The sequence below is a fragment of the Mytilus edulis genome, chromosome 3 (genome assembly GCF_963676685.1).
Source record: "Mytilus edulis chromosome 3, xbMytEdul2.2, whole genome shotgun sequence".
Lineage (NCBI taxonomy): Eukaryota > Metazoa > Mollusca > Bivalvia > Mytilida > Mytilidae > Mytilus > Mytilus edulis.
Genome location: NC_092346.1, coordinates 44,691,484 through 44,796,741, shown reverse-complemented (window position 1 = coordinate 44,796,741; position 105,258 = coordinate 44,691,484). Strand labels below are relative to the sequence as shown.

Below are 105,258 nucleotides of genomic sequence, written 5' to 3'. Positions count from 1 at the left end.
TATAAAGATACTTATTTTTAATCACCAGATGTGCTTTATCTATTAATCTAATTATTTGAGATGTCATGTTAAACAGGACCATAGGATATTAATTAAGTGGTTCAAATAAGTCGGAAAGCTACGGACGCCCATAGGACCTCCCACAAATATAATTTGAATTCGAAATCACGAATTTAAATCGTTATTACGAATTTTATAATTCGTTACTGGTATAACATTAAGGTATAGCGTCCAAGCCCAAATATGGCGTCGGTGTCTCGATGTCCGAATCATACGGTCCAACCTCAAATTCGCGTCCCGATTTCATGGTCGACCATGGCGTCCGCGTTAAGGCCCAAATATGGCGTCGGCATTCACATCCAGACCAAAATGGCACAGAAATTAACAACTATAGGTCACCGTACGGCCTTCAACAATGAGCACAGCCCATACCGCATAGTCACCTATAACAAGTCCCGAAATGACAATGTGTAACAATTTAAACGAAAAAACTAACGACCTAATTTATATACAAAAAATGAACGAAAAACAAATATGTAACATATAAACAAACGACAACCACTGAATTACAGTCTCCTAACTTGGGACAGGCACATACATAGAGAATGTGGCGGGGTTAAACATGTTAGCGGGATCCCAAACCTCCAATAACCTGGGACTTTGGTGTAACAGTACAACATAAGAACGAACTATAAAAATCAGTTGAAAAAGGCTTACTCATCAGATGGAAAAAAAATACAAATATATAAGATCCATACAATACATACAGACCATATATCGAAACCAATATATACTAAGCATTCAGCCAATCAAACAAAATGCATCTTAGAACCAAAGATTATTTTCACACTGTATATGGGTTAGAGATCTTAAAACAGAGTTTTTTTGGACACTGTATATGGGTCAGAGATACAGTTTGTATACAGACTGTATATAAAAATTAGACCCATAGATAAAGCATACAGAAAATGCATACAGACTGTATATAAGAGCCACAGGCAGTGCACACACTTTATCTTGCAGTAACAGGCAAATAAAATTGAGAATGAAAATGGGGAATGTGTCAAAGAGACAACAACCCGACCAAATAAAAAACAACAGCAGAGGGTCACCAACAGGTCTTAAATTTAGCGAGAAATTCCCGCACCCGGAGGCGTCCCTCAGCTGGCCCCTAAACAAATATATAAACATACAGACTTTTATTTCAACTTGGAACAACTTACAATGCATACATACTGTGTCTCTGATCCATAGACAGTGTTAACCGACTAAATCTAAGATATACCGACAATAGAAGTATCTTAGACTCATAGTCAAAGCATATAAACAATGTATAAAGACTAAGAACGACGTACAATACATAAACTTAATTTAATTTACAACAAAGAAAATGCATACAGACTGTATCTGGGAAGCACAGACAATGCATTGACTGTGTGTAATCAAAGAACCTTTGTGAGCACGCTCACATACTTCACAGCCCGACATTGTCACTAAGCAAACAAAACTTCAACAGATTATTTAGTTCAAACACGCATGAAATTCTGTTGTGTAATTTCAGAAGATATGCATGCAGAAGTATATTTATGCCGAAATTCTAAGTTCAGAAGGCATAGTTCCTAATTCCTAACAAGAGGTAACACGTTGAAATTTCTCGCCTTATTTATGTTGATAGACCTAAATATAAAGTTTTACTACAATTATCACATAAACTTATTAATAACATGACCAAACAAAATGAGATCAAGGTCATATGACCAAAATGAGGAATACATTTACACCTTACAATCATTCAATACAAATCAGGTCAAGGTCAGATGACACTTGGCACAAAAACTAAACACTGAACAATGAACCTCGAAAATGAGGTCAAGGTCAAATGAGACTTGCGAGACTGACATCATAAGATATTTCCAGACACCAAATAAAGTTGACCTATTGCATATAGTATTAGAAAAAACGAACAAAACTCAAAAGCTTAACTTTGACCATTGAACCAAGGAAATGAGGTCAAGATCAGATGACACCTGCCAGTTGGACATGTACACCTTACAATCCTTCCATACACCAAATATACAAGACATATTTCATATAGTATCTGAGATATAGACTTGACCACCAAAAACTTAACCCTTTTCACTGATCCATGAAATGATGGCGAGGTCAAGTGAAAACTGTCTGATGGGCATGCTGACCAAGGTACGCAAATACTAAACATAGTTACCCATAATATGAGAGAAATTACAAAAACTCTTAACTTTTTTTCAAGTAGTCACTGAACCATGAAAATGAGTTCAAGGACAATGGACATGTGACAGACGGAAACTTCCAAACTTAAGGCATCTGTATTTAAAGTATGAAGCATCCAGGTCGTTCGCCGTCTAAAATATAAAGCTTTTAAGAAGTGAACTAACGCTGTCGCCGCCGCCGCCGCCGGATCACCATTCCTATGTCGAGCTTTCTGCGACAAAAGTCGCAAGCTCGACAAAAACAAGAATGTGTCCATCGTACACCGTTCCCCACTTGCCCTATCATTTTCTTTGTTCAGTGGACCGTGAAATAGGGGGAAAAAACCTTCTTTGGCCTTAAGCTTAGAAAAAAACATATTATTGGAAACATATGTACTAAGTTTCAAGTTTATTGGACCTGACCTTCAACAAAAACTACCTTGACCAAAACATTTAACCTGAAGCGAGAAAACGGACGAAGGAGCAGACGCATAGACCGGAAAACTAATGCCCATTTACTATCGTAGGTGGGGCATAAAAACATTAATCATGATTTTCTGCCAATATGCACATTTACATAGCATGTCCTAACTATTTAAAAAATTCATGAAACTCTGTTGTGGTCTTTAGACAGATTTTATGACAAACTGTTGTAGGAGTATATAGAAAATCAATGAATTGATAATTTCATAATTTCCTCATTATCTACAAAAATATAAAACTCTGTTATGTGGTTTCAGAGGAGTTGCAATAACGAGAACAGGACTGACAGACCGATGGATCAAAAACATTGTACCATAAAGAACTTTGTTAGGTTTGGTATAATAAAGGGTCTGCTAAATAATGTAAGGCTGAGATAAATTAGTCATTTGGTCACACCAGTTTTTTGGCGAGGTTCGTTTTGTTCAGTCTGTGATGTTATTTGTTGTGTTTTGCATTCTGTTGTTGGTTTTTTAATCTTTCTCTTTTTTTTTGCCGTGGTTTTGTCAGTTTATTATTGACTTATGTGTTTGAATAAGCCTTTAGTATCTTTCGCCTCTCTCTTCGGTCAATTTGATTATGTGGGACATACAGATTTAGACCCAAACTTGTCTCTGATTGTTTCGTGATTATTGCAGATGTAAATCATACTATAAAATTGAGTATGGAAATGGGGAATGTGTCAAGGAGACAACAACCCGACCATAGAGCAGACAACAGCCGAAGGCCACCGATAGATCTTCAATGTAGCGAGAAACTCCCGCACACGGAGGTGTCCGTCAGCTGGCCCCTAAACAAATATGTAACTAGTTCAGTGATAATGGACGTCATACTAAGCTCCGAATTATACACAAGAAACTAAAATTATAAATCATACAAGACTAACAAAGGTCAGAGGCTCCTAACTTGGGACAGGCGCAAAATTGCGGCGGGATTAAACATGTTTTTTGAGATCTCAACCCTCCCCTATACCTGTAGCCAATGTAGAAAAAACAAACGCGAAACAATACGCACAGTAAAACTCAGTTTAAGAGAAGTCCGAGTCCGATGTCAGAATATGAAACAAAAGAAAATAAACAAAATGACAATAATACATAAATAACAACAGACTACTAGCAGTTATTGACATGCCAGAACCAGACCTTAATTAAACTGATTGAAAGATTATGTCTTCATCATATGAATATCAGGCACAATCCCTCCTGTAGTGTAGGGGTTTAGTATTATACCGTCATGAAATATACAACCCTCTTATTTACAATATCATTTGATCAACACCTATTTACAAGGGTCTATTTGATATGATTTTTCTCATTGTTGAAGGCTGTATGGTTGCATATAACTGCTTACATCCACTTTATTTGAACTTCAGTGGATACATGTAGGCGTCTCATTGGCAATCATACCACATCTCCGTAAGGCGTATTTTTGCAGTATTGTATCAGTACTGTTACCTAATAACAGGACAAAACAAGACAGCAATTTGACAAAACTAAAGACATACATACTTGATTTTACTTCTCTAAAGATATAAACAAAATTTTCATAGTTCGTATCTGAACATGTACACAGCCATGGGAATTTTAAGGGACTATATTTCAGTGTGCATATATTTAGTAGCTAATCTGGCTACTTCCTGTTTATCAGACCGGTACCTTAGAAAAGAATTGTGACAATATATCCAATCTTTTCAAAAACCAAACACTAACTAAGTCACTAGGAGCAGCAGTTAGTTGTCATAGATACTCTAGATAGAAAGATAATCTGCCACTTTTATAAAAGGGACTACACATAGTTTTTGAAAGGGTATAATCGGTTTGTGCCGAAATTACTTTCTTTAGTCCAGAAACTCATTTGTGCTGAATGGTAATCTCCACCCACATTTAGGACTGACAGTTATTTGTAGTTTTTATCAACAGCTTGCACTTTTTCTAAATTATATTTGCTTCTTTTAAGACTGACCAAAACTGTTTTTACCATTGTGGTTTGATTAAGGTAGTGTATATCAAACAGCTGTTGGAAATATTTTGGACAACCCTCTTATTTACAATATCATTTGATCAACACATAGTAGTCTTTGGTGGTATCTCGCATAACATTAATAAGGTCTTTTTTAAAAGGCAACTTGAAATTATTGGTCCCATATTTATGTGCTATAGCAAATGTATGGGCTGCTGATCTGCAATATTGCAATATATGATAGCAATATATTCTTATGTTTTCAATGACCCCTTATTTCTCACTCCACTTTATAAGATAGAAATAAATGTTATTGCATATTTTATTGGTTTTTTAAAAGGTATCATAATTTAGACATAAAGACAAAACTAAGCACAGTGAAAAAAGTCTACTCTGTCCTGTAAAGTTTGAGATGTTTTTGTTGTTCAATCTTTATCACTTGTATGGAAACACTAAATCTTGATAACCTACAACAGAAATATTATCACTTTTATTTCAATTCAATTGTTGCAGTTATCATGCATGTAATAGAGAAAATGATAAATTAGACCAGATCTCCACATTAATAATATCAAAACTAGAGGCTTCAATGAGCCTGTGTCAATCACATGATACTTTTATTTAAAATTGATGCATGATACAGAAATTGTCCATACCAACCGTCAGTGTTTACCATACAATACAGTACTTCTATACACTGTTTGTATACAGTATTTGTCGGATTTTGTCCATACCTATCGTCGATGTTTGACATAAAATACAATACTCCTATATACCGTATAACAACAGTATTTGTCTATACCTACCGTCGGTGGTTAATATACAATACAGTCCTCCTATATACCATCTATCAACAGTATTTGTCTATACCTACCGTCGGTGGTTAACATACAATATAGTGCTCCTATATATATACCGTCTATCAACAGTATTTGTCTATACCTACTGTCGGTAGTTAACATACAATATAGTCCTCCTATATACCGTCTATCAACAGTATTTGTCTATACCTACCGTCGGTGGTTAACATACAATATAGTGCTCCTATATACTGTCTATCAACAGTATCTGTCTATACCTACTGTCGGTAGTTAACATACAATATAGTGCTCCTATATACCGTCTATCAACAGTATTTGTCTATACTTACCGTCGGTAGTTAACATACAATATAGTGCTCCTATATACTGTCTATCAATAGTATTTGTCTATACCTACCGTCGGTAGTTAACATACAATATAGTGCTCTTATATACCATCTATCAACAGTATTTGTCTATACCTACCGTCGGTGGTTAACATACAATATAGTGCTCCTATATACCGTCTATCACCAGTATTTGTCTATACCTACTGTCGGTAGTTAACATACAATATAGTGCTCCTATATACCGTTTATCAACAGTATTTGTCTATACCTACCGTCGGTAGTTAACATACAATATAGTGCTCCTATATACCGTGTATCAACAGTATGTGTCTATACCTACTGTCGGTAGTTAACATACAATATAGTGCTCCTATATACTGTCTATCAATAGTATTTGTCTATACCTACCGTCGGTAGTTAACATACAATATAGTGCTCCTATATACCATCTATCAACAGTATTTGTCTATACCTACCGTCGGTGGTTAACATACAATATAGTGCTCCTATATACCGTCTATCAACAGTATTTGTCTATACCTACTGTCGGTAGTTAACATACAATATAGTGCTCCTATATACCGTTTATCAACAGTATTTGTCTATACCTACTGTCAGTAGTTAACATACAATATAGTGCTCCTATATACCGTCTATCAACAGTATTTGTCTATACCTACCGTCGGTGGTTAACATACAATATAGTGCTCCTATATACCGTCTATCAACAGTATTTGTTTATACCTACCGTCGGTGGTTAACATACAATATAGTGCTCCTATATACCGTCTATCACCAGTATTTGTCTATACCTACCGTCGGTGGTTAACATAAGATATAGTGGTCCTATATACCGTCTATCAACAGTATTTGGCTATACCTACTGTCGGTAGTTAACATAGAATATAGTGCTCCTATATACTGTCTATCACCAGTATTTGTCTATACCTACCGTCGGTAGTTAACATACAATATAATGCTCCTATATACCGTCTATCAACAGTATTTGTCTATACCTACCGTCGGTGGTTAACATACAATATAGTGCTCCCATATACCGTCTATCAACAGTATTTGTCTATACCTACCGTCGGTAGTTAACATACAATATAGTGCTCCTATATACCGTCTATCAACAGTATTTGTCTATACCTACCGTCGGTAGTTAACATACAATATAGTGCTCTTATATACCATCTATCAACAGTATTTGTCTATACCTACCGTCGGTGGTTAACATACAATATAGTGCTCCTATATACCGTCTATCAACAGTATTTGTCTATACCTACTGTCGGTAGTTAACATACAATATAGTGCTCCTATATACCGTTTATCAATAGTATTTGTCTATACCTACCGTCGGTAGTTAACATACAATATAGTGCTCCTATATACCATCTATCAACAGTATTTGTCTATACCTACGGTCGGTGGTTAACATACAATATAGTGCTCCTATATACCGTCTATCAACAGTATTTGTCTATACCTACTGTCGGTAGTTAACATACAATATAGTGCTCCTATATACCGTTTATCAACAGTATTTGTCTATACCTACTGTCGGTAGTTAACATACAATATAGTGCTCCTATATACCGTCTATCAACAGTATTTGTCTATACCTACCGTCGGTGGTTAACATACAATATAGTGCTCCTATATACCGTCTATCAACAGTATTTGTTTATACCTACCGTCGGTGGTTAACATACAATATAGTGCTCCTATATACCGTCTATCACCAGTATTTGTCTATACCTACCGTCGGTGGTTAACATAAGATAGAGTGGTCCTATATACCGTCTATCAACAGTAATGGGCTATACCTACTGTCGGTAGTTAACATAGAATATAGTGTTCCTATATACTGTCTATCACCAGTATTTGTCTATACCTACCGTCGGTAGTTAACATACAATATAGTGCTCCTATATACCGTCTATCAACAGTATTTGTCTATACCTACCGTCGGTGGTTAACATACAATATAGTGCTCCCATATACCGTCTATCAACAGTATTTGTCTATACCTACTGTCGGTAGTTAACATACAATATAGTGCTCCTATATACCGTCTATCAACAGTATTTGTCTATACCTACCGTCGGTAGTTAACATACAATATAGTGCTCCTATATACCGTCTATCAACAGTATCTGTCTATACCTACTGTCGGTAGTTAACATACAATATAGTGCTCCCATATACCGTCTATCAACAGCATTTGTCTATACCTACCGTCGGTAGTTAACATACAATATAGTGCTCCTATATACCGTGTATCAACAGTATGTGTCTATACCTACCGTCGGTAGTTAACATACAATATAGTGCTCCTATATACTGTCTATCAATAGTATTTGTCTATATCTACCGTCGGTAGTTAACATACAATATAGTGCTCCTATATACCATCTATCAACAGTATTTGTCTATACCTACCGTCGGTGGTTAACATACAATATTGTGCTCCTATATACCGTCTATCAACAGTATTTGTCTATACCTACTGTCGGTAGTTAACATACAATATAGTGCTCCTATATACCGTTTATCAACAGTATTTGTCTATACCTACCGTCGGTAGTTAACATACAATATAGTGCTCCTATATACCGTGTATCAACAGTATGTGTCTATACCTACTGTCGGTAGTTAACATACAATATAGTGCTCCTATATACTGTCTATCAATAGTATTTGTCTATACCTACCGTCGGTAGTTAACATACAATATAGTGCTCCTATATACCATCTATCAACAGTATTTGTCTATACCTACCGTCGGTGGTTAACATACAATATAGTGCTCCTATATACCGTCTATCAACAGTATTTGTCTATACCTACTGTCGGTAGTTAACATACAATATAGTGCTCCTATATACCGTCTATCAACAGTATTTGTCTATACCTACTGTCGGTAGTTAACATACAATATAGTGCTCCTATATACCGTTTATCAACAGTATTTGTCTATACCTACTGTCGGTAGTTAACATACAATATAGTGCTCCTATATACCGTCTATCAACAGTATTTGTCTATACCTACTGTCGGTAGTTAACATACAATATAGTGCTCCTATATACCGTTTATCAACAGTATTTGTCTATACCTACTGTCGGTAGTTAACATACAATATAGTGCTCCTATATACCGTCTATCAACAGTATTTGTCTATACCTACCGTCGGTGGTTAACATACAATATAGTGCTCCTATATACCGTCTATCAACAGTATTTGTTTATACCTACCGTCGGTGGTTAACATACAATATAGTGCTCCTATATACCGTCTATCACCAGTATTTGTCTATACCTACCGTCGGTGGTTAACATAAGATATAGTGGTCCTATATACCGTCTATCAACAGTATTTGGCTATACCTACTGTCGGTAGTTAACATAGAATATAGTGCTCCTATATACTGTCTATCACCAGTATTTGTCTATACCTACCGTCGGTAGTTAACATACAATATAGTGCTCCTATATACCGTCTATCAACAGTATTTGTCTATACCTACCGTCGGTGGTTAACATACAATATAGTGCTCCCATATACCGTCTATCAACAGTATTTGTCTATACCTACTGTCGGTAGTTAACATACAATATAGTGCTCCTATATACCGTCTATCAACAGTATTTGTCTATACCTACCGTCGGTAGTTAACATACAATATAGTGCTCCTATATACCGTCTATCAACAGTATCTGTCTATACCTACTGTCGGTAGTTAACATACAATATAGTGCTCCCATATACCGTCTATCAACAGCATTTGTCTATACCTACCGTCGGTAGTTAACATACAATATAGTGCTCCTATATACCGTGTATCAACAGTATGTGTCTATACCTACTGTCGGTAGTTAACATACAATATAGTGCTCCTATATACTGTCTATCAATAGTATTTGTCTATATCTACCGTCGGTAGTTAACATACAATATAGTGCTCCTATATACCATCTATCAACAGTATTTGTCTATACCTACCGTCGGTGGTTAACATACAATATTGTGCTCCTATATACCGTCTATCAACAGTATTTGTCTATACCTACTGTCGGTAGTTAACATACAATATAGTGCTCCTATATACCGTTTATCAACAGTATTTGTCTATACCTACCGTCGGTAGTTAACATACAATATAGTGCTCCTATATACCGTGTATCAACAGTATGTGTCTATACCTACTGTCGGTAGTTAACATACAATATAGTGCTCCTATATACCATCTATCAACAGTATTTGTCTATACCTACCGTCGGTGGTTAACATACAATATAGTGCTCCTATATACCGTCTATCAACAGTATTTGTCTATACCTACTGTCGGTAGTTAACATACAATATAGTGCTCCTATATACCGTTTATCAACAGTATTTGTCTATACCTACTGTCGGTAGTTAACATACAATATAGTGCTCCTATATACCGTCTATCAACAGTATTTGTCTATACCTACCGTCGGTGGTTAACATACAATATAGTGCTCCTATATACCGTCTATCAACAGTATTTGTTTATACCTACCGTCGGTGGTTAACATACAATATAGTGCTCCTATATACCGTCTATCACCAGTATTTGTCTATACCTACCGTCGGTGGTTAACATAAGATATAGTGGTCCTATATACCGTCTATCAACAGTATTTGGCTATACCTACTGTCGGTAGTTAACATAGAATATAGTGCTCCTATATACTGTCTATCACCAGTATTTGTCTATAACTACCGTCGGTAGTTAACATACAATAAAGTGCTCCTATATACCGTCTATCAACAGTATTTGTCTATACCTACCGTCGGTGGTGAACATACAATATAGTGCTCCCATATACCGTCTATCAACAGTATTTGTCTATACCTACTGTCGGTAGTTAACATACAATATAGTGCTCCTATATACCGTCTATCAACAGTATTTGTCTATACCTACCGTCGGTAGTTAACATACAATATAGTGCTCCTATATACCGTCTATCAACAGTATCTGTCTATACCTACTGTCGGTAGTTAACATACAATATAGTGCTCCCATATACCGTCTATCAACAGCATTTGTCTATACCTACCGTCGGTAGTTAACATACAATATAGTGCTCCTATATACCGTGTATCAACAGTATGTGTCTATACCTACTGTCGGTAGTTAACATACAATATAGTGCTAATATACTGTCTATCAATAGTATTTGTCTATATCTACCGTCGGTAGTTAACATACAATATAGTGCTCCTATATACCATCTATCAACAGTATTTGTCTATACCTACCGTCGGTGGTTAACATACAATATAGTGCTCCTATATACCGTCTATCAACAGTATTTGTCTATACCTACTGTCGGTAGTTAACATACAATATAGTGCTCCTATATACCGTTTATCAACAGTATTTGTCTATACCTACCGTCGGTAGTTAACATACAATATAGTGCTCCTATATACCGTGTATCAACAGTATGTGTCTATACCTACTGTCGGTAGTTAACATACAATATAGTGCTCCTATATACTGTCTATCAATAGTATTTGTCTATACCTACCGTCGGTAGTTAACATACAATATAGTGCTCCTATATACCATCTATCAACAGTATTTGTCTATACCTACCGTCGGTGGTTAACATACAATATAGTGCTCCTATATACCGTCTATCAACAGTATTTGTCTATACCTACAGTATTTGTCTATACCTACCGTCGGTGGTTAACATACAATATAGTGCTCCTATATACCGTCTATCAACAGTATTTGTCTATACCTACTGTCGGTAGTTAACATACAATATAGTGCTCCTATATACCGTTTATCAACAGTATTTGTCTATACCTACTGTCGGTAGTTAACATACAATATAGTGCTCCTATATACCGTCTATCAACAGTATTTGTCTATACCTACCGTCGGTGGTTAACATACAATATAGTGCTCCTATATACCGTCTATCAACAGTATTTGTTTATACCTACCGTCGGTTGTTAACATAAGATATAGTGGTCCTAGATACCGTCTATCAACAGTATTTGGCTATACCTACTGTCAGTGGTTAACATAGAATATAGTGCTCCTATATACTGTCTATCACCAGTATTTGTCTATACCTACCGTCGGTGGTTAACATGGAATATAGTGCTCCTATATACCAAGAGGGATAACGGATCTGCATCTAGAATTTATGATGCTGCCCTTTTTTTGGATTTTTAAAATTCTTGTTATCCCTCAATTTATACATTCATCCCAAATAATACAACAGTAGTCAATTAGGGCAGAACACCCATTGTATTATGTTTTCTTGCAGTTATATAAAAAAAAATGTATTTAAGAAAGATGGTATATTCTGGATGATATATTAGCACAACCTTGGTCAATTTGATTTCTCCAGTTACTTAGTGGGCTGTCAATTTTGAAACTAATATTTTTTCACATGAAGAATTTTGTAATACTTTAATTTATTATCAAGTTTGGTTGAAAAGTCTGAATAGTTTCTGCTTTGTTCCAGTAATCAAACATTTTGTTTCATTTGCATCTATGAACATGTTATTCATTTTACACCACTCTTCAACCCTGTATAAATCTTCTTGAACATCATCATTTATATTTTCTAGATGTTTCCCCCTGATTTATGAATAGTGGTGTCATAAGCATATACAACGATATAGGTCTGTTTCACAATTTTTAATGCATAAGGGAAGATCATTTATAAATAGCACAAACAATAGAGGACAAGGTATAGAACATTGGGGAACACCAAATTTTACATGTTGTTGTTCAGAATTAACATTACAAATGTATACCTTTTGTTATTCAGGTACGACTTAAAAAAACTAACAGTAGTCTCACTAAATCCATACATGTCGAGCTTTAAACAAAGAAAGTCATATTCTACCAAATCAAAAGCTTTTTTTTAAATCTTAATAAAATTGCTTGGTTTAAATTACCATCTTTCATTTCTTGCAACCATGTGTCAATGATATTAAATAAATGTCAAGCTCAATCCAGTATATATTCCAAGTTATGGACAAATGATAATGCTATTAAAAATACCAAATCATAACCAGTGCTTTTCTCTTTTTCTATTTACAGTATATGACTAGGTAATAATGATTACTTTTTTCAACTATTTTCATACTTTTTTGTTTCCTCTGCTTTTGTATCAAGGGCATAATTGTTTATGGCAAACTAAGCATCTGCATAATCAAACTATTCCTAACTATACTCTACCTCAAATTCTGGAAACTGCAGAATTTTTGTCATAGCAGTCTTATGGTAGCTGAACTATTTCTATTTTTTGTAAATCTGGATTAATAAGTCTTTTGTCACATTCTGGGGCTATAGAAAAAAAACATTACAGAATTATCAAAATTATGTGTGTATAATGTTTGTGTACAATCATTCAACTAAAAAAGGACAAAAATTATTTTTTTGTGTATAAATAAATAATTGTGATTTTAATGTCTTAATATTATAAAAAAAACTTCAAAAGATTGAATTTAAATTATAATCTAAACATGAAAGAGCACATATAAATCAACCTTTTACTCAGATTTATATCTAAAACCAGTTATAACTAGCTATAATATCTTTGACTTCACAAATATCATCATCTAATTTTACAAATCAGTATTTATTTGGTGGCACTTCCTGCACACTAAGTATGTTATGCCTTAGGTTTAATTTTGATGCAATCACATTTCAGAAGGTACATGTCTTGAACTGTTTTAATGAATAAATTACAGTTTTAAACTCAGTTTAGGCTGACCTGAGGTCAATAGTCTTAAACAATGTCATCAAACTATCAGTTTTACTGTAATATATTGATATTGTGACATTTATGGGAAAGAGCATATGAGTTAGTCATATTGGTCAATACAATGGAAAGTTTATAGCTGAGACTACTATAACACTATGTGTTATACTAGTAGTCTCAGTTTATAACTATGTTAATGTTAATTATATACATGACATAATAATTAAATCATTTAAAAAACTATTCCAAAGATTTCTCTAAAATCATGTTTACATTTTTTTAGAGAAGAGTCTGTCTGAAATATATTCAGGGGTAGTCCAAATAATTATGACTTCTTAAAAAAATATATTATGGGGAAAAAGGGGGGGGGGGGGGGGTATATTATGTTTTTTTCATACAGGAGGAAGACGTCAAAGCAAAAAAAAAACCCAACAAAACAAAATAAAATAATAGCCTGTCAAGACGTCCTTATATCATAATAGAGGGTCTGGATGAGGGGGTCTGTTATTCTGTAAACATTTGATTTTCACCCCTTTTTTCTCTAATCTTTAAAAAATTAACCCCTTTTTTCTCTAATCTTCCAAAAATTAACCCTTTTTTTCTCTAATCTTCAATTTTTTGGCCCATTATTCTCTAATCTTCATTTTTTAAGGGCATTATTCTTTAATCATTTAACCCCATCCATCATAATAATTTGGTCTAATTTTGGGATAATACATTTAACTTCCTTTGATGTCGGGGAGGGGATAAGTTTTGACGATTAATTATTCTTGAAACTAACAATAATTATTTCTTATTGTTACTTTGTTAAGCGAGCGCGATGTGTGGTTCTCGAGTTATTTAAAAAAAAAAGGGGGGGGTTGTTACTATATATCAAATTTACCCAGTTTGGAGACAAGAAATATTTAAAATCTAACCATAAACTCCAATGTTCCTGCTTTTTTTAGCAGAACAAACACGATGGCATTCTCATCTCTGTTATAATCAATAGTTAACTCATTTCTTCTTCCAGGTTATTTCTTAATCAATTATGATTATCAGCTGTCTATCTATTTACCATGTTTATGTTAAACTGGTCCGTAATTCCATCGTAGTGTATCGATAAGTGAACACAACAGGGATCCAGTTTATTAAACGTCTGTAAACCGAGGTATATAATACAAGGTTCCTGAGTCAGTAACCGTAACTATCACCGTGCTTTGTGCGCATGCGCAATAAACACCAACAAGAAGGATAAAACAAGGTACACAGTTCCGTAATTTCGTATATTTTTCTTATCTTCATACTAAAGAGCTCCAAAAGTAGGCGTGCTTAAGTGCACTGGGCGGGTCTAAAAACCGACTCTCGGTGGTTAACGTCTCTCGATGGTTAACTTTAAGTGCCTACCTTGGCCCAACTGTTCAGGGTTCAACCTCTGCGGTCGTATCAGGCTGCGCTCAGCAAAGTATTTTTATTGTACCATTAATTAGTGTCGGATAAAATTTCTAAAGTACTATAGTTTGAATTTTGCATTCATTTATAAAAAATTAAAGTTGATTTTGTATTTTTAAGCAATAACATATATTCAGCAAGTAACGTAAGTTGCACATTTTATAACCGTTGGTGCAATTTCAGATCCAATGCTTAATGCAAAATTATAACATTTTTTTTTGGACATCATTGATCATCATTACTTTGAAATATAGAAGAGTAAAATTGAGAATGGAAATGGAGAATGTGCCAAAGAGACAACAACCCGATCATAGAGCAGACAACAGCAGAAGGTCACCAACAGGTCTTGAAGGTTTACTTGATGATGGCCTGAATTTTTTTATATTGACTCGGTATACATTATTTAGCCTTGCACAAAGGCCGACACAAATTTTATTTATATAAGCGAGCGGGGGTATCACGTGCATTTTTACGTCATACCACGGCTCCCATCCGTCCGTCTAATGGAAAACTGTGTTCCTTTTTCATATATAAGATACAATTATAATTCTCAAAGCGGTATATATCAAATATGTGTTTGCATTAATGCAAACAAGATTAAATAATTGATTTCAAAAAGTTTTCTATTTAAAATTATATTTAGTAATGTAATAATGTTAAATAGTTAATTAATAATTAATCATTACATCATAAGTTCAAAATATGCTTAAGATACAATTTAGGGGAAGTAATTGCATATCCTTAATTTCGAAAATTTGTTCGGCAAGTCAGAAATATACATGTATGCAGTTCACCAGAGTTAAGGTTTATCTATACATTTCTACAATGTGAAATATTCTCTGCATGCAGAAAAAAATGTGTTATTTCAATAGTTTTAAATCCTGGCAGCACCTTATCTGATCTGCAGATACCACAACCAAATGATTGCAATGGACAAACTGGTTTTATGTTTCAAACTAGTTTGCGAAAAGTAAAAAACAATATTATTGCACTCCGAGCAAAATTTAAAACGGAAAGTCCCTTACCGTAACATCAAACAATTGGATGACTCTAATTGGGGGTCATGGATAACAACTGTCATATTCCTGACTTGGTACAGGCATTTTCTTATGTAGAAAATGGTGGATTAAATTTAACCTGGTTTTATATCTAGCTTAACCTCTCACTTGTATGCCAGTCGCATCAAATTCCATTATATTGACAACGATGTGTGAACAAAAAAAAACAGACATAAGGTCACAGACCACAATTAAATTCCTCAATTAGTTCTTTATAACGTGTTGTTTCATGATTAAAAATAATGCACCTAATTCTTTTTGTCCAATATTTTCTGCGTGTTTCTATGGTTGGCCAGACAAGTGTCTGTAGGATTTTGGTAACAGTTCCTGGTTCCCGAGTATGGTTTGCTGTTTCAAATCGGGCAGCTCTTCCTTGTACCATCTCGATTTGGTTTATGTGGCACCTTTTATATGGGCCCCACATCTCAGATGCATACTCAAGGTGGGGTCGAACTAATGTTTTGTATGCGCTCTCTTTTATATCGGAAAACCTGTGTCTGTGGTATTGTCTGGTTGTTACGGTTGGTCTCTTGATATAATCTGGAATGATGACCGATGTTTCTCCATGTAGGATGTTATACGGGAGTATAAGCCTGGCTCCTTTTCTGCGTGTACATCTTGTGGACACTTATTTACGTTCCTTCTTACAGCAGGAAACATAGGGGTCCAAAGAACGTCACCTGGGATACACCGGAACGTACTGCTTTCGTCTCACTAATTTCGCCTTCTACACAAACTCGTTGATTTCGTTTGTAAGCCATGCGCTTATCAAGCTCAGAGCATCTCCTCGGATACCGTAGTAGCTCATTTTCTGTAATAGCCGCTAATGTGGTCTGTGTCAAATGCCTTTGAAAAATATAAGACGAGCTAGCATATCTACTTGCTCTATCATATCCAAAGATCGTGCGACTGAATCTATGATGTTTACTGAACAGTTGAGTTTCACAGGAGCAATGTTGTCTGGAACCGTGTTCGTAGTCCCCTAAAATGCTTTTTTTCCAAGTGGTACATTACATGGCGGTAAATGATGTGTTTCATTGTTTTACAGCATATAGAGCTTAGAGAGACGGGCCTGTAGTTGAATGCTCGTGTGCGATCACCTTTCTTGTAGATAGCTGTGATGTTAGCTAGATTCCAGTTAGTGGTACTGTCCCAGATACCAAAGCCGGTCTGGTAAGATATGTTTGTCAGGAATGGTGATATTTTGTCCGCTGCCTCTTTTAGGATCCGAGATGGTATCATGTCTGGCCCTACAGTTTGTTTTATGTGTCCAGCTTTCTAAGTAGTTTGTTTATGCCATTTGCTGTTACTCTTAGTTTGTCTTTGTCTTCGATTGCTTTTTCCAAGAGATAGCATTGCATTCATATTTTCGTCTGTGAATACACTATCATACTGTTCATTAAGTATAGCAGCTGTCACCTTCCTGTCTTTTACTTCTGTTCTTCAAGGTTGATATATGTTGACTGTGTCTTTTTACCTGGACTAGATGTTGTATTACCAGAATTTCTTTCCCATGATAGGCTTTTTCTGTTCTTCATTACCATTGTCATCGTTTAATATGCCACTGATGTATCTATCGTGGGCCTCTCACATGGTCTGCTTGACAATACCTCTAGCTGTTGAACAGCTATGTACCCCCCCCCCCCCCCCCCCCAAGTGTTCTGATGTATCGTATCTTTAAGCTGTATTGTATCTGCCTTCACGTTTTCTGGTTAGTCGCTTGATGGTTTGGTTCATCAAGGGCACATCTTGTTTTCCACTGATGGTTTTTAAGGGACATGTTTGTTTACACTCAATTTTTGCACCAATGATAACAAGCCCAAACACATCAAACGAATATTTTTGACTAGCTGAACACATTTTCGAAATTGATAAAATCTAGTTATTTCCCCCTAAATTGTATCTCAAGCATATTCTTAAAATGTGATATTATGTTTTATTAGATGAACTGCTGCAAGATTTGGTTATCCGACATTGATTTTTACATATATCCATATGGGTCAATTAATTTTTCCCAAACTAAGTTAATAGGGGGTAGGGGGGTCAGTGAAAAAACTATTTGAATTAAGTTTTTTATCCTTCATTGAACTTTTGATGTCGTCCCTAAGGCTCATGGTATATCAATTACATAGTTGGTCAAACATAATAAGTATTGAAAATAATGACTATATTAATATGTAATATTATAAACAATGATTATGAATTAGACATATTGACAATTTTATAGAGTTTGTTCTGCTTTACGCAGGTTCAAACTGTCTGAGATGAAAGAGGAAGTCAATTTTAGGATTGTGTATGAATTATTATTTAATAAAAAGATTATATTATTTTCATGTTTTTTGAAATTTTGTAGGATCAACGATTATATTTGAAACTTTATGGTGAAATTTTCACATCGTAAAATTAATTAATGTAGCTAATAATTTTTTTTTTTAAATCAACTTTAAGTAAAAAAAACATTAAAATATCGAAAATGTTTTATCTGTCCCCTACAATGGCTACATAGCTTGTGAATGTTCCCCACCAAGGTTCTTTATTTTGGCAATCGATCGTCTTTCATAACGTAATATGTCCGGAAAAAAATCACTTGTGTTTCGAGAGTGGACCGAAAACTAGAATAATATAGACTGGTTGAATAGTTGCTTTCTCATCTCCTCTACTCGCCTTTCCATTACTGATGTAAACAAAATCCAGTAAAATCAGAAGATTGAACTCGTACTATGTCGTCTTTAAGGAAGGTTAATGTTTGTTTATTTACACTGTTAACGTTCAACGTCCCAACCATATGTCCCCATTCAGTGAGTGATTCAGGAACTTTCTATTTTTAAAATGCATTGATCGTCTAAAAAAAGGGGGGGGGGGGGGGGGGGGGTGGGGGTGGTCCAATCCACCACCACCCGAACCCAACCCCTCTGGATCCGCCACTGAATGTGAATTAAACAAAAATGTATGTGGTGTTTGCTTACACCCTCGTTCTTCAGTCTCTCAGTGGATTTTTTTCTCATTTGGCAATCATGTCGCATCTCTTATTTTTCTTAAAGGTCTGTCAAAAACTCAAACATTAGTCATTATCCAAAATTATTATAACGAAATCAAAACAATAAAGATAACATTCAACAAGGTTTTCAAAATATTGACAGTTACTAGTGTAAAGTATCCAGCTGAAATTCCATCCGGCAGGAACATGTTACAGAAGTTGTTGAACATTATTTTTTTATCCAGAGGAAAATATTTCACTGTGATATATTTTCCATTGCCATGAAATTCTATCTAGGAAGTTAAAATATTGAATAGTTAATAAAAAAAAAACTTAATCTTTTCAAATACTTTGGATTAATAATAGTGTATTTCAATGTAAGCTAAATTGTAAATAAAAAACAAAATATATGTATTAAAATCGGAAATAATTTCACGTTGATAGTGGGTCTTCCCATTGATAGAAATGAATCCGGGTCTGTTCGCGCCCAATTGCGTTCGCACCCATCCACACCCATCCACATTCGCCCCCATTCACTTTCGCACCCCACATGTTCGCACCCAAATTTTGCGAAAAGTCCGTTCGCACCCCACACGTTCGCACCCAGTTTTACCGATTTTTTGTAGGTGTATTGGTATAAATATATATGCCATTGTTTCTAAATAATTCGAGATACTGACAAGTCTTTTTGTGTCATGACAAGTTTATAAAAAAAAAGTTTTTGTTTTTAAGTCTGATTCTGATATTCTGGCAACAATAACAACAATTTCCTTTTTGTGTTGAATAATTCTTAATCATGTTTTGGGTAGTGTATTGAAATAATTTGTTTTTCACTGTTTCTAGTCAATTAAATGCGAATCTGACAACATGTTGAACAAATGGTATGCATGGTTTTTTGGTGTCAAAGGATCAAAGGAGCCAAGCTGTTAAAAACAATTTTCTTTCATGTTTTTTATTTAAAATCTTCAAAGTTTTACTCCATGTACTCATACCAAGCTAAATACATGCAGTATTTACATCAAAGCAATTTAAAACAACAATCATGATTTATAAACAGTAAACAATAACACCAAATTAGGCTGTGTATAAATACCAATTAGCAATAATCATACATAATCAACACTTAATAATTAATCATCAAATTAATAAAAAAAAAAAAATTCTATTCGATAAATTCTCAAATTTTATTCAAATAGAATACAATTATTTGTTATATTCATATAAATAATTTCTAATAATTTAACTAAAATTTTATTAAAAATTGGGCGCGAACATGTAGGGTGCGAACAGACATGGGGGGCGAAAATGTGAGGTGCGAACGTGTAGGGTGCGAAACTATATTGGGCGCGAACAGACCTGATACCGATAGAAACAAGTGCCTGTGGATAGTATTTACCTGTGAAATATTTTATGTCTTATTTAGTAATGTTTTAATTCATCTGTTTATATAAATTAACAGATATTTTTTCAAATACTTTGGATTAATAATAGTGTATTTCAATGTAAGCTAAATTGTAAATAAAAAACAAAATATATGTACATGTATTAAAATCAGAAATAATTTCACGTTGATAGTGGGTCTTCCCATTGATAGAAACAAGTGCCTGTGGATAGTATTTACCTGTGAAATATTTTATGTCTTATTTAGTAATGTTTTAATTCATCTGTTTATATAAATTAGTTTAAAAAATTAAGAATAAAGGAAAAATTTTAATATGAAATAGATTAATTTACGAAATATAATATCTAAAATATAAATGGCTCATAATTACCTCCCTTTGATTGATAGATTATGCAAATATGAACTATCTTGGTGAAAACATTTATAAATATTTGGTCAGGTATACATATTGATTGTGAGTTCCTCACATAGTAGACAATGGGACTCTATTTCACAAGGTTCTGTGAAATATGGAACAGAAAATATATATACATGTACATTGTACTGGTAAATACTATCCGCAGAAGACAGATAGAATTTCACTCCTATGGAAAAAAAATCTACCTGTGAAATGCCATGTCTGGAAAGAAATTATGGTGACAAATTATCCAATTATCCCCAGGATAACATATCACAGAGGAAGAAATAAACTGTAAATGTATATGGAAATGTGGTTGGGTAAAACTAACTTTTGTACTTCTAGATCTCAACCCTCCCCCTTTTGAATCTCAGTATAGATTAACAGACGTAGTGTCTTTTTACCACAAAACAGCACAGAATACCACAGAACACTCAAATTATACCACAGAACTACACAAATTACAATAAAACTACTGAAATACACAACAGAACATTAAAATTACTTTATAAAATGAAAATCTTATTATTCAAAATTATATTAATTCTTTGAATCAGGTTACACCAATGACATGACGATCAACTGAATGAGATAAAAATTATCATAATTGTTTTGTTATTTGGCATATTTTTTTTTATGTTTGGAGACCTTTTAAACACTCAACTAACATTGGCATAATTAAACTCTAAAATAAACATTTAAAAAAATAGTTTTGAGAAAAAAAAAATTACTGCACAGTTTCCACAGTCACCAATCAATATACACGCTTTGAATAAAATGTGGTGTTCTGTGATAATCTGTGGTGTTCTATGGTAAAAAGACACTCCCATTAACAGAACGTGCAAAAAAGAAAACACAATAAACATGATAAAGACAAGTATTAAAAAAACACTTTTCTCTTGTTTATTTAAGGGTATATATACATTGTACTACACATTCTAATTTTGGTACAGAAAAATTTGCTATCTTATGCCATTTTGCTTTGCATTTAACCTAACTTAACCATCCCAATTGGCCTCCTAGTGTTGTCTATATAAAAATGACTGTCCCACATGAGTATATATACATATTAAAAAGTTTTGAAAATCTAGTTTGTCTTTTAACCTACCGGCTATGTCATTACAAAATAACATTTGATAGACATGTTTTGTTTATGCCTAAAATTAAACGAATAGTACCCTCATAAAATGGCTGTTTAAAAAGTTGTATGTACCAATCATTTGATGCTTTTTATGGACCTTATTTTGGCAGCTTAATCTTTGTGAAAACATGTGTTCTCTTCAACAATGTGAATTGCTTTTTAAACCTGAAAGACAGAAAAATGATTTTGAATACACACGAAGATGAAGCTCTAAAGTTTAATGAAAAATTAAGCTTCACACATAATTAACCGGATTTTTGTGACAAAAATGTCGGTTATTGATTTGGGGATGTACGGCGGGCAGTCGGGCGGGCAGCAATCAAATGTTGTCCGTGCATTAACTCATGAACCCTTCAGCCAAAGCTTTTAAAATTTTAATATGTTGTAACTGACACCTAAATGAAGGTCAAGTTCAATAATGGCGATTTTGACTTTTACCGTTCAGGAGTTATGGTTCTTGAAAGATTGAAAAATGGAGTTTTCAGTCGTGTCTGTGCATTTACGCATGAACTGTTCTACCAAAGCTTCCCAAATTTTAATATGTTGTTACTGATGACAAAATGGAGGTCAAGTTCAATAATGACGATTTTGACTTTTACCGTTCAGTAGTTATGGTTCTTGAAAGATTGAAAAATGGAGTTTCCAGTTGTGTCCGTGCATTTACGCATGAACTGTTCTACCAAAGCTTCCCAAATTTTAATATTTTGTAACTGATGACAAAATAGAGGTCAAGTTAAATAATGACGATTTTGACTTTTACCGTTCAGGAGTTATGGTTCTTGAAAGATTGAAAAATGGTGTTTCCAGTCGTGTCCATGCATTTTCTCATGAACTATTCAACCAAAGCTTTTGAAATTTTTATATGTTGTTACTGATGACAAAATAGAGGTCAAGTTTAATAATGACGATTTTGACTTTTACCGTTCAGGCATTATGGTTCTTGAAAGATTGTAAAATGGCGTTTTCATTCACGTTGTTGCATTTACTCATGAACCATTCAATCTTATGAAGCTTTTCAAATTTTAATATGTTGATACTGATGACAAAATGGAGGTCAAATTTGATATTGACGATTTTCACTTCACCATTCATCAGTAATGGTTCTTGTGATATTGCCAGGACACAAATAAATATTAATAAATCCGGTTTGCTGTCGTTGTGACAGCCTCTTGTTTTCAAAATGTTTTTGAAATTTATGAGTTTCATATGAAATTGTATTGGTTTTTTTTGACATAATACTCCTATCCTCTCCTTTTAATATGGGTTTATGTTAAGAATAAACATCATTATCTAAAGGTACAGGCAAAAATTGACACAAAGTAGTCAAATATTTAAAAAAAAATCTCATATTTGATTTATAACAATGTAAGCTATATGTTAAAAAATCGAGAATCTAAAATTGGTACATTAAGTCGAAAGAGCATTTGTAAAGGAACAAAATAAGCTAAAAATATTGATAGGTTATGGAGCTTCTTTTTCGAGATATTTGATTTTTTAAAAATGGCTAGAAAAGGCTGACTCAGACTGTATTTGGGTCTCAAATCAAAAGAAAAGAAATCTAGATTCTGCTTAAATTTAAGTAAATTAAGTTTTATGAGCTGTTGATTCAAATATGAAAAGAAAAATGGGCATTTTGGGGCAAATATTTTCCCTTGTATTGAAAGAAAAAATCCAAGGAGCCTGAACATCTGAAAAAATTCTTTAAGTTAACCTCACCTAAGTATGTATTTAATTTTGTTGTATTTAATTTTGTTTTTTTCAGAGTTCTGTGGAAGATGAATACTGGGATACGTCTAGGGCATCTGCAAAGAAAAATAAAGCATTCAACCTGTTTGATGATACGGTAAGATTCACATAACTAAACTTAGTGATGCTTTTGCTTTTTTATGCCCCCACCTTAGCAGGGGCATTATGTTTGTCAGTCTGTGTCTCTGGTCATCTGTCTGTCCCGCTTCAGTTTTTGGTCACGGTAGTTTTTAAAAAGTTGAAGTCCAATTAACTTGAAACTTAATACACATGTTCTTATCATATGATCTTTCTTATTTTAATTCCAAATTAGAGTTTGACCCCAAATTTCACTGTCCATTGAACATAGAAAATGATAAAGCAAGTGGGCATCAGCACACTATGGACACATTATTGTTTATTATATGCATTTATTTTTGTAAATTTCAAGTTTATAATTATGAATTCAAATTTTGTAAGGAGCAATGTAATTTTTGACTTCCAAAGTGATCTATAGATAGGTTTCGTTATGACAAAGTTTAAGTTTGAATTACTTCCCTTGGCTGTCACTTTAAAGGGGTCATTGGTTGATTTACATATTGGACTAACCAAATTGAAACATGTGGTATAAAGAAGTAGGATAAGCAATTCTTACTAAATTGTTGCAGAGGGTTCAAGAAAATTTGAAAAAAAATAGAATTGTTCAGAACACAACCTTACTACTGTCTAGCAGTCAGTATAACAAGTTGAAATACTATATTCAATCTCTTTTTCCACTTACATTTTATATTTTGTTTGTCAACAGGTGTCTGTAGAGACAGCAGATGATTTACGGCGGTCCAAGAGGTTGCTGCGATCATTTGAAGAGGATGATGATGAGTCAACTGATACCATTAACTGGGACGGAACCCCCTCTGCTGAAACAGGTGATACATATATCATGATGTATTGTTTTATGTATACATGTTATGCTGCCCATCAAGGGCCCTTGATTGGAATAATAAATATTCTTATACCATTTTCAGATGTTTAATTTTTCTTCAAGTGTGTAAAAAAAAAAATTGTTAAATCAACCAGCTCTACAAAATTTTGGAATGAATAATTGTTATAATCAGTTCTGATTAATTATTTGATGGTTATACAATTTGAGAAGATATTGCTGATAGATTTGTGTTATCCAAATTTTCATGTTGCTAGCTAGCTCCCTAATTAAGATGCTCTAGAACAGGACTCAGTACACCTTTTTCATAAAAAAATGATAGGATAAAAGAAATAAACACATGAGATTTAAGTGAAGGATATATTACAATACCTGCAACAAGTATGAACATAAAGCCTTATTATAGTAGAGTGATTGTTATTTATTTTCTATATTCGTTGATATTTAGTTTGTTTGATTTGATTGTTTGCATGTGTGCATGGGAGTCTAACAATGAAAATTGTAGAATTACTATTAGATAATAAAGAACATTACTGTCCTATCAATAAAGCACATTATGACAAGAAATATATTAACAAATGTAAAAAAAAAAAAATTCTGGCAATTTATCAGCTTATTTTAGTTACAAAAAGATAAAGTTACTTTGATGCTTAACCAACTAGCTTTTGAAAAGTATTGATAAGCAATGGCAAACAAGCAAACTGTTAAGATTGCCTTTACAGTATTTATAATTATTTTTATTTATTTACATATTTGATACTTCTGAGAGGCAGAAAAAATGTTTCTTCTGTTAATTTTTAGAAATCCAACTTGATCTGAACTTACTTTATAATTTTGATTTATTTGACAAATTGTCTTTCATGAAGCATGTGTATCAAAGCCTGCATAGATATTTTCTATTTATACACTATAGTATTATGAAAATAAAGCATGTTTCAATGTTATGTTGTATTTGTTTCATACCAATATATGCTTGCATTTATCAAAAGCGTCAAGAACACCACAACCAACCACTGTTTCTCCTTCCCCAATGCATCAGCCAATCAAATCATCCCTTTCACACGACAAAACCAGAGAGAGGCTACATCCAATTCAGCAGATGACACACACAAGATCCCAAAGTTTTACCATTGGTGAGTTTTCCTCCAGACACATGTGAAACTTTCTGTTATTCACCATATTTTACTAGTTTAAATTTTGCAGTGGCACTATGCAAGTTTTGTTAACATCACCTACATAATTTTCTTCAGAATTTGCAAGTACAATGTAGGAAATCTAGTAAAAAGACAACTGCAAACTTACAATATTATTTTGGCATAAGAATCTATAAAATTAAACCAATTTTTAGGTAAAGATTGAATGAATTGAAATCGAAACCTTATGGGACTGACTTGATATCTAAATGTTCCAAGGCTGATACACAAAATATAGTGCATTGGTCATAACATTCTATACCTACTATCCATGAACATTTCCAGGAATTTATCGACGTAATATATGCTCAGATATTCAAACACAAAATGATGTTTCACTTGTCAAGAAATTAACATAACTTTTTGCAAGGTGCAGGAATCTAATATCTGTTCTAAAAATATAAATTATGTCATTGTTAACCTCATCTTTAAAAATTGGAGTTATCTTCCTTTGTCTAGAATAGCTGTTAAATCAACAACAACCAATGCAATATTTAATTTTACTTCCCACTGATAAATTGGAGCAATATTTACCGTTCAGTGCTTACAAGCACTTTGATTTTCATGTTCATAATGCTCTTTCAAAAACATGTCATTGTTTGTGTTTGCATACTAACCTCCATGTTAATTTTCCAGACGCACAAGATCAAAGCACTAAAATTGAAAGTATGAACATCCTTGCATGCTCCCTTTTCATATTATTATTATGTTCATTTATGTATATTCATATTATTCCTCATGTTATCATTGCAAGCTTTATGTTTGTTTGTATTGTTTAATTTTGTTGGAGGCTTGACAATGATTCCAATGAAAATGGCAGTCTAATATTTGTATAGCTAAACATTTATTGCTTAAATTGACCTTTAAAACTTCATGAGCTTACTTGACAAGTAATGGTAAGATTTTATCAAGCTTTTCTCAGTTATTGTCAGCTGTCGAGACACAATATATAGACCCAGAACTGGAAGGAGAAAATGAATAATAAGCATATTATGTTATCACAGTCTTTGAAATATTTTGGTTTCATGTATTATTGCAATACATGTACCAATATTCATAGATTTGGGGAAATTGTACTTTCTTGGATCCTCGAGTTCTTTGCTTGAAAAATTCTTCATGCAAGCAAATAGGAAATTTGTGTTGAAAACTTATATTTATCATAGTTCATTTTTTTACCCTGAAGTCCTTGAAAATCATTATTTAACTACGCATGAAACCATATTATGGGAATACATTTGAATATCTGATTTTTGGTAGTCAACTGAATAAATAATTGCATAAACCATTCATGTTCTTACCATTTTTCATGTAAGAGTTCAATACCATCTCGACAGTTAAAGAAGCTTTTTTCAAATAGTTGTTGGATATTGAGATCAAAACCATTTTGAGTCATTAAAAAAACAAAACTTGTTGAAGTAGTGTTTACCTTGAAGACTGAATTTTTTGTGACTGATTTGCACAGCTCGCTATGTTTGATTATTTATTTTTTTTAAATGAAGCAATGGCTAAAGAAATTTGAAAACTTGTCCAAAACCATTTTAATACATGAATGGTTTTAGCTATAAGAGAATTCCTTCCTGGTTGCCTACAGCATAAAACATCTATATTCATATTCATATTCATATTCAATCATGTCAAAGTTTTTTAATTGTAATTCATTATCATGCTTCATTGATATATTGCATTTATAAAAACATGTATAATATAATGCAGCTTGAATGTATATTAAAATATGTAATCAGAATATATGTTATGATAATTTTAAAGTGAAAGACTTTTTGTTGTTAAGCAAGACAACTTTAGATAAAAATATTCTTTTGAAATTGAACTTGAATTGAAACTTTTGTTATTGATATTTGGACTTGTTTTATTTAAATTAACATGCAAGAAGCAGAAAATAACTCTTATAACTGCTTTAAATTAAAAATTTTAACATACATGGTATGTTGTTTATACATATTATAAGAAAGTATCATTGAATCTTTTTTGATTTTTTCTAGGTGCAGGAAATGTGTCATTTCAGCCAGATTCAGGGTCAATGTTGTACAGCAAATCACATGAGAAACTATCTACCAGCACTTCTAATACATCCTTAAATAATCAATCCATTCATGATGGTAAGTTACTATGGTTACCAGATACCATCCAATACTTTTTTAGATATCAATATAACAGATTTCTGGTGTACATCAAAGAGACAGTAACACTGGAATAAAAATTTAAAGAGTTTTTAAAAGAGGTTGAGTAATATGAAATGGCTCGTAACCCTTGTACTCTGACATATAGGCTAAACGGATTACTCATAATGCAAAGAGAAGATGGCAACCAACCATATTTGTGTCAGAAATGTGTTGTGATGATAAAATATTGTTGTTATAGGATACTATAGATATTCTTAATTAGGAAATTGACCCTTACAGAGTCATTGTCTACAGGAAAGCAGTAAAAATATTTAGTAGAAACATTAAAACATTTGTTTGTTATTGAAATTTTTTTCAATTCTTTTTATAACATAGTTGTTACATCCTACAAACCAAAAACTCCACAAACAAATGATCCAAAGAAATTGGTGGAACAGATTCAGTTTTTACAAAGAGAATTAGAAGTAAGTATTTGGTCGGGTTGTTATCTCTTTGACACATTTACCCTTTCTATTCTCAATTTTATTGAGTATGTCCCAAATAGATGTTAAATATACAGGCTTGGACTTGTAATAAGAGTTATTTCCAACATAGGAAATTTTTCTGGTCTTTTGTGTCTGTTTGTCTGACACTGTTACTTTTTCATTCTCATTCATGTTAATGTTTTTAGTTAAGGTAGTTTACGATGAAGTTATGGTCAGATTAACTTGAAACTTTTATTACACATGTTCATTATAATGTGAACTTTTAGAATTATATTTCAAATTACAAATTTGATCCAGATTTGATGTTTTACCTAACATGGTTGAGCAAATGTTTATAGTGTCAAAAGACATTACATCATACAACCTTGACACGGAATTTAAAGAAACTTTAACTAAAATCAAGTATTAGGCCACACCAATTTGATTAATAGTTCTTTGGATTTTCCCGCTCCTGTTTTGGAGAAATTGACTTTTCAATAAAAAAAAATTACCGTCGTAAATTTTACGGCCGCATGCAGCGCCAAAATTAGTTTATTCTTGACATTTTTTTTTCTCGTAGACGTTTTTCTTGTGCATATATTGCTCCAATCTATTCAAACGCATGTGTAATAAATCAATTTGTTAATAAAAGGTCAAAAATTAGGATGCCAACATGCAGTCAGGGGTCCTACGTGTACAAGTAATTTTTATTTACTTGAAGAAGTAAATTTTTTTATACTTATATAAGAAAATTTGTAGGATACTTATACAAGTGAATTTTATTTACTTGTATAGGAAAAAAAAAATTGGCTAAGTTATGTCCCTTAGACATTCAGATTTTTCTACTTATATAAGTGAAAAAGTCATCCTATCTTCTTTTCTTAAATTCTTATAAGGATTTCTTTGCTCTAATAGAATTTTAAATTGTCTGTCCTTAGCAGATGTCTTTACTAAATTAATAACTACTTGTCCTATGCAATTATCTGACACTTCATTTCAGTCAGGGATACTACTTGTACAAGTAATTTTTATTTACTTGAAGAGGTAAAAAAAAATATACTTATATAAGTGAAGTATACTGTTTGAATAATCTCCCCTTAATTTTCTCAAAAATTTACTTGTATAAGTAAAAAAAATTACAATCCCAAAAAAATTCTCATGTTTTGAAATGTAAAAACATGCCTTTAATGATTTTTCCCAAGTTGGCTCATAATTTTTTATTAGAGTTCAATGTCTCATCTCATTAATTCAACAAAGAAACTGATTGCGCAAAGATCTTAAGTATTTGCGCAAGGCCTTCAAAAATTGCTCCTTGGGGGCTTGTAAATGACCAGTGTTCTGAAGATAACAGACAAATGGGATTTTCATTGTCCATGAAATTACACTTAAATGATTAGTAAAGACATCTGCTAAGGACAGACAATTTAAAATTCTATTAGAGCAAAGAAATCCTAAGAATTTAAGAAAAGAAGATAGAATGACTTTTTCACTTATATAAGTAAAAAAAATCTGAATGTCTAAGGGACATAACTTAGCCAATTTTTTTTTTTTTGTTTTTTTTTGGGGTTATTTTAAGTTATTTGAAATTGATTTCTTTTTACCTATGAAGACCTGTTCTAGAAGACAAAATAAAAAATCTTTTGTTAGACGACCATGATCACAACAGTACTCGTAGTCCGAGATTTCTCTGACGTCCAACCGCTGTTTTGTCAGACAAGCTGGAACAGTAATCTCGGACTACAGTACTCGTTAGAACCATTGTCATTACCGATCATTGTTTCAAAAAACATAGTCCCGAGATTAATCTGACGGCTGTCAAGTTAGCCAGACAAGATATGGTGTTGTTGTCCAACGACCCCAGCTTGTCAGGCAAAACATGTACAGCCGTTGAACATCAGAGTAATCTCGGACTACAACAGACATAGATAAAGCTATCTGTCTTGGATGAAATTGATATTAAATTCACATGATTTAATTAAAAAAAAAAAAAATATTATTATATCTTATTTTGATGAAAACCCATATCCCCTTGTTAGTCTATTGACATGCACTCAGAACTCTTTTGTAATGGACAATTTAAGGGTTCCAATATTCGAGACCAAAGTGGTGGTGGCTTGCAAATAATAAAAGGACATGTATTATTGGTGCAACCACTTCCAGTTTGAGATACATTTCAGATTTCAGGGGCAAAAGGAAAATGTATTTTACCAAATCAGAATATTGCATGTGAATGTGGACTTAATGAATTTTAAGGGAATATTTTGTTACACTGAGATCTCCATGCATCAATATAACTATTTTACTCAAGATGTTGTTGCAATATTCACCACACTCATTATGTTGATCATATTATGGATAAACATTTCCAACTAGATGCCAAGCAGCCAATAAACAATCACTACTATATATGAAAACAACTGTATCAAAGATATTTAATATTTTCCAAGGGCATTTTTTTTAACATACATATATCTTAATTAATTTTATTCAATACAATATACATGTATTAACCTAACTAACACAATCTCTCTCGCTAAACTTTATCAGCTTTGCCTCCTTATTAATTACACATGTGTGCATTTGTGAATTCAAATAAAAATTCACACAGTTAAAGCTTATTTGACAAAATAATCAAAATTATACTATAAAACCAAAGTGAACCAGAAAGTAAGGTATGGTATAGACTGTACTACAGGCACAAATACATCAAATTATTTGCATTAGAGCATGTTTCTCCTCTTTTTTCTATGAAGTTACCCAGTTTTAACATGTACATAACTTTCTAAATTGCACAATTTAAAAAAAAAGTAGACCGCTTGCTCCACTTGCAGAGCACCTGCCTCTACAAAACTCATTTTCACGAATTTTTTACAATCAAAAAAATTTCGCTCGCTCGCCCCATTTTTTTTGGAGCTTATGTTCAAAGAACTATAAATCTAATTGGTGTGGCCTTACTGATTGATCAATATTAAATTTCATAATTACTGTATATTTATTCAGCAAATAGTTTTAAGAATTTTAAAAAGAAAATATAGTGCCCTCTGATTTATAAAAAGATGGCTGCAAATGTAATCGACATTGTGGAATCAACATGGTTTTTTTTGGGTGTATATTTGTTCTACCGAATATTCTGTACCTCTGCCTAGCATTTGGAATTTTAGAGTAAAAAGCTGAGGATTATACATGTCCAAATTTTGTAATTATATTAATTAGTCTTACAGATTTTTTGTTTGATTTTCAGAGAGCTAAGGCTAGTGGAGGCAGTAAGATTCCTGTTGATGAGACAGTACAGAGAATTATAAATGGAAAGGTATGATGCAAAAAACTTTAGGACCTCTAGAGGTGATCATATGATCATCAACAATACACAAGTGTCCATGCGAAATGTATCATTCTTAATTCCCAGAATCTCAATGACATTTGATTTAATTTAACAGGTTCTCTTGAAAATCTGCCATCAAAAACAGTTTCCAAAATGAAAAAAAAATGTTTGGTTGAAACAAAATAAACCAATGATGTGATACCCTACTTTGGACAGGAAAATGAATATATGTTTAACATTTGTATGCCTCTGCTGATTGTGATGGGGGCATTTTAAGGTTTACCTATGTATGTATGACCTGGTTTCTGTTATCTAAGTATGCAAATTTCGATGGCGTCACTTTCACTGTCCTAAATTAATGTACTCTAATAAATGGGGGAAAAATGATGAATTTGCCATTTCTGCACTACAAGCATGCTTTTCTGTTGCCCATTGACACATTCTTTTTGATTTAACCTGACTTTTTTACAACATTTTTCTTCTGGCAGTTCATGTATATGTAATATTTTGAGTAAGATCACTAATCTACTTAATATATAATACTATTTACAACTTAGTGATCAGAATGTTATTATGAATACACATATACACAATGTTTTGTTTTATATATTACAGCAATACAGTTTAGAGATGTACAAGTCAAAGGACGACAAATTTGCACTTTTAGATAGAGCTATAAAACTTCATGATGGGAATGCTATTACAGCAGTGAGTATAAACATGCATCAGATCAAAATATTTAGAAATCACAATAAATAATTAAATAAATAAACGATTTTTACCAGAAAAAACTCATACAATGTTAATTGTTATGGAATAGAATTAAGGTCATTCCTTTCCTGATCTTATGCTGAATATTTCAGAGGTTTCTGCTAGTTTCAAAGTTGTTAATTTGAACAAAAATATGTCATTTATTAAAATTAAGAAAAGTGTATTCCTTGGAATACTTCTAATGCCAACATATGTCTCAATTTAACAGTCCGCAAAAACATAAAACTAACTACTACAACTGTAGAATTGAAAGTGTTCAAAATCAGGTCAAACATTATTCATTTCATGACCTATAACATATAAGTGGATAGTTGTTATTTGTTGGAATAATTTTAGCTTTCAATTGAATTGTATGCCACTTGGATTGGTTTGGTGGTTAAAGTGGTATGAAATGGTATCTAGCATCATGATAATATAAAAACAAAGATGTGGTATGATTGCCAATGAGACAACTCTCCACAATATCACAAAAGACACAGAAATTAACAGCTATATATGTATCTGTACAGCCTGATTCAACAATGATGAAAGCCCATACAGCACTGTCAGCTATAAAAGGCCCAGAAATCACAAATGAAAAACAATTCAAACAAGAAAACTAACGGCCTAATAGATAGACCCAAAAAAATGAACGAAAACAAAATATGAAACACAGCATTAAAATAAGCTTTTATTATCTGTCCTCCAAAATATAGAAAAATAAAATATTTTAACCTATAATAATTTTTTCATTTCAGATCATCCTTTTCATAAAGAAAACAATCAAACCCTCCATATTTAATCTAGAGTTACAGAGAAGGCCTGTAGCAGCTAATCATTTGATCAGTTATATGAAAGCTCATTTTGACCTGAAAGAATTAGAGGATCTACTAGGGTAAGTATAATTGTATATTCATTAAACAACTATTATAAACACAAGGGCAGAATCTGAGATTGTTTCAGTCTAATAGACAGCAAGGTATTTTGTATTTTTGGGGATAAATTGATATTGAGATTTTGACAAATTCTCCATACAAAGCAATAGAAAATTTGTACTTAGTCTAACATTTTAAATTTAATGGTTGACCTTTACACACAAAAGCAACAATAATTGGTATCCCACAAATTATAATTTAAGAGTCAATTCAGGAAGATATATAAATATTTTTTTTTCAGAATGTTAGGGAGAAATGAAGAAGCAGCAGTATGTATGATATATTATATTTTTAACTCTTGTTTATCAAGTGTTTATAGTTAACAATCAATCAAGAAGGTCAAAAAATGTTTGTTGGAGGATTGGGATTTAAATTCTTGAATTTCCAGTCATAAATTAAATGTTTAGGATGAAAAAAATAATTTACCTATGATTAGATAATTTAATTTTTGGAGAATTTTTCAATGAATTCCCATATGACACCCAACTGTATATTGGTCAATGAGTACTGTTTTGCAACAATTTTTTAAGAAAATAAGATCTTGTGTCACTATTATTTGCCAAATTAACTAGAAAACTATATCATGAACACCTTTTCTTTAGGACTAAGCAATAGCCATCAGTAATTTGTTTTAAAGAGTTAAGATATTATAAATGGAAGTGTTATTAAAAAAAAATATTCCTTTAGTGTTAAAAAATAAGTTGACCTTAAAAGATAGAGATTTGTTTCAATGGCATATACAGTATAGGTGTAACATTCTGAAAATCTGAACACTATAATTCATGATAGTTTTAATATTTAAAAGAGATAATCTTTCAGTGATTGTAGAACTGCTAAAAACATAAAGCAACTTGTTGACTTAATTTCAATCCATCACAATATTAATATATAAGTTCTAGTTTATAAATGAGGAAAAATATTGATATGTTGTTTTTTTATTTTATTGAAATATGTGAACAATAGTAATTTCTTTTCAATTAATAGATGTTGAAGTATAAGCAAGCAGTTTCTATAAGTGATGCAGGTGCTAAACTGAAGTCCTTGGATATGTGTCTTAAGTGGGTATATTGTTCGTCTTCATACAACTGCTATAGCACAAGGGACTATTTTACTTCTTTTCTATATTCTAATAGCTAGAATTTAAGTTTTGTTCTGTCATTGATTATAAAATCTGTATTTAAAAAAGAATTACAAATGTGGCTACTTTCTATGATCTTTGGTCTTTCAAACTCTAGGTTTTATCTCAGCTACATTTATTTCAGGGCTATAACCATTGATATAATGAGGCTTATAGCCAAGAAACTAACCCTCATTTTTATAACCTTTAATAACCTATAAATTTTGAAAATTCAACATAAAAAAGGATTATAGCAATTTTTTCTCCAAAAAATTAATTTTACAATTTATTTAGATTTAAGGTGGTACCCAACACTTTCACTAAAATTAATTTGGCTCGTTTAATTTTCATAAAATTTTGTCAAAGTATTTACTTTGACCCTTTAACAAAAATATAAAAATTTCAAAAATTTTGAACCAACCGTTATGTTAGCAAAATTACACTTGTTATACAGCACTTTGACAAACAACAATTTTGATCATTGAGAAGCTTAATATTCCTTTTACAACACAACGTAATTTAAACGTTTAGCTGACTTTACAGAGTTATCTCCCTGTAGTGTTAGGCACCACCTTAATAGGAAAATCATTACTGTGCAAAAAAAGAAAATGTTTTCCATTAAAAAGATGACTTATTGGAAGGAGACATGATAAAGATCAATCAGTCCCCATTGTACAAAATTAAATTTAGTAAGATGTGGTTGATTTGCATTAGTAAACAGTTTTAAAAAAAAGTCATTGAATTGAAATTATTTGTTGTGAAATAATCTCCTTGTTCTAAATCTGATTCTTTGACTCATAACTAGGTTATTTCATAAAGAATAAGATGATATTTTTTAGGCTAATGTATTTTCAAAATGATAACACTTAATTATACCCCACGCAACGAAGTTGCGGAGGGTATAATGTTTTTGACCCGTCCGTCCGTCAGTCCTGTTTCTTGTCATCGCAACTTCTCTCAAACCACACAACAGAATTTCACGAAACCTTTTCAGATAATAAGGACATACTATGTAGTTGTGCATATCGACGGGAAATTGCGATTCAATTTTTTTTCTAGGAGTTACGCCCCTTTGAACTTATTTACTTTAATGTACTACTGCAACAGTTTGTCATCGCAACTCCTCTCAAACCACACAACAGAATTTCACGAAACCTTTTCAGATAATAAGGACATACTATGTAGTTGTGCATATCGACGGGAAATTGCGATTCAATTTTTTTTCTAGGAGTTACGCCCCTTTGAACTTATTTACTTTAATGTACTACTGCAACAGTTTGTCATCGCAACTCCTCTCAAACCACACAACAGAATTTCATGAAACCTTTTCAGATAATAAGGACATACCATGTAGTTGTGCATATTGACGGGAAATTGCGATTCAATTTTTTTTCTAGGAGTTACGCCCCTTTGAACTTATTTACCTTAATGTACTACTGCAACAGTTTGTCATCGCAACTCCTCTCAAACCACACAACAGAATTTCACGAAATCTTTTCAGATAATAAGGACATACTACGTAGATGTGCATATCAACAGGAAATTACGATTCAATTTTTTTTAGGAGTTATGCCCCTTTGAACTTATTTGCTTCAATGTACTTCTGCAACAGTTTGTCATCTCAACTCCTCTGAAAACACACAACAGAATTTCATGAAATTTTGTAGATAATAAGGACATACTATGTAGATGTGTATATTGACAGGAAATTATTATTCAGTATTTTTTCTTATACAATTTCTTTTTCTTATACTTATTTAATTTCTCCAATGACAATGTGGGGACGTGGGGTATGTGAGCGTGCTCACTAAGGTTCTTTAATTCTCGATGCATTGAAATTATTTGAGATAATGGTCTTACAAATCACCATTTGCAGCTGTCTACTCACTTTAACAGTCTCTTACTAAGGTAAAGTAAATATAACAATCATGATCATAATATATTGGAAATAGAAATTTAAATTCAATTGGTCACTCTAGTGTAATTTTGTAGCTATTAAGTTTATGCAAATAGAAAAATATAACTTAAATTATATTTTCTTAGAATTATTAGGTAAGATCCTTTAATCATTCATTGTACCCATATTTCCCTAATATCATGCACAGTAACACAATTTCCAAAAGAATTTTATGACGCTTTTGAAGAAAGTTGCATGTTCTTCCAAATTTGGTCATTTATTCCAGATTTTTATTTGTTGGCCTAGATTTATAACTGAAAACATTCAATTGTGGAAACACAATTTTTTTCCCCCAGACTTAACACATGGACATTTTTTGAAAATGTCTATATTGTCTTTAGTACCCTTTGGATTTAATTAATGATAATTAATTGTCACTGATGCTAGAAGATTTGTTGTGCAAGAAATTTGAATATGTGGGTGAAAGTTTAGGTCCCAAACTTAGTTGAAGGTTGCTAACCCTTTTAAAAATTCATTAACCATCTACATTTTGTACTTGAATAACCTTTGTTATGAATTTTTACTTCAATCAGAAGGTAATCTCATGCTAGCAGTAGTATGCTTGCCTTGATGCTGGCGATTATGAGTTTGACTTCCAGCCAGGTCAGACCAAAGACTTTAAAATTGGTATTAGCTGCTTTTCTATTAAGCGCACTTTTTTAAAAAGTATAAGTCAGAATGATGTATGATCCAGTGTTCTCCCCAGGCCGATTTAGCACAGCGATTTTCAGCGCTATTGCAATTCCCCGCTGTCCTATTGCACTGACCGCAGCGCTATCCAACGCAACCGTGTCGCTATATTTTTTTCCCGTATTTTTCATTTTTTTTCAAATTTCCCGCTTATTTTTCACTGCGGATAGCGTGATCGACTGGTTTACGATTTTTGAATGAATTATTTCCGTTGTATTAAAGTAACTTCGCGGGACCAGTCTAATAAATTTTACAAAATGGTGTTTTTGGAAGATCAAAATAAACAAAGATTTCAACATTGACATCGATTTTTATTCAATTTAAAGAAAATATAGAGGCATATATGAATGAAATGTGATGAAATGAATTGACCGCATTTCCCGACGTCACTCACAAACGTTTTACGAACTTTGAACAAACGATGATTTTAAAAACGATCAAACACAGGGGTTTGTTACAAATTATTTGCCGGGTTTACTATCCATACGAACCCCGAAAATGATCAAGTCTTTTAAATATTAATTATCCCCTATTCGAACTTATAATTTAGTCAGAAATTCTTCCATTTGATAACAATTTGAGAGGATATGATTAGCAAAACAAACCCCAAGCTGATACGACTGGAGAAATTTTACTTTCTCGATGTCCAGCTTGGATGAGGCCATTTAAATATTATAAAACGTTTAGGTCATAAAAATGAGAAATCTTCATGCTAAAAAATGTCAATTCCTGTCAAACGTCGTAAGGTAAACAGTACACTGCTACAGTTTGTTACAAAACCAAACAGAAGCTGACAATGACTTTAATATTGTTGGTCCTACATGTTCTGCAACATTACCTGATGGTGCTAAGAAATCTTGGCACAGGCAGTCTGGTGAAGATCCATCATGGAAAAGGACTCTTTCTTCAGTTTTATACATAGATAGTATGAGGATTTAATATATGAATTTACAATGGAGAAAAAAAGACTCTTCAGACTTCTATATCCAGACAATAAAATTAACAAACAAAGCATCATTAAGGGATACACTGCAACTTCCATGAGCATGACAAGGACATCATAACAAGAGGAAACATCAACAGCATGATATAATAAAAACACATCACAAATCAATTACAAACAAACCGCGCGCCACGATAAAGTTACTGAGAATTGTCGAAAATTACGCGCTTACCACAGCGCTATCCAAAAATCCTGGGGAGAACACTGATGTCAGTATCTTTGTAAGATGGCATGACTTCCTGGGGACTATTACCTTGTGAGGTAGCACACTAAAAATACAGTACAGCTTGTTAGTCTTGTACAAAATGGGGTTCATATTCATCATAATCATATTACAATAAGGTGTGGCATAAAACAGATTTGAACCCCAATATCAAGGTTGCAAACTTCTCCTTCTTAAAAAGGAAACAGCTAGAGTGTCTTCAAAATTGAGTGAATAGAGTGAATACAGTTTTTCTTCTTAGTCATTTGCAACTACATATCACAAGTTATTATAATTAAGATAATTGTTCATAAAAATGTTTTAATTTTTACAAAACTAACAATATTACTATACTGCTGCCATTTCCGTTTCCTTATCACTTTACTTTCACAGTTATATTTTCCTATATTATGCAACTCCTTCAATATCTCAGCAGATACATTTATAGCTATTTTGAGCTCTGAGTGTTTCCTCTTGAAGGTGAATGAGAAATGCACAGATCAGATGGAACAACAGGCACGTAGCTCCATATACGCTCACACGCAGTTGCGTGCACATCGGTGCGGCAAAAAAAATTATTGCAAAATTAAAAATTTATAAATTAAATTTTTAAGGAAACACATATGTTGTCACTTTTTTAATTGATGAAATGTCATTAAATAACGGCATTTGGTTTCAAAATAGAAGTTTTATTGGAGATCATGCATGACATAATCGGACAGTAACTTGTATCTTTTACAAGATTTGAATTTGTTATACTCAGTCTTATACATGTAGTTTCGGAGCACATATTACAGAGTACGGTTTATCTGTTTGGAATGAGATGTACCAATCGGCATTAGATTTATCAGAACCCTTCGATATCGTTGAAATTATGCCACGGCGATGTGTTCGACGGACTACCAGAGCCAATCACCCTGCAAACACGCCAAAACAGTATTAGAAAGTCTCATTATATTTTGCGTTTATAGTCCGTTTGATATGGAACTGAAGAGTGGAGTTACGTCTGGTATTATCAGAAAATCGCTTCCTCGTTTTTTTAGGAAATATAACAAACGAACAAATCTCAACATTGCATGAGACATACGAAACTGACCTGGTATGTAATTTTGACGAATTCAATTGGGAGGTCGCTCGATGGCGAAGACGTACACTGGTTTATAATTCATCGGGATTTCAGTGTGAATATTGACAAATAAATAGAGAAACTCGTTTCTGCCTAGACCCGAAGAGCCGATTTTGAACAATTTTGAGTAAATTCTGTATCAGAAAAATGTGTAGTTTATGTTTTCAATTAACCATGATTTACTCTATTCAGAAGCTTTATGAATAGTTTTACATTCATAAATTGTTTATAAGTCCTATCTACATGTAGCTCCTCTTTCAACTGTTCTATGACCGAAAACCGAAAAAAATAATTCCTGCATAAAAAGGTCCAAAAAATTTTTCGCCTCGCTACGCTCGGCGGTAGTTGCTTGCACATCATTTCTTTCTAGCTACGCCCCTGAACAATATTTGTGCCTTCTTGTCTCAACTGCAAATGTTGCTTAGGCTATGAAATGCATATGCTTCTTTTGCAACTGTGATAGTAACTGTTTATAAAGAAAATGTTTCCAAAGATAAACGAGATATATAATTCTTTTTATACATGATTGTCTTATGTTCAAAGTGGTATATGTCAGTTGGCCCTTCACTTAATTTTCATTGTCCATCACCTGAAATTTTTCACATTTATAAAGTGATTTTTTAAGCTGCTTAAAAAATTTCATCTTTTATTTAGAGAATCAATATTTTTTCTCGTCAATCTTACAGTGGTAGCTAGAGCTTTTGGCTTCACTTTCATGGCAACAAAAGATTAAATGAATATTATACATTGATCAATGTATGATATTCATTGAATCTTTTCTTCTCAGTTATTCAAATTGTTTCTTCTACTAAATTTAATGCAAAATATTAATGTAAATTTCAGAGCACACTTCTCAGCTAATCCACAGCTATCATCTGAAACACCATTGTTACAGGAACACATAGCATTATTAGAAAGACAAAGACCAATAGAGGTAAATAAGTGTTGAGTTATATGTAGATTTTTATTTAATTTAGAGATATTTATCTCAGATTATTCAGCTGTTATCAATTAATCAAGTTCTACATTTCAATGCATGTAATCCTGTATTTATCAGTATATTTTAGATCAATTTAGTTTATATTAAAAAAAAATTAAAGTATGCAGTTACTTTCCACATTGTCATATATTTTCCCAATTCTACATTTTAGAATCTTATGCATTCTTGGTAATATTTTCGAAATTGTAAACCAAAACTTTGTGATTGGTTTTTAAAAACCGTTCTTAACCATGTTAACAATGGAAATCCATCCAATGACGTAACGTTATTTTCATTTTGGTGTACAAACAATGAAAGATTACCTTTAGATTCTGAAAAAAGCAAATTGCCTTTTATGTGGTAGCATGGGTGACACATTGTCACAGCAGGTCATCAAAACTGTTTTACCTAGATTATACTTCTGCTGTGTTAAAAAATTAAAAATAGATTCTGAAAAATAGCCTTGAAAAACTTTGGTTTTCCTTGTCATTTAGGTAAAAAGTACATCCTCCATCAGAAGTGCAGAATATATATCATTTCTTCCAGTCACTTAAATTCATATAAGATCATATTGATGTGAATCCTGGTGTACATAGTCTCTTTTTCTTTTCTCACAGTATATCTTGTTTATGTTTTACATTTCAGGATTCCGATAAGAAAGCTGAATTAAGTGGAACAGTAATGATGTTTAAGCAGTATCCACGTAAAGCTTCTATACTGAACATGTCAGCTGTTACCACTCTTTACTATTGTTGTTTTTATCATTCCACAGAAGGGGAGGTAAATGAAAGGCAAAATAATTTGTTTTGTTATAATGATAGTACAAATGTACATTTGAAACTTGAATAGATAATAAAAAAAAAATGAAAGCAGTTAATTTTGGCTTATTTTGCATTTCGAATAGAATGACAAAAGATATTCCCTCATGTCTTTGATATAGTAGATAGATCAGAACTTGGATAAATTTTTAAGAAACATGCAATTTAAACTTCACTCCTTAAATCTGGAAATATAACCTTTGCAAAAAAATAAACCATGTAGAAGTAATAGAAAATTTACCATTATTAAAATGTGAGAACAAGAAACCAACCATACCTGTTGTGAAAAATTTTATTGTTCAAGGAGTACACATTTCAGTTGATTCCAGATGAGTATATCTTAAAAACTATGAATTTGAAGCCCCAACCAAAAAAGGTTTTTCACAAACCTCAAAAATTAATGACTATGAACTATTTGAGTAATTTTGAATATGTATAAAAGATCATATGTTTCCTGAAATGAGTGCAAGTAAGGTGTTGAAAGTCAGTTTTCTTCAAAGAAATTGTTTGTAGTTTTTGCTAGATGAAAACAAATATTTTGTGTCTTTCAGAATCATTTGGCATGTCCAGAAGCAATTAGAAAACAACACCAGGTAAATCAGATTTCTTATTTGTATATTACTTAAAATTTTAAAGTTTTAAAAAAAATTGAAAATATGTTCATTATGATATATGAACCCCATATATAACTAATCGCTAGCTGTCTCATTGATGTACAAGTTATATGTCTCATCTTTATCTTTCCTATACATTTAATTTCGACATTTTACTTTAATCATTCATTACTAATTGGTCACATTTCTTTAATGAAAATTCATACCAAGTATTGTTATTTCAGTTGACAGATAAACAGTTTGTATGGACAGCTTTATCTGCCAGAGCTAGGTTAAAACAATGGAATGGTGTAGACGAATTACTTACAACAAAGGTAAATCATCTTAAAACATAAATCTATAAACAGATTACCATGAAAGTTTACCATTTGGTATGCTCTTAATAATAATTGAACTGTTACCATAGTAAAGAGGTAATAATAGATCATATTTCACGACTATGAGGTTAGTGAAAGGGTGTACAATATTGTCATATGAGTACTTTGATATAAGATCAGTTTAAGGAGTATGCAAGCAACATTTACCCATGCAATTTATGTTATTTATAGTCTTCAGATTGCTTTGTTTCTATCTATTTATATTAGGTAAGTTAAACTATTGAAATATCCAGTTTTTTTCCCGTTTACTTAAAATTCAAACTTTATTAAGATGGTGCTGTAAGAATTAAAAGGAGGAACTATTCAGAACTAATATATATAATTATTAAAGGTAATACTAAATAAAGTTTTCTTCTTGATGAACTACTGTTATTTCAAGGTTTGTTTATTATATCATGATTGTTATAGGGTTGGTTTGGTGGTACTAAAGCGAGAGCTGTGATTGGATTTGATCGTGTGTGTCAGATACTCAACCAGTGTAATCCTCCATTAGAGGTAAAGTACTGAACTATTATTACTTATTAGTCCACCGCAGCAGTTAAGAAGTTATGTAAAAAGGAAAGGGCATCTGAATTTTGTCTGAAAGATTATTTGTGAAGTTAATTAATAATGTGATGAATGAGCTAATTTGGATTGCTAAACATTATAATGGTCTTTAAATAGTACATTCATGCCATAGAGTTTCAGTATTCATTTCATTTACAATTCAAAAGAATTAAGTTTTGTTGCGGAAGGGTTGATGTAATTTACTGGGTTTCAAATCCATTAGTAGATACTCCCAATGCCTGTATAATGCACTGGTAGATTACCGAATGATAAGACTTTGCATAATGTAACATCTAGTCATTCCTTCTTACAGGTTCTTACAAAATATTTGAAGTTGATTGATAATACAGAGAAAAGATTAGAACTGGCTAAAAAATTTAAATGTCATAATGTCGTTATTGAGGTAAGTAACTTTTAACAAACAATTAATAATTTATCTTTAATGGGATGAATTTACAAGATTATAAGATAGATGACGACTCCAGCTAAAGAGTACCATTAAAAGAAGGAATTTTGTTCTTTCTGTTACATATTTTAATAATGAAAATGACCAGTAGTTATGTTTGTAATATTTAGGCCTCTGAACTGTCTGTGCCAATCACAGAAGGGAAGCCCACCAAATCAGAGAAATAACTTTTAACCAATTTAGATTTAAAAGTTTGAATTTTTGCTCAAAATGCACCTTTAGCTGCTGGGGTGTATAAACGCATGACAATTGATCTTTTTAAACTTATGTAAAAGATGTCTTGGACAATGTACTTACAAATTTCAATACAATAACTTTAGTCAGGGACCTTTTTTGTCAAAATACAAAGAAATTAAAATCACAGCTACTTTTATAGGTAAAACATAATTTTAATCTATTGAGGAAACATTGAATGATAGCATTGGTTAATATTCAATGAGAGAAATACCTACAATCATTACTTCTGAAATATTAAATAGAAATAAGTGGTCACAATCCTTATATTTTATAGAAATAGAAAAAACACAAATTGTCCTATCAAATTCAATAAAATTATCTGCCCTTGATTTAAAAAAATATTTTCTTAAAAATTTAAATACACTAAGCGGCACTCAATTCTTTTGATTTTGCAAAATATGACCACTAGGGATGGCACTAGAAAGACACCTTATCTACCTTAAACCTGAGAAACATTACAATTTTGGGATGAGGAAACATATCAATTTCGAAATATGTCACATTCATTTGCCATCTCAAAGTATGGAGAGCCATTGTAACAAAAAAAAAAAGTATTAAAATATCATGTCTCCATAACATCATGTAATGGTTACAATTAGAAGTAGAAAAACAAATCCATTATTCAATTACCCTTCAAAAACTACCCCTACTGACAATAATATTCTATTTTAGACACTAGCATCCATGAAAGATCGATCACAATTAGAGTTTTATGGTAGAAAATTACAGCCAGGCACAATAGAGGCAAGAAGTGCTGCTGCAGCTCTTAATAATTCTGTAAGTTGTTGTAAGACACCAATTAACTGCTACAAAATGTTATGTTTTGAATTTCTATTTTTTTCATACTTGTGCTTTTTACAGTTTCAGAGGGGGCCCACCAAAGTAATGTTAGGAGTGGGTTTTGTAAAAAGTCTATAGATTAATTAACCATACATGTAGCTACAAAAGAGGGTCTCCCTCCCTCTTAAATCTGCCTCTGTCATTTGACATGATGGAACACCTTTAACAAAAAAAAATCTTATTATGTAACACAGGCTCATAGTTTCAATATGTACTAAATTTTCAGAAGTTGGATTCCTTATTCTCTGTCAATGTACAGTTTGTTTCGTTTCCCTAAGGCCATACCAAGGTATAACAAACTGTGATGGCAAATATTAATAGAGTTAACCCTAGTTTAACAACAAGTTTTAAGACTTAATTGTTTTAACATACTTTGCTAGATTACTTCTTTTGAAACCCTAACCTATTATGTTGCTATGCTACAATATGATGCTGTATAACTTGACTTGGAAGTATAGATAAAAACTTTGAGGTGAATATCATTTAGACAGTAATGAAAACACTGCAAAAATAACAAAAAGACATCTAGTTGAGAAGATAAATCTTGAACAAAACCAGGTGTACCGGTACAACTTTTGTTATCTACATTAAAGGATTGAAATCAGTTAAAAACTTATAACAATAAAGATGTACAGTTTTATAGGACAGCAATTGAAACTTTCTTGTCAACAGATATCAGATTTCAAAATGATTTCTTTTTCTTTTTATTTACAGAGTATAAAATGGAAGAATTGATGGCATGAAATGTGATATTGACTGTGATATTTTGTGCAATAAACATTATTTTATGTAAACTTACATTCCAAGAGACTTCATTGATGTGAAGACAATGAGATAAAAACAATGATTGAAATGACATATTAATCGAATACTGTAAACAAATGAATTTTGTAAATGTTACCATAACTGTTTACTGTGAATGTTAACCTTCATAAATATCCTGGCGATATTATTATCAAGTGAAGCTGTGAACATTTTTATGGTTTGTAAGTTTCTAGTTGATGTGATGTAATAACCAACATTAAGTCCAATGGTAATGTTAAGATCTGCCTGTATGTTGTGTATCCAAAGCTGGCTAAAATTGTTCTGATCTTTGCAGTTTCTAGGTAAAACATGAAGGCCTCACTGTGGCTGAGACGAAGAACAGCAGTAAAAGGACTGTTCCTTTGCTATTTTTGGTTATTTTTTTTTGCTGTGCATGATCTGATTTTGTGTTTTGGATGAATACACCATATCCTTCGGTGCGTCTTTTTACCACAGAACACCGCAGAATACCACAGAACACCACAGAACACTAAAAATATACCACAGAACACTCAAAATATACCACAGAACATAAAAACAAATAACAAAATAACTTAAATATTCAATATAACATTAAAAAAACTTAACAAAATGCATGAACTAATATCAATAAGCCGGTAAATCTAAATGTCATCACCGATCGCAAACCGCATATTGATCAGTGCAATTTGTTTTTAATAATTTTTTTTATCGTATTAATTGTGACCTTAATATATTATTTCAGTTCTTAATGCAACACATCATATTAAATTTAAAGTTTGAATTATCAAATATGTCTACATTGAACACGCCGAACAGAAAAGGAAAGTCTATAACATAACAACTCCGCAGACCACCGTCATCAACACCTCGTATATATTTTATTCATTTTCTTCTTATATAAAATAGTTATACCAATAATAAGACGAGACAAATATCAAAATCTAACCGACGGAAATAGATCGATGACTTTGACGGATTACTTATTATGAATATATTTAAATTTTATTTGAAATGCATAAAGTTCCTTTAGCACGATTTTAATCAATTATCATGCAATATCTTTGAATGGGTCTTTTTTTTACATACTTATATAATTTTATAATTCATTTTTGTTTTGAATAATGCTAATAAAACAAAAGTCTATGTTATGGTCATTATTAAGAGTAATTAAACAAACACAACCCACTAATGAGGTTGAAATTTGAGGAAGATACACACACACACACACACGGAAATCAGTCTTCGACCTTCAATTTTCAACAATTAAAAACAAATACATGTAAACTATAATTTATAGGTTATCTAAAACATTATATTTGGTAGAACTCTATGTGGTTTTCTCGATGATTGGTCTTACATTAATTTTTAGTCTGGATCCAATCTAAGGCCAAGTCAATTGGGGGTGTAATGACAATGAGTCGACACTAGATTGAAAATTTTAATTTATTTGAATAATTAAAATCATATTATAGACATAATTAGAAATATCAACAACCATAATGTCTGAATTGTTACTATTTAGGAGTTCTGTGGCATATTTTAAGTGTTCTGTGGTATATTTTTAATATTCTGTGGTGTTCTGTGGTAAAAAGACGCTCCCCATATCCTTTGTTTTTCTAGTACAGCAAAGTCTGGTTAACTAGAATAATGAGCCAAAATTTGTTGATATAATACTGTTGCTATTTGTGAGTTAGAACATTAATAATCTGGCCCATTGAAAGTGCAGTCTAACTACATGAACTTTGTGAGTTTGAATCCTGCATGTCTGCATTTGACTATGATCTTAATTGAATAGGATTGCTATTTTTCCTGCCCAAGGTCAATGGTTATCTTTAGGCTTTACAGCCTCCTCCTCCAAGATAATATGTATGCCATGATAGAGCAAAGAGCGCTGAAAGTGGTGATAAACACTACAAATTAATAAATCTTTGTAAGAGTCCAGATGTAATCAAAATTCATGATCATATCACATTTATATATCTAAATATACCGGGTAATTTAATAATTTTCACTCTAAGGTCAAATATCCCTTGAATCTTCAATCAAACATTGTAAACAGCAATGAATCATGAAACATATTTACAATATAAAAAAGATGTGATATGATTGCCAATGAGACAACTCTCCACAAGAGACCAAAATGACATAGAAATTAACAACTATAGGTCACCGTAATGTTAGCCAAATATTTTGTCTTATTCCACCCAAAATGGACAGAGATACCAAACAGAAGTAGTAACTGGTGCTGTATTGTTAGAAGTCAAATCGCAATCATATATGATATGTAAATAATGGTTGTTAGTTGACTACAATGTAGAGGAATAAATACACTTCCTATTGATAAGCATTTTTATGAAGACAATATCTATGTACATGTTATATTTTGCATTATTAAAACTGAAAAATAAAATGCAATTCTGTTATAATAATGTTTATTTTTGTATATTATTTTTCAAATGAAAAAATCTCCGGACCCTCCCAGACCTCCGAGACATCTGGCGTAGATGATTCTGTTTCTTGGCACCCAGAATCCTAAAAGCTGACTTTCTCGAAAACTGAAGTGCTTCTTCAGATAATGACAGTGTTGGTTGCACAGAAGGAAATGCTATGATTTTTTCAAGGAGCCTTCTTCAGGCAACCCCTAGTCTAGTTTATTGTATTTGTAGGGATATGTCAGATATGACCATGTCTTTTACACCAAGGGTTTCGATTGCCCTTCAGATTTTATGCTCTAATTTAGTCTAGCCAGATTTGAAGGGGTATCATTTTTGTCCAAACTCGGGTCAATTCACAACAAGCTCTCCCGCAGACACTTCTCAATTTTCCTTGGCTTAGCAAAATTTGAAATAACAAAAAAAACTGAACTAGGAAAATTCAAAACGGAAAGTCCCTAATCAAATGGCAAAATCAAATGATAAAACACATCAAATGAATGGATAACAAATGTCATATTCCTGACTTGTTACAGGCATTCTCAAATGTAGAAAATGGTGGATTGAACCTGGTTTTATAGCTCTAAACCTCTCACTTGTATGACAGTCGCATCAAATTCCAATATATTTATAACAATGTGTGAAAAAACAGACAAAATAGGTTAAATTGTCAAAATAGGGATGCATCCATCATCACCATGTCACAATCTAAATCAGAACAAAACACAAATATATAACAAAGAAGCACAAAAAGGAAATATAAAATTTAACAAACACATGTATTATACAGTTAGGATCAAATACTAAAATTTACTCTCATAAAATTTGTGTCATATGTGTGCATATGTATGTAATCAGTATCATCCATAGATTTTATATTCAGATATATTATTTCTTTTTTGTGTATTCATGGCAATTATTTGCATTTATTTGACATAAAATATTGCAAAAACAAGGGAAAAGGAATTTAAAGCCCACAACTATGACATGTATCCCCTCGCCATATTATATATGTGTCTGTCCTAGTCAGGATATTGCGATTCGATGGTTTTTATTTGTCATATTTTTTTCCTTTATTGTTTTATCATCAATCTATTAATTTTCTCATTTGAATTGTTTCACGTCGTCTTTGTCATGTGGAGGTCTATAATAGCTTACAATAATGTATGGGTTGTGTTCATTGTTAAAGGTTTTACGCTGACCTACATATGTGTATATCAATTTCCAACTCCTAAATACATGCACATCTTGATGCATGTTTGAATAAGTTATTTCGTTGAGTTAATACTTTACTGATATTTCGTTAGTCCAAGGATAAATAACTCTTTGGGAAAAAAGTTTATAACAGATTTTTATTAAAAAAAAAAGAACAATAAAGTCAAAAATTGAATAAAATGAATCCCCATTTGTTTTATATTACAACATGAACATAAACACAAAAATTAATGCAAACACTTGTTTCCTCCTTGCATATCATTTAAATACAATATTAAGTTATCCTGAATCAGATCTTTCGTTTGAATCTATAGTAAAATGATATTTCTTTAGTCCAAGGATGGACAACACTTTGGGAAAAAAAGTTGAGAATGAAAAATAAACAACAATATAGACCACATTATTTATGTATGTGCCTGTCCCAAGTCAGGAGCCTGTAAATCAGGTGCTCCAGGAGTCATATACTGTATTTAAGTGTTAATAAAGTAAACTACCGAGTATAAAACAGGATTCTCTCAGGTGGCTTACTGTATCATAAGACATACAAGCATATGCCATATAAAAAGTTGTGATCCATCTCGTGTTGTTGCCATGATGCCCATGAAGCAGAACTCACAGTTGATACACCATCACTGCCAGTAACATTTTGGTATTTTTCTGTTCTTGTGCTTCTGATTTATCAAATTCGATGTTGTTTTTCCGTTTAATCAGCATTTTCTTTTTGTTTTCATCTGTGAATTATAAATGTTGCAAAAATAAATGATAATATTCTTAAATGATTAATTCTCAGTCATCTGATTTCAAATATCATGTAAATGTCCGAACTGCTTTCAGTTTAGAGTTTGTTTTTTGTGTGTTTCAACCAAGGACGTATAACTAACATACGTCCTTGGATTCAACATAGAATTATATAGTTTATTTTGACCTTCTTAGATTGTCTGCACAACTATATAATATGTCTGTGTTTGATAAACAAACTGGCATTTTGTTTGATTTTTATACATTGTGTGCTTGTCTTCCATAAGGTCTATGATCCGAAACTTTGTGCTTGAGCTAATATACATATCATGATTAATTTTCTCTATATTTGCCGTGATTTGTATTTTGAGAGAGAAAAAAACGTAAATTAACTATCTCTATACAGAAGATTTGATTTTGGATTCGTATAAATTGACTAATTTAGGTCTAATAGGAGTATATTTCGTAAGATGTTAACCTTCCTGACAGAAGATTGACGAAGTTTTTATTAGCTGTTAACACGATCTTCTTTATTGTTCAATGTGATTTTTGTTGGTTAAAACCATATTTATTGATTAAAATCTTTTAATTATGTTGAATGTTGACATGAATATCAATTATATGGTAATTTTTATAAATTTCCGGTTACAAAATTTTTCGATTTTTCCCTATATATCTTTATAAAGGTATATAGGGGAAAAAAAATATTCTGAGACGAGTGCCTGTGGTCATCAATGCTCTTAAACTTTGTACTTGTTTGGCTTTATTACTATTTGATCTGAGTGTCTATTGACAAAATTTCGTATTTCGGCAAGAACATACCTTCATTTTTTTCTCAAAAGATTATTATGTCCAATTCGTCTTTGCCTTACAGACATCCCACTCGTACCAGTTTCACTCTGACTTTTAGTTGATATTGGTATGTTTGATACATCCAGATGTAATGACACTTTTTGGTCAACACTCTCAGTGTTGCTGTGAATTTTTGAGAATTTGAATATTTCAGTTTCATTTGCTACCATATCATCCAGGTTGGTTGCGCTCGGTTCGGCAAACCCTCTACAACGTTCGTTGTCGTTCTTGTATTTAGTCAGTTTGAACGAATTTTCTTTCCTGACATACAACCCAGTGTTTCCATCACCACCAATGTTGCTAATAAATTGAGATTCTGTAGTGGAAGCCTTTTTATTCTGTTCTATTGGCATTCGTATGTTTGATTCTTTTATATCATGCTTATTTGCATTGTTTTTAGTTTCAATTTTCACGGATGCAGATAATTTTTCTGAATATTCATTCTCCGGGAAAAGATCACCTTTGGCAGTTGAAAAATCTTTCTGTGTGTATATATCCTGAAAACATTGTTTGCTTCCTGAAACAACAAATGAAATAAATTTGTTTTAAAAATGACACTTTTAGTTAAACTTTTTCTTCAGAAATTGTTTCATGCATTAATGCAATGAGATGCGTTTAAATTTTTTTGTGAGACATTATCTCAATAATTACCGTACCAAGAACAATATAATTTCATTTTAACGGTAGATGCCGCATGTGGAGCAGATCCTGTCACCCTTCCGGAGCACCTGAGATAACCCCCAGTTTTGATGTGAATTTTGTTGCTAAGCTTTAGTTTCTATATTGTGTCTTGTTATGCAACTGCAAGCAAAAATATTTCGGGTCGTATACCGGTATTGGTCGTCGTCGTCCGCCTTGTCGAAGACACTTGGTTTCTGGACAATAATTTTAGTTTAAGTGAATGGATCTGTATGAAATTTAAATACAAGGTTTGAAATCACAAAAGGAAGGTTGGGATATATTTTCGGGGTTCCAACAGTTAATGGAATCTGGCGTTATTGTATGGATCTTTCTGAAATTGTACCACAAGGATCCAAATCACAGAGGAAAGGCTGGGATTGAGTTTTGGGGAATGGGTTAAACAAACAACTACCCAACCAAAGAGCCCAAACCATATGTAATATGTAAACCAACCTTTTGCGTTTTCATGTGTTATTAACCCTTGCTTTATGTTACTGTCCTTTATGATATCATTCATTTCGTTGTTTCCATTATCTGGTTCATCACCACTACAGAAACTGTCACTCTCATGAGTTTCTTCACTGAAATCTGATTCATAAAGATAATTATCAGAACAATCTGTTTCTGAAGTGAAGCTATCTGTTTCATCATCACTGTATTCATCATTGCATCTTCTTTTTCTATTTAAAGTTACATTATTGGTGCTTTCAGTCGATTCTTCGTTTTCACTATCCTCAATATCTTTTTGTTTAGCCTTTTCTCTGAGAATAGCTTGTATTCTCAAATATGCATTGGGTGGCAAAGGTGGTTTTCTAAATAAAGGTCTTTCCACTGGTTCGACAGGTTTTGGTGCTTCATTTAAAGACACAGATTCTAAAATTTTAGCATTGACGGTATCTCCCTCGCCTTTACCAAAATCACTCCCCAAGATAGATGCTATGTCTATATCCATAGAATCTAAACTGACACAATCACTGTTAGACAAGATGTTACTTTTCTGGTCAACTATTTCTTTCATTTGTTTATTGTCTTCTATGGTATCTGATAATTTTATCTGCTCTTCATTGCATCTCTTATCTCTTATGCTAGTACCTAAATTGTCTTTTTTGTCCTGAGAAGTGTCCGATTTTAGCTGCTCTTCATAGAATTCCTTATCTCCCATTCTAGTACCTAAACTATCTCTTTTGTCCTGGGAAATGTCCGATTTAAACATTGACTGTTGTTCAAAATTTGAACAGCCTGACATACTTGAACGACTTGATTCTAAGTCAAAATATCTCAAGTGTTCGATCCTGAATAATCTCTCGCTTTCTTTTAGTTCTTTTTTTCGTTGCATGAAAGTGTCAACGGCCAGAACCCATTTAGCCGCTTTGATTACTCTTCTTTCTCTATCAGATTCATCTATAAATTCTATATCACGACTTTGATGCTCTGTCATACTTCCTTCTGAAGCTTCATCTTTTGTTTCAGTAGCTTGAAGGATATCTTGGGACTCTGCAAAAAAAATTCTAAAAATTATAAAGTTATGTAATGCTTGAAAGTGATTTTTTTTTCTTTTTGTTCTTCTTTCAAATGGTAAATATATATATATTTTTTTTTAAACTTTAAAAAAGTAACTATGACATGTATCATTTTGTATTTACATGGAGAAAAAGGGACAAGCATCACTTTTGTTAAATATCGATATATATATAATTACCTTTCGGTTTTGTAAAATCATTCACTTCTGCTGATGTTACGTCGATGTTCGCCTGAACAAAACCCATGGATACGTCACTTCTTCTTGTTTCTTCTTGCTTATATCTATCATGTTCGGTAAAAATCTCAGCTATTTCTGATTCGTAGCCTGGTTTAATTTTTTCATTTACTCTTTCAAGAATTCTGCGTTTGACAACAGCCTGTTCTTTTTCATTGAAATTATCTTCTATAAAAAAAAATATAATAAGCTATACTTACGAAAATAATTGAAAAAAACTGATCGAGAATAGCTACTGAAAAGTGTTTGTCTTTATTAATGCCTAATCAAGAAAGAAAAAATGTATGCCAAACAAGAAACTGTTACATAATATTTTGGAATACTAGTATCAAATAAAGACAGAAAATGAATGTCGAAAAAGAAATCATTATTCATTCAATTTAAAATATAAACCCAGGAATAATTGGAATAACGTAAGCCGTAGGGCACACGAGAATATTTTACATTTTAACGCCTTCATTATCACTGGAACTATTCTTACCGCTTGGAACGTTATAAATCGACAAGGATACACTGCTTGTATCTTCTGATTCATACATGTCGTTCCTTTTAAGCCAGTTCTTGAAAGCTCCTTCTGACTCACAGGAGCTGAGCGACAACATAGAACTGTCTGTGTCAGAAATTACAGGAGGATTTTCATTCATATAAGAAAGGTCTAATTTGGGCACAAACAGATTTTCTCTAAAATACTCATCGTCTGCCAAATCAGAATATGGGTCTGGGGCATTGGCTGCCCAGTTGTATGGAACAGCACTAATGGTCGTATAATAAGAAAATTCTGAAGGATGTGACATGCAGGATTCGGTGGGAGTGCAGTCGCCTCTTTGAACGTTAGGCACATAAATGTTGCTTCCTGATGCATGATATTTGGTACTTGGTGGCATTGAGGTAGCTAACTGGTTTCCGTTCCACTCATGGGTATGGTCGAAATGGTCGTACATCATTTCTTCGAAGATGTTTCGTGCGATGTTCTCCATTTGATTTGTACAAACATCAATTATGTTAGCAGCTACTGGTTCCATCCGCATTTCAAAATCAATGTTGTCATAGTTTGGTTTACTGAATACATTGCAATGGCATCTTTGACATGGCTGGTCAATCAGATTTGTCTAAAATGCAACCAACAGATTTGTATGAATTAAATGAGTTGTTGGATACATGTCAATCAAACGCAAATAAAATCTATGCTAGCATTTTATTAAATTTTTTCTACATATGGATCTCTCCATGGGATCATATACTCTAATCAAAGGTACGACCAAAGAAGTATTTTAAGTCTTATTTTGTAACGATTACAGAGTCTAGAATGTGTTTCTGTGTTAGTTGCATTTTAGTGTTTTTGTGGTGTCGTTGTTCTCTTATAGTTGATGTGTTTCCCTCAGTTTTAGTTTGTAGCCCGGATTTGTTTTTATGCCCCACCTATGATAGTAGAGGGGCATTATGTTTTTTGGTCTGTGCGTCCGTTCGTTCGTTCGTCCGTTCGTTCGTTCGTTCGTCCGTTCGTTCGTTCGTTCGTTCGTCCGTCTGTCCCGCTTCAGGTTAAAGTTTTTGGTCGAGGTAGTTTTTGATGAAGTTGAAGTCCAATCGACTTCAAACTTGGTACACATGTTCCCTATGATATGATCTTTCTAATTTTAATGCCAAATTAGAGATTTTACCCCAATTTCACGGTCCACTGAACATAGAAAATGATAGTGCGAGTGGGGCATTCGTGTACTGAGGACACATTCTTGTTTTTTATCTCTCAATTGCGAACAGCGGTATACTAATGTTGCCTTTATTTTAATACTATCTGCTTTCTATTTAAGTCTCTTCTAATAGTGCTTCCAGTTGTGATTTGTTCCTTTTGTTAGATGTCTTAACAGTATTTCTGCCATTCGTTTGGTGTGTTTGAGCTTTTGGTGTTGCCATTTGATTACGGACTTTCCATTGTGAATTTTCCCCAGAGTTTGGTATTTTTGTAATTTTACTTTTTCTATTCTACTCGTTAACAATTTACTAATCTTTTATATTGTCTGGTGTCCTTATCTTTTAATATGTATAACAAAATCTTACCTTTTTGCTATTAATATTGATTATTCCTTTCAGAGATAATTGTAGGAAATCCTTTATATAACCAACTGCATGATCTAAAAATTAAAAAGAATAAAACGTGTTTTGTTTTTTTTTTGTTTTTTTTTGCTTAACATAAAAAAATATCTTGAAATACCCCAACAAGAAACAAATCGAATACCGTATTTGACATAGGAAAATGTGCTACAAAAACCATACTATGAAATAAAGAAAAGAATTAGTATTACTATTTCACAATCTCAACACACTCTCAGAAAACAAACAACAACGGCAATATTAAAAAAATCAACGTCTAAAAAACCAACTTTACTTTTAACCGTAGAACGGAGGGTAAGCATATCTTCGCATCTGTAATAAGTTTAGTTGTATATTGTGTAATAGTACCTGGTACATTAGCTAATGCATCTACCATCAATGTTGTCAACTTTTCGGTGCTGACTGTATTCTCACTTTCTGTTTGTACAGAGAAATCGACAGTATGAACAGCCTGCGTTTGGGTTTCTTTATCTTCCAACAACTTGTCCCCCGTTGACTTGTCGGTGGATTCGTACTTCCTATCTGACTTCAACTCTGCCTGTGAACGGTAGTCATTGAAATCCTGGAAAATGAGAAAAACATTGTCATAAAGCGGGAGGTTTGGCTAGCCATTAAACCAGGTTCAACCCACCATTTGTTCCAAAAATGTCCTGAACCAAGTCCAGAATATTGCAGTTGCTAATCATTTTTTGTATATTGGCGTTTGATTTGACTGCACTTCAGTTTTCCTGGTGTTCCTTTGTTTGCCTCTTATAGTTGTTTACCACGGTTTTAGTTTGTAACCCAGATTTGTGTCTCTCACTCGATTTATGACCTTTTGAACACCGGTATACTACTGTTGCCTTTATTTATATCATTCATCAAATCAAAACTTACCAGACTTAAGCATTCTTGTGCTATTCTTCTTGCATCTGCAATATTCTGTTTAAACTCCTGGTCCCTGATTAGAACTTGAAACATATTCAGTTCTGTAATTACGAAAAATGAAACATTTGTTAGTCATTATTCGTTGATGAATAAAAATTGTCATAAACTAAAGATGCACTATGCAAAAGTAATATAAAACAATGTGTGTTTATTAAACTTTGTCTTGCACTGAAATAATAAAGAGAGCCAGACCTCTTTTTGACTACTTGGTTAATCATTGAAGTTCTAAACAATACATTAGGCAAGAAGGACATTAATAAAGCTACACTTCCTTTTATAAAGTAATTTTCAGTATTATATGAGTTGCTGGTCGAGATCATCATTTAGAGGATGTATGAGTTTGCTCTAACGTATTTAACATTTAAATACTAGTATAAGTACATGTAATAAAAACGTGGTAACATAAAACACTATCATATTCGTTTCAAAAGTAAATTTACAAAAAAACCGAAATTCAAGGAAAATTCCAAACGAAAAGTCCCTTATCAAATGGCAAAATCAAAAGCTAAAACACATCCAACGAATGGTAAAAACTGCCATATTCCTGACATGGTACAGACATTTCCTTAAGTTGAAAATGGTGAATTTAACCTAGTTTTATAGCTAGCTAAACCTTTCCATTGTATGACAGTTGTATAAAATTTCATTATATTCAATATATTGACAACAATGTGTGAACAAAACAAAGAAAACGTGACCTTCGATTCCTAATCTAAAAGCGTTTTATGAGGGAGGGCAGTAGGGGGTCCGTTAACACGTTAGCAACACATCGATTTTGGCAAAAACAGTTAACAACAAATTCAAAATGCTGATAACAGTTAACAATGTGGGTTGAAAACAGTTAACAGCTGAAATTTATCTCAGATAACAGTCAACGACACCTTGAAAAGGGCCAAAACAGGTTAATATAAAAAGGTATTGCCCCCCCCCCCCCTCTTTTATAATTTTTTTTACAGAAAATAATCAATTTGTATCTAATATACGTATTGTTACTTTTCGGGATATATTAACATGTGAAGCAAGATCAAACCCTAATCTTGTCATTTAAAGCTATCCGCTTAGTATAAAAGCTAAGAGAGCCATGGCGTAGTGGTTAGTGCATCAGACTACTAACACAAAGGTTCCTGGTTTGATTCCCGTTCGGGATGAAAATTTCAGGAACTCAATTTTCGGCTCTCCCTTGACACCATTTGCGAGTATGGTCTTGAGGAAACGATGATAGTCCGTCGGAAGGGGACGATAAATGGCTGACCCGTGTTAAGAGAGAGCCATATCTCTTGCACGTTAAAGTCACCCTTGTAGATTTCGAAAAAAGAAGGCTAATCCCACTACAAGGCAGCATTCGCAAAGTGGAAAGGGATTAATATAAGTTGCAAAACTTGTTTCCAAATCCACTATAAATAAATATGTTTAAACTAGTATAAAGGCTATGTCATTTCTATCCACTTAATAAAGCTATACGTGTTTTGAGAGCATACTTACGATTTGGTGTCATAGGACCAGTGATTTTCATGATATCTATTAGATATCCAGATAGTTTACAATGCTCATGAATATCTGAAAGATATAACGATACATTGGAAATCGGATAGACCTATTTGTGTTTGTTTTGAAAGGATGGAGGGATGCAACACAGTTGTTTGTCAAACTCCTCAAAAACTTACACGAAATTACTGAATGAGCATTTAATAAAGAAAAGGTTACATGGTGTGAAGTGTCTATATGCAATATATCTAATTATTTTGTTTACAGCATCACAGTTTACGACACTATTAATAGCACATGTTATCCCAGTATAGAATTTGTACGTTATAGTAAAAGAAATGGTTTCAACAATTAATATAAGGAGGTTATATGACCTTCTAGATTAGACTAAGAAGGAACATATTACTATTGAAAAAAACCTCATGCAAACGGGAAATACCAGAGTATGCAATTCAAATATTTTTAACTATATAAAACTTTCAGCAGTATTTATTTAGTAAAAATGAATAATAAAACAAACAGGATTTGTTTGTCCAATGAAACTGAATGTTTACCGCCATGTTCGGCAAACTGTATTTCATAACTTTGTCATGATAACTCAACTATAATAGAACAAGAAGCACGAAAGTCCAAATAGCTCACCTCTTATCTTATTTTTGGTGTTTGTACCAAGTCGTGTGAGTACTATAAATATCTAATGTGAAATAATAGAATTTGCTGGCTATAGCATCTCACATAAAAATATTCTTTACGGAATAAAAACTATTCACAGAAAATTTCAAAGAGAACACTCTCGTTTCTTATTGTATACAGACACAAAATGAAATGAATATTGAAAATAGACCATCTTCATAGCATAACATTAGTATCGTGAAAATATCAGAAGCAGTAGATGAAGCACGAGTTTCGAGAAAATATCAGAAGCAGTAGGTGAAGCAAGAATATCGAGAAAATATCAGAAGCAGTAGGTGAAGCATGGGTATCGAGAAAATATCAGAAGCAGTAGGTGAAGCATGAGCATCGAGAAAATATCAGAAGCAGTAGGTGAAGCATGGGTATCGAGAAAATATCAGAAGCAGGAGGTGAAGCATGAGTATCGAGAAAATATCAGAAGCAGTAGGTGAAGCAAGAATATCGAGAAAATATCAGAAGCAGTAGGTGAAGCATGGGTATCGAGAAAATATCAGAAGCAGTAGGTGAAGCATGAGCATCGAGAAAATATCAGAAGCAGTAGGTGAAGCATGGGTATCGAGAAAATATCAGAAGCAGTAGATAAAGCATGAGCATCGAGAAAATATCAGAAGCAAGAGGTGAAGCAAGAATATCGAGAAATTATCAGAAGCAGGAGGTGAAGCATGAGTATCGAGAAAATATCAGAAGCAGGAGGTGAAGCATGAGTATCGAGAAAATATCAGAAGCAGGAGGTGAAGCATGAGTTTCGAGAAAAAATATCAGAAACAGTAGGTGAAGCATGAGTATCGAGAAAATATCAGAAACAGTAGACAAAGCATGAGCATCGAGAAAATGACAGAAGCAGTAGGTGAAGCATACGTTTCGAGAAAAATATCAAAAGCAGTAGGTAAGCAAGAGTATCGAGAAAATGTCAGAATCAGTAGGTGAAGCATACGTTTCGAGAAAAATATCAGAAGCAGTAGGTGAGCATGAGTATCGAGAAAATATCAGAAGCAGGAGGTGAAGCATGAGTATCGAGAAAATATCAGAAGCAGTAGGTGAAGCATGAGTATGGAGAAAATATCAGAAGCAGTAGGGGAAGCATGGGTATCGAGAAAATATCAGAAGCAGTATTTGAAGCAAGAGTATCGAGAAATTATCAGAAGCAGGAGGTGAAGCATAAGTATCGAGAAAATATCAGAAACAGTAGATGAAGAATTAGTATCGAGAAAATATCAGACGCAGTGTTTCTGGTATCAGTCTATTTTTTTTTTATTGGCACAATAGCTGTTAAATGGTATGCATGCTTCAGAAACGTTTTTAAAAGCTATTTGAATTACTTTTTTTATTTGGTTTTTATGACACAAGCCTTTGTTTTTTTCTGGATGTTCCTTTTAAAGAAATGAAAAACATATTGGTATGCAGCAGTATGTCGCCATCAGATGTCGATGGAATATTGTATAGTTAAAGAAGAAACGGACAAGATAATGCATGTTAATGAATAAAGAATATAGTGTAACTCACCCATTGTTGATTTTCTTCCACAGTCGGATAGTTTGTCATACGATAATTAACGATAAACGATAAAAGACCGCAGAACGGGTTACTAGAAATCTGTACGCAATGACGAATTTTTCGCAACTAACTTGGGCGGAAATGGACGTTAACCTGGAAATGTTCTATGACGTTGCTTCATTGTTTGCAAAAACACCCTTGCATTTACCCGATATGTAGCTTCATAAGGGGAATCCGGGACCCTATCACCTAAATACGCCTCTTGTTCGGTATTCAACAATCGAAACACTACCAATATCGCACATAAATCTATAAAAGAGGGACGAAAGATACCAAAGGGACAGTCAAACTCAAAAATCTGAAACAAACTGACAACGCCATTGCTAAAAATGAAAAAGACAAACAGAAAAACAATAGTACACATGACACAACATAGAAAACTAAAGAATAAACAACACGAACCGCACCAAAAACTAGGGGTGATCTATATAAAGTTCCCAATAAGACAAGTGTAAAACAATTCAAACGATAAATCTAAAGGTTTAATTTATTTACAAAGCAATACACATTTTTTTAGCATATAGAATCTACAACAATAACCAACCACAACTGAATAGCAGTCACCTGATTTGGGACAGGTACATACTGAATGTGACGGTTTTGAAAAAGTTTGCGAGCAACCAACAATCCACCCTTATTGGGAACAATGAAATAATCATAATAACAGACAACAAAAATCCTTTTTTTAATGGTTTAAGGTAACAGGTACGTAAATGGGTTGTCCACCGATTTTTTTTAAAGAAATTGTATACACATAGAACTTTTAAAAATAACCAGAAAAATTGAAAAATTTTGAGTGGGTAACCAATCTACTGTCAAAGTTACAGTCATTAGAAAATGTAAGAAAAAACGCCATGAAGTACAAAGACATAACGTCAAATTTACGCTAAAAATAAGAAATTTCAAGTCTAATTTAATCTGCAGTTCAGTTCAAACCATTCCTACGATATGTCTATAAAAAAAAAAAATTATGATAGAATTTTCCTTTCTATTGATATATAATTTTCCTATCGTTACCGGACTCCCTTTCTATATATGAGCCGTAGAAAGGGTATTGCTGACGGGAAAAGATAGAAATTGCATAACGTCGCCGAAAAGGATTACGCAACCAGCAGAATCGTCGTCTACCAACATAGAAATAGTGTCACATAAGGACAACGATCGCTTCATCAAGGTGTCTCTTTTATTATAATAATTTGTTCTTAAACTAATGCGCTTTAGTGACTGTGAAATAATTATCCTGTTTGAAAAGCGACTCAGAGCTATATAGCGCCTGTGAAATAACTATCCTGTCTGAAAAAAATATAAATAGTACGTGTTACCGATATTTATTTTTTACGGATTATATGAGACCCTAGTCATGTATAACTTATTTCTTCTATCAGTGGTGGGTTTACGTCAATGAACAACAATTAAGGCAATCATTTATTGATAAAAGGAAAATCATCTTTAAACAATGGACTGGTATTGTAGAGTCTGTAAAAGTTATAAACATTTAGTAAACAGATTGCATGATTTTTTATTTTGGTTTCTTGTGTATAATTCGGAGTTTAGTATGACGTCGATTGTCACTGAACTAGTAACATATTTGTTTAAAGGCCAACTGAAGGACTCCTCCGGATGCGGGTGTTTCTCGCTGCATTGAAAACCCATTGGTGGCCTTTGGCTGTTGTCTGCTCTATGGTCGGGTTGTTGTCTCTTTGACACATTCCCCATTTCCATTCTCAATTTCAATTTTAGAAACCATCAAAGGTATCTTTAAAATTCCCCGAATGGCGATATACATTCATTGATTACATTTTCGACCCGAAAATACATGAAAAATTTGCTGCTGCACAATAATGGAAACGAAATGTACCAAAGACGAAAACAAACTGACAATGTCATGGAAAAACTTCAGAAAATGCCAAAAGACAAACAGTGACTGTGGTAAACAAAACACAACATTTCTTTTATTCATTTTTTTTAATTCAAAGTCCTTTATGATATTATTATTTTGTAAAGCCTTAGTCAAAATTCTGGAATCAAAATTTTTTGAATTGTGACCAATCAAAATGCATTTTTGGGAAGCCAAGCAATAAACTGTTTAAAAAATTCACTTTCTTCGTCTGTCTGTATTATTTCCACATTTTTATACAAAATTAAACTACTTTTTGAAAACCCGGTTACTTTAGAAGCAGATGGCGAGATACGCTGACTGAGTACCATATGCCGATTATAATTGTGGTTGTCATATGTTGCAGCTAATTGAATGATACTACAATCAGAACCTGAAAAAGAAACAATTGAAAATAAGTCTTTGATATTATTACTTAAAAAATGCCGTCCTATCATTCATCTTTATACGATGCACACAGTAACACACTACAACCGTTTATATTACTTAGCAATACAAACGGAAAGGCATACAGGTCCCATGCAAAAAAAAACATTTGTTGTTTCCCGTTATACATGATAGCATTGCAGCTACTGCACCATTTCAACGGCTAAGTTTGACTTTGCACTTCCAGTATGATTTTTCCTACAATCGTGATGTCTATCTCCCTTTTCATCCCCATACATACATTTTCTGCAGTCTCCTGATTTAGTTCCTTGACTCACACATTTTCCATTTTGTTCACCTATCATTCAAGCATGACCTACCAATATAATTAAAGATAAATTTAAAATCGATAAGAACAAATAACGGCATTCATATTGAAAATATACATCAATAAACTGTTTCGCTGAGCGCAGCTGTATACGCCCGCAGAGGTCCAACCCTGAAAAATGGACACAATATTCAAGCTTGATACCAGTCTGAATAAGGATTGTAATTAACACCTACGGGTGCGGGAATTCTCGCTACATTGAAGACCCATTGGTAGCCTTCGGCTGCTGTCTGCTCTATGGTCGGGCTGTCGTCGCTTTGACACATTCCCCATTTCTTTCTCAATTTTAAAGTTCAATCTATTCTCAATGTCATATTAGAAATTTATGAAAATCAAAACGGATCTTACATCTATTGATATAAACAATTTATAAAAACCGAAAGGGAGCTCACAAAAATAGATATAAACAATTCACCAAAGTTATATGAGAACTGGTTAAAGCGTTTTTTAGTTAATGTCCGACATATTGACCAAGGACGGACAGACGGAAGGAAGGACGGACAACGGTATACTATAATACGTCCGGTAAACTTATGTATAAAAGTTAAAAGAAGAATTTATCTGAGAGCACAAATGCCCCGCCCAAAGGTTTGAAATGTTTCGAGTTAAAAAAAAGAGCATAATTTTAGAACGGCAAATACCGAAATTCGAATCCTGTTTACATGTTGTGATTCTCAGTAATGTATATGAGATTCATAATATTTGCATGACGTAAGAAAGAGTGGGGAAATGAAAACATTCAGAATGTTCCCATTTGAAAGGGGGCATAACTCTTGAATAGTAGGCGAATCACTGCCAAAATTTGAACCCTACATGTCTGCAAATTGTTGTTTTTAACATTGAGGATTACTTTTATCAAATGTGGATTATCGCCATGATTTTCCATGTTTTCTGCAGTTTATGTTCAGGTCTTTATGTTTTTGAAGTATACTGATATTTCTATATGAAGATAACGAAAAAACTCATGGAAAACATATAATAGTGACCCCTCCCTCAAAAAAAATTTACCTTATCTTGTTGCTTTTACTAGAACCGGGACCAGAATATCTTATCACACGTAACTTGTCTAAATATTAAATATTATAACTTCGGAGTCAAAAATCGGTATTATATGTAAGAAAATGGACTATTAGTAAAAAAAGTTTAATTTTCCCGCCACTTGCAGTTAACATCTTTTGGCGCTATTATACCTTTACTTGACGTCGACGTTTTTGCGGTCTTGTTAAAAGACAATCAAAAAAAGCATCGGCACTGAAGGGGTTTTGTTATTAAACAATTTGTTTGGCAGCGAAAGGGCTCCAAAATTAAACTTTGTTTGATTTCATCAAAAATTGAATTCTTGGGATTCTTTAGTTTGATATGCTGAATCAATCCATGGCCATGCATTTAGATTTTGGATATTGGACCATAATAGTTCAGTTTAAATCTTTTAAGTTTCACTGCCAAATAAATTTTAAACAAAACCCCGTCAGTGCCAATGCTTTTTTTTATTGTCTTTCCGATAACGCAAAAACGGCGACGTCATAGTACAAGTATGATAGCGCCAAAAAGATTGTAACTGAAAATGGCGGGAATAATAAACCTTTTTTAAAAAAAGTCCATTTTCTTATAAATATTACCGATTTTTCACCCCGGAGTTATTATTTAGACAAGTTACGTGTTATAAAAGATATTCTGGTCCCGATTCTAGTTAGAGCAACTAAATAACGTAAAATACAACCTTTTTTATGGGCCAGGCAGGAGGAGGGCCGGTAACTATTTTATGTGTCCATGAAACATGACAAAATAATTGAACCCATTGTAAGTTTGACTCTACTTCTTTTAGTTGCCCTCTCTTGAATTGATACCAGAAATGTCCCACCACGGAAAATGTAACCTGTCTTAAAATCACGGCACATACTCCCTGGTAAAAATTCGGTAATACGAACAGAGATAATGCAATTTAATTTGTCACTACTAATAAATTAAAGAAAGTTTATGGTTATTCTTTTTTAACAACTTCATTATATGAGCTTGGTTTTACAAAATTCAAGATTAATATAACCATTTCTCAAGAAAGATATTCTATTCGTCAGTGTTACATCGTCTGCCGTGTTTCTTATATTTATTAGTATACATAATTTATGAACAATTTTATGAGAGCACACATGCATATACATTTTCGGCCTTTTCCTGCCACCAGAGAAATTCCGTACAGAACATACAGAACAATCTCTTCTTTTCAACCAAGCAATTTTCTCAAATGTTGTTTTTTCTTATTATATGATCTTCGGAAATTAATTGTATAAAATGAAGACCTGATCTAAATTACATTGTCGGAGTTATTTTTATAGGAAATTTTCGTATCTTAATATGAAAAATAATGTGTTCATTAATTCTTGACAACCGTACAATAATAAGTCACTATGATTGTAATTTAGAATCATAATTGTTCACAAAGTTCTCAGGTTGTGTGCGGTTTTGTTTTCTTATATTTCAGAAGAAGGGACAAATAATAAATGAGTAAAGACATGCACCGATCAAAGAACATGTATTTTACTAGGACACAGGTTATATGTATCAATTAAAAGTGTCATGTTGACCTGGAATGTTAATTTGGCCGGCAAGAATCTTCTTTTTTTTTTACTATGCAATACAGGTCATCGCATTTTCACACGATAAATACAATATTATTTTTGTTTCCTTGTATCTCTTGTATTCACGTTTAACTGTTTTGCCTTTGAAATTTCTATAAAGGTATGCTGTATAAAGCATAGAAAAATTAAACGCAACAAAAAACAAAACAAAAAAATTATCGAAATTTATTCCATGCATTAATTAAAAGTTCTCTGATGTCGTTTTAATGGTTAATAATAGTATGTTATCAAGACAAACTTCTTCGTCGAATGAATTGTGAAAATCAGCATGAAATAGGCTATGATTTTGAAATTTCTCTGCGGTATTCTTTTATATGTCATACATTCTGGTTAAATTATGTGTGATCCCTCACAAGGGAGGATAAACTCGAGGATTTACCACGGATAATAGTACTGCAACCAGAGTTCATTTTTTAAAACTTTAATGGTCCGGAAGAACACACACCTAAATTATATATCGATGGAAAGAGGGAAACGTGTACAATAAGAAAAGTTGGGTCGTAAAAATCCAGAGTGGTCACAATTTTGTGAAATTGAGGTCAAAGGTCAGACCTAAAAATATCAATATTTCAACCACAAGGACAAAAAGGAGAAATATTCTGATATTTATTCAATAGAATGCTACAAAAACGATTCAATCATAAGCATATGCTATAAACGATGTTAAAACGACAAATTTGACTACTTATATGAAGAGCTGCCATTTCAAAATGGCGTTGATCGGGAACCTTCTGATTTTTTTCCATTTAAGACACAACAAAAGAAGAAGTGGCCTTTACCTTTTCACATCCATAAACTTTCATATTGTGTATAGTATTTCACTATAGTATATTACAGAATTATTTTTTAAAGTTTAAAACACAACTTTATCAAATTATTTCAATATTTTTTCTATCTTTGAAAAAAACAAAATTCAAGCGCTGAAACAGTGTTTTTAATTTTGCATCTTAAAGGTTGTGTATTTTGTGAAAATTAGTATCTAGTTATAGATAAATACATATTGTGTTTTTGCAAAGTCTGGACAGAGCAGTTATAACACAAAATATACTATAGTCACCCGAGGCGAATGCGAGGTCCCTTTTTTTATAAGAACAAGTTAGGCGCAGGACAGAGTTTGTTCAAAGCAAACACAGTTTTTGAGTACAAATGCTATCTGGAGCGTAAATACCGTCATGATTCGGTCAAACTCGTCAGATATAGTCTTACCTTTGCATAGGAAACACAAAAGAAATGTGAGTACAAAGTTTCGATCAATGTTCGTGACCTATATTCCCATATGCATATGCATGATGTAACTGCACTGCCAATCCCAAATGTAATGGGGCGAATGTTGCTACAGAAACGATTGATTTTGTAATAGCCATACGTTTACGAATTTTTGTTATCTTTAGGGACAATATACGGTTCAGAAGCGCCTTTGTGTTATTTTTCATCAATTAACTAACAAATGAATTTTGGAGCATAGGCTCCGTGTTGAAGACCGGACCGTGACCTTTAATGGTAGCATTGGCACTCATATCACATCTTCCTATATCTATTAACAAGCTATGCGGGCATCATTTCCATAGAAATACCAAAACATTGACATATCTCATAAGAGCACTGGTGGCAGGGTGAAGTAATTGTTCTTCTTTTAATGTATCCTTGATATTTCAGACACACTTTGGTGTAATTCTGAAAGTCTTAACATAGACTTCAATTTTCTTGCAGCAGATATGGCTTCCCCTAAATTGAGTTCAAAGCTAAACTCCATATTTCATATCCCTTGGCCCCACTGTGTCTGTATTGTATGGTGTCACAATATCTAGTTAGTTCTGGAGTTTGGCAGTTTGGTAAGCATCAGAGACAATCTTAGATAACATTGATCGGTATATATAGAGGATGTGCTACATGAGAAAGGCTTTTCTTATGGAGGAACAAATCACATCACTAACAATCGTTATTAATGAACTGACAGCAAGTTCAAATTCTAATTTTTCAGAAACTGTTTTACTTAATTGCACAGATGTTGACTTCAATAAGTACTTGGTTATGCATGGATAAATGATTACTCACATTAATAAGCACAACTTAAAAGACTGTCAACACGTTCGAAGGACTCACTTTTGCGTAGTTTTCTGGGTTTTTTTTAAAGGTTTTTCTTTTACACAAAAACCCAGTTTTCATATCCAAACTACAAGGAAGCAACTGAGCGCGAGATCGTATAAAAGTGTCAGGTTGTGAGGATACATGTCGATTAGTTTGATCACATATATGGATTTCTGTTGTTTCTAATTTGATGTTCCCCAAGGGTGGCTGGGGAAACGAAATATGGTCACTTGGTCTTCCCCCGACCGGCAGTAAAACGAAGTGGGGCGTCCGTTTGGCTGTGCGGGATGTATCAAGTTCGCAGTCACGTCCGGTCAGAATGGGGACGTTAATTCCGATGCCTCGTGTAAAGATAGTGTCACGTTCTTTGCACGTTAAAAACCCTTGCATCAACTCTTTGAGGGGTCCGTAGGTGGCATGTTGCAATGGACAATTTCTGTCCCAATCCAATATACCATCATTTTCCATTGGCAGTCTAAATTTTCCAGATCATCATCCCGAATGGCCTCTATTATGACAAAACCTACCTATTGTTTTTATTGTTAACTTGTTCTCATCCTGAAAATGCATGAAACATTTGCCACTGGACGTTAAGCAACCAACAATCAATCAATCAATCTAATTTAAAGATGCACACCAAGTTTGCCTTCTGGTGCAAGTATCATAACATCACTGATGATTCGCCCACGGAAAGCAGAATTTCAAGAGAAGTTGGTTTTAGCATCACCTTGTCACACACCAAATCTCTGCGAAACTTCAAGAGTACTTTTCCCCCGACCACTTGCATGCATATTAATTGCTCTGAGGTTAAACATTGATATACAATGTATTTTCACACAATGTCAACTATAGTCATTATCCGGAAAAACCTCTTATCCGAAGGATTTGGTTAACTTTTATATAAAGTCAAAATTTCATTAACAAAAATATACTTTTTTACAGAAAATACACGAAAGAACTACTAAATATATTCAAATCACTCAAAAATAAATTAACTTCTCCTACAAAATCTACATAATCACATCGAAACTATCAAATTGATTGTGAAGGAAAAAATAAATGGTGGAGCTGATTGACGGATAGGAAATTTCCGTAATTAAAAAAGGTACAAATGATGTTTTTATTTTTGAGTTTTTGACAAAATTGTTTGGAATTTGCCCAAAAATATTTGCATGCAGTATCGCAATAATATGTTTTGTACTCTCAAATGTCAAATACTGTTTTTTAAATCATATGTTTTCTCGTTTTCAAAGAAAAACGCGTTAAATTTCTATCTAAAAAATCAGCCAACTTTAAGTTTGAAAGTTTTACTTGGAGATGGTATTATATTTATGTCTTCATCATTCCGATGATCCTTGATGATATGTGCATAGAAAATATTTACGAAAATAGCGGGAAAATTAACCAAAAAATATATTTTTGGATTTTAAGGTAACTACCCAAAACCGTAAATTGAGGGGTACCCCCATTAAAGGGATAAAATACAAAAATGTGACCATAGAAACTTTTTACGACCCGACGGAAATTAAAATATAGATATTACTCTATCATTTAAAACAATTTGCAGCCGTTATTCCGGACCATTAAACTCGTTAACTAAGCGTCTTTTTCGATGTCAGTTGCAGTACTATAAGGATAAGCCATAATCCGATGGTTGCGTTAACGAATCAACGTCATTAGATTAATTACGTCATTAACCTCCTATGTGCCATAGGGCCGATTTGGCCGATCTTGTTATGCTCCCTTTGAGTGCCAAAGATCGGCCCAGCCCAATTTTTGAATTTGGTTTAACGTCACAAAGTATGTGACGTCACAGTCAAACCTACGGCCAGCGACGCTGTCAAAAATGGCCGCACCGGGAGATCAGCCAATTTGGTTCCGTGTGTTTCCACCAGAGGCAGAGCAGAACACACCATTTCACGGAGCTGCATCTGGGCCCATCAGGATGCCACCGAGAGATTCTCCTCCTATTCTGTACTTTTATCTACTCTTCTCATTGGATTTAATGAAAGAATTTGTGAAGGTACAAATCTTGAAAGATTTTTATTCAGAAATTTTTATTCTTAATTCTTAGTTTTCAGCGATTACTAGTTTCGGAACCAAGTGAAAGTTCTTGCAGGAAAAACGATAAAAAATTTTTTTTAATTATTGAAAAGCCAAAAAAAACAAAACACACACACAGACACACACACACAAGGACCGAGTCAATGAAAACAAAAGTTTTCACGCGAAGAACGAGTGATAATATTCCGATAAATTGAATAAAATATGTTTTTGGATGGGTTTTCACTTATATGACAACATAGAATATCATTCTTTTATTAAAGATTCTGTCTGAAGGACATCAAAATTGGCAAACGAGAAAGACGGCTTAAATTAGGATTATTTCTTCAAGGCATACATGTAGGATTATAAAGGTGCTTTTTCTAAAATAAAAAAATAAAAGTAATCTTAATTGATCATAATCTTTCAATAACAATCATTACAATTTTCAGATATGCTACAGACCTGTATGACAGAACTAGATTCCAGACTGGTAGATTTTCCAGGAAATGTCAGTGGAGAAAAGAAGGAAAGCTTACAATTTCCGAGTTCAAGGCTTTTTTAGGCGTCCTTTTCAATATGGGATTAAATAGGAAAAGCTCTATAAAAGAATATTGGAATCGAAAAAACATGTCTCAATCTACTCCATGGTTTAGAATGACTTTTGCCCGCAATCGCTTTCAAAATGTTTTAAAATTCTTGCATATTGTAGACTGTAAAAAGATCCCGGCAAGAAATAACCAAAACTACAATCCGGCTTCAAGAGTTAAACCATTAATTGACTTCGTAAATAGAAAATTTCTGTACTACTATAGACCAAGACGGGAGTTGTCAGTCGACGAGACGTTGGTCGGAACAAAAGGTAAAACGGCAGTGTTGCAATACATTCCGAGCAAAAGATCCCGCTTCGGAATAAAATTATGGGTTCTCGCGGAAGCTGTTACGGGATACGTTTTACAAATGCACATTTATCTCGGCAAAACTTTCGAACCCGCTCTCCCTGCTGGTACATTACAAGGAACAAACGTGGTAATTAAATTGTTACAATCTGCTGATCTGCTTAATAAATGGTATCATGTTTTTACGGACAATTTCTTCTCATCCTTAAATCTTACAAGAACACTCCTTGTTCAGAGAACCCACCTTACAGGTACTTTACGAAAAAAACGACCCATGCCTAACATGATTAAGAACGCTAATCCCGATCCAGGACAGACAACTTATGCTAGACAGGGACCCATACTGTTGTGCACCTTCCGAGAACAGAATCGACGTAAGCAGGTAAAGCTAGTGTCTACGTTTTATAGCGCTGTCTGAGCAATGAATGCAAAACCACTTATCGTTAACGCGTACAACAACTTCATGGGCGGTGTAGACCTTTCGGATTAAATGATGGCATTTTATAACGATCACAAAAAACAAACCAAAGTATGGAAAAAAATTATATTACACATGTTTCACAGAATACTGCTTAATTCTTATATCCTGTATTATCAACACACATCTCATAACCCAATATTAACAAGATTTGAATTCGTGAAACAAGTAAATGACGGACTCACTGAGGAACATCTATCAAATAGAAAGCAGAATCCTGGACAACGACAAAAAATACGGAAGTTAACGGAAAGGAAAGAAAAAGACTGTACTGTGTGTTCCGACAGGAAAAACGGCAGACGAAGAAGAAAAAGGACCGAGTGTTCACGCTGCGCGAAGGGACTGCACAAGTTATGTGTTCATAGACACGAATGTTAATAATGGAATAATGACTATGTTAAAAAATTGTTTTGTGAATTATGATAAAAAATATTCTTGTAAAAACATAAACTGAATTAAAAGCTGTATTTTTATTTTCTAATGACAAGGTTTTGTCTTTCTTTAACTTATGGAACGAACATTTGAAACTCGGAGGAAGGAGGGCACGTTTTTTTTTCGGAAATAAATAATTTGATTCTACACTTGAATAAAATAAAAATCTGGCATTTAAGGGAAGAAAACAAGCTGAAAGGGAATATTTAACATAAACTACAATGCCAAACTATTAGGAAAATGTTGCATCGCGTAAAAAAAAATGAACAGAGATTTTGTTTTAGCTAAAAGGTCGATCGCTTTGAGGCGGACAATTTAACTTGCAAAAAGGGGGCATGGATTTTTCGTGGAAAAACAAGGCAAGAAAAAAAAATATTTGAGAGAGAAATTTTTGCGATAAAATATAATTTGTTGCTTTGTCTTTCAAACATAAATAATTTTGAAACAAGAAAAAAAACCACCCTTTTTATAAGTTAAATTGTTCATCTCTTTCGAACTCAAAAGTATGAAAAAATACACAATCTAAAACGAAGAAAGTACAAAAACAAACAAATGCATAGTTTTCGAACTATCAGATATCGGTTTGCATGTTTAAATCGTCAACAAGTCAGCTCTATCTATCCGTCTTCTTGTCTGAAAAATGCCTCTCCGCAGAACAAATTTATTCCATTGACGTTTATGACGTTGTATAATAATTACGTCTATGACGTTCTCTCGAAAAAACAACTTTATGTAGGGCCGATTCTTGGCACTCAAAGGGAGTAATCACAAATATTCCTGGCACTCAAGTGTGTAGTGCACTTTTTGCGTACTTTTTCATCTTTTTAAGTTTTGTATTTTTTTTTCTTATCCGTTCTTTGTAAAGGTTTTTTTTTTGTCCTTATTTGAATAACTTGTATATTCTATATTTTCTGTATGCACAATTTTATTTGTTTTATATTCTTACAATTTTTGCAAAGTAAAAACTTATGAACATTAGCCTAGAATGCATAAATATACTAAATGGCCTACTGCAAAAGCGTCGGAAAAAAGAGTGGATTTGAGACTCTATAGTTCTAAATATTATATACATATTTATAAACGCATCCTTTCATAATTTTATTTTCGTAAATTTCATAACAAAGCTCCCCTTTCATATCTTTAATCTTGGTAAAAAACGCGCGAATATTTCAAGACGGAGGAATTTAATTTATCACAAAAACGGCGACGTCATAGTACATTACGTAGTTCATAACATCATTTCAATCGGCCGATGAATCGGCCCTTTGGCACTGAAAGGAGTATGACTTTGGGCCGATCATCGGCCCTGTGGCACAGAACTCGTTAAACCACACTCATTCTGTGTCAGAAACCTATGCTGTGTCAACTATTTAATCACAATCCAAATTCAGATCTGTATCAAGCTTGAATGTTGTGTCCATACTTGCCCCAACTGTTCAGGATTCGACCTCATCAGTCGTATAAAGTTGCGCCCTGCGGAGCATCTGGTTTAACAGTTTTTTTTTTAAATAAACTTATTAAAAATAAATTAAAAACAAAATTGAGTTAGTGGAAAAGGAAAATAATTTTTAACTCAAATTTTGTTATCACTATTCATATCTAGATTTTATTTTTGATTAGTTTAAAGTTTTGTATTCTGCGTTAATAGATTTTAATTATGCGTCGACTCATGAAAATGCAAATGTGATTAATCTTATCCATCTTACAGTTAGGTACATTGTTTTGCTACAGGTCCGTTAATTGTATCTAATATACAAATATTTTACCTGTGAAGACAGGAAGTCTCAATAGCATTGGAGATGAATTCGTTTCACAACTGGGTGCCCAAGATACACGAGGCTCTGTTTATTGCAATAAACTTTTAAGGTATTTTCACAGCTAAGTACCCAATATACATGTTTATTGTAGTAAACCTTGTCAATTATCGTCGGTGCACTTCTGGTAGGATTAAAAAGGGTGTAGATGGGGGTTTACAGGGGCAAAAAAAATGTAGAGAATAGAAAAAAATGGACCGACAAATAAAGAATATAGAGAAGAGAATATAATTAGGGTTGCAATTTAAAGAATAGAGAAAAATGGCATAGAAATTTTAGTAAATAAAGAACCCCCACCCAGAACCTCATCCAACGTAAATTTTATATATCAAGATGTGTGGTTACTTGTGTATATTTTTTCATTGAACTGTCATCCAGACTGAGCATGTTTTTGAATTTCTGCAATCCAGTCTTTGAGATGCATATAAAAAAACATGTATATCAAAATACATATTTATTTATCCATATACTGGGACAAGCATGACAATATGGCAATGAAATTCTATTATTTTTTTTCACTTTGTCCAGTACACTTTAGATCTGTTCCTACAGTCTTTTTGTTGTTGGGATGTACAAGTACCCAGCCACGTCCACTAGTATTGTTGTCCATCTGATGAGTTAAGCCTTTTTCAACTGAGTTTTATAGTTTGTTCTTATCATGTTTTACTGTTATACCACTGTCCCAGGTTAGGGGGAGGGTTGGGATCTCGCTCATATGTTTAACCCCGCCACACTTTGTATGTTTGTGCCTGTCTCAAGTCTGGAGCCTGTAATTCAGTGGTTGTTTTTTTCTTATGTGTTACATATTTGTTTTTCGATCATTTTTTTGTACATAAATTAGGTCGTTAGTTTTACATTGTCAGTTAGGGGCCTTTTATAGCTGACTATGTGGTATGGGCTTTACTCATTGTTGAAGGCTGTACGCTGACCTCTAGTTGTTAATTTCTGTGTCATTTTGGTCTCTTGTGGAGAGTTGTCTCATTGGCAATCATACCACATCTTCTTTTTTATATATTCAACCATCTTTCAATGTGTGATTTCTTTCTGGGATAATCCTACAATAAAGAATATAATATGAATGAAAAAATAACCTTTATCATTATATAAGATCTTATAAGGCAGTTATATAAACTCTATATGCAGACAGGGAATGCAATATAAGCGGGAGATTTTGCTTGCCATAAAATCAGGTTCAACCCATCATTTTTGTCCTAAAATGTCCCAGGCATAGATTATCTTAGCCGTATTTGGCACAATTTTTTGGAATTTTGGATCCTCAATGCTCTTCAACTTTGTACTTGTTTGGCTTAATAAATATTTTGAAATGAGCGTCACTGATGAGTCTTATGTAGACGAAACGCGCGTCTGGCGTACTAAATTATAATCCTGGTACCTTTGATAACTGTACAAAGTCAGGAATATGGATTTTATTATAAAATAGTTCGCTTTTATGTATGTTTTCTCCATCGTCTGAACAGCCGGAGTTGTTTGGTCAGGTTCGCAGTTAAAGAAAAACATCTATCTTCTAGAAATTGTCTACAAATTCGTCCAAAGTTGTAAAGAGTAAAGAGCAGGTTAAGTGGTGTATTTTTCCACCCGTTAAATCAATCCCCACTGGAAGAGGGAACTTATTGTACTCCTCTCCCTCATTTTCCAGTGGATCATCGGTTTTTTGGAACAGCCTCCTCTTTCTTCTGCTCTAATCCATCTATTAATGACAAAAGATTCTGAAAAGAATCAGGTGTTTCAAGACGAAGTGAAAATTCTTTTTCAGAAGGGTGTGTTGGCGGAGGTAAATCTACCATTTTATCTATGGATAATATTCTCGGCTGCTCTTAATTCTCAAAAAGAACAGAAAATTAAGACCAGTTCTAGGACTTTCTGTTCTCAATCGATACCTTGTGGTCCCACATTTCAAAATGGAAACCAACAGATCGATCAGGTAGACATTAAATTCAGGAATTGGGACAATCTCTCTAGATTTGATGGCAGACTTGGGGTAATTGTAATTGTAATCATTAATCAGCTGTAATTGATTACAATTTTTCAAGTAATCATTGTAATCATTAATCAGCCAAAAACCTGATTACATGTAATTTAATTTAATCAATTACTTTTCAAAACACCCTGTTATCCTGATTACTTTTAGATTACATTCTGATTACAATAACGTTACGCACGTTGTTCCTACAACCCCTAGGATTTAAAACAGAATCTTCCAAATTTCCTCCGTAAAACAAAATAAAAATGTTAGCAAACACGAACCACTATTAAAACAAATTCAATATATGTTTTAAATTATGTTTTTATAGCTCTTGATCATATAGTAATATCCAGTATATTTGAGGATTAAAATAACAAAGCTATGTGAAAAAAACGGATGTCCAACGTTACATTTATGAAAAACTGGTTTAACTCTTATGTATAGTGATCCTATTTTTTATTCTCTGATCTTCCGGAAACTTGGCATGAACAACGACATGTGTCGGTTCTTTGTGTCGTTAAAGCCGTTATTTTGCCAAATTTCATTTGAGTCGGTGGCTGCATATTAAGCAAGAATAAGAAAAATGTCCAACGACGTTTTTCGGGAACTTAACGACTGAAAGTGAATTTTAAAAGTAGATATAGCGGAAAACGAATAAAAAGAGTAAGAAAAAAATATCATCTACCAAAAGTACAAATATTTGCCTCATTGTTCGTGAATTCAAATATTGCAGATTTTATAAATTCTTCTCTACACAGTCGTTTTTCAAGCGGTAGCCATTTTGTCCAAGTTGATATTTCATTTTTCAAAGTAGTTTACGCGTATTTTTTAACTGACATTCCAATAAGTTATTTATAATTGATCAAATCAAAAGTTAGATACACGAAGAGTACAACATGCCAAGATTCTTTCCTTATAAACTACATATTTGGGTCTTTAAGGAATAAAATTCTTCAACACATTACAAAACGGTAGCCATTTTGTCCAAACGTCTGAAAACGTCGAAAAATCCGAAAAACGCTCATTTCCAACGTACATGTGCAAAAGTTTGAATTAAATGTTCATGATAATTAACACAAATCGTGTGGTGAAATTTGGAAAAAAGATGTTTATGGCTGCCGAAAAAAAAGAATAGTGCATGTTGCTATAGACTCTGGCCGAGACATAGATTTGACACAGGTTAAATTTTGTAATTTTTATTAATCGTTTATAGCTTTTAACGATTTATTTAAAAGAATGGTAAAAGGGAAAAAAATCTCATTACATGAACTTCGTTCAACTTTTGCAAAGACAAATTGGAGACACCAAGACAGTCCTCTAAATGTTAAATTCGAATTTTAATTTATGTTGCGAAAGTACTACGAAATAAATCATTTAAAGTCGTCACTTCAGTAAGGTGCATTCACCAATATTTGAAGACTTAATACAAGTTCAAGGAATGTTTTACTTCGCAATTTGTCCTGCTATTCATGTGATAACTGTCGTGATGAAAGAAAGTAATTCCCGTACTAGCGAACCCGGAACTTTTCGTCAATATAAACTTGTGCATAAAATGGATGTAATTGAAAGACTAATTCCAAACAGCGACGAAAACCGTTTCATTGAATTAATAAAACCCGGGATTATATTATCCGTTTTTACGGACAATATTCAGGAGTAGACTTCTATCTTTTAAAATGTATATCAGAAGTAAAACAATTTAAGCAAGCAACTTTAGATGACTTGGGAAATAATTCTCGAGCCAAGGTTCAAGTAATTGAAGGGGTGTATTTCGACAAATTACGTGCTAGGGAAAATACAATGCTATTCAAATTAACCAAGGGTAAAAATGTTTCGATTTACTTGCAGACTGTCAGATATATTTGTATTTGGGTTGAATTAAGATATAGAAATTTTACAATGACATGATATACATGAAAGTTAAACATCCTATGATAAAAGTTTTGCACATCTAAAAAAAAATTATTTATGGAAAACCGTATGTACATGTACTTCCGTCACATTTTCCTTCCTACATTACTCGCCGCGATATATAGCCTTTTTGTGCTAATGCGGAGTAAAGAAACCAACAATCAATCAATCAATCCTACATTACTTGCGACAGTAAATGCATTTATAGATGAAATAACTTAAAGGGTAAACATTACTAAATTGATTTCCACAACTTGAGGTAATTTATGATAAAATGATATCACAAAAAACACAGAAACAGAATCAACCAACAACATATAAAAACCCGAATAAAACTTGCAAAAATTAATCGAAGTCAAAAACCCTCTTTGACGCCGCATTTTTAGTGTAACGTCGTGTTGTAGGAACATCGTGCACAACGTTTATGCAATAAAAAAAAATAAAGCATGTATATTAATTTGTATACTTCAGTAAAAAAAAATTGTTACAGCATTAGCCTAAGAAGAGACATATAAATACAATTATGTCTTTGGCCTTAGTAAAAGATATTGTACATATATTGACAATTTAATGATGTACATATATATATTTATTTGATAATAACTGTTATATTCTAGTAATACTTATCTTTAACCCTGAATTATAATCTTTTGTTAATATTGTGATTTTTGTCAACTTTGAATTGACAGGTAGGAAACTAATTAAGGTTTGTTTTTTTTGCAATTACCAATTGAGTATAGCTGTAGGACAAAAAATTCTATAATTAGCACAAACAAAATTATAAGTTGGTAAAATATTGTTTAAAATAAGCAAAATTTTATATGTATTTGGACTGGACATGTAAAATGCAATGATGTTTAGTACTTGTATTTTGTTTACAATTTGAAAGAACAATTTTATTGAAATTTTACATAGATTTTTACTGGTAACTTTATTTCATCCATATTTCAGCTTCCATAAACTGCACCTTGAAATTCATATAAGTCTGAAAGAGATAAGAAGACAAAGAGCAAACTCTTTATAAAGTTTTATTCAATTGCCGTTAGAATAATTCAGAGATCAAGGATGACAAAGTGTAATGGATTAAAACCCGTGACACAATGTTCATGTATGTAGTGAACTTTTGTGCGTTATTAAATAGATGAAGTTAAAAGTTATCATTTTATAATATATGAAACATAGTCCTTTCTAAAAATGCTATAGTATATTAAACGTTTATTCATTCACTTCGTTCAAAATGTTTTGTTTTTTTAAATTCATTGTAATCAGATGTAATCATGATTACTTTGCCAATGTTATCATTAATTTAATCAGACACTTTCAGAAATGATGTAATCATTAATTTAATTTAATAGTACAAATGACAAAGTAATTGTAATTTAATCAATTACATTGAAAGTAATTGAACCTATCTCTGTATTGATGGACGCTTATTTTTACATCCCATTTTTTGTCATTTCTTGAGACTCATTTTGCAGACATGGGGAACATTTTAAGTCAGCTAATCAGTTAATCAGTGCTCTGATACAGTTATCAACTATCACAGCTCCTTAATTACTTCAGCTGGTGGGTTTCTTGATTTGAGTAATGGACGCCATTCCACTACGATGTCTACACATTCGTCCATCTGTCGGAGTGTTGGCACCTAATTTCTCAGTTGTGAGATACACCTGTTATAATTATTCATCAGTTGTTACCTCATCTTAAGTAGTGGCTTCTGAAGAGTTTTGTTGGATCATCAGTCTATCTCTGTTCACAGATGTGAGCTTGATTGGTCGGGGAGTTTATCTGGTGAGCAGAATAGCCTGAGGTGTTTGGTCAGGTGCTCACTTGAAGGAACACACCAATCTTCTTCCTCTTTCCCGTTCGCCTGTTCCAGTGAACCCAGAATGGAAATTTGTCAATTCAGAAGACCATTCTTCATTGGGATCGTCATCATATAGATCTTTTTGCCACCAGTTTGAATCACAATTTGGAGACTAATGTTCCCCCTTTCTAGGCGAAACGGCTTGAATAGAAAGGGAATGTTTATTTACATGTTCCGGCCCTTTCGTCTCCCCCCTCCCCCCCCAATATCTTGCACACAATTCAGAGTGATATTTTTAAGACCATGCTTATTGCTCTAGCCTGACCAAAGCAATGTTGGTTCCAAAAACTATTATTGTGTGTTGTGCAAAATTGTTTCGACTTCCTCTAATCTGCTAATGACGATCTACTTTTCTGTGTAAAGGGAAGAGAGACGTTTATAAAAGAGCAACCAAGGGTATCACAAGATCAATCAGGCAATCTACAGGAGCAGTTTGTGACTCCAAATAGTCAATTTTCTGTTCTTAGTGTCAGCCGTAACATGTTGATTATCTCTCAGTTACTGTGCAACAGTCAGCGGATTTAAAAAAAAGTTACACTCTTGTCTTCTATAAAGGGATATAGATCTGTCATACTATGTCAGCTGAAAGACATATAGTTCTGACTATGAATCATAGTTGGAACTATATGTCTTTCAGGATGCTCAGATTTTGGTGATAATGAGATCGTCAAAATGCGTTTGGTTCCATCTTGGGACTTATATTTAGTCTCGAAGGTTCTTCAGATTCAGCCTCCTTCAAATATTTATCTTATAAATGTTGTTTTTGTATAACTTTTGCTACTGGTCGTAGAAGTATCGTGATTAATAATGTATGGATTTTTCCAAATGTTGAAGGTTGTACGCTGACCTACATAATTATGCTTGTATCCATGTCGTTTGCCTTATAACATATCTCCATATTTATAAGTAAAACATCTTTGTTAAATACCCAACTCCTAAATACATGCATTTAAATTAGTGTTGTCAACGGTTAACCGTTTAACCGGTTAACCGTTCGAACGACCGAATACCGAATACCAAAAACGCTATAAATAAAGGCAACAGTAGTATACCGCTGTTCAAAACTCATAAATCCATGGACAAAAAACAAAATCGGGGTAACAAACTAAAACCGAGGGAAACGCATTAAATATAAGAGGAGAACAACGACACAACACCGAAACGCAACACACACAGAAACGGACCAAGCAATAGACAAAACACCACGAGAATAACAAATATAACATCAAAACCAAAGACATGAATTTGGGATACACAAGTACCGTGCCACGTCTTATCTAAAAAATAAGAGAAAACACAAACGACTCAACGTTAAAATGCAACACACACACAGAAACGAACAATATTATAACAATGGCCATCTTCCTGACTTGGTACAGGACACTTTTAAAGGGGAATAAAAGTGGTGGGTTGAACCTGGTTTTATGGCATGCCAAACCTCGCACTTTAATGGCAAAGTTAAATATAACATTGAAATGACAACATAATATTACAGGACTACAATACAAATAAAAAGGAGACCATATTAGACAAAGAAAAGCATGATTAATAGATAACAAAAAGCATCAGGTTTAAAATTCAATACGCCAAAAACGCGTCTAGTCCACACAAGACTCAATAGTGACGCCCAGATATAAAAGATCTATTAATAAAGGCAACAGTAGACTTTTTATTTTTTATTCTAATAGATTTGATATAAATTTGTATTGAAATCATTAAATAGTTGTGTTTTCTTTAAAAATTGTCGTCATCAGGTAATCAATTTGACGGATCAATTGTCCAGTATATCGATAAGTATTGTTAATCCAAAAATATAAAATTAATTAGAACTCGGTGCATTACGTTTGCGCGCATTACCATTACATTTGGGCGTAAAAATCATTACGTTTGCGCGCAGCTTTTGCTTACATTTGCGCGCATTTTTTTGACAGGTAAACTCGGGTAAATACAGGTCATAATACTTTATTATTTATTAATTTGTTCAATTATTTACAAGTATCAGTACCCCTTCCGTTAGTCTAAGTCTCCTAAGGCACCTATTTTGAAAGAATTCAATCAATAATATTTTAGGGAAAATACAGGTTATAATACTTAATATTTATTTATCAATTTGTTCAATTATTTACAATTATCAGTACCCCTTCAGTTAGCCTAAGTCTCTTCTTAGGCAGGGAAAAAGGAGATAAAGCCGCATATTTTTCTCCGATTTTCATATACAGTTCAACAAGTCAAAGGTGTAGACAAAAGTTTAAGAAATCTGTGATATAGCCCATTTATCATTTGAACTTAAGATATATATATATATATCGGGGTTTTAAATTGTTTTTAGAATTCAATATGAACAATATATAATTTGAATTAACAAACTTTTTTCAAAATTAATAATTGATAGTCATATTTATTATTAAAATACCAATAAAGTATAGTCATTTATAATTTTATCATTGTGTTAATATATATGATTTATTATTTTTACCTGAGATTACCTGTAAAATGAATGCGCGCAAATGTAATCAAAAGCTGCGCGCAAACGTAAAATATTTTAATCCCCAAATGCGCGCAAACGTAGTGCGCCCTTAGAACTTGTCTCTCAGCTCGGGGCAAGATCTTAAGGAAACATAATTAGTTTTATGTTTTTTTAACAGTAATTTTTAATCAGTAATACGATTAAATTTTACGATTTACTTCATTATTTCATTTTTGATCTTATATTATGTAGAATGTGCAATCTCCGTCGTGCAAGTCTTTGTCATACTTTAAACTAAATGCTAACTCAAAAACTGTAAAAAAGCAAATCAACGTGAATGTAATCAATGTATACTTGATGATACGAATATCAGGATTAATCAATTTTAATTGAAACACCTCACATTATTTTCGGAGACAACAAGACAAAATGGAAGAATCATCGGTTTTAGACATATTCAATTCTACGAGATCAAGACGTTTGGGTTTTTTAGTTTTCAATTTGAAGTAAGTACAAACGCCATAGTTGATACCGTGAATTTGATTATTAAAATTCAAACTTCGACAGGAATCTTCACAGACAAGCCTTATAAAACCAAAGGCCAAACTTCAAATCAACGTATTATAAAACGTAAATGTATGACCTGGATGGAATGTAGTCAGATTGACACTCATACCACATCTTCTTATATCGATGTGTAGGGTACTATTGATAAGGCCTTCAAACATTAAATTAAACTACCGGTTAACCGGTTAATCGGTCGAACGATTATACGAGTAACTGGTTAGGCAAAAGTGTACGATTTGACAACACTAATTTAAATGCACATTTGAATAATTCATTTCGTTGAGTAAATACCTTTATGATCTTTCATTAGTTTAAGTATGGATAACACTTTGGAAGTAAAGTTTATAGCAACTTTTTATTACATAAAAAAAACCCAAACAATATAGACAAAAAATAATTAAAAATAAATTCGACATTTGTTTTATATATCGATATGTACATAACGCTAAAAACTAAATGCATATACTTGTTTTCTGGCATATCATTGAAACAAAATAAATTATCCGAATTTTTTTAACGAACCAATGCTAAAATGATCGTTAGGATGGATAACACTTTGGGAAAAAAATATGAACATTAACCTTAAAAAAAATACAAAAACTTGTTTCCTTGTACATGTATAACATTAAAATACAATAAGTTAACCTGAGTCGGAACTTTCGTATGAATCTATACTAAACTATTCGTTCATCTTTCTATTCATATCTTCACGGAAGTTTCTCCGTGATATAGAAACTTCGTGTGAAGATTGAAAATAAACTCATCATAGATACCAGGACTAAATTTTATATATACGCCAGACGCGCGTTTTTTCTACAAAAGACTCATCAGTGACGCTCGAATCCCAAAAAAAAAAAAAAAAAAAGAGCCATATAAAGTACGAAGTTTAAGAGCATTGAGATCCAAAATTCCTAAAAGTGTTGCCAAATACAGCTAAGGTAATCTATGCCTGAGGTAGAAAAGAAATGACCTTTCTGAAACAATGTCACTATTAATAAAACTCTCTGCTGATTCTTCGTCTGCACTTTTGAAGGAATCTATAAAAAAAATTCTTCTTCGTCTTCCTTAAATTTGACTTGTTTGCGGGACTGTATGGATATACTTGACAGGGGGTCTTTAAAATCAAGGTTAACGTTTGTTTTCGACCCACTTAAATCTTTGGTGCTTTTCAATGCCAAATCCTCTGCAAGTTCAAACGACGGCATAGAAATAGAACCTGCACTAGAATCACAGTGTGGATCTGTTGTAGCTTGATTTGGTGTTGGCCATTGCAAGGTTCCCTTCTTTATATTATTTTTTATCTTTTTCTTCTTTTTTTTACCTTTTCTTTACTGATATATTCTGTTGAAGTTTTTCATGAACATTTTCCTGAATAGGGAGAAGTGGTGCCAACAGCCCTGGACGTTGTATAGAACCTGGGGCTAACAAAGATAGCGACGGTTTTAGCAAGTGCACGTGTGCTTGGTAAAAGGATTTGTTACTTTCACTTTGGCTTATTTTATTCTGGATTGAAGTTTTCAATTTTGTCAGTTCTTCTCCTGGCATGTTGATAAGTGAGTCATCATCAGATGTTTTGTCTCCACCTTCATCTGATATGACCAATTTCCCATTATATAACACACAATTTCCTGGTATACTGACTGCAAGAGATGGATCTGACTTTATATTGGATATTTGATCATTTGAAATGAACCAATGACTTCATTGTGCATTCAATATCATTTACATTGATGCTCCCATGAACCAGAACTCTCAGTTGATACATAATCATTTCCAGTCGTACTTTGGTATTTTTCTTCTTCTGGTTTATCAAATTCGATGTTATTTTTATTTTTTATAATATTTCTCTTTTTGTTTTCATCTGTGAATTTTAAATGTTGCAAAATAAAGGAAAGATTTAAAAAAAAATTAATATATTCTTTAAAAATGATAATTTCACATCCGAACTCAAATATCATCTAAATGTACATATTGCTTTCATTTACGCATTTTGTTTTCTTGTCTTTCAATATAGAATTATATATTTTCTTTTGTCATTCTTATATTTGTGCATTGCTTTATATATCTGTGTTTGATATAAACAAACAGGGATTTTGTATGATTTTAAATACATTGTCTACTTGTCTCTCAGAAGGTCTATGATCAGAAACTTTATGCTTGTACTATTACATATCATGATTAATTTTCTCTATATATTCCGTGATTTGTAATGTCTTTGAAAGAGAAAAACTCGTAAATTAAACAATCTCTATAAAGAAGATTTGATTTTGGAATCGTATAAATTGACTAATATGAGTATATTTCATAAGATGTAAACCTTCTTGACAGAATATTGACGAAGTTTTGATTAGCTGTAAGTGTTAACACGATCTTTTGTTTTGTATTGTTTATTGTTATTTAAGTTCGTTAAAATCATATATATTGATTAAAATCTTTAAATTATGTTGAAAGTTGACAAAATCGTATTTCAGAAAGTACATACCTTCATATTTTCTCAAAAGATTGTTATGTCCAATCCGTCTTTGCCTTACAGACATCCCACTGGTTCCAGTGTCACTATGACTTTTAGTTGTTATTAGTAGGTTTGATACATTCTCGTTTAATGCCACTTTTTGGTCAACACTTTGAGTATTGCTGTGACTTTTCGTTAATTTGGATATGTTGTTTTCACTGGCTACCATGTTAATCAGGTTGGTTGCGCTCGGTTCGGTAAACTCTGAATGATTTTCGTTGTCGTTAATGCATTTAGTGATTTTGAACGAATTTTCTTTCCTGTCAAATAACCCACTATTTCCTTCACCACCAATATTGATCAGCGATTCTGTAGATGATTCCTTTTCGTTCTGTTCCATTGGCATTAGTATGTTTAATTCTTTTATATCATATTCATTGGTATTGTTTTTGGTTTCAATTATCAGGGATGCAGATAAATTTTCAGAATATTCCTTCTCTGGGGCAAAATCTTTGGCAGTTGACAAATCATTCTTTGTGCATATATCCTGCAAACTTTGTTGGCCTCCTGAAACATCAAATCAAATACATTTTTTTTTAAATATGACACTTTTATTCATTTGATTTTGCCATTTTGATAAGGGATATTTCGTTATGAATTTTCTTCTGAGTTCAGTGTGTTTGTGATTGTACTTTTTAGTCAAATATTTATCTTAAGAAATTTTTTCATGCATTTATGCAATGAGATGTTACCAGATTTTTTTATGTTGGACATTAACGATAACGATTGGAGCATCGATAACGAGAAATAATGCGACTTTAAAATGTATGTAAAAGATGCGATTTCAAAATATCCAATAATTTAAACACATAGTTCGTTTGAATTTGAAGTTACATTTCAGATTTATATTCCCTTTTTAATTTCGACAAGTTATCATTTTCAAACTGTCGTTCTCTTTTAAGTGCTACAGTACAGTATCATATTAGTTATCATTGGTTCAATAACTGCTTTGTAAATATTGTAAAATGGAAAAATGGAAACAGGGAATGTGTAAAAAAAACAACAACCCTCCCAAAGATTTAAAAACGTATATGTAATTTGTAAACCAACCTTTTACGTTTTTTTCTGATTCTTCATGCTTTATTAACCCTTGCTGTCTGTTACTTTCCTTTATGATATCGTTAATTTCTAATGGCAATTCATTGTTTCCATCTGGATTTTTACTACAGAAACTGTCACTCTCGTGGCTTTCTTCATTGAAATCCGATTCATATGAATAATTATCAGAAAAATCTGTTTCTGAAGTGGAGCTATCTTTTTTATCATCACTGTATTCATCATCGCATCTTCCTTTTCTATTTGAAGTTACATTATAGGTGCATTTAATCGATTCTTTGTTTTCACTATCCTCAATATCTTTTTGTTTAGCCTTTTCTCTGAGAATAGCTTGCCTTCTTAGATAGACATTGGGGTGCAAAGGTAGTTTTCCAAATACAGGTCTTTCCACTGGTTCGACAGGTTTTGGTGCTTCATTTAAAGACACAGTTTCAAACATTTTAGCATTGACGGCATCTCCCTCGCCTTTACCAAAATCACTCCCCAATATAGATTCTATGTATATCCGTAGAATCTATACTGACACAATCACTGTTAGATAAGATGTTACTTTTCTTGTCAACTATTTCTTTCATTTGTTTATTGTCTTCTATGGTATCTGATAATTTTAGCTGTTCTGCATAGCATTCCTTATCTCTAATGCTAGTACCTTAATTGTCTCTTTTGTCCTGAGAAGTGTCCGATGTAATCATTGGTGGGGGTTTGATATTGATACTGCCTGACATACTTGAACGACTTGATCCTAAGTCAAAATATCTCAAGTGTTCGATCCTGAATAACTCCTCGCTTTCTTTCAGTTCTTTTTTTCGTTGCATGAAAGTGTCAACGGCTAGAACTCATTTAGCCGCTTTGATTACTCGTCTTTCTCTATCAGTTTCTTCAATAGGTCCAATATCACGACTTTGATGTTCTGTCATACTTGCTTCTGATGCTTCATCTTTTGTTTCAGTAACTTGAAGGATGTCTTTGGACTCTGCAAAAAATAATCAATATTTTTTCACAGTGAATTTCTAAAATTGTAAAGTTATGTAACGCATGAAAGTATGTGATTTTTTTTTGTTCTTCTTTCAAATGGTAAATATATTAATTTTTTTTAAATAAAAAAAAGTAACTATGACAAGTATCAGTTTGGATTCTCTTGGGGAAAAAAGAAATATAGATGTAATTACCTCTCGGTTTTGTAAAATCGTTCACTTCTGCTGATGTTAAGTCGATGTTCGCCTCAGCAAAACCTCATTGATACGTCACTTCTTTTCGTTTCTTCTTGCTTATATATATCGTGTTCGGTAACAATCTCAGCCATTTCTAATTTGAAGTCTGGTTTCATTTTTTCATTTACTCTTTCAAGATTTCTGCGTTTGACAACAGACTTTTTTCCCATTGAAATCATCTTTCAATAATAAGCTATACTTACGAACAAAACATGTCAACAGAGATCTTTATTTTGAAAAAAAATAAATGACAAAAACGGATTGAGATAAGTTACAGTACTGAAAAGTGTTTGTCTTTTTTAAAATAGCTAAAAAAATTGTATGCAAAACAAGAAACTGTTATATAGTGTCTTTCGAGTCGAGTGTCAATTAACGACAGACAATAATTGTTAATGACATTAACGGTACCAATTTTCCTTCACCAGATGCGCATTTCGACAATACATGTCTCTTCAGTGATGCTCGTAGCCAAAATATTTGAAATCCAAAGCTTATATAAAAGATGAAGCGCTATAACCTAAAAGGTCCAAAAAGTATAGCCAAATCCGTGAAAGGAATCAGAGCTTTGCATAAGGGAGATACATTCCTTAATTTACAATAATTTCTAATATTTTATAACAGCAAATTTTAATAACAGAAAAAAAATAGTATTTTCATGCCAGTACCGAAGTACTGGCTACTGGGCTAGTGATACCCTCGGGGACTAACAGTCCACCAACAAAGGCATCGACCCAGTGGTAGTAATGACATTAACGGTACCAATTTTCCTGCAACAGATGTGCATTTCGACAATATAAAAAAGATGTGGTATGATTGCCAATGCGACAACTATCCACAAAAGACCAAAATGCCACAGACATTAACAAATATAGGTCACGGCCTTCAACAATGAGCAAGGCCCATACCTCATAGTCAGCTATAAAAGGCCCCGATAAGACAAGGTAAAACAATTCAAACGAGAAAACTAACGGCCTTATTTATGTAAAAAAAAAATGAACGAAAAACAAATATGTAACACATAAACAAACTACAACCACTGAATTACAGGCTCCTGACTTGGGACAGGCACATACATAAATAATGTGGCGGGGTTAAACATGTTAGCGGGATCCCAACCCTCCCCCTAACCTGGGACAGTGGTATAACAGTACAACATAAGAACGAACTATAAAAATCAGTTGAAAAAGGCTTAACTCATCAGATGGACAAAAATACAAGTAGACGTGGCCCGGTATACATGTCTCTTCAGTGATGCTCGTAGCCAAAATATTTGAAATCCAAAGCTTATTTAAAAGATGAAGCGCTATAATCTAAAAGGTCCAAAAAGTATAGCCAAATCCGTGAAAGGAATCATAGCTTTGCATGAGGGAGAAACATTCCGTAATTTAAAATAATTTCTAATATTTTATAACAGCAAATTTTAATAACACAAACAAAAATCCGTATTTTCATGCCAGTACTGATACTGGGCTGGTTATACCCTCGGGGACTAACAGTCCACCAGCAGAGGCATCGACCCAGTGGTAATAATGACATTAACGGTAACAATTTTCCTGCACCAGATGCGCATTTGACAATACATGTCTCTTCAGTGATGCTCGTAGCCAAAATATTTGAAATCTAAAGCTTATATAAAAGATGAATGTCGAAATCATTGTTCATTCTATTAAAAAGTATAAGACAAGGAATAATTGGAATAACGCAAGTCTTAGGGCACACGAGAACATTTTACATTTAACGCCTTCATTATCATTGGAACTATTCTTACCTCTTGGAACATTATAAATCGACAAGGATACACTGCTTGTAGTTTCTGATTCATACATGTCTTTCCTTTTAAGCCAGTTCTTGAAAGCTCCTTCTGACTCACAGGAGCTGAGCGACAACATGGAACTGTCTGTGACAGATATTACAGGAGGATTTTCATTTATATAAGAAAGGTCTAATTTTGGCACAAACAAATTTTCTCTAAAATATTCATCTTCTGTTAAATCATAATATGTGTCTGGGGCTTTGGCTGCCCAGTTGTATGGAACGGCATCAATTGGCGTATAGTAAGAAAATTCTGAAGGATGTGACTTGCAGGATTCGTAGGGAGTGAATTCGCCTTTTTGAACAGTAGGCACATATTTTGGCTTCCTGATGTGTGACATTTGGTAATCGGTGGCATTGAGATAGCTAAATGGTTTTTGTTCCACTCATGGGTATGGTCGAACATCATTTCTTCGAAGATGTTTCGTGCGATGTTCTCCATTTGATTTGTACAAACATAAATTATGTTAGCAGCTACTGGTTCCATCCGCGTTTCAAAATCAATGGTGTCAATGTTTGGTTTACTGAATTTATTGCTATGGCATCTTTGATATGGCTGGTCAATCAGATTTGTCTATAATGCAATCAACAGATTTGTATGAATTAAATGAGTTGTTGGGTATATGCCAATCAAATGCAAAAATAAGGTATGCTACCATTTTATTAAGTTAAAAACAAAATGTTGTTTTAAATTTTTTCTACATGTGTGTATGTAATTTTGGGTGTCACATAGTCTATATAAAGACATTTCCACAAAACACGATTTCAATAAAAATCTTAAATAAATAAATATTTAAGAATACAGAATACAGAATATCATGGTTAATTTTTAGCTTTATAACTATTTTGATCTGAGCGTCACTGATGAGTCTTATGTAGACGAAACGCGCGTCTGGCGTATTAAATTATAATCCTGGTACCTTTGGTAACTTTTTATGTTAATATCGTTTATAAGTTTTAAAGTTGCTCTTTTTGTCTCCCTTTTCCCTAAATAAACATAACAGTATATATCAAGGTTCAAGCTACTCTATTTTGATTAAAATTTTACACCTATACTTCGGGCTAAGATATACTATGGGAATTTTTGGAAGCTCTGTACTGTTACGGTGTTTGTACCTGAGGACATTATTTTATAATGTGTTATTAATATTGGGTTTCGTGTAGCTTATTCATTGTTTTCCTTTGATACCAATCTATGTTTTTAGTTTTGTGGATAGACATTAATCTTTCAGTTTAAACCATCGTCATGAAAATGTGCATATCTCAACTTGGCGTTGGTGCCGGATATTCCCGTTGTTCCTCCGTTTTCCTCTTATAGTTGACGTGTTCCCCTCGGCTTAAGTATGCGACACGGATTTCTTTCTCTAGATCAATTTATGACTTATGAACACCGGTATACTATTGTATTGTTGCCTTTATGTATAGCAGATTCTGCTTATTTTTATATTCAAAATGGTAAACTTGTATAATATAAACTCACCATGGATACCAGGATTAAATTTTGTATTTACTCCAGACGCGCGTTTCGTCTACCAGACTTAAGCATTCTTGTGCTATTCTTCTTGCATCTGCAATATTCTGCTTAAACTCCTGGTCCCTGATTAGAACTTGAAACATATTCAGTTCTGTGATAAAGAAACAGAAAACATTGTTCTAAAGTTATACTTTTTTTTATTAATATTGTCATCAATTAAAGATGCACTATGAAAAAGTAAAGTAGTACATGTGTGTATTCAACTGATAGCAATGAAGTGGAAAACAAAGCGAGACATGTTTTTTTACTACTTGGTTAATCGCTGAAGATCTCAACAAGACTTTAAACAAAAAGGACAGTATTCCATCTAATTTTCTTTTTTATAAAGTAATTTTCCGTATTCTATAAGTTGCAAGTCGAGAGTATCGTTTAGAGGATGAATGGGCTTGCTCTTAAGTATTCAAAATATCTAAATATAAGTACATGTAATAAAAACATGGTAAAATAAAACACCATCATAATTAATCGTTTAAAAAGTGACAACAAAAAATCCAAACTCCAAAAATATGAAACGGAAAGTCACTTATCAAAACAAAAAATCAAAAGCTAAAACACATGAAACGAATGGAAAATAGCTGTCATATTCCTGATTTGGTACAGGCATTTTCTTTTGTAGAAAATGGTGGATTTAACCTGGTCTTATAGCTAGCTATACCTCTCACTTGAATGACAATCGCATAAAATTCCATCATTTCAACAACAATGTGTGAACAAAGAATTCAAAGGCGTTTTACCGTTATTTTTACAGAAAATAATCAATTTGCATCTGTATACGTATTGTTACTTTTCGGGATAAAACATGTGAAGCAAGATCAGACTCCAACTTGTTATTTCAAGCTAACCGCTTAGTAACGCTATACGTGTTTTAAGTGCATACTTACGTTTTGGTGTCATAGGACCAGTGATTTTCATGATATCAGTTAGATATCCAGATAGTTTACAATGCTCATGTATATCTGAAAGATAAAATGATATATTGGAAATCGGACAGACCTGTGTGTGTTTGTTGAAAGAGTTGGGGAGGCAATACAGTTTTTGTCTCAAACCCCTCAAAAACTTGCAAAAAAATATTGAATGATAATAAGTGTCGGGGTGGAATATTAACTATTCTGTTTACAACATCACAGTTTAGGACACAAATGGCACATAACTAAGAAGGAATAATATATCACTATTGAAAAAAAAACCATTCCAATAAAAACGGATCAATACTATCATATTTTTTAAACCACAACATTTTTGATTTATCGAAAACGGGAAATACATGGCTATTCAATTCAAACTATATCCAATTATATTGAACTTTTAGCAGTATTTATTTAGCAAAAACGATAATAAAACAAACATGATTTTTGTCTATGCAAAGAAATGAATGATCAGAAAACTGTATTTCATAACTTATCCATGATAACTCAATTATAGTAGAACAGATTTTCTGAAAAGTCCGAATAGCTCACTTCTTCTTCACTACTTGCCTTATTCTAGAGTGTCTCTATCCCAAGTCGGTTCAGTTCAAATTTAACTTGAAATAACATAATTTGCTGGCGATAGCAATTGACATAAAACTATTCTTTTCATAATAAAAACTATTCACTGCAAAATATGTCAAAGATAATACTCTAGTTTCTTATCCTAGACAGACACAAAATAAACTGAATAGTTACAAAAAAAAGACCGCTTTTATGAGTAAAGCATAAGTATCGAGAAAATATTAGCAGGGCGGAGGCTCAAGCAATGGTATTTTTATTAGTCTTGTTGGTTTTTTCCTCGTTCTCATCAGCTTTTGGAAATGGTATTCATACATCGGAAATAAGTTTTAAAAAGCTAATTGCATTACTTTTTTGAAATTTGTTTTTATGACACAAGCCTTTGTTTTTTCTGAATGTTCCTTTTGAAGAAATGAAAACCATTTTGGGTATTCAACAGTATTGTTGGAAATCACGCACAGAAGAGAACTTAACGTAACGCGGCATTATTGTATATCCAACGTTGTGTACTTATGACGTTATCTTGTACTTCAGTCATCAATACAAATTCATTCAGTTTAGACGTCTTTGTTATATTACATGCAGTTTTAGTAAAACCACTTTACGATATTGGTACCGTGACCAGAAGAAGATGACTTCAAAGCTGAAATCTATACGAGCGGGACACAGAAGCGCAGTTTCTAGGATTTTAAGAAGATTTGAGGAGAGAAGTGAAACAGAAGAAAAACCGGAAGAGGACGAGCTGGAAACTATTCTGGATACATTAAAGGAAAAGCAAGATATTCTGAAGGATTTGGATAAGAACATTTTAGATAGTGTACAAGAGGAGGATATAGAGCAAGAGATACTTGACACAGATGAGTATAAATTTAATTTAGAGACGAAAATACGCAAAATTCGTAAATTTATTCAAGCTCAAACATCAAATTTAAATGCAGCCGCTAGAAGTTTTTCGCCGCACAATGAGACACTGCAACCCATTCACAATGTTGGCCCCGTATATAACATAAGAGATGACTCACAAAATACTGGCCTCAATTTCACGTCTTTACGTTCAAATTCAAGCGTCAATAGCAGCAACTTTCATAAACTACCGAAATTGAATTTACCTACATTTGATGGAAACGTACTTGAATGGCAATCCTTTTGGGATTCTTTTGATTCCGCAATTCACAACAACAACACTCTAACCGACGTTCAAAAGTTTAATTACCTAAAGTCGTTACTAGAGGGAGAAGCGTCATACACAATTGCCGGATTTGCTCTTACGCACACAAACTACAACAAAGCTATTGAACTCATACATGAAAGATTCGGACAAAAGCATAAGATAATTCAATCGTACATGCACTACTAGACATACCCGCACCAAAGAATACGCTTTCGCAACTTAGAAGTTACTATGACAGAACAGAAACATACATACGTGGACTAGAATCTCTCGGACAAACTCAAGACTCATACGGCTCGTTATTAGTACCAGTCATACTTAACAAAATGCCCAGTGAAATACGCAAAAACCTGACTCGTGAACACGGTTCAACAGATTGGTATCTTGGTGATCTTAGGAGATCTATTTTTAAGGAACTGGCAATTTTAGAGTCTGGTAGCAGTACAGAATCATTTGAAAGTCCTAGTACTACAGCTACATTCTACACAAACACAAAATCTCGCGAGAACTGGCCAAAAACCAATTCACCACATAAATCTTATCAAATTAGCTGCGCATTCTGCAAGGAACCCCACTTTTCTCAGAATGTACTAAATATACAGACCAGAATGACCGCATGAAAATTGTTAAAGAAGATAGATTGTGCTTTAATTGCTTAGGGCGACACCGCGTAGTAGATTGCAAATCTAAATCAAACTGCAAGAAATGTGATAGACGTCACCACACAAGCCTATGCGACAACGATCATGATAAAGAAACTACAAGTACAAGTAGTACAAGTACAGTACAAAAACACAACGCGGAGGAATCTGAGACTTCTGTTTTATATTCATCTTTAAATTGTGCTCGTCCAAATGTTTTATTAAAGACCGCAATAGCACCACTAAGCTACAAAGACCAAACGATTGATGCAAAGATCCTTTTTGACGAAGGCGCCTCAAGGTCATTTATTACAAGACATTTAGCAGAGAAATTGGAGTTAAAAACCACAGGAAGTGAAGCAATTACCCTATCGAGATTTGGAGACGATAATGAGATAATGAGAAATAAATTAAATGATCACGGATCACGAAATATAAAAAAAAAGAAAAAAGAAAAAAAGGATCAAGATAGCGAATATGCGCCGATAACGAAGAACGAAAATAACCCATCAGACCCTCATATATATATATATGCTATATTTTTTGATTCTGTCATTAACCTCAAAACTGTTTGAAGCACTTTTTTGCTATATCAAAGCACATGTATCAGTCTGTAACACCAAAGCCTGAATTTTATTAAAATAACACGAAAAAAGAAACCATCTTGAATGAGGTCCCGATTGGAATTGCAAAGGCCCCGATCGAGTATAATGTTATGGGGTTTACACGATATATAGCAAGTACGCAGAGGCACGATGCCAAATAATAAAAACATCAGCTGGCATTTACGGATTAAATTAATAAAATACATAACTTCATACAATGTAGAAATAAAATAATCAAGTATTCTTACAAATTCAAGAATTATTCCAGAGAGTAAGTAAGTTAAGGCTTATAAATATTTACCTTTAATAGAATGGAATCCACTAAATTCAACGGCGTCACTGATTAAAAATAGCCGCAAAATATATCCATGCGCCATTTGGCAAATTTTAATGACTTCATTACAGACATTTTCGGCGATGAAATTATTCTTACTATAGTTCACTTACATCTTTACCAAAAGCACAGACGATAAAAAGCTATGTTTAACTTTTAATTAGCACTTTTTCAATTGGGGAACATCAATTGTTTTGGGTGATTTGACGATCATTTAAGGTAACCTTCCACATATTTATTGTTTATCATCACAAAAAGTGTGACAAAAATGTCTAATTAGTTATAAAAAATCTACCAGACCCGCAAAATCAGAGCAAGGCACTTTTTCAAAAATTCACAGGGGGAACCCAAATCCAGAGTGCTCGCATAAGGCAGCTTAACTGCCTAAAAATCAGCATAAAATTGGAACAACTTATAATTATAAAAAAGAAGATGTGGTATGATTGCCAATGAGACAATTGTCCACAAGAGACCAAAATGACACAGACATTAACAACTATAGGTCACTGTACGGCCTTCAACAATGACCAAAGCCTATACCGCATAGTCAGCTATAAAAGGCCCCGATATGACAATGTAAAACAATTTAAACGAGAAAACTAACGGCCTTTTTAATCTAAAAAAAAATGAACGAAAGTGAAACTGCGAGGTACTGCTCACTGATGATACCCCCGCCGCAAGTGGATAATTCTAATGGTGTAAAAATATGCAGGTGTTCGGTAAACAGGAAGTTGTTGAGTGATGAATCTGAAAACGCATCACACGGTATAGGTGACTTGACTGGTATAAATCCTGAAACCGAATTTCAGAAATTCTTGTATTGTAATTCCTGAGAAAAATGTGACGAAAATTTTCAACTTGGCTATCATGTGTAAAATCACACAAGTGTTCGGTAAACAGGAAGTTGTCGAGTGATGAATGTGAAAATGCATCACACGGTATTGCAGACTTATATAAACCTTGAAACCAAATTTCATGAAAATCCTTGTATTGTAGTTACTGAGAAAAATGTGACGAAAATTTTCAACTTGGTTATCATGTGTAAAAATAATACAAGTGTTCGGTAAACAGGAAGTTGTCGAGTGATGAATGTGAAAACGCATCACACGGTATTGCAGACTTATATAAACCTTGAAACCGAATTTCAGAAATCCTTGTATTATAGTTCCTGAGAAAAATGGGACGAACAAATATTTATGGGACGGACGGACTGATGGACGAACGAACGGACGGACGGACTGACGGACAGACAGAGGTAAAACAGTATACCCCCTTTTTTCAAAGCGGGGGTATAAAAATCATCATTAAAGAACAATAACTCTAAAACGAGTCGACTACAGATTTCAGCTATTATGCTGCTCATTTGTAGATGTTGTCGTGTGCATCATTTATTTGTCTATTATCAACTGTTTGCTCTGTCGTAATATATCTTTTAACGTGGTGTTCATGATGATAGTCAAAATTTGCATTTTACCCCTAAAATCTGTGTTTAGCTATTTCTGCCATAATCAGACACATTTTAAAAACTTAATACCCAAATAAAGATTATGGTTAAAATTGTTTATATTTTGCCGTCTAGTTTAATAGAAGATTTTTGTAAAAGATTGAGAGACGACGACAGACTTAAATTGATGAAAAAAGTGCACTTGGCGAGCCAAAAAAATGATGTAGTACAAATTGATAGACTGTTCTTATACATACTAGAAGTAATAAAACAAAAACAAAAATGATAGAATTATATATACAATATATATATATTGAAGTTTTATTTGTCACCCAATAATTACCAAAAGGCTGATTGGAATGTTATCAACTAGAAAGATAATGCAAACATCACCCAATAGACAAATATGATCCAATGTGTGACATTCTTTCAATATTTATGTTAAATCATGTCTTCTAAAAAATCCTCCAGGTTAGTCATAGTATTGTCATTTGACTCTTGATAAGTGGTCTCCAACGGGTCTTTATTATAATCATTACTTTGATCATTTATAATCTCGTTTTCAAGAAAATGAGAAGATAAATAATGAAAATCAAATTGTTCCAAATCAATGCCATGGAGGTTCAATAACAGGTTCATGTTTGTGTTTACTATGATTGAGTTGTCTTCGAAAGGAGCCATCTGTTTCATGTCAGTCTCAGTTTGCTTAAAGAAGAAAGAAAAATTATCAGATTGAAAACCATAGATCAGTAGTGAATATATAGAATTTTAATTCTGGTAAAAACTTAAAACAAAATAGAATGTATTCGGATATGTTGTTTAGAACCTTGGGTTAACATTGGTTAATTATGTTCAACTTTTAAGCTCAGACTAAAGTATTGTGGTAAAAGTATTGCATTTCAATTTAAGAGTCTGTTCAATTGATAAAAAATATCAAGCTTTTTTGTCACAAACGTATTTCTTGATTCAACAGTACCTGTTTGACTTGATCTGATAACGGGTTTGTCCTATCTTTCATATGAGGACTCAATAATTGTTTCTTCCTTTCTTTTATTTTACCATTTTTCTCTTCATTGCATTTTCTTTTCTGAAAATAGGTATATGAAACTAACTGTTGCATCTTTTGTCGCAATCATTATATCAACAAAATGTTACCATTTGTTAAAGATTCTGTTAATTTAATAAGTATTGCAATATTGTTAGTTATCCCAAAAATGAGACAGTATCAGGTTTGTAATAATGGAAAGTCTCATTCTTTATTCTTTATTTCAGAAGAGATTCCTGTTAAATATTTGTTCTATCACATTAATTAAATTTCACGTTTTTACCAGTAACAAAACATACCTTGCTCTTTGATCCAACAGGTAAGTAACTTTGTGAATCAGGATTGCTACTATTATCTGAACTGTAGTTTGAACCAGTTAGTTGGAGCTGATTGCCATTCAAAGCCTTGAATTGGTGCCCTGAATCAGGAACTACCTCTGAATTGATGGATGATATTAAATCCAATGATTCAATATTGGTTGTATGGCAGTTTGTTGTACACATATCGAAATTTTGTGAGACATCCCTAACACTCATAGCTGATTTTCTTAGGTAATCTTCATTGCAATTTGATGGATCAGGTGGGCTCGTTATGGAGACTTGTTGTCCAGTTTGTGTTAGTGATTGATTGAATTGAAATTTTGAAGAGATTGATTGTTCCAAATGAGTCATTGAACTAAGAGCAGTTGCTTGAGTCAATATTTTACTTGGAAGTGTGTTGCCATTTTCAAATAGTACATTCCCACTACGGTCAATAACAGTATATGAATTTATCATATCCATAGCCTCTTGTGGAATAATGATTGATTCAGTTTGATTTTCTGTTTGTTTTGAATCTGATGTTGGTATCAATTTCAAGGATTTCTTTGCAGTGAACTTTTTGTGAAAGTCACTTGAAGGTTCTTGTATTTTATTTTGATTTACTACAGTAGCCATAGTCTTTAATAGAACAAGTTCATCATTGAATGGAAAGTCATACCTAACATGCGAACTAGATTCAGTAACAGGATTTATAGAGAGTGTAATGCATTTTGTGCTTATATTTATTAAAATATGAGGCCGTCCAATTTGTCCTTCACCATCAATGATTCCTGATGACAGTTTTTTATCATCTCCATTTTCTACAGCTCCAGTTGTCACCCATTTTATAATAGTATTATGAACTTCATCTGTAAATATTCCATTTATCCAAAGACTTTTTAGGGAAAAATCAATTTTTTCCAAGCTTCTGGTTTTGATGAAAATTTTACACAGTTCTGCTTTATGTTGTTTGTTTTTGCTTTTCCTCATGACCTTATAGGCATCCACTACATCTTTGTATTTCTGAGGAAAGGTTATTTGAGGGAGAGTTAAAAGTAAATCAACCAGTTCCTGATCAGATATGAGTTTTTTTCCAAACTTTCTCTTGTTATATTTTCCTCTGTTGTTTGGATCAAAAAGTATTATATTTTTAGGCCAGTTTTTCAATGGTAAGTCCCAAAGTCCATCAAATTTGGCATCAGGGTCAATTCCATGTGCACATTTAATTGAAATTCCAGCTATATGACGTGTGAGGTAGACCATAATTTGTGATTTGTCTTTAGGGTTCTGATCATCCATATTGGTCTTTGCAATTTCACTTGTTTGAAGTTCAGAAATAAAGCTAATATTGAGATCTATTAGAGCGTTGGTGTTGCCTCCGTTAGTAAAAAAATCTTGGATTGATGAGATCAAAATCTCATTTTCACATCGGTAAATAAACAATTTATGTAAAAGCTTATATTCCATTGATTCCCAGGCTCTTATTTCAGATAGGTACAACTTTTGTACCTGCACATTTTCGTCTTGGCATTTTGTCAACAAAGTTTTTAAGTGCTCCTTGTTCTCTCTGTCATTTCGTCTAATTTTTGTTGCTTTGTATTTTGACTGTTTATTTGATGGTAATAGTTTAATAAGCTTTTGACTAATATTGTTAATCCACCTTCTCTCTATAGACGAATGATGAATCAATGATGCCTTTTTCAGACATGGCCCTGGATGAACTTCAATATCCCCTGAACACCATAGTAGGTAAAGACTTGCCTTGTCATATTCATATTTAAGGGTCAAGTATTTCTTCATTTTTGCTGACTTGTGGTGTCCAGTTGATGTCCCTGCTGTCAATGAAATCATGAAAAGTACAAAAATTTGAAATAGCTTCAATTTATTTGCCATTTGATCTATCATTTTAATTTCTTTAAGTTGAGCTTCTGTTTTTTGGGCATTCAGATGATCTTCTTGTAGGTCCTCTTCCCATTCAGCAATGAAATTCTTTTCACTCATTGTATTATTAGATCGTAAAAACTTCATAGGTATAAATTTTTCATGTTTATTGATTGAAACCTCCTTTCCTTTATTTCTTATCTCGTTTGAAAACTGTATTGTTTTTAATTTACATTTAATTTTATCTGTCCATAGTTGGTATAATCTTGACACGAAATCATTTCTATGATAATATGAATAACAGCATTCAGACGTGCGAAAATGATCCCTGATAAGCCAATATATAATCTTATCGTGACAATTATCAGTAAATAAATCTTCCATTAAGTTATTCAAATTCTGAAAATCAATTTCTATTTTGATAACATTATCTAGCTTCTGGTTATCATTCAAGTGCTTCAAAATTCTGCATCCTAAAGTGGTAATCCAATTACAGACCAACTCACCCATTCCTTCTTGTGTTGCATGGCACCTGATTAATTTGTTAACTGCATCAGCTACATCATGAAAGTACCGTTCATTGTAAGGGATACAAAGAAGAACATTACAAAGTTCATTTAGTACTGGAATATCATTTTTTGTCATAACTGTGTCTACCATTGATAAAAAAACAGGAGCATTTTCATTTATAAGATCTTGACAGTCTGCTTTAAGGGTTAGTGTCTGACTTAAAATAGTTTTAAGAGATATGTCTGACGTATTCATATAACATATGCCCCATTTTGAAAGACACAACATTATCTTGCAGGAAACATATTTTATCATTTTTGATTTATTCAAATCAACTACTTCCTTAATCTGTGGAACTAAATAATCAACATTTCTTCGTAGAAATTTCTTCAGATGTTCATCGTCTTTTTCACTACACAGTGTCTCAGAGTAACATAGTTTCATCAGGAATTCTTGATATGGCTCTATCTTTCCCGTAAAAAAATCATCGTCTCTGACATCTAATTTCATGTTATACAGTTGTTTAAAATAGTCAATTAAAACTTTCAATATTTCTTCTTCCGAAAGCACTGATAACAATGACTGCAATATACCTGTTATTGAATTTTCTATAAACAAGTATGTTGTTTTTGTATTTTCTATGCAAGAGTGTTTTGCTGATGTATAAGCTACTATAGGAACAGAAGGGGTATCCTGTGTTACTGCATTTTGTACAGTTAGTGAGGTTGCGGTTTTATCATTACAAATATTCCTGTTTAAAAGACATAACAGTATCTTGCAGGAAATCCATTTTGTTTTTGTTTGATTTCCTAGTATCACTTTTTTAATCTGTGCTGCCAAAAACTTCGCATTGTTTCTGAGAAATCTCTTTAACGTTTCAACATCTTTTTCCTTGCACAGTTTTTCAAAGAAACAAAGTTTCAACTTGAATTCATGATGTGATCCTTTTTCGCCAATACATAACCCATCTGCAGTTATTTCTAATTTCATAGAATACTGTTGTTCAATGTAGTCATTGAATACTTCAGAAATATCATTATCTGTCAGAGTTGATAATAGGTTTTTCAATACACATCTTACTTTGTTCATTGTACATACACTTTTGTTTGTGTTTTCTGCTTCAAAAATGGAAATATTACAGATATTCGAATTTAAAAGACATAACAGTATCTTGCAAGAAATAAGTTTAAATTTTTTTTGATTTCTAAGAACCGATTTGTTTATCCCTTTTACTATAAAATCCGCATTTGTTCTAAAAAATTTCCTTAAAGTTTGAACATCAATTTCCTTGCACAGTTTTTCATAGAAACAAACTTTCAACAGTAATTCATGATGTGATCCTTTTTCGCCAATACACAACCCATCTGCAGTTATTTCTGATTTCATAGAATACTGTTGTTCAATGTAGTCATTGAATACTTCAGAAATATCATTATCTGTCAGAGTTGATAATAAGTTTTGCAATACACATCTTACTTTGTACATTGTACATACACTTTTGTTTGTCTTTCCTGCTTCGGATATGAATGAGACAGATGTCTGCATATCACTGATCTGAATCTCTGATAGGCTGAATTTTGTTTGCTGTTTACAGATGTTCCAATTCAAAAGACATAACAGTACCTTGCAAGAAATAAGTTTTATTTTTGTTTTATTTCCTTTATGCAATTCTGGAATCTGTGATACAAACAAATCAGCATTTTTTATGAGAATGTCCCTATAAGCTTCATCATCATTTTTACTGCACAGTTTCTCACAGTGACACAGTTTCAGCAGAAATTCATAGTATGGCTCTATCTTTCCAGTGCAAAAGTCATCTTCTGTTAATTTTGATTTGATTAGATACAGTTTTTTAAGGTAGTTATTTAATACTGTGAATAATCCATCTTCAGAAAGTACCGATAACAATGTTTGTAATAAACCCCTTATTGTATCGTTTGGGGAATAATCTTTTAAGGTAACAGAAGGGGAAGCCTGCAGTACTGTTTTTTGAAGGATGTGTGGGTTTCGTGTTGTCATCTGTACTAGATAAAGCAGTATTTTGCAGGAAACAAGTTTTAACTTGATGGTATTCCCTTCAACCACTTCCTCAATATGTGAAACTAAAAAATAAGCATTTCTTCTGAAAAATTTCATAAACTTTTCATCGTCACTGACATTGCACAGTTTTTCACAGTAACAAAGCTTCAACTGGAATTCATTGTATGGGTCTATTTTATCAGTACAAAAGTCATCATCTGTTATTTCTGATTTCATTGCATACATGTCTTCAAGGTAGTAATTAAATGCATTAAATAAAGCATCTTCAGAGAGAGTTGACAATAATTTGTACAGTATTGTCCTTACATTGAATTCTGTGAATGAATAGTTTGTTGATGTATCAGCTATTAAGTCAACTGACGAAAAAGCTGGTTTTTCAATATTTTGAAGAGTAATTTGGGTTTGTGCTTCACATATGTTCCAATTTAAAAGACACAGCAGTATTTTGCAGGAAATATGATGCCTTTTTTCATGCGTGAAAAATGACCACTGAAAATTTGTTGCCAATGCTTCAATATTTGACACTAAAACATCGGCATATTTTCTTAGAAATTCTTTACAACCTTCACTGTCTTTTTTAGCACAGAAAATATTCCAGTAACATAGTTTCAACAGAAATTGATGCGGTGGATCAATCTGGTCAGTTAACAAATCAATTTCTGTTAAGTTTGACTTGGTTTTTAGTCGTTGATATAGGTATTTGTCAAACATGTTATACCTATCGTTTTCTGTAAGACTATGTAGCATTACATTTAGTTGAACTTTGACAAAAGTTAATTTCTTTTCCTGACCATGTTTGCAAAATAAATGAAGAAATTGAAGAAATACACAACGACTGTCTGGCAAGTGTAGACGAAAAAAGCCTTCAAGTTCATTTTTATCAAGTTTGATTAACTTTTTTTCACATGACCTAAGTTGTTCATTATTCAAAGATGACGAAATATTCAAGGCATCATGATATTCATATAAAGCTTCTAAAGAGCTTTGACTGAAACAACTCTTCTTCTTCTTTTTAACTCTTTTTGTTAAAGTCGTCATTTTTCTTTTCAACTTGATCGAAGTCTAAGGTAGTTTAAATTCATAGGTCTGGACGTTTAATGTTTCTAAAATGAAAAATTGAAAAAAGGGGATTTTGATATCACCATTTAGGCAATCGTTTTACACTCAATATATAAGTAGAAAATGAAACATGAATTTGTTTGAAGAAAGATGTTTTTTGTGTGTTTTTTGGGGGGTTATCACCCTTATACTTGTACAAGAAAATATGTGCAATACGGTGGGGCCATTGGATCTCTGTTCTTATATTTACATATGTAAGTAAAATTTTCATTGACAAAATAACATGAATTGTTTACAAAACTTTTGAATGTTTGAAATACTAAGGTTTTTCTACCTCAGGAATAGATTACCTTAGCTATATTTGGCAAAACTTTTAGGAATTTTGGTCCTCAATACTCTTCAATTTAGTACTTTGTTTTGCCTTTTAAACTTTTTTGGATTCGAGCGTCACTGATGAGTCTTTTGTATTGCACAAGTCATATTTACTTTGACTGTCCATGACATTAAAATACTTAATTCCTGAGATGTGTTTTAGTTGATTTTAGGCTCTGGTGCATGATTTTTTTTTATTATTAATTGTTTTTGGCTTTTAACTAGCTGTCAGTACCAGCAAGTACTCTCAAATGAAACTTTCTTGTTAATTGGACCTGCTGATACTATTTGTATTAAATATTGTATTTGTTATTTATTGCTTACTTATGTGAGTTGTATCTCTTCTCTCTATTTTTTTCAAACAATATTTTCATTGTCTATTTATACTGTATACCACAAAATTATTTTTATTTATCTGTGTATATTATTCTAATAGGTGGCATTTTGTCATAGGGGCTATTTAAAAAAAAAGATGCCTTTCCTTTAAACCTTTGTCAGTCTCTTGTATGATACTATATCTGTAATGTTTTTAGGTCAGATAATGTATTATGATTAGTTGGTCCTAACTACCAAAGATAATAGCAGTATGTGCTCTGCTTAAAAAATATTGTCCAAAATGTACCTCAAAATGTCAGGAGTGTAACGCTTTTAGTGTGACATTTACAAGAAAGCATGTGCATTCATTGATGATATAGAATAAATAAGGGCATATACACTACCAAACAATATCTTTCATCCAACTATTATATCTTGACTATCATTTCTTGTTCAATTCTTCCATATATTTACATTTGTATGAGCCTCATAAGGTAAGTCAAATAAGTTTGTGTAAAAAAAAATGTTAGTAAAAGTCAATATGCTGCCATAAAATGTCTTTGTAGGTGAAATAACATGTTTCTGTACATCTTGCACGGTTTATGTTTTTGGTTTAGTATCATAGCTTGGCACAAGTGCATCCAGTTGAACCAGAAGTTCTACTACTGGAATATTATGGTTACAATAAGAAGACTACCCAAGTCTGTCAGGAGTGTAACAATTGGTTAAGATGAATTGTTTTTAGAAACAATGTTGTTATAGTTGTTGTTTTTTCTTGAATTTCAGTGAACATTACCTGTTACAGTTTATCAGTAACAAACATGCCATTATTATGGCCTTCGTTGCTTTTGTATGCTCAATACTTCAATGTCAGGAGTGTAACACAAAAAACTGCTTTATTCTAATCTTATTAGCAAAGTTAAGTTATTGGCAGAAAAACAAGCTGACAATTGTTATAAAATGATATTACTACACCTCAGCTTAACACAGAATACAAGTCTACATCATTACTTTTGAAATTTTTGAACTAAAATTGCAATTGAACTAGCTTGTTTAAATGTGTTACAGTCCTGACATACAAGTATTGAGCATAAACAAGCAATAAAGGCCATAATAATGGCATGTTTGTTACTGATAATCTGCAACAGATGGTGTTCACACTCAAATTCAAGAAAAGACAACCAATAATAACAACATTGTTTCTATAAAAAATAACATGAATGTTACACTTAAACATTTTAAAGCGTTACACACATTTTTTTTATATACAGAGCACATACTGCTACCATCTTTGGTAGTACGAGCAAACTTAAAATAATACATTATCTGACATAAAAACAGCATATATATAGTATCAAACAAGAGACTGAACAAGGTTTAAAGGAAAGCCATTTTTTTTTAAATAGACCATTAGCAAAATTTGTAAATATGTAAGAAATATATAAAAATGTTTAACCTGTTCTCAATTGTGCACTAACATAATATGTGAAATATAAAGACTCTACATGATTTCAGGTCAGTTTCAGGTTAAAATATGGTAGCAATAAACATGATAAATTATGGTCAGGAGTGTAACATTTGTTACACTCCTGACAAGTTTCTGATGTAGCTCATCTATAACAAAATTCAACATGATTTTTTATTAAAATAATTGTAACATCTTTACAATGTAATGAGAAAGCCGATCTGTCTTGTATAATTTTGTTGTTTCCTTTGAAAAGTTGATGAATTCTTATGAGTAAAATGTTGTTAAAATTTTTGTTTTTATTATTTTGCATTAACCCTTGGTAGTTTTGTAAACTTGGATGTCTCTGGATTAAAGAAAAATGGTAGAAAAAAGATTAGCAATGACTTAATTTTTTACTCTGGCCTTTGTTAGTCTTGTATTATTTTAATTTTAGTTTCTTGTGTAAACTTTGGAAATTAGTATGGCGTTCATTATCACTGAACTAGTGTATATTTGTTTGGGGCCAGTTGAAGGACGCCTCCGGGTGCGGGAATTTCTCGCTACATTGAAGACCTGTTGGTGACCTTCTGCTGTTGTTGGTTTTTTTTCAATGGTCGGGTTGTTGTATCTCTTTGGCACATTCCCCATTTCCATTCTCAATTTTATTGTCACACTTTGGCATCATTTTTTTTTAAATAGCCCATAGATCAAATGTAATCATTCAGTGTATGTTCACTTTAATGTTTTAATATGTCTTTTGATTGAGTTAGGCTATTTCAATTGATACTTTATAGAGTGTCTTTCTATGTTGTGATGTTACAATATTGTTTCAGATAAGGGTGAATGTTTGTACCTATCAAAACGTTAAAACCCGCATTTGTTTGTACCTGTTCTAAGTCAGGAATTTGAATTTTAGTAGTTGTCGTTTGTTGATGCGTTTTATAAGTGCTTCTTGGTATTTTTAATAGATAAGA

The 105,258-nt window shown here is 32.8% G+C and overlaps 3 protein-coding genes and 1 long non-coding RNA gene across 10 annotated transcripts; 1 reads left to right on the top strand and 3 right to left on the bottom strand.

Moving 5' to 3' along the window:
• Positions 1-4,975: 4,975 nt before the first annotated feature.
• On the bottom strand, positions 4,976-14,748 carry LOC139516606 (uncharacterized). 2 transcript variants are annotated; one of them, XR_011662988.1, is made up of 3 exons: positions 14,654-14,748; positions 13,071-13,178; positions 4,976-5,134 (listed from the first exon to the last, which is right to left on the bottom strand). It is a non-coding gene; the product is annotated as an uncharacterized lncRNA (long non-coding RNA). The 2 variants fall into 2 exon arrangements; XR_011662987.1 differs by lacking the exon at positions 14,654-14,748 and adding an exon at positions 14,514-14,647.
• A 3,944-nt stretch (positions 14,749-18,692) lies between these two features.
• LOC139514279 (spermatogenesis-defective protein 39 homolog) lies at positions 18,693-47,661 on the top strand. 6 transcript variants are annotated; one of them, XR_011662590.1, is made up of 21 exons: positions 18,693-18,823; positions 23,765-23,845; positions 24,533-24,653; positions 25,657-25,800; positions 26,497-26,526; positions 27,861-27,977; positions 28,377-28,465; positions 31,707-31,775; positions 32,403-32,495; positions 33,296-33,432; positions 33,714-33,741; positions 34,457-34,530; positions 40,411-40,501; positions 41,192-41,326; positions 41,916-41,957; positions 42,203-42,292; positions 42,764-42,850; positions 43,215-43,304; positions 44,277-44,381; positions 45,159-45,655; positions 46,874-47,661. XR_011662590.1 is itself a non-coding variant. In XM_071303291.1 (20 exons), the coding sequence occupies exons 1-20, from the start codon at positions 18,806-18,808 to the stop codon at positions 45,177-45,179; spliced, it is 1,662 nt and encodes a 553-aa protein (XP_071159392.1). In that variant the 5' UTR covers positions 18,693-18,805; the 3' UTR covers positions 45,180-47,661. The 6 variants fall into 6 exon arrangements, 3 of the variants coding, with proteins under 3 accessions (XP_071159392.1, XP_071159394.1, XP_071159395.1); XR_011662591.1 differs by lacking the exon at positions 26,497-26,526; XM_071303291.1 differs by having other exon boundaries at positions 45,159-47,661.
• A 2,776-nt stretch (positions 47,662-50,437) lies between these two features.
• Positions 50,438-59,759, bottom strand: LOC139514275 (DNA ligase 1-like). Its single transcript, XM_071303285.1, has 9 exons — positions 59,622-59,759; positions 57,423-57,497; positions 55,890-55,981; positions 55,362-55,575; positions 54,960-55,033; positions 53,386-54,013; positions 52,848-53,072; positions 51,602-52,642; positions 50,438-50,984 (listed from the first exon to the last, which is right to left on the bottom strand). The coding sequence occupies exons 1-9, from the start codon at positions 59,623-59,625 to the stop codon at positions 50,440-50,442; spliced, it is 2,898 nt and encodes a 965-aa protein (XP_071159386.1). The 5' UTR covers positions 59,626-59,759; the 3' UTR covers positions 50,438-50,439.
• Positions 59,760-95,648: 35,889 nt separating this feature from the next.
• On the bottom strand, positions 95,649-102,166 carry LOC139516605 (uncharacterized). Its single transcript, XM_071306801.1, has 3 exons — positions 96,661-102,166; positions 96,293-96,403; positions 95,649-96,021 (listed from the first exon to the last, which is right to left on the bottom strand). Exons 1-3 carry the CDS (start codon positions 102,127-102,129, stop codon positions 95,758-95,760), a joined length of 5,844 nt encoding a protein of 1,947 aa, XP_071162902.1. The 5' UTR covers positions 102,130-102,166; the 3' UTR covers positions 95,649-95,757.
• Between the last annotated feature and the right edge of the window lie 3,092 nt (positions 102,167-105,258).

Coding starts and splice junctions, on each gene's coding strand:
- LOC139516605 (XM_071306801.1), bottom strand. CDS start 102,129: ATGACGACTTTAACAAAAAGAGTTAAAAAGAAGAAGAAGAGTTGTTTC. Junction 96,404..96,660: donor CTGTTGGATCAAAGAGCAAG/GTATGTTTTGTT, acceptor ACCTATTTTCAG/AAAAGAAAATGCAATGAAGA. Junction 96,022..96,292: donor TATCAGATCAAGTCAAACAG/GTACTGTTGAAT, acceptor TTCTTCTTTAAG/CAAACTGAGACTGACATGAA.
- LOC139514275 (XM_071303285.1), bottom strand. Junction 54,014..54,959: donor TCAATATTAATAGCAAAAAG/GTAAGATTTTGT, acceptor GTTGCATTTTAG/ACAAATCTGATTGACCAGCC. Junction 53,073..53,385: donor GATTTATAACGTTCCAAGCG/GTAAGAATAGTT, acceptor TTTTTTTTATAG/AAGATAATTTCAATGAAAAA.
- LOC139514279 (XM_071303291.1), top strand. Junction 25,801..26,496: donor ATCCCAAAGTTTTACCATTG/GTGAGTTTTCCT, acceptor TTAATTTTCCAG/ACGCACAAGATCAAAGCACT. Junction 43,305..44,276: donor GTCATAATGTCGTTATTGAG/GTAAGTAACTTT, acceptor ATTCTATTTTAG/ACACTAGCATCCATGAAAGA.